At 51.7% G+C, this 139,861-nt stretch overlaps 5 protein-coding genes and 1 non-coding gene across 7 annotated transcripts; 3 read left to right on the top strand and 3 right to left on the bottom strand.

Moving 5' to 3' along the window:
• Positions 1-33,332: 33,332 nt before the first annotated feature.
• On the top strand, positions 33,333-58,448 carry LZTS1 (leucine zipper tumor suppressor 1). The gene is made up of 4 exons (XM_064731166.1): positions 33,333-33,463; positions 53,421-53,830; positions 54,700-55,524; positions 57,211-58,448. Exons 2-4 carry the CDS (start codon positions 53,480-53,482, stop codon positions 57,862-57,864), a joined length of 1,830 nt encoding a protein of 609 aa, XP_064587236.1. The 5' UTR covers positions 33,333-33,463; positions 53,421-53,479; the 3' UTR covers positions 57,865-58,448.
• Positions 58,449-68,220: 9,772 nt separating this feature from the next.
• ATP6V1B2 (ATPase H+ transporting V1 subunit B2) lies at positions 68,221-88,540 on the bottom strand. The gene is made up of 14 exons (XM_064731215.1): positions 88,385-88,540; positions 86,229-86,284; positions 85,170-85,268; positions 82,955-83,048; positions 82,782-82,859; positions 80,007-80,146; positions 79,801-79,902; positions 78,706-78,803; positions 77,184-77,307; positions 76,020-76,170; positions 72,673-72,755; positions 72,486-72,590; positions 70,818-70,947; positions 68,221-69,671 (listed from the first exon to the last, which is right to left on the bottom strand). The coding sequence occupies exons 1-14, from the start codon at positions 88,491-88,493 to the stop codon at positions 69,535-69,537; spliced, it is 1,506 nt and encodes a 501-aa protein (XP_064587285.1). The 5' UTR covers positions 88,494-88,540; the 3' UTR covers positions 68,221-69,534.
• A 4,522-nt stretch (positions 88,541-93,062) lies between these two features.
• Positions 93,063-103,019, top strand: MAK16 (MAK16 homolog). The gene is made up of 10 exons (XM_064731129.1): positions 93,063-93,240; positions 93,858-93,907; positions 94,086-94,195; positions 95,782-95,846; positions 96,754-96,905; positions 98,506-98,560; positions 99,906-99,980; positions 101,977-102,093; positions 102,209-102,265; positions 102,486-103,019. The coding sequence occupies exons 1-10, from the start codon at positions 93,226-93,228 to the stop codon at positions 102,669-102,671; spliced, it is 882 nt and encodes a 293-aa protein (XP_064587199.1). The 5' UTR covers positions 93,063-93,225; the 3' UTR covers positions 102,672-103,019.
• Positions 103,020-103,470: 451 nt separating this feature from the next.
• Positions 103,471-112,037, bottom strand: TTI2 (TELO2 interacting protein 2). 2 transcript variants are annotated; one of them, XR_010442631.1, is made up of 8 exons: positions 110,906-112,037; positions 110,520-110,706; positions 109,735-109,827; positions 109,295-109,479; positions 107,471-107,614; positions 105,253-105,415; positions 103,695-103,849; positions 103,471-103,654 (listed from the first exon to the last, which is right to left on the bottom strand). XR_010442631.1 is itself a non-coding variant. In XM_064731104.1 (7 exons), exons 1-7 carry the CDS (start codon positions 111,478-111,480, stop codon positions 103,769-103,771), a joined length of 1,428 nt encoding a protein of 475 aa, XP_064587174.1. In that variant the 5' UTR covers positions 111,481-112,037; the 3' UTR covers positions 103,471-103,768. The 2 variants fall into 2 exon arrangements, 1 of the variants encoding a protein (XP_064587174.1); XM_064731104.1 differs by having other exon boundaries at positions 103,471-103,849.
• A 200-nt stretch (positions 112,038-112,237) lies between these two features.
• Positions 112,238-112,331, top strand: LOC135457041 (small nucleolar RNA U13). Its single transcript, XR_010442648.1, has one exon. It is a non-coding gene; the product is annotated as a small nucleolar RNA U13 (small nucleolar RNA).
• A 3,313-nt stretch (positions 112,332-115,644) lies between these two features.
• Positions 115,645-123,377, bottom strand: DUSP26 (dual specificity phosphatase 26). Its single transcript, XM_064731136.1, has 4 exons — positions 123,160-123,377; positions 119,082-119,354; positions 117,136-117,344; positions 115,645-116,163 (listed from the first exon to the last, which is right to left on the bottom strand). Exons 2-4 carry the CDS (start codon positions 119,258-119,260, stop codon positions 115,964-115,966), a joined length of 588 nt encoding a protein of 195 aa, XP_064587206.1. The 5' UTR covers positions 119,261-119,354; positions 123,160-123,377; the 3' UTR covers positions 115,645-115,963.
• Positions 123,378-139,861: the final 16,484 nt, after the last annotated feature.

Raw genomic sequence — 139,861 nt, 5'->3', positions numbered from 1 at the left:
TATCCCCTCCACCTGGGATGTGTCCAACACATCCCAAATCCTCCCCTCCACATCCCAAATCATCCCCTCCACATGAGATGTGTCTGACACATCCCAAATAATCCCCTCCACATCCCAAACCTTTCCCTCCACCTGGGATTTGTTCAACGCATCCCAAATCCTGATCTCCACATCCCAAATCCTCCCCTCTACCTGAGATTTGTTCAACACATCCCAAATCCTCCCCTCCACATCCCAAATCCTCCCTCCACTGGAGTTGGAAAAGGGAAAAGCAGCTCTCAGAAAGTTGCTGATTTCAGGGCTGCCTCATCCCCCAGTGATTTATAGGGAATATTTGCCCTCCCTGGGCACCTGGAGGACATTGGGGTCAGGATGGGGGCGCAGGGCTGGGGGACAGGGGCTGTCACACCCCCGTGAGCGGTGACAAATCAAAGCCCAGCCCTGGGGACAGCCCAGCAGCGCTTTATGGCGCCGTGGGGCTCTCCCGCAATTAATCCTCCCCTCATTAACCTCCTCTTTGTCATTTATCCTCCCTGCTCGTGCCGTTTGGGGTTTTATTGCTCATAAAGGGCACCGGGGTCTCTGCGGAGGGGAGGGGGGAGCAGAGGAGGATCCCGGGGGTCTCCCTCGGTTTTCAGCAGCTTTTCCTGCCGGGATTTGTTTCCGTCTGCGCTGCCTCCCCTGGGATGACACCATCCCTCAATCTGCTCTGACACGTTCCTTTCCCGAGGGCAATTTGCGCCGAGAATGATTCCCCGATTGCTCACTTTGCCTCCTCCTCTCTTCTTCTGCCGCCTTGGGGTTTAGTTGGGTTTATTCTGTTTTTTTGACTTTTTTAAAATTATTTTTTGGGGGTTTTTCGTTTTTTTTGGTTTTTTTTAAAATTTTTTTTCCTTTTTGTATTTCTTTTTTTTTCTGAAGGATCATAAAATCCTGGTGGGTGATAGTTGCATGCTGGGGGTGTTCTGCTGCTCCTTTCCTCCCAGCACGGGTGGTTTTGGGGTTCCCCTGCACCAGGAGGGGCTGCTGCCACCTCAGGGGGGGACATTTGGGACCTCCCCACCCCAAGGAGAGGTCCCACAGCCCAGGCAGGGCTGGGATGGAGATTTGGGATCGGTTTGGAGCCCTTTAACTCCAAAACCAGAATCATCCCAAGGTGATTGAGGTGGGAACAGACCATGAATCCCATCCATGGGCACCCCCCATGATCCCAGTGTGCCCCAAACCCTCCAGCCTCGGACACTTCCAGGGGTTAAAAACATCCAAATCCTTGAATTCCTAGGAATTCCTAGCGGGAGCAGGGAGCTACCAGCACGTTCCCAAATCCAATGGGATTCCTGGAAGTTCCTCCCACCATATTCCCAATCCAATGGGATTCCTGGAAGTTCCTCCCACCATATTCCCAATCCAATGGGATTCCTGGAAGTTCCTCCCACCATATTCCCAATCCAATGGGATTCCTGGAAGTTCCTCCCACCATATTCCCAATCTAATGGGATTCCTGGAAGTGCTGTCCCAGTCCCAGCACATTCCCAATCCAATGGGATTCCTGGAAAACCCACAGAGCTCCCCAAGCTTTCAGCCCCTGCTCCCTTGTTTCTCCACCTTTTCCCTCCACTTTTTCCCTCTCCAGCACCACCCCAGAATGTTTCTATTTATTGTAAATCTATCATTTATTGTAAATTTATCTGTATTGGATTATCCACTGCAAGAGAAAACAAATTCCCCGAATTTCCCAAACACACTCCATTCAATAACGAGCAGGGGCAATTCCCAAGCTCAGAATCAGGAATTATCTTAAAGGCTCTGATTTCCCTGGGCCTTTTTCTTTTAATTTTAACCTTTTCCAGGCCACCTGGATCCCAGCAGATCTCAAAAATCCCCCCTGGCCCAGCCGGTGTGGGGCTCCTTGTGGGATCCACACCGGGGGAACCTGTGGATGGTGTTCAGGTGGCTGGGAAGGTGTTTATGGAGATATTTATGAGGGTGTTTATGAGGATATTTACGAGGATATTTATGGCAGGTCCTGCTGTTCCTGGGCGAAATATTGATTTGTAAACAAAGGAATGTCCCTGAGACCGTTAAATCAGCCTGAGCCACGGTGAGGGCTGGAATTACCAAAAAAAATCGGCTTTTTTAACATTTCTGTGTCTGTTTTATTGGTAAAGTGGGGGAAAGGGGCAGAGAACATCCACGGGGTTGCTCTGTGCTCACCCCAGGCCTGCCCATGGTTCCTGATTATTTTGTTCCTTCATCCAGGAGTGTCCCCAGTTGGGCTGGGAATGGTGGCACCGGGACAGCCCCTGGAGCATCCCTGATTTCCTGGGATCCCACCATGGGCAGAGATGTTATTCCAGATTTATGGCACGAACCTGGAGTGATTCCCGAGCTGGGAATGGCAGCAGCATCCCAGGATCTCAGAGCTGCCAAAAATGGGGTTGGCAGCTCCTGATCCCGGCACTGCAGCCGTGGGAAGCAGCTGCGGTTGGGGTTTTTATTGGAAGAAATACAACTTTTCTCCTTTTATCGGTGCCTCGCTCTTGGTTTTATATCCTTTGCCTTTGCCTGAAAGGAGAAAAACGAGGCTCTAAACTTTGCACGCCCTCGCTATCGCCCCCCTTATCTAAAGGCAGCGCTGCAGATTGTGCCGTAAACCTGAGATAAGGGCAGGGAGCGGGATGGGGGCTGGGAGATGCATCCCTCCCTTCCTCCTGCCTTCCTTCCCTATTTCCTTCTTTCCCTCCCTCCCTGACTCCCACCTTCCCTCCCGCCTTCCCTCCCTCTCTCCTGCCTTCCCTCCCTCGTTCTCTCCCTCCTTCAGGTCCTTTCCCTGATAATTCCCTCCCCAGGTGTGTCAGAGTCACCTCTCCTTTCCCCTCCCCGCACTGTCAGTCCTGGAATTCCATTCCTGGGCATTGCCACTGTTGAAGATCGCAATGCAAGATGTTTTCCATTACCATCTGTATGGCAGATTACCCTTGTCAAGTGGGCAGTTTGCCTTATCTCTCTCTTTGAGTGACCACAATCACACCTCCCTCGGGAGGGGACATTGCTGATAACAGCTATTGAATGTCCCTGCATGGCTGATAAGAACTACAGCATCCCATTGGGAGATGTGAGCCCAGAGGGAGGAGCTAAACATTCCTACCTGGATATAATCTGGAGATTCTGGAACACCAGCCAAGCATTCCTGCCTGGATATAATCTGGAGATTCTGGAACACCAGCCAAGCATTCCTACCCAGATATAATCCAGAGGTTTTGAGACACCAGAGGCTTTCTCCACTGGATTCCCCAGAGGAACAGCAGCTGCCTCTTCTTCCACTGGATCTTCAGAGGAAGAATCCATCCTTCTCTACAGGATCCCAACAGAACCACCCCTGACACTGCAGGAGGGCTGAGCCACAATTCCAATGGCACTGCTGCCAACACCCTGACCCACAGAGTGTCAGGTTGGGTTCTGACTCTGGCAGTGTTGTTCTAGTGCACTGCATTGTTTATTTTATCCTTTTATATTTTTTTCCTTTCCCTATTAAAGAACTGTTATTTCCTGCTCCCATATTTTTTCCTGAGAGCCCCTTAATTTAAAATTTATAGCAATTGGGAGGGGTGGGGAGGGTTTACATTTTCCATTTCAGGGGAGGCTCCTGCCTTCCTTAGCAGAGTCCTGGCTTTCCAAACCAAGACAGCCACCTAGTGGGGTGCCCTCTGCCCGGCCTCCCTGTCCCTGCCACCACAGTGCCACCACCATGGCATGACTCCCAAGGGATTTACTGGAGCAGGGACAAATCTGGGAACGCTGCTGCTCCCTCTCCGCCTGGAGCGAGCCCTCAGAGGGTTTTTTTGTTCTTTCCATCGCCCCTCACAAGTTGTTTTCTGTTCAAAAATCCCCTTTATTTTCCCCGAGCAGCAAAGGTCAGGCTTGGCCCCGGGCGCTGGGGCCGAGCAGAGCGCGCAGACACCTTCGGATTCCGGGGAACAAAAGGAAGCACTGAGTGAAATTGGGGATGGTGAGACAGGAACTGCCCTGTCAAAGGGTCCCTGTGATCAGGGAACAAAGGGCTCGTGCAGCGGGGAGGGATCCTGGAGATGAGGCTGGGGAAAATGGGAATAATGCATCCAAGGGCACAGAAATGGGAATAGTCTGTCCAAGGGCTTAAAAAATGGGAATAACCCATACCAGGGAACAGAAAAAGGGAATAACCCATCCAAGGCTACAAGAAAATGGGAATAATCTGTCCAAGGGCATAAAAAATGGGAATAACCCACGGAGAGGCTCAAAAATTGGGAATAATCCATCCAAGGGCACAGAAATGGAAATAGTCTGTCCAAGGGCTTAAAAAACGGGAATAACCCATACCAGGGAACAGAAAAAGGGAATAACCCATCCAAGGCTACAAGAAAATGGGAATAATCTGTCCAAGGGCATAAAAAATGGGAATAACCCACGGAGGGGCTCAAAAATTGGGAATAATCCATCCAAGGGCACAGAAAATGGGAATAAGCTGTCCAAGGGCACAAAAAAATGGGAATGACCCATCGAGGGGCTCAAAAAGTGGGAATAACCTGTGCAAGGGTTCAAAAAATAGGAATAAACTGTTCAAGGGCTCAAAAAATGGGAATAACCCATCCAAGGGCATGAAAAAAGGGAAGAACCTGTCCAAGGGCACAAAAAATGGGAATAACTCTTCCAAGGGCTCAAGAAAAGGGAATAACCAATCCAGGGGAACAAAAATAAAGGGAATCACCTATCCAAGGGCATAAAAAATGAGAATAACCCATCCAGGGGAACAAAAAAAAGGAATAACTCGTCCAGGGCCACAACAAAATGAGAATAACCATCCAAAGGCTCAAAATAAAGGGAATAATCCATCCAAGAGCACAAAAATGGGAATAACCCATCCCAGGGCCCAAGTGACAAGGCCACCCCTTGCCCTGCCACCACTCCAACCCAAAACCCCACGAGCTGCAAGGCTGAGACAAAACCACCCCAAATCCTGGATCCAGATGTCTCTGGGAAGTTTTCCCTCCCCCAGCCCAGATTTTGGGGTGGATAAACACTTTTTCCTCAGAGATCAGCACAAACAAAGCCCGGCCCAGCTCGAGGAAGGCGCAATAAATGTTTCAGCAGCACAAGAGAAATCTCTGATCCAGCTCCCTCTAAATCATTCATGGCCCTCCCTGCCTGCTCCAGGAAGACCCAATTATCCCCATTTTCTGCTAAACATTGAGATTCCTGGAGTTTTTTTTTTTTGTTGGGAAAGAAGGGAGGTGCTTGCAGCGTCTCCAAGTGAGGGTTTGGAGAGGGCAGAGCTGAAGCTTTGGAGGTCCCAGCCCTGCTTGGATCATCCAGGAGAAAATTCCAGCAGGAAAATCCCAGCAGATCTTCCCCAGAGCCAGCTGGAACGCGGCACCACCAGCGCTGGGAATAGAGATTTTCCAAAACGTTCACTTCCAAATGTTCATTTCCAAATGTTCATTTAATTCAGAATTAATGGGATGATTTCCCCCCACCACGATAATTGAAAAAGGGAAAATAAAAATTTGTTATTAAACACAGCTTTGTGTCTGAGCCCCGACAACGAGGTGGGAAGCATCCACCCGGCACATGGCTGCTAATTCCCAATAAATATGTTTCTTTCAATAAGCAGCTGGTTTTAATTGAACAAACAAAGAGCTGGCTGCTCAAATCAGAATTAATTGAGGATTTCGAGGCCTAGATGGGAAGAAGCAGCTGGGGCTCAGTCCCCACCCCTGACTGTGAAATGTCCCAATCCTGGAGTGGGGGAAGGTGGAGATGGGAATGATCCATGGCACCTAAATCCCAAATTTCTGGCTGCTTTATTTATAAATAATTAATATAAATATCAATATTAAATCATTAAATTAATATTTAAAAAATAATAATTACTTTTCTGTATTGTATTATATGTTATGTTATGTTATGTTATGTTATGTTATGTTATGTTATGTTATGTTATATTGTATTGTATTATATTATATTATATTATATTATATTATATTATATTATATTATATTATATTAATTATATTATAGTAATTACATTATATTAATTTCTCAGGTGATGCCCTCAGGTGACGCCCTCAAGTTGCAAAGTCCCCGAGATGTCCCCTCCACCCCAGCCCAAATTCCTCACCCAAAATTCAAATAAAAACCCCAAATTCCCATCACAACTTCACCCTAAAATCCTGGGAAAAAGGACCCAAAAAGGGGGCAAAAATGACAGCAAAAATGACGTCATTCCAGGGAAAAATTCTTTTTTTTTTACAGACGGATTTGTCCTCTCCATACCAGAGAAATCCTGTGAAAAAGGTGGGAAAAATAACGGAGTTTCAGGAAAAAAATTCATTTTTTACAGCTGGATTTCTCCTGTCTGTGCCACACAAATCCTGGGAAAAAGGTGGGGAAAGTGATGACATTCCAGGGAAAAAAAATTATTTTTTTCAGCTGGATTTCTCCTGTCCAAGCCAGACAAAGCACCAGCTCCTCTCCCAGGTATTTCTTGGAAGCTGGAAATGCTCCCAGCTGCCAGATTGGGCTCTTTGGCCCCAAAAAATTCCCTCATCCACAATTTGGAAAGGCGAAAACTGGGAGAGGCCCCTGGATTTTAATTTTAATTCTAATTCTAATTTTAATTTTAATTTCCTCTCATTTTGCAGCTTAATGAACAGGTTGCATGAGAACATATTTTAATTTATTTTCCCGGGGAAAATTGAGTTTTCCCAACCTTCTTTTTTTGGCAGGAATGCTCGTCAGGATAATTCCAACAAATTGGGGAGAAATTGAAAACATCTGCAGTGAAAAAAACCCAACTTTGGGACAAAAGGACAGCAAGTCCAAAATGTGAATTTTCAGCAGTGGGAGGTGCCCCAAAATTGGGGTTTTTTCTCCTCAAAATAAACACTGGATGAAGGTGGCTCCTAATGGGTTCATTTTAAATGGATTTAAGTGGATGGAAATCAGCTTTTCTTTCCATTTGGGTGCATTGACAGTCAAGGAGCCAGGGAATTATTTAGAATAGGAAAGGGGAAAAAAAAACCCTTAAAAGGGTAAAAATGCATTTCTGTTAGAAATAACACACTGAGCAAAAACTGAATTTAATTCCTGTTTAATGTGGGACAGCATCCTTGGGGAAAATAATTCCAACACGCTCCAAATTAGGTGAATTTTTTTTCATAAAACTTGAGTTTTCCTCTTTTTTTTTTTCCCATAAAACTTGAGTTTTCCTCTTTTTTTTTTTCCCATAAAACTTGAGTTTTCCTCCTTTTTTCCTCCATGAAACTTGAGTTGTAGCAATGGGATTTCCACCATTTCTCCATGAGAATCAGGATATTAGAGAAAAAAGTTTCAATTCTACCTCAAAATATGAAATGCCTTCATAAAAATGCAGTTTTGGTGGGATTCCCATGGGATTTCCTGCAGTTCTGTTCTGGTTCCTGAAGATCCTGTTGGCACAGCTTTGGGGTCATGGCATTTTGGGGTTGGGCACAGCATCCCAAATCCCAAATCCTGCATCCCAAATCCCAAATCCTGCACCCCAAATCACTCATCCTGAATCCCTTATCCCTCATCCCAAATCCTAAATCCCGCATTCCAAATCTCACATCCCCAAATCCTGCGTCCCAAATTCCACATCCCTTTTCCTGCATTCTGCCTCCTGCACCCCAAATCCCATATACCAAGTCCCAAATCCCTCACAACAAATCCCTGATTCCAAATCCCAAATCCCCCATCCCTCACCGCAAATCCCAAATCCTTCACCCCAAACCCCAAATCCTGCATCTCACATCCCAAATCCCAAATCCCTCACCCCAAATCCCTGATTCCAAATCCCAAATCCCCCATCTCTCACCCCAAATCCCAAATCCTTCACCTCAAACCCCAAATCCTGCATCTCACATCCCAAATCACTCATCCTACACCCCAAATCCCAAATCCCACATCCCGCTCCTGCCGCTCCCGCTCCCACAGCCGCGCTCATTAGCGGCTCCTCATTTCCATGAATCCCAGGAATGGGACTCAAACCAGCCCCGGCTCACAGCGATCAAAACAAATCCGCGCGACATGAAAGCGGCGGGTTGAGGCAGAGGTGAGCAGCTCCAGGAGCGATTTCCACACTTTCATCCCTTTCTCTCCCCGTCCTCTCCATCATTTCTCGCTGAGCGGGGAAGCTCAGGCGGGGATTTGATGGCTCGGAGATCTGAGGGCTCAGCTGTCAGGGGATGCTCCGCGTTTAGCATCGGTAATCAACCCCAGCGCCGCCGCGTTTCCCATCGCTGAGTCCCCGAAATCCCTCCCAAGGCAAGCACAAAATCCCTCCCAAAGCAAACCCTAAATGCCTCCCAAAGAAAACCCAAAATTTTTCCCAAAGCAAACGCAAAATCTATCCCAATGCAATCCCAAAACTGGTCCCAAAGTAAATACAGAATCCCTCCCAAAGCAAACCCAAAATCCCTCCCAAAGCAATCCCAAAGGTATCCCAAAATCCATCCCAAAATCCATCCCAAACCCAACCCCAAAATTCCTCCCAAATCCATCCTAAAGTAACCCCAAAATTCATCCCAAAACAATCCCTAAATGGGCCCCAAAGCAAACCCAAAACCCCTCCCAAAGAAAACTCAAAATCCCTCCCAAAGCAACCCCAAAACTGGTCCCAAAGCAATCCCTAAATTGGTCCCAAGGCAATTCCAAAATCCCTCCCAGGGCAATCCCAAAATCCCAAAGCAAGCCCAAAACGGGTCCCAAATGAAACCCAAAATCCCTCCCAAAGCAATCCCAAAATTCCTCCAAAAGTAATCCCAAAATGGGTCCCAACTCAAACCCAAAATCCCTCCCAAAACAATCCCAAAATCCAACCCAAAGTAAACCCAAAATTCCTCCCAAAACCACGGTAAAAGGAAAAAGGGTTGGGTTGGAATTTGGGATTTGCCAGATCCCGGGAAAAACCAAAGTGAGATGCTGACTCAGCAGGGATTGGCTTCTTTTAGGTGGGAATTCCATGCTGGGAAAAGCCAAATATTCCCTGTAATTTTTATTTCCCTGGTGGTCAAACCTTTCTCCAGTGGTCTAAATCCCAGGAAGAGATTTTTAAACATTTCTAACGATTAAAAAAATTCCATTTTCCTCTCTGCTGCTTGGATTGTTTCCTGAGCTACACCCACGGAAGTTTTTCCCTCCAGGAGCTCTGTTGGGACAGAAAAGCAGCTTAAGGGAAAGAAGGAACAGCAGGAATATTTCATTACAGAATTCCAGATGGGTTTGGGTGGGAAGGGACCTTAAAATCCCCTCATTCCATCCCTGCCATGGGCAGCCACACCTTCTGCATCCCAGGGATACTTCCAGGGATGGGGCAGCCACAGCTCCCCTGGGAATTCCATCCCAGCCAGGAATTCCACCCCAATATCCCAGTGAAATCTCCCATATTCCAGCTCAAACCCATTAAAGCTGGAATTTTAAACTCAAATCCTTCCCCCATCCCAGGGACACTTCCAGGGATGGGGCAGCCACAGCTCCCTTGGGAATTCCATCCCAGCCAGGAATTTCATCCCAGCCAGGAATTCCACTCCAAAATCCCTGCAAAATTTCCTGTTTTCCAGCTCAAACCCATTAAAGCTGGAATTTTAAACTCAAATCCTTCCCCCATCCTAGGGACACTTCCAGGGATGGGGCAGCCACAGCTCCCTTGGGAATTCCATCCCAGCCAGGAATTCCACCCCAATATCCCAGTGAAATCTCCCATATTCCAGCTCAAACCCATTAAAGCTGGAATTTTAAACTCAAATCCTTCCCCCATCCCAGGGACACTTCCAGGGATGGGGCAGCCACAGCTCCCTTGGGAATTCCATCCCAGCCAGGAATTTCATCCCAGCCAGGAATTCCACTCCCAAATCCCTGCAAAATTTCCTGTTTTCCAGCTCAAACCCATTAAAGCTGGAATTTTAAACTCAAATCCTTCCCCCATCCCAGGGACACTTCCAGGGATGGGGCAGCCACAGCTCCCTTGGGAATTCCATCCCAGCCAGGAATTTCATCCCAGCCAGGAATTCCACTCCCAAATCCCTGCAAAATTTCCTGTTTTCCAGCTCAAACCCATTAAAGCTGGAATTTTAAACTCAAATCCTTCCCCCATCCCAGGGACACTTCCAGGGATGGGGCAGCCACAGCTCCCTTGGGAATTCCATCCCAGCCAGGAATTTCATCCCAGCCAGGAATTCCACTCCAAAATCCCTGCAAAATTTCCTGTTTTCCAGCTCAAACCCATTAAAGCTGGAATTTTAAGCTCAAATCCTTCCCTGCCTGCGCCTCGGAGATCCCAAAACGCCTCTTGGAGTTTTACGGAGCTGGAATCCCGTTTATGGCTGGAATTGCCACAGAGGTTTTAACGAGGACACCTGACAGACGGGGGCCTTTCCTTAATTTCCTTAATTGTGCTTAATTAGCCGTGGCTCCATTGTGCCCTGTGCAGCGAGAACTCGTTAGGGCGGCACTAAAACAGGCGGGGAGCGAAGGAAGGGACACGTGGAGAGGCTCTGGGAGCCGAGATTGGCACCTGGGCGCTCATTCCCACTCGGAAAACGCCGGGAATGATGGATGGAGGCACTTAGGAGCACCCTGACAGCAATCAAGGGGGTGATCCATCCTGGCGCTGGCGGAATTCCAGCGGCTCGGCCTCGCTCCGCGCCGCGGGAAAGGCTCGGAGGGATCTGGGAAATGAGGTGGGAATTGGGAGCCTGGATTCTGCTCCTGGTAGAGCCATTCCGTGGGATGGAAGTTCTGGATTCTGCTCCCGTTAGAGCCGTTTTATGGGATGGAAGTTCTGGGAAGCAGCGTGGATTCTGTTCCTGTTGGAGCCATTCCAGGGGATGGAAATTCTGGATTCTGCTCCTGTTAAAGCCATTCCATGGGATGGAAGTTCTGGATTCTGCTCCTGTTAAAGCCATTCCATGGGATGAAAGTTCTGGATTCTGCTTCCATTGGAGCCCTTCCATGGGATGGAAGTTCTGGATTCCGCTCCTGTTAAAGCCATTCCATGGGATGGAAGTTCTGGATTCTGCTTCCATTGGAGCCCTTCCATGGGATGGAAGTTCTGGATTCTGCTCCCGTTAGAGCCGTTTTATGGGATGGAAGTTCTGGGAAGCAGCGTGGATTCTGTTCCTGTTGGAGCCATTCCAGGGGATGGAAATTCTGGATTCTGCTCCTGGTAAAGCCATTCCATGAGATGGAAGTTCTGGGAAGCAACATGGATTCTACTCCTGTTAAAGCCCTTCCATGGGATGGAAGTTCTGGATTCCGCTCCTGTTAAAGCCATTCCATGGGATGAAAGTTCTGGATTCTGCTTCCATTGGAGCCATTCCATGGGATGGAAGTTCTGGATTCTGCTTCCTTTGGAGCCCTTCCATGGGATGGAAGTTCTGGATTCTGCTCCCATTGGAGCCATTCCATGGGATGGAAGTTCTGGATTCTGCTCCTGTTAAAGCCATTCCGTGGGATGGAAGTTCTGGATTCTGCTTCCTTTGGAGCCCTTCCATGGGATGGAAGTTCGGGATTCCGCTCCTGTTAAAGCCATTCCATGGGATGAAAGTTCTGGATTCTGCTCCTGGTAAAGTGATTCCATGGGATGGACATTCTGGGAAGCAGATTCCGCTCCCATTGGAGCCCTTCCGTGGGATGGAAGCTCTGGGAAGCAGCAGCGCCTCGGCACAGCCAAACCCGAGCCAGGAGCTCCTCAGGGTGGGGAACAAATGTCGCCCTGACATCATTCCAGGGGCAAACACCGGATCCCAGCCTCTGGAAAAGCTTGGGAAAGGCTCAGAGGGAGGTCACAGGGACTGGCAGGGGATCCAGGGGGGTAAAATTGCAGCTCAGCACCTCCATTTGGGGCTGGATCTGCTGATTTCTGCCAGGATGAGAGGGAACGGCCTCAGCTGTGCCATCCATGGGATTTCTCCATGGAAAAGGTTTTTAAGCACCACCCAAGGAGTTTTGGGAGTCCCCATCCCCGGAGGTGTCCCAGGAACGCCTGCAGCATTCAGAGCTCAGGGCTGGGGACAAGGCTGGACATGGTTGTCTGGTTTATTTCGGCTGTTTGAGGGGCCTGGAAAGGCCCGGGGTGGCCTTGGGGCAGCCCGCGTATCGAAGGACGAGAAGAGGCTTCAGTTCTTCTTTCGATTTTTATGTTTATTAATTGTTTATCTAAAAGATGTTCTTTCAGCTGAACAGAGATCTGCTCAGCAGTCAGCCATGAGCACACTGTGCCATCCTCCGGACTGCCACGTATCTTTATACTCATTGTTACGTGTACAATATTTATCATTTTTCTCCAATACTATTTATTCTCATTGCTGGGTGCACTCTCAGTAATAACTAATCTAAGAGTGCCACCATGGCCAAAGAAGATGGAGGAGAAGAGGAAGAAGAAGGAGGACAGGACACACTCCAATTCCTCCATCTTACTCTTCTAAACCCCCCTGTACATAAATCTTAAACCCTGTGTCTCACCCTCTAATTAGCTAATTTTTTCGCCATTCACCCCGGTGAAGTCTTTTTATCTTCATACAGGTGTCGTCTCTCGTGTAGGATCAAAGTCCAGCCACCAGACACTTCTGGCAACATTCTAGGACTCCCGGGCCCCCCAAGGGTGGTCTCGGAGGCCCGGCATCTCAGGACTCAGATCCTGAGATCCCACACATGGTGACCTTGGGGAGTTTTCCAACCTCAACAATTCCACGATTCCCTTCCATGATCCCACAATCCCACTCTCCTGGAGCCGTGCAGGGCCAGGAGTGGAACCATTGGAGTGTCACAGCCCCAGCTCAGCCACGGCCACCCCGGCAGGGACATTTCCAGCGTCCCCTCCTTGGCTCTGGATCTCAGCTCAGCCGTTCCCTCCCCGCCTCCCATCTGCCACCAAACCCCACCTGCTCCTCTCCTCCGGCTCTCAGGTACAAAGCAGCACAAGCACTTTGTAATTTAGTTGAAAGAAAAGAGGTATTTTCTTTTTAATCCCCTAAACGCCACCTTTATTTTTCCTGCAAAGCGCCGAATCTCGCGGATTTTTTTATTTTTTTTTTTAGTAATTTTTTTTTTTTTAAACTTTAGAGGAGAAATTAATGCACGGAACGGAACAGCAGAGAGAACAAAGAGGAGAGGGTTTGTTTGTCCCCAGCAAAGGCTGCAGATGACAGGCACACGCCCGGCCACCGCAGGTACGGCTCCAGATTCGCACGGCTTTGTCTCCTGCCTTTGATGCCTCAAATTAAAACGCGCCGGAGGACGGTAATTAAAAAAAAATAAAAAATTTAAAAAAAAACTTTAAAAAAACCCCAAATCCTGAGAACCACTTGGCTTTTTGCATTTGGATCCTTCCTGCCTTAAGGTTTAACCCTGTGAGGGATCTCTCTGGGATCTCTCTGTGGCTGCTCCGTCCCTGGAATGTCCAAGGCCAGGTTGGAGCAGCCTGAGGTGTCCTTGGGGGTGGCTTTGAGGTCCCTCCCAACCCAAACCATTCCAGGATTCCATGATCAGGGAACAGGGCATGGACTGAGCCCATTTCCAGCAGAATTCCCACTCTCCAGTCACCCCACGGCCATGGGGGTGTGACCCCTCCCAGCATCACCTCTGCTCCTCTCCTCCTCCGGGACCAAGATAAGGATGCAGAGAGTCCCTGTTTGGGATTTCTCCAGGAATTGCACCAGGAGATCAAAGCACGCAGATTTTGGGGCTCTGGCGGTGCTGCAGGAGGGATGGGGGTGCAGGAGCAGGTCCAGTTCACAGGGAGAGGACCCCAAAGGGCTCCTTAAAGCCCCTCTGACTTGTGGGAACATTGGCATCCATTCCCAGCCCCTATTCCTGCTCAGAGCAAACTGCTCCAGCCCTGATCCCATTCCTGCCATCCCTGATCCCAATTCCAGCTCAGAACAGAGAACAGCCTTGATCCCAATTCCTGCTCAGGGCCAAGTGCTCCTGCCTTGATCCCAATTCCTGCTCACATCAAATGATTCCAGCCCTGATTCCAATTCCTGCTCAGAGAAAGTGATTCCAGCTTTGATCCCAATTCCTGCTCACAGCAAAGTGCTCCAGCCTGGATCCCAATTCCTGCCATCCCTGATCCTAATTTCTGATCAGAGCAAACTTCTCTAGCCTTGATCCCCATTCCTGCTCAGATCAAACTATTCCAGCCCTGATCCCAATTCCTGCCACCCCTGATCCTGATTCCTGCTCAGAACAAACTGTTCCAGCCTGGATCCCAATTCCTGCCACCCCTGATCCCAATTCCTGCCACCCCTGATCCCAATTCCTGCCACCCCTGATCCTGATTCCTGCTCAGAACAAACTGTTCCAGCCTGGATCCCAATTCCCACCACCCCTGATCCCAATTCCTGCCACCCCTGATCCCAGTTCCTGATCAGATCAAATTATTCCAGCCCTGATCTCAATTCCTGCCACCCCTGATCCCAATTCCTGCTCAGGGCCAAGTGCTCCAGCCTTGATCCCAATTCCTGCTCAGAGCAAATGATTCCAGCCCTGATCCCTGACCCCTGATCCCAATTCCTGCTCAGAACAAACTGCTCCACCCCAATCCCAATTCCTGCTCTGCCCCTGCTCACGGGCACTAATTGGGATCTCAGCTAACGAGGATCATCCCACCCAGGAACCCCCAAACTCAGAGCACTTCAGGAATCTCTCCCTGCTCTCCCCTGGCCGATCCCCTCTCAGATCCGGGGGGTCCGGCCGAGCTCGGGGACTTGGCAGCATCCCCCGGTGCCTCCTGGAACTCGGATCCAGCCTCTTCCCTAATTATCCCCCGCGGGAATGCGCTGGAGTAAACACAGCTCCGCTCGGTAATTTATGCCGGCTGCTGCCTTTGTGTTTCAGAACAAGCTGGGCCCTTTCTTGTCGGTTTTTTTTTGGGTTTTTTTTTTCGATTTAATTGCTTGATGAAAAGTCCCATCAGTGCTGTCAGCACGAATAATGTCCCCAAATACGGGATGCCCACCTGGCACCAAATGGCACAGCGGGAATCAGAGCTCACAAAGAGGCAGGGGGAGGGATGGAGGGAGGGGGGCATGAGGTGACCCCAAAGCCACTCCCAGGGCTGGAAGAGGGCTGGGCTGGTGGCAGCGATGCCATCCCTGCCCTTGGCAGCAATTCCGAGAGCTTCCCAGCTCCCTCGGTGTAGGATTGATGGGGGTAGCACGGTTGGGATGGATGGAGATGAGAGAGCTCTGCAGCCAGGTCATGGAATTTGGGGTTTATTGCAAAGGCCCGAGTGCAGGCCTTGTTTGGAGCTGCAGCCACAGCTCAGAGCAGGCCCCACAGAAGTAAAGACAGTGGTAAACATGATGAGAAAGCAAGGTTCCCGTTACAACAAAATAAATCTTCTTCTGGTCTTGGAACTTGGGGTTTATTGCAAAGGCCCAAGTGCAGGCCTTGTTTGGAGCTGCAGCCACAGCTCAGAGCAGGCCTGAGAGAAGAGAGGGGGAGAGAGGATGAGAGGGAAAGAGAGTAAAAGCATAAGAGAGTAAAAGGCAAGAGGTAGAGTAAGAGCACAAAGTTCCCGTTCCAATACAATAAATCATCTTGTGTGTTGAATATTCTGATTCTCACTAACCAATCCAGTACAAGACACAAATCCTACAGCATTTACATACAGCCCATAAGAATCATTACATTGCCATACTCTGTTACATTTTAAATCCTAAAAACTCCTCTTTGGGCCCTTTTGCCAAGCTGCAGGGTCTGCTCTGACCCTTGGAGCTGTCTGCAAGCAGAGGGTGTTGTTCCATCAAAAGGGGATCACCTTCAGCCAGCCACACCATTGTTTTCCAGTTGTTCAGTAACCGAGGGATCTCAAAGCTTGCTTTCATTTCAATCTCGCTTATAGTTTCCATATTCTCCAAATCTTTTGCCAGAAAATCATATTTGTAAAGCTTTCCTGTTTCATCTCCCCCAATACCTCGGGATCTGTTTCAGCCCAGCCATGGGACAGGGTGTCCTGCCAGGATGTCACAAATGTCACACAAATGTCAGAGCAGCCTCCCAGCCCCTCCCCAGCTCCCCAGAATCAAACCCCAGCTCTGGAACAGTTCCCAGCCCAAGCCTCCCTTCCCAGCCAGGCTCATGGCAAAAAAAAGGCAGAAAAAAAGATGTGAAGAAAAGCAAAATCTCTTCATCAAATCTCTTAATAAACCCCAAGAAGGATTCTGGGTGTGTTTCCCTTTTGTGCTGCACCAGCAGCAGATGAGGATTCATTAATTCCCTGGCTCTGTGCTGGGATTATTCCCGAGGCTTTTGGCTGCATTGCCACAGGTGATTTTTGGAGCAGGTGCACCCATAATTGATTTGTCATTATTAGGGAGATAATTTACCTAAATTCGGTATCAGGCCCCGATTCCAGCCTGGGATTAGTGCAGCCTGATCAGATTAGCAGGGACTCTGCCAGGCCTGGCTGCTCCCAGCCCAGGAGCCTTGGAGCAAACGGGTTTTGTGTAAAAAAATCTTAAAAAATATCTTTAAAATCATCCTGGAGTGTGGGACGATTCCCCAGCTCCTCCCTGGGTGAATCCTGGCAGGAGTCCTCCTTGAACTGAGCACCCAATGCTCCAAATCCCAAAGGAGCGACCCCAAATTGGGTTTTGGGGAGTTTTGCTGAATTCTCATCATTTTGGGGGTTTGCTGGATTCTCGTAATTTTGGGGTTTTGCTGGATTCTCATCATTTTGCAGCTCACTGACAGAACTGTGAGTGCCTGCAGCTCCTCCCATTCACCACAGCCCCCAGGCAGCTCCAGCTCCATCCCAGCCCCATTTCCACCCCTCAGCCTTTTCCAAATCCCTGGAAGGGCCGGGAGGGGCAGGAGGGGCTGCTCGGGAGAGGCAGCAGGGGGAGAGGGGGATGCTCAGAGGAACAACCTCCTCTTCCTTCTTCTCCTTCTCCTCCTCTCCCTCCTTCCTTCTCCCTCTCCCTATTCCTCTCCTTCTCCTCCTCCTTCCCTTTCTCCTCCTCCTTTTCCTCTTCTCCCTCCTCCTTCTCTCTCTCCCTATCCCTCTCCTTCTCCTTTTTCTCCTTCTCCATCCCCTTCTCCCTCTCCTCCTGCTTCCCGCCCTCCTTCCCCTCCTCCTCTTCCTTCTTCCTTCTCATCCCCCTTCTCCTCCTTCCTCTCCTCCTCCTTTTCCTTCTCCTTCCCCTCCTCCTCTTCCTCCTCCTTTTCCTTTTCTCCCTCCTCCTTCTCTCTCTCTTTATCCCTCTTCTCCTTCCCCTCCTCCTCTTCCTCCTTTCTCTCCCTTTTACTTCTCCTTCTCCTTCTCTTTCCCCTTCTTCCCCTCCTCCTCTTCCTTCTCATTTCTCCTTCTCCTCCCTCTCGCTCTACTTCTATTCTTCCTCCTCCTCTTCCTCTTCCTCCTTCTCCTCTTTCTCTTTCTCTTTCTCTTCCTCCTCCTCCTCCTCCTCCTCCTCCTCACCTGCGCCTCCCCCGCCACCCGCGGCGGTCCCGGTGCCGCCGGGCTCTGACAGAGACGTTGTTTAGCAGCTTGTCAGAGCTGTAAATTGGCCGAGCAGCGGAGCCGTTCGCATTCTCCACGGGGCTTGAACTGAGAATTAAACAGTGCCAGCAACCGCTGCTGCTGCCTGATGGAGCAAATCAATTCTCCCTCCTCCTCCTCCTCCTCCTCCTCCTCCTCCTCCTGCTCCTGCTCCTGCTCCTGCTCGCGGCCCGGATTCGGGAGGGCAGGATTTGCCAGGCAGTCCTTGAGGGCCGGCGCAAAAAGGCAGAGAGAGATCAGGGCAATTAACCTGAGAGGCCCCTGGGGAGCGCGAGAGGAGGAGATCGGGGGGGAGAGCTCAGGATCCGAGCGCTCCATCTGCCCGCGCTGCTTTAATTGATCCCGAGTCAATCACAGCAGCGGCGGCTCAAAGCAAACACGGGCAGGGCAGGGGATCCGGCCCGGCTGAGGGGGACACGGGGACACCTGGATCCCCACCCATCCCTGGATCCCCACCCTGGATCCCCACCCCTGGATCCCCACCCTAGATCCTCATCCTTGGATCCCCACCCTGGATCCCCATCCCTGAGATTCCCACCCTTGGATCCCCACCCTAGATCCTCATCCTTGGATCCCCATCCATTGATTCCACATCCCTGGATCCCACATCCCTGGATCCCCATCCTTGGATCCCCACCCCTGGATCCCCACCCCTGGATCCCCACCCCTGGATCCCCATCCTTGGATCCCTACCCCTGGATCCCCACCCTGGATCCCCATCCCTGATATTCCCACACCCTCAATATTCCCACATTATCCAGGGGTTCATCCCACATCCTCAATATTCCCACATTATCCAGTTCATCCCCAGTATTCCCGATATTCCCACATCCCCAATATTACTACATTATCCAAGATTCATCCCACATCCCTAATATTCCCACTTTTTCCCGGAGTTCATCCCACATCCCTGATATTCCCCTGATTCCCAGGGCTGGGAGCAGAGCCTGGATCAAATCCCAAGGTTTGGAGCACTGGGATATCTGCCCTCATTCCCGGGCTGGCAGGAGAGGTTGGATCCCATCCCAGGTGATTGGGAGCACTGGGATATCTCGCTTCATTCTGAGGCTGGAAGCAGATTCTGAGGGATTGGGAGCACTGGGATATCTCTCAATTCCTGGGACTTGGAGGAGAGGATGGATCAGATCCCGAGGGATTGAAGCACTGGGATATCTCGCCCCATTCCCGGGCTGGCAGGAGAGGCCGGATCCCATCCCAGGCCATTGTGCGGCGATGAAAGGAGCAATCAGCGGCTGAAAGGAGCAATCACCGCCCGCCGCCTCCTCTGCGCCAACCCCGAGGGGTCTCGGCCTCCCGGAGCAGCTCCGCGGGGTTTGCTCTGCCCAGATCCCGCTCCCATCCCTCTCCCTCTTTCCTTTATCCTCCAATTACTCATCTCCATCCCAGCAGAGATTCCCAGGGCGAGGAACCCGAGCGGGAATCGTTCCTTTTGTTGTCGCTACAACGCTCGGCACCGATCTCCTCTGTCCTTCGGGTGTTCCGGGGATTGATTTTGCATCAGCTGCCTCTGCCTCCGATAAAATCACACAGAACCTCGGAGATGCCGCCGGCCGGGGGCTTTTTACAGATCACAAAAGGGACGGGACTGCTGGGAACGTGTCTTGAGCTGGTTTATTTTCCAGCATCAGTCTCACTCCATGGTTATGACAATGGGAAGATGCCACCAGCTCACATCCCAGGCAGCAGATGAAGAATTTAATATTACAACTCACTTTATAAGTTTTTTGACCAATCACACAAAGCAAAAGCACATTGACAGTAGTTCTATACAATCACTATAAGCACAGGCACCTTTGGTTAAGCAATGCTTGCTTATTTCAAATACAACACCTGCTTGTAAGCCTTAAAACACAATGCACACAACTTTTATTAAGCTTAAAATTTCCTAATATCTCACTAGATAAACTTTTCTGTAGCTTAGGGAGTTATTCTAGACAAGCATTAATACACGGCCCATTGTTCTATTTGTCCTTGCTTTTCTACAGTTTAAATAATTTTTCTGCTGACCAATCTCATGGCTGCTGCTTAGCTCTAATCACAGTTCTGCTGCCTCTGAGGCCTTTTGCAGCTTTCCCAAAACCCTCTGATTTTGTGGATTCCCACAGGAGAGCTCTGGAGTGGCAGCTCCGACTCCAGGGCAGCACTTCAGGGTCGGGAGAAGTGACAGCGGCCCTAAAAGCCGAGCCCCAGGCAGATAAAAGTTGTAAAAAGACTCAGTGAGATGGGAATATTTCTCTCAAAGGGGTGCTTGGCTAAGCCAGGGAGCTGGGGAGGAAAGGGAAGGGCTGGAGAAGCACTCAGCCCCTCTGGCTCCAGGATTTTCTCCCTCTTGGAGTGGGGATGTTGATTCCCCAAATTTATGGGGTGGTTACGGAATGATGGCTTGAGGTTGGGTGTGAAAATCTGTGTGATTCCATTCCTGAGGCTCTGCGGGGATCCCCAGCCACAGATCTTGAGTAAAACACCCCTCAGAGGAGGGTTTGGGGCTGTGTGTGAGAATTCCTGTTATTCCAGCCCTCAGGAATGCCTGGGCGAGGCTCTGCAGGGATCCTCAGCCACAGGTCTCGACTAAAACACCCCCCAGAGAAACCCCACAGAGCCCGAACCCCACAAATCCCAAACCCCACGATCCCCACCCCAAGCTACAGCCTGAGCACATCCCAGACCCGAGCCTGGATTCTCTGCGCGGATCCAAGTCCAGCTTGCAAAACCTCCCAAATCCCCACTCTGGAGCAGGAAGAACCTCCCAAATCCCCATCCTGGAGCAGGAGGTTCCCAAATCCCCCATCATGCAGCAGAACTGTCCCAAATCCCCATCCTGGAGTAGCAGGAACTTCCCAAATCCCCATCGTGAAGTGGGACCCTCTCAAATCCCCATCGTGGAGCAGGACTGTCCCAAATCCCCACCCTGGAGCAGGACTGTCCCAAATCCCCATCCTGGAGTGGGAACCTCCCAAATGCCCATCCTGGAGCAGGAGGTTCCCAAATCCCCATCCTGGAGTGGGAACCTCCCAAATCCCCATCCTGGAGCAGGACCGTCCCAAATCCCCATCCTGGAGTGGGAACCTCCCAAATGCCCATCCTGGAGCAGGAGGTTCCCAAATCCTCCTCCCTGTTCCCCGGGCCGGAGGAAATGCGGGTGCGGGTTTGGGATCGGGCTGCCAGGGCCAGAATTCCAGCCCGGAGCGATTCCAGGGCCACAGGAGCTCCCGAATCCCTTCCCTGGATTTCTGCCCGCATCCTTCCCCGTGCGCGACTGACTCCTGCCACCTAGCGCTGCTGCCGGCCCCAAAACCTGCAATTCCCTCAAATCCCGCAATTCCCTCAATTCTCCCAATTCCCTCAATTCCCGCAATCCCAAATCCAATGGGGGGACCCCAAAACCACCTGGGTGACCCCCAAACCCAGCTGGGTAACCCCAAACCCCAAACCCAGTTGGGTGCCCCTCAGACTCCATCTGCTTGACCCCAAAACCACCTGGTTGACCCCAAATCCATCTGGGTGATCCCAGATCCATCTGGGCGGTCCCAAATCGAGCTGGGTGACCCCAAACCCATCTGAGTGATCCCAAACCCATCTGGGTGACCCCAAACCCACCTGGTTAACCCCAAACCTACCTGGGTGCCCCCAAGTCCATCTGGGCGCCTCCAAATCCACCTGGGTGACCCCAAACCCATCTGGTTGACCCCTAGTCCATCTAGGTGACCCCAAACTCACCTGTTTGGTCCCAAACCCACCTGGGTGACCCCAAATCCATCTGGGTGACCCCAAACCCATCTGGCTGACCCCAAACCTACCTCGGTGACCCCAAATCCATCTGATTCACCCCAACCCACGTGCGTGACCCCCAACGCACCTGGGTGACACCTAATTCCACGTCTTCGAGCCCAAACCCACCTGGTTGACCCCAAACCCACCTGGGTGACCCCAAACCCACCTGGTTGACCCCAAACCCACATAGCTGACTCCAAACCCCCCTGGTTGACCCCAAACCCATCTGGATGATCCCAAATCCATCTGGGTGATCCCAAATCCAGCTGGGTGACCCCCACTGCCACCCCCACCCTCGGGATGCTCCCCTCCCATCCCAACCCATCCCTTTCCAGGTGCTTTTCCAGGAAAATTGGGACCATCAGGTAAATTTGTTATTGGCTGCACCACATTTAGGGCACGGGTTTTTTTTTTTTTCAGACTTTGATGGCAACGGGAATAATAAAAATGCACTTTGTGCTGCAGGATTGATGGGTTTGTAAAGCAGCTTTGGTGCCCCCCTGGGAGCGCGGGGATTAGAGGGGCATTAAACACCTCCAGCGAAAATCCCACTCAGGTGAAAAGGGTGGAATTCAAGGGCGAGGAGTGAAAATTGGAGTTTAATTTATTATCAAAGGAGTAAAAACCTCATAAAAAATAAAGAAAAAAATAAAATCTTCTTGCCAGTCAGGAGGAATCCATAATCCCACTGCTTGTGGATTCTGGCCAGGAAGTCCTGGAGACAGCAGGCAGGAAGGAAAAGCAGGATGAAAATGTGAGGGAAGGGTGGAAAATTTGGGAGAAAACTCAAGAGCACCAAACCCTCCTCCCTCCCGGCAGAGCCGATCTTCTCCCGGAGTGGGGCAGAATTCCAGGGGGAAATTCCTGGAGTTCCAACACTGGGATGCAGCTCTGGGCTGTGCCAGGAGGGCCAGCGGTGACAAACGGCCCCGGGTGTCACCAGGTGTCACCAGGTGTCACCAGGTGTGCTCAGGTGTGCTCAGGTGTGCCCCAGTGGCCTCAGGTGTGTTTAGGTGTGCCCAGGTGTGTGCTCAGGTGTGTCCTGAAGTGTCTCCAGCTGTCCCCAAGTGTCCCCAGGTATCTCCAGCTGTCCCCAGGTGTCCCCAGATGTGTCCCCAAGTACCCTCAGATGTGTCCCCAGCTGTCCCCAGGTGTCCCCAGATGTGTCCCCAAGTATCCTCAGATGTGTCCCCAGCTGTCCCCAGGTGCCACCACAGCCACACTTCACTTCCCTCTGACTCTCTGTCTGGCCTTGGCATCACTCTGCTGTTACAAACCATCCCAATTTTGGGCAATTTGGGGTGAAAATTTCAGGGTGACACCAAACCTGCGAGACCAAACCTTTCCTTTCCTTCCCATAAGGAATCGCTTTCCATGGGAGTTAAACCACAAATCCCATAAATCCCATAAATTCCCACGGAGCCTCTGCTCGGGGCTGAAATCCCACCCCAATCCCGAGGAGTTATTTGGGATTTTGGAGCAGCCAGAGGCGAATCCCCAGCGCTCCTCACAAAGCCCTTCAGAATCTGCCGTTCCCACCTGAGCCCGGGTGTTCAATTCCGCTTTTCCACAGATTTCAGCAAAAGGAGAAATTTACGGGGTGGTTTTTCCCACCCATCCTGACTCCAGCTGCTGCCACAGCCTGGGATTCCTCCCTCATTCCCCCTGCAGCGTTTTGATGCCGTTTTCCCCTCTCCTCGGAGCAGTTTTCCCAGGACAAACCCGTGCCTGCTTTACAAACCCCTGGCTCGAGCCCTAATGAATCCTCGGAGGGCACTCATGGCACGGGGAGCCTCCGGAACAGCTTGAGTTATCCAAGGAGGAGCCAACAAACACCCCCGGGGATGGGCAGAGCTGGTAAACATCCTGTAAATCTCCTGGCAGGAACATTCCCAGCTCCTCCTGAACCCAGCTTGGCTTGGGAATCCCCTCCAGGATTCCTTCCCTTCTCCCTTCCCTTCTCCCTTCCCTTCCCTTCCCTTCCCTTCCCTTCCCTTCCCTTCCCTCTTTCCCTTCCCTTCCCTTCCCTTCCCTTCCCTTCCCTTCCCTTCCCTTCCCTTTCCCTTCCCTTCCCTTCCCTTCCCTTCCCTTCCCTTCCCTCCAGGATGAATCCTTGGCAGGATGAATCCCTCCAGAGTAAATCCCTGGATGAATTCCTAGCAGGATGAATCCAGCAATTCCCAGCTCTGAATTTCCATGGGCAGGGGAACAAGCCCGGGGAGCAGACAGTAACTATGGCAATGCCTCAATCACAGCCCGCTAATTACAGCCCGCTAATTACAGCCCTGTAATCACAGCCCGGCCTGCCCGGGCCCTACCTGGCAGAAACAGCATCAAAGCAGCCCCGATACAGCCCAGAATGGCTGGGAATTCTGCAGGAATGTGGCTGGGAATTCTCTGGGAATCTGGTTGGGAATTCTCTGGGAATACTCCAGGAATGTCGCTGGCAATTCTCTGGGAATGTGGCTGGGAATTCTCTGGGAATGTGGCTGGAAATTCTCCAGGCTCCCGTTCCCAGTTTGCCCAATGCCCATCCATGGTTGCCATGGTGAGCCCTGACCTGGGGAATTTCAGGGGTTTTACCTGCGGGGGTTCAGAATTTTCAGAATTCCCCCCACTCCCATGCCTAGGTGGGGTTTGGGATCTTCCCAGGAAGAGGAGAAGCCACAAAATCCCAAATTTGTGCCGTGGCCACCAAATCACTCCAGGTTCACTCCCAAAAGAGGACGAGGGGTGTCAGAGCCACAAAATCCCAAACTGGGGTCTCACCGGGCAGTGATAAAGCCACAAAATCCCAAATTTGTGCCATGGCCACCAAAGCCCTCCAGATTTGCTCCCCAAAAAAGGCAGAGGGGTCACAGAGGCACAAAATGCCCATGGAAGGAGCAGAGGGGTCCCAGGAAGGAGCAGGACACGGTTTGGGGGCTGGGAAGGGACAGCAGGGGACATTGCTGAGGTCACTGCTCCAAAACTGCCCTGGAAAGGGACTGGGGGTCCTGGAAAGGGATTGGGGGGTCCTGGAAAGGGATTGGGGGATTCTGGAATCAAAGCGATTCTGGAAAGGGATTGGGGGATTCTGGGATCAAAGGGATCCTGGAAAGGACTCAGGGAGATCCTGGAAAGGGATCAGGGAGATCCTGGAATTTGGGAGATGACGGGGCTGCAGTTTGGGAGAGGATGAGGCTGAAATTCAGAAGGGGATGGGGCAGGAATTCAGGAGAGGATGGGGCTGGGATTTGGGAGAGGATGGAGCTGGAATTCAGAGGGGATGAAGCTGGAACTCAGGAGAAGATGATGCTGGAATTCGGGAGAGGATGGGGCTGGAATTTGTGAGGATGGAGCTGGAATTCAGGACGGTTCCAAACGGCACCAGCAGCCTCTGGCGGGCGAGGCGGGCCCTGCAGCCGAGTCCGGGTTTATTTAATAAAGCTCCAGGTGAGCGCTGGGACTGGGCTGGGATGGGAAATTCTGGAGCATCCCTGCTTCCCCAGGGACGGGAATTTCAGCTCTCCTGCCTCCCCCGGCCCAGGCTGGGCTTAAATCAACCCGAAACCGGCTTAAAGGGCTCTGGAGAATCAGCAGAGAGGAAAATCTGATTTAGTGAGCCCGGCTCAAAGCCGTGTTTACGCAGCCCCGGGCTCAATAAATCCCGGAATTACTGCTCCTCTTTAGGAGTGATTTAAGTCACTTTAAGGGCTTCGAATTTGCAGCAGAGCAGCCAAAAGGGTTTTTCACAGCTGGGTGAGGGAAATGAACAAACCCCAAAGTGTCCCAGCCCCCCAAAATCGGGATGTTCCCTCTCCAGCCCCTAAATCACTCCTGTGGGACATTTTAACCCAATTCCAGCATCCTGTGTTGTAAATCCTCATTTCCAGTGGAAAAATGATTTCATCCAGCATGGAGAGGGCTGGGAATCATGGAATGGGCCTCAAAACTCATCCAGCTCCTGCTGTCCCAGGGTGGTGTGGGCACATCTCCCCCCTCCAGCTCCAGGATGAATTATTCAACCCCGGAGTGCAGCAGCTCTGCTGAATTATTGAGGAGGATTTGGATCTGGAGGCCAACGGAGCAGAAGCACTGAGCACCCAGGGGGAAATCCAGGCCCTTTTCCTGCTGTTTTTTTTTTTTCCCTGGAAAGCAGCAGGAGAAGGGCCTGAGGTGTCCTGGGGTGAATCCGGGCAGGCAGAGCCGGGCAGGCTCAGCAGAATGGAGATAAGGATTGCGTAAGTGGTGAGTAATGAGGGGAGGGAGGAGGAGGAAAAGGCTGAGAAGGAAAAGGAGAGAAAAGTTTTCTTCTGAAGAGGAGAGAAAAGTTCTGCTCCAGAGCCCCTGGAGTGGGATGACACTGGGGTGGGGATATCACACCCACTGATATTCCCATTTCTGACCCTAAACCCCTGGGTTGGGATGAAAAGTTTGGGATATTTCATCCACTGATATTCCCAGATGTGACACCGGGATTGGGATGACAGATTTTGGGTGATCTCACCCACTGATATTCCCATTTCTGACCCAGCTGTGACACCTGGATTGGGATGAAGAATTAGGGATATCCAACTACTGATATTCCCAGATGTGACACCAGAATTGGGACAAAAAGTTTGGGTTATCTCACCCACTGATATTCCCATTTCTGACCCAAATGTAACACCTGGATTGGGACGAAATTTTGGGATATCTCACCTACAGATATTCCCATTTCTCACCCTGAATGTGACACCTGGATTGGGATGAGAGTTTGGGATATCTCAGCCATGGATATTCCCTTTTGTCACCCCAGCTGTGACACCTGCATTGAGATTAAAAGTTTGGGATATCTCACCCACTGATATTCCCATTTCTGACCCCAAATGTGACACCTGACTCCAGCTCCCTCCTTTGGATCAGGATTTTGGGATCTCCCTTTGCCTTACCACCTTCCTCCCCTGAGATTCCACCCCTCAGCTCCCTCCCCAGACCAGGAGCAGGATCTGGAGCAGGATTCTGGAGCAGGATTTTGAAGGAGGATTTTGGAGCAGGATTTTCTGGAGCAGGATTTTTTTTGAGCAGGATTTAGAGCAGGATTTCAGAGCAGAAATTTTGGAGAAGGATTTTTTGGAGCAGGATTTGAAGCAGGGGTTTTTTGGAGCAGGATTTGGAGTAGGATTTTTTTGAGCATGATTTTGAAGCAGAATTTTGGAGCAGTTTTTCAAACAGGATTTAGAGCAGGATTTTTTGGAGCAAGATTTTTTTGGAGCAGGATTTGGAGCAGGATTTTGGAGCAGGATTTGCAGCTGAGGGTCTGCCCAGGAGCTCACTTTAATTCTAATTGCCCAGCTCTCACTTTAATTCTAATGACAAAGGCAGGGATGAATCCCAGAAGTGGAACAGGAAACATCAATCTGCCTCTGAGCAGGGGACGGGACTGGATTTTCTCTGGATTTTTTCTCACGACCTTTTGAGGGTTTTGTTTGGTTTTTTTTTTTTTGCTGGGATTGGAGTCAGAGCTGCTTCTCAGGGCTCCAGGAATGGGAGCTGGGAGCAAAGCCTGGCCTAAGCAGGCTGGAGCTCCCTGGGAACGCTGCAGGATTTCCCAAAGCAGCTGTGGCTGCCCCTGGACCCCTGGAAGTGGGAGGTGTCCCTGCCCATGGAATTGGATATTTCAGGTCCCTTCCAGCCCAAACCATTCTGGGATTGCTCTGGGTCAGGTTTTACCCCAAATTACAGAGAAGCTGGTGGGAGTCACCATTTCTGCTGGGAAGGACACACAGGGGAGGATTGGGATAGGTTGGGATCAGTTGGGATGGATTGGGATGAGTTGGGATGGATTGGGATGGGTTGGGATGGATTGGGATGGGTTGGGATGGATTGGGATGGGTTGGGATGGGTTGGGATGGATTGGGATGGGTTGGGATGAGTTGGGATGGGTTGGGATGGGTTGGGATGGATTGGGATGGTTTGGGATGAATTGGGATGAGTTGGGATGGATTGGGATGGTTTGGGATGAGTTGGGATGGGTTGGGACGGGTTCAGATGGATTGGGATGGATTGGGATGGGTTGGGATGGATTGGGATGGATTGGGATGAGTTGGGATGGATTGGGATGAGTTGGGATGGGTTGGGATGGGTTGGGATGGGTTGGGATGGGTTGGGATGGGTTGGGAATGGGTTGGGATGGGTTGGGATGGGTTGGGATGGATTGGGATGCGTTGGGATGGATTGGGATGGGTTGGGATGGGTTCGGATGGATTGGGATGCGTTGGGATGAGTTGGGATGGGTTCGGATGGATTGGGATGGATTCCCTCCTCCACCCCACCAGAACAAGAATTATCAGAATTATCCCTGGGCCTGGCTGGAAATCTCTTTGTGCAGCACAATGGGGACAAAATCCCGGGACAGCAGCTGGGGAAGAGCTCATGAATATTCCCAGCCCCAAAGCAGAGCCCAAAGCTGAGCCCTCAGCAATCCCACAGCCATATCCCAGTCATGACGTTCCAAATCCCTGCTCTGACACCTCCGGAAGGGCTCAGGCTTTGGGATCAGGCTGTGAGATCAAACTTTAGGATCAGCCTTTAGACTCAGGCTTGGGCTCATGTTTTGGGGTTATCCTTTGGTCTCAGCCTTTGGGCTCAGACTTTAGGATCAGCTTTTGGATCAGCCTTTGGGATCAGCCTTTGGATCAGGTTTTGGGATTACCCTTTGGGCTCAGACTTGGGGATGGGGTTTGGGATCAGGTTTTGGATCAGCCTTTGGGATCACCCTTTGGATCAGGCTTTGGGATCAGGTTTTGGGACCACCTTTTGAGATCACTCTTTGGGATCACCCTTTGGATCAGCCTTTGGGATCAGATTTTGGGATCAGCCTTTGGGATCATCCTTTGGGTCAGATTTTGGATCACCCTTTGGGATCACCATTTGAATCAGGTTTTGGGATCACACTTTGTGCAGCCCCACAGCCTCTTTCTCCCCCCTTGGAAGGGAAATTCCCGTTGCTGTGGTTTTGGGAAGCAAACCCCGTCCTCCAAACCAGGAGAGCTGGGACAGCCCTGTGGGATGTCCCTTCCCCATCCCCTGACCTCCCCACCCCACATTCCCTGCCTGGATCTGTTGAAAATCCAGGTGGAAAAACCAAGGTAGAATTTCTTCCCCTACTAGCCCCGGGTTCGGAGCCTTTGAAGGTTTTGTTTTGTTTCCTTTTCCAGCTTTTTCCTCACTCCTCCAATCCTCCCTCATGGCTCTGTGGGGGAAAAAGTCATTAAATACACACCTACTTCTTGCTTTTATCACTGATCTGATTATCTTGTAATTCCCTCCCCGAGCAGCAAACGAGTGTGAACCGAGTTCTATCCAATTTCAAGGGATTTGTAAATAATCTGGGAGTAGTAAAAAAATGGGGAAAAAAAAAAAAGGGAGGGGGGGAAAATCCTGTCTTTGTCATTTCTGCTTTTCCTTTGTACTAAAATTTAAGGGATTTTATTCCATGTAGCCATGCAAATCCACTTAGGGCTGCGTCCAGGGAGGAAGGAGGGGTGGGAGGGGAGAGGGAGGGACTCGCTGCCCACCTGAGCCACTCCCGGCACTGCCAAACCTGAGTCAGCCCCAGGAACTTTTCCACTTTTCCCTGCCCAAATTCCCTGCAGGGAAATAAATCACCCGTGGTTCACCCCCCAAAGGACAAAAAGTGGATTATTGTGATTTTTTTTTTTTTCTTTTTTGTGGTTGGGTTTTGCTGGAGGAATTTTTAAACTTAAAACGTGGAATGTTTGCGGGGGGGATTTTCACAACAGCTCAGGTCCCACCGCGGGGAAATCCAGGTGGATTCAGGGAGGCATTTCAGGACCTGGCCTTCACCCCACGCTCCTCAGGAGCCCAAAGCTCCACCGGGATCCGTTCCAGCTCCTCTCCGGGGCTCCCTTGCCCTGGGAAGGTTTCCAGGTGACTCCGCAGTGAAGCAACCGCGGCTCCGAGGCGGCTGCGGGGGAGGCGGCGGCACCGGGGCGAGTTCTGACAGGACTGGGATGGAATGGGATGGGATGGGATGGAATGGGATGGAATGGGATGGGATCCATGGGGTGGGATGGGATCCATTGGATGGGATGGGATTCATGGGTGGATCCATGGGGAGGATGGGATCCATGGGATAGGGATGGGGATCATGGGATCCATGGGATGGATGGGCAGCATGGAGGGATCCAATGGATGGAATCCACGCATAGGCGGGATGGACGAGGATGTTTGAGGGATTTCAGGATTCCTTTGGGAAGGAGCACCCATGGATGGGTTGAATTCTGCCATGGAGTCCATGGGTGGTGGTGGCAAGGATGGATGGGATCCTCCAAGGAGCAACCACGCCATAGGGAGGGATGCACAGAGTGATGGCTCCTCTCTGCAGGGATTTTCCAGGCCAATTCCTTTGGGAAGGAGCCCTCACCCCATGGCTGGGTTGAAATTCCTGCACAGCCAGGTCCATGGGGCTGGTGGTGCCAAGGATGGGATTGGGATCCATGGGATGGGATTGGGATGGGATAGGACAGGACAGGATGGGATTGGATGGGCAGCCAGACAGGGCAAGGTCCAGCCCAAGAACAGCTGGGCAGGATGAGTTCCAGCCTGGGAGGAGCCAGGCAGGTCAAGGTCCAGCCCAGGAGGAGCCGAGCATGCCCTCGGGGACAGCCCAGGGACAGCCCAGGGACACCGCGGGGCTCTTTCCCCCGCAATCCCCCCACGGTGTTGGAATTGCTGAGCTCCCAGCCCAGAGAATTCCTGGCAGCTCCAGCCTCTGGCCCAGCTGGAGCAGATCCCTCCTGTTTGTGGTTTGCTATAGAAACACGGAGCTCGCTGACAATGAATCATCACCATTTTCCTGGGCCTTTTCCCTCGTGGAATCCTGCTGAACCCTCTCTGTGCTCACGTGAACTTGCTTTCTCGTTCCTCTCCTTCTCCTTGTCCTCCTGTTTCTACTTCTATTTTTACCTCTCCCTCTTCTTCTCTTCCTTCTCCTTCTCCTCCCTCTCCTCTTTCTTCACCTCCTCCTTCTCCTCCTTCTCTTCCTCCTCCTCGTTCTCTTCCTTCCCCTCCTCCTCCTCTTCCATCTCCTCCTCCCCCTCTCTCTTCTCCCTCCCTTCTCCTCCTCCTCCTCCTTCTTTTTCCTTTTCCTCCTTCTCCTTCTCTCTCTTCCTCTCCTTCTCCCCTCTCCCTCTCTTCTTCCTCCTCGTTCTCTTCCTCCTCCTCCTCCCCCTCTCTCTTCTCCCTCCCTTCTCCTCCTCCTTCTCCTTCATTTTTCTCCTCTTCCTCCTCCTCCTCCTCCTCCTCCTCCTTCTTTCTCCTCCTCCTTCTCTCCCTCCTCCCTCACTCCGGAGCTCCCAGAGTATCGGATTCCATCCCTGCTCTCGGGGCTGTGGGAGCTGCTCAGCCCAGCAGAGACACCGAGGGAGCTGCCAGGAAACGGCGTCAGGAGAAGGCAGGGGGTGGATCTCGTCTGCCATAAATCACCTCAATCCCATAAATCCCCTAAATCCCATCAATGGCAGCCCCGCTCTCTGTTCCTGCTCCTGTCAAAGCCCGGGAGGGCAGGGCCGGGATTGGGGTCGCGCTTCCCGCCCAGTCCTGGGGTGCTGGGCCGGCCCCCACTGGGAAATGGAGCAAATCCTGGGGCTGAGATCCCCGGGCCGTGCCAGAGGATGGAGATCCAGCCACGGGACACCATCCCAACCCTGTGGGACACGATGAACCCATTCCCACGGGACACCATCCCAATCCCATGGGACACAATGATCCCAATCCCATGGGACACCATCCCAACCCTGTGGGATGCGATGGTCCCAATCCCATGGGACACAATGATCCCAATGGTCATGGGACACCATCCCCAACCCCACGAAACACAATCCCAATCCCATAGGGCACCATCCCAACCCCATGGGTCACGATGATCCCAAGGCCATGAGACACAACAATCCCAATCCCAATCCCATGGGACATGATGATCCCAATTCCAGCAGACACCATCCCAGCCCCATGGGGCACAATGATCCCAATACCATGGGACACCATCCCAACCCCATGGGACACCATCCCAACCCCATGGGACACAATGATCCCAGTGCCATGGGAAACCATCCCAATCCCATGAAACAAAATGCCAGGCCTATAGGGCACCATCCCAACCCCATGGGACACGATGATCCCAATCCCACAGGACACGATCCCAACCCCACGGGACACGATGATCCCAATCCCATGGGACACCATTCCAACCCTATGGGATGTGATGGTCCCAATGCCATGGGACACAATGATCCCAATGCCACGGAACACAATGATCCTAAGGTCATGGGACACCATCCCCAACCCCACAAAACATAATCCCAATCCCATAGGGCACCATCCCAACCCCATGGGTCACGATGATCCCAAGGCCATGAGACACAACAATCCCAATCCCAATCCCATGGGACATGATGATCCCAATCCCAGTGGACACCATCCCAGCCCCATGGGTCACGATGATCCCAATTCCAGTGGACACCATCCCAGCCCCATGGGGCACAATGATCCCAATCCCATGGGACACCATCCCAACCCTGTGGGACACAATGATCCCAGTGCCATGGGAAACCATCCCAACCCCATGAAACAAAATGCCAAGCCTATAGGGCACCATCCCAACCCCATGGGACACGATGATCCCAATCCCATGGGACACCATTCCAACCCTATGGGATGCGATGGTCCCAATCCCATGGGACATGATGATCCCAATCCCACAGGACACGATCCCACGGGATACAATGATCCCAATACCATGAGCACCCAGCAGCCCAATGTGAGACTGAACAGGGATCCTGGACTGAAATGGGGGATCCCGGGCTGGAATGGGGGATCCTGGGCTGGAATGGGGGATCCCGGGCTGGAACTGGGGATCCTGTTCTGAAATTGGGAATCCTGTGCTGGAATGGGGAATCCTATTCTGGAATGGGATCCTGTCCTGACTCGGGCGATCCCCCCCTCCCCGCATACCTGACCAGGCCACTGGACAAGCCCAGATGTGTCCAGGACAAGCCCAGATGTGGCTCCAGCTGCCCGGGGGATTCCTGAGCGCTGCGTCAGCGCCCCGGCCCAGCACGGGGCAGGCGGAAAACTCCGGGCAGGAAAACCCAGGCAGGAAAATGCGGGCAGGGAGCGGCTCCCCAGGTGAGGAGAGCAGGAGGCAAACCCCCCCAGGGGCCGGTGGGCAGGGACGGAAGGGACGTGGCAATGTCGCTGCACCTCCAGCCCTGCTCCAGGCTGCCAGCGAGCAACGGGAAGGACACAGAGCTGGAAAATCAGAAGCAGGACCAACCTCACCTGGTTGGGCTCCAGAAATCGGGGCCCACCTGAGCGGATTTAGCAGAGACGTTCGCGGGTCAAACCAGGGCAAACCTCACCTGCGGCCACGCACAACCTGGAACTGGGGATCCTGGGCTTGGTTACCTGCTTGGGCTACGGAAACTGGGGCCCACCTGAGTGGATTTAGCAGAGACCTTCGGGGTTTCCTTTAGGGCGTCCCTCACACTCCGGCGAGCCCAGGAGGGGTCAGGAGGGCTCAGGTCCCCCCTGGCCCAGCAGCTCCAGCCCCCTGAGCGGGTTGAGGGTGGTCAGAGGTGCCGGGATCGTGTCCCTGCTGGTGCCACCAGGCTGTGGCGTGAGCCGGGCACAGCCCAGGCCGGGATTTTGGAGCTCAAAGTCCTCGCTGCGAATGCAGCAGAACAGGAACTTCAGCCCGGACATTTCCCGGCCGGGCGGGCTCCTGGCTGCTCCCCCGCGCCCTCGGCTCCGTTCCCACAGCACCGAACCCAACCCCAGCTCCGGCGAGCCCGGATCCACCCGCGGGCCCTTCTCGCTCAGCATCCGAGCAGAAAACGCCGCTCCTGCCGCATCCCCAGCCCGGGGAGCGGAGGAGGGGCCGGGGGCGCGGAGGAGGGGCCGGGGGCCGGCGCACAAAGGCGGGGGCTGCGCTGGGGCGGGCCCGGTGCGCGGGCGCGGGGTCCGGGCTCCTCCTCCGCCGCCGCCTCGCCGGGGATGCTGCGGCCGGGCCGGCTCCGGGAGCCCCGCGGAGCCCCGCGCCGCGCCGAGGAGCCAGCGGCCACCCGAGGTGGGCACGGGGGACACCGGGGGGACACCGGGGGGCTCCGGGCAGGGAACGCGCGGGGGAAGCGCTGGTGGCACCGGGGGACGCTGATGGGACACCGAGGGACTGAGATGCGCGGTGGGGGTTCCCTGCAGTGCGATGGTTTTAGGGTGACCCCCTCGCCGGGCACGATGCCCCCGCACCGCCCCTCTCCCGGTCCAGCCCCGGGACAGGGCTCGGGCTCGGTCACAAAGAGCCGGGATGGCCCCGGGAGAGCGGCCGGACTCGCCCCCGCTGCCGGCTCCCATCCCTTCGGCCGCTCGCAGCCTCCCCCGCAGCTCAGCCCTGGCTCTTTTCGCTTCCCTCTGAAGTCTGGCAAACTTCTTTTCACACGGCAGCGAGAAAATTCTGCCTGTTCAGCAGCACCTCGGTGCGGGCTGCCTCGGGTTACAGAGCCCCGGAGCGCCCGGCAAGGAGGGGAAGGAGCGGATGGATGCCTTTGGTTTGTTGTCACCAGCTCGGAGCCACCCCGGCTGAGGGGCTGCCTGCTCCACGATTCCTCCTGCAGGAATTTTTCGCCGCTGGAGCTGCGCGGGGGCAGCGCCGGGTGCGTGGGAGGGGAGGAAGGAGCGCGGGGGCCCCTGCGGGAAACGCCGAGCGCACCTGGATGGTTGCGGCAGCTCCGGCCCTGCCAGGGCCTTTCCCGGGGCTGCCCCCGCTCCAGGCCGGGCTCTGCAGCCCGGGCAAGGCGGGGGAGGGAGGGCAGAGCCGCCCCGAGGCCGCGCAGCTCCTCCTGGAAAGCCGGGGAGGAATCGCGCCTGGAAAAGCGGCGCTGGAGCGCTGCCACGGCCGGGCTGTCACCGCTCACTCGGTGACACCGAGCGCTCGCTGGAGACACATCCAGGTGCTCCCTGGGGGGACCGAGAGCGGGGACACGTCCTGGCCGGCGGCGTTCCCGTCCTGGCCCGCGACATTCCCGTCCCTGCTGAGCCCCCCGAGCCGTGTTCGCTCAGTGACATCTCCCGAGGGACCTGGGGTCCCCCCTTGGTGTGGCAGGAGGGTCTCACCCCCATGAGAGGGTCCGGGGGTCGTGTGGGACCCCCCCAGTGCTGATTCCCCCCTCCATCCCCAGGGATGTGTCCCCATCCCTCGGTCCCGCTGCTGCAGGGGTGGCACAGCTGCATCTGGGGGAGCTGGGGTTGCTTTCCTGCTGTCCCCTCCTGCCACCACCCACCCCCTGTGGCACCAGCAGTGCCCGAGGGGTTTCTGTCTGTACCCTGTGCTCACAGTGGGGTCTGTGACCTTCTCCTCCCTCGGGCAGCCAGGAAGGACCAGTGTGGGCCCCATTTTTGGGAGCCGGGTCCCATTTTTGGGAGCAGGGCCCCGTTTTTGGGAGTAGCCCCGTGGGTTTCCACAGGAGCCCCCATGGCTGCCCAAACCCTCTCCAGAGCGCCTCTTCCACGAGCAGGGAAAAAAAAATTCCATCACCATCAACCATCAAGCAGCAAAACTGATTTACCTGACCTGGGAAGCTCTGCCAGGGATTCAGCCCAGCCTCCCAAGACAGTCCTGGTCAGTGTCACCCTCTGTCCCTTCTGTGTGTCCAGCTCACCCCTCTGCACCGAGCCAGGCTTTTCCAGTGTCACACTCTGCCCCCTGTGTGTGTCCCTGTGTCACCCTGTCCCTTGTGTATGTCCCTCTGTCCCCAGACAGGTTTTCCAGTGTCACCCTCTGTCCCTTCTGTGTGTCCAGCTCACCTTTGTGCACCCAGTCAGGCCCTTCCTGTGTCCCACTCTGCCCCCTGTGTGTGTCCAGCTCACCTCTGTGTCCCCAGCCACATTTTCCAGTGTCACTCTGTCCCCTGTGTATGTCCCTGTGTCCCCATCCAGGCTTTTCCAATGTCACACTGTCCCCTGTGTCCCCAGCCAGGTTTTCCAGTGCCACACCGTCCTCCGTCCAGCTCCCTCTGTGTCCCAGCCATTTTCCAGTGTCACTCTGTCCCTGATGTCCCTGTGCCCCATCAGCTTTCCAAGTCACATGTCCCTGTGTCCCCAGCCAGACTTTTCCAGTGCCACCCTCTGTCCCCTGTGTCCTCAGCCAGGCCCTTCCAGTGTCACACTCTGTCCCCTGAGTGTGTCCCTGTGTCCCCAGCCAGGCTTTTCCAGTGTCACTCTGTCCCTCCCCTGTGTCCAGCTCACCCCCGCTCCCCCATCCAGCTTTTCCCGGGGGCGCTGCCGAGCCGCTCCTCTCGGCCCATTAATTAATTACCAGCCCCATTAATGAGCGCCACAAAGAGCTGCGAGTGCGAAACCCTCTCCATCAGCGCTGGGGGCAATTAATGGCAGCTGCAAAAGCGCATTCGGCGGCACAGCCGCGGCTCGGGGGATGCTCGGGAGCCGGCGGGGTCGGGAACGGGAACGGGGCCGCTCCGTCCCTCCCACCCCGTTTGTCACCGCTGCCGAAGGGGGAGGAGAAGGCAGGAGAGGTTCAAACAGTAAAATGAGAGCTCTGGTGGAGCTCAGAGACCCTGCAGAGCCCCCTGGGCATGAGGGATGCCAGGGCTCTGCGGTGCCAAGCCCGGGTGTGCAGGGCAGGACGGGCAGCGGGGATGCTCTAAGGCCGTGCTCACTGGGGCCTCAGGTTGAGGGAAGAGACGAGGATCTGACTCCATGTTTCAGAAGGCTTGATTTTTTTATTTTGTGATGGATATTGCATTAAAACTATACTAAAAGAACAGAAGAAAGGATTTCATCAGAAGGCTGGCTAAGAATAGAAAAAGAATGAAATGATAACAAAGGCTTGTGGCTCGGGCTCTCTGTCCAAGCCAGCTGACTGTGATTGGCCATTAATTAGAAACAACCACATGAGACCAATCACAGATGCACCTGTTGCATTCCACAGCAGCAGATAACCATTGCTTACATGTTGTTCCTGAGGCCTCTCAGCTTCTCAGGAGGAAAAATCCTAAGGAAAGGATTTTCCATAAAAGATGTCTGCGACATTGCTCCGCTGTGGAGGGGACAGGGATCCGTCCCAGGGGTCTGTCCCTGTCCCAGGGGTCTGTCCCAGCTCCTGCTGCCCCCCTCGCTCTCTCCTCAGCCCCAAATCCCTTTTCCCTCCCTCGGCAAGGCTCAGGCTGCAGCGGGCAGGCCCCGTCATGCTCAGGTGAGGCATCCCCGGCACGCAGAGAGGGGCAGCACGGAGCAGCAGGGCCGGGAATCCGATCCTTGGGAGCATCACAGAAACCCCTGAGAACCCAAGCGCAGCTCCAGGGGCCCTTCCTGGGACAGAAGCCCAATTCCCCAATTCCAGCTCTTTTTCGCTCTTCCCGGGCTGGAGGAAAAATCCCCAATTCCAGCCCAATTCCAGCCCTTGTCCCCCATTCCTGGCCGTAGGAAAAAGCCCCAAACCAGCCCAATTCCAGCTCTTGTCCTCCCTTTCCTTCACTGTAGCAAAAATCCCCAAACCAGCCCAATTCCAGCCCCTTGTCCCCCATTTCTTGGCTGGAATAAAAATCCCCAAACCAGCCCAATTCCAGCCCCTTGTCCTTGGCTGGATGAAAAAATCCCCAAACCAACCCAATTCCAGCCCAATTCAGGCTCCTTATCCCCTATTCCTTGGCTGGAATAAAAAGCCCCAAACCAGCCCAATTCCAGCCCAATTCCAGCCCCTTGTCCCCCATTCCTTGGCTGTAGAAAAAAGCCTACAGTCACCCAGGGCTGGGAATTTGATCCTTTTGAGCATCCCAGAGATCCCTGAGCACCTGAGCTGAGCTCCAGGGGCCCTTCCCGGGACAGAAGCCCAATTCCCCAATTCCAGCCTTTTGTCCCCCATTCCTTGGCTGTAGAAAAGCTGGAGTCACCCAGGCGAATTGATCCTTTGAGATCCAAGATCCTAGACCTTGCACAGAGTCACCCAGGGCCGGGAATTTGATCCTTCTGAGCATCCCAGAGATCCCTGAGAGCCCTTTTGGGACACAGAGTCACCCAGGGCCGGGAATTTGATCCTTTTGAGCATCCCAGAGATCCCTGAGAGCCCTTTTGGGACACAGAGTCACCCGGGGCCGCCGGCAGAGCTCGGTGCTGCGTGGCCAAGTGTGAATCCGTAGTAGCACCGCAGCTATTCCTGGAGCTGCTGCTGCTGGAAAAAAGAAAACTGCTCCTAAAGCTGCTAAACCTGCTGCTAAAACTGCTCCTAAAGCTGCTCCTGGAGCAGCCCAGCCTGGCTGTGGCTCCTTGGCAGCTCCATCCTGCAGGAATCAGGGAACGCTCAACCCCGACAGGAAATTTGGAGAGGATTTTTCCTGTCCCCCCTCCTTGAGCATTGCCTGCCATGTTTATAAATCCCCTCTCTCTTGGGAGGCCCCAAACCCACCCCTTGCCTGATTTATTCGCTTTTCCTCGGCCCCAAACCCACGCCCTGCCTGATTTATTCGCTGTTCCTCGCTGGCCAGCTGCCCTTTGGGGGGGATTTTTTCCAGGAGCAGCAGCAGCAGCAGCCCCAGGCAGGGTTTTCCATTCGGGATTAGTTAAAAATAGCAGGGAATGCACAAAGATCCGGCACGTGGGGCTTTCCCTGCTGCCTGCCCTGGTTTTTGTGCTGCTCCCGTGGCTGGGAGAAACCCATGTGAGCACCAAGGGATTCCTGGGTTTTTGTGGGAAGCTCCAAATGGGGTCATTCCCTGGGTTTGGGGAGCCAAATCCTGCATGAGCTGCACTGGGGTTCCTGCAGCAGCAAATGTGAAATCCCTGCAGAATTCCCAGCCAGCTCTTCCTCCTCTTTCCCCTCTTTCTTTCCCCCTCTTTCTTTCCCCCTCTTTCTTTCCCCCTCTTTCCTCCTCTTCCTCACAGCCAGGGCTGAAATATTCCCATTTATCCCCTCAGCAAAACAGCAGCTCCTGCCTGAAGGGAATTTTTATCATTTTTATCATTCCCCTGAAAGGAATTTTTATCATTTTATCATTTTTCATCATTTTGGGGAGGATCCTCCCAGGCCTGAGAGAGGGAGAGGATGGAGCTGGGAGATGCTGGGGAGGGAAAAACCTCCCAAAAATCCCTGCTGCCACATTCTCTGAGTTCTCCCAATTCCAGCTCTTGTTCCCCATTTTTTGGCTGTAGGAAAAATCCCCAAACCAGCCCAATTCCAGCTTTTGTCCCCCATTTTTTGGCTGTAGGAAAAATCCCCAATTCCAGCCAATTCCAGCTCTTGTTCCCCATTTTTTGGCTGTAGGAAAAATCCCCAAACCAGCCCAATTCCAGCCCAATTCCAGCCCAATTCCAGCCCAATTCCAGCCCAATTCCAGCTTTTGTCCCCCATTTTTTGGCTGTAGGAAAAATCCCAAATTCCAGCCCAATTCCAGCCCTTGTCCCCCATTCCTTGGCTGTAGGAAAAAGCCCCAAACCAACCCAATTCCAGCCCAATTCCGGCTCTTTCCCCCATTCTTGGCTGTAGGAAAAATCCCCAATTCCAGCCCAATTCAGGCTCCTTATCCCTCCTTCCTTGGCTGTAGGAAAAAAGTCCCAAACCCACCCAATTCCGGCCCTTTGTCCCCCATTCCTTGCCTGTAGGAAAAATCCCCAGACCAACCCAATTCCAGCCCAATTCCAGCTCTTTCCCCCATTCTTGGCCATAGAAAAAATCCCCAAACCAACCCAATTCCAGCCCCTTTTCCCCCATTCTTGGCTGTAGAAAAAAAAAATCCCCAAATTAACCCAATTCCGGCCCTTTCCCCTCTTCTTTGGCTGCAGGAAAAATCCCCAAACCAACCCAATTCCCCCTGGGTGCAGGACTGTGCATTTGGCCCCTTGCCCAAGCCAAAATCAGAGATTCCAGCTCAGCATCCAGGAACATTTTGGATCTTTAACTTCCTCCTTTTTCCCCTCCTGATTTTCAGCACAATTCGGCGACATCTCCCTGAGCCACTTAGGGAAGAGCTCCTTTAAAGGTTAATTAAATATTCCCTGCAACTTTGATGCACATTTCCCTGTTGGGAGAGCTGCTCCGTTTGGCAGCCAGGCATTAAAGGGGTGGAATTCACCACGGGCCAAGTCTGGAAAAGGAAAATAGGAAGCGAGAACTGAATTTGCCTCTTTTTTGGGGTTTTTTGGGGGGTTTTTTGGGGGGTTTTTGGGGGTTTTTTGGGGGTTTTTTGGGGTTTTTTGGGGTTTTTTGGGGGGTTTTTTGGTTTTGTTTTTTTTCCCCCCTTCTGCTGCTGCACTGGAGCTTTGGGATGGGATGTGACACTCTGGGAAGCAGGAGAGGAGCTGGGGATGAGGAGACAGCAGCAGCAGATGCTCCTCGCAGCGAGGATTGAGCTTGGCTCCTCACCAACGAGCAGGAGCTGAGCTCCGAGCGCCAGGCAGGCACAAAAATCCCCAAATTTAGACAAAACTGGGTGGAACCGGTGCCACAGACAGGGAAGGGCAGCGCAGGAGGAACCACAGCAAAGCCCAGCCTGGGCCTGGCGCTGGGTTGGGTTGGAGGAGGATCTTTAGGCTCTGCCTGGGAGAGGTTTTCCCTCTGGCTCTCATTTTCCTCTGGCTGGGGCAGAGATTTGGGGTTTGCTGCTGCTGCCAGGGCCAGTGACTCCCCCTCTCCTGTTTCTCAGGCAGTTCCAGCCCTTGGTGGAGGAAAAAGCCCCAAACCAGCCCAATTCCAGCCCAATTCCAGCCCCTTGTTCCCCATTCCTTGGCTGTAGGAAAAAAACCCAAACCAACCCAATTCCAGCTCTTGTCCCCCATTCCCAGGCTGTAAGAAAAATCCCCAAACCAACCCAATTCTAGCCCAGTTCCAACTCTTGTCCCCCAATATTTGGCTGGAGGAAAAATCCCCAAACCAGCCCAATTCCAGCCCAGTTCCAACTCTTGTTCCAGCCCTTCCTTGGCTGGAATAAAAATCCCCAATTCCAGCCCAATTCCAGCTCTTGTCCCCCATTCCTTGGCTGTAAGAAAAAGCCCCAAACCAACCCAATTCCAGCCCAATTCCGGCTCTTTCCCCCATTCTTGGCTGTAGGAAAAATCCCCAATTCCAGCCCAATTCCAGCCCCTTGTCCCTCCTTCCTTGGCTGTAGGAAAAAAGTCCCAAACCCACCCAATTCCAGCCCTTTGTCCCCCATTCCTTGCCTGTAGGAAAAATCCCCAAAGCAGCCCAATTCCAGCCCCTTGTCCTCCCTTCCTTGGCTGGAGGAAAAAGCCCCAAACCAACCCAATTCCAGCCCAATTCCGGCTCTTTCCCCCATTCTTGGCTGTAGGAAAAATCCCCAATTGCAGCCCCTTGTGTCTCCTTCCTTGGCTGGAGGAAAAAGCCCCAAACCAACCCAATTCCAGCCTTTCCTGGCTGTCCCCAGGGCACAGGGAAGAGGGGACAGCAGAGGGTGCCCCTCATGGTGCCCACCTGAGCCCAGCAACCCCAAATTTGCTTTGTGGTCCCCAGACAGGCCAGGAAGTGCCTGAAGTGGCCCTAAAAGGGGGAGAAGGAGCAGAGAGGGCACCCAGGGAGGGCTGGGCTGGCTGCTGTGCCCACCAGGAGCAGGGTGGCAATGCCAGGGGTGGCAATGCCAGCGAGGCAATGCCAGCCCTGCCGCTCCTGGCTGCTTTTCAGAGAGGGGGAGAGAGAGACAATAAAAGGTGCAGGGATTGCAAACAAAAATAATAAAAAAAAAATCCCCAAACCAGCCCAATTCCAGCCCCTTGTCCTCTCTTCCTTGGCTGGAGGAAAAAGCCCCAAACCAACCCAATTCCAGCCCAATTCCGGCTCTTTCTCCCATTCTTGGCTGTAGGAAAAATCTCCAATTCCAGCCCAATTCCAGCCCCTTGTCCCTCCTTCCTTGGCTGTAGGAAAAAAGTCCCAAACCCACCCAATTCCAGCCCTTTGTCCCCCATTCCTTGCCTGTAGGAAAAATCCCCAAACCAGCCCAATTCCAGCCCCTTGTCCTCCCTTCCTTGGCTGTAGGAAAAAGCCCCAAACCAACCCAATTCCAGCCTTTCCTGGCTGTCCCCAGGGCACAGGGAAGAGGGGACAGCAGAGGGTGCCCCTCATGGTGCCCACCTGAGCCCAGCAACCCCAAATTTGCTTTGTGGTCCCCAGACAGGCCGGGAAGTGCCTGAAGTGGCCCTAAAAGGGGGAGAAGGAGCAGAGAGGGCACCCAGGGAGGGCTGGGCTGGCTGCTGTGCCCACCAGGAGCAGGGTGGCAATGCCAGGGGTGGCAATGCCAGCATTGCAATGCCAGCCCTGCCGCTCCTGGCTGCTTTTCAGAGAGGGGGAGAGAGAGAGAGACAATAAAAGGCGCGGGGATTGCAAACACAGCCCGGTCTCCATGGCAGCCCGAGCACCGCTGCTAAATTTTGCCTGTACATGGAGAGGATGCTGCTGCTCCCCTCCTGTGCCCGGGGGAGTCGTGCGGCACAAAGAGCCTCGGCCCAGGTGTTCCCCGCAGGTTTTTTGGGGTTTGGGCAAGGAGGCCTCGGTGCCAGCACCTGGAGGGGAATGGGTTTGGTGCCCCTCGTCGTATTTATCCATAATTCAGGGGTGAAGCCACGTGAGCTGGGAGGATGGAGAAGTATTTCGGGCTCATGGTGAGTTACAGCAAGTCCCAGCTATTTTTAGCAGGACAGACAAAGCCCTCCCAGCAGGCAGAGAATGGGGGAGGCTGCGGGACCCCCAGCCCGGGCAGGAATTCAGGGATCCATCCCCGAACCCTCCTGGAGCAGACCAGCCCCTGGAACTGGGAATCTCAGCTCCCTGGGCCGGGAATTTCAGGCCCCTGGACCAGGAATTTCAGCTCCCATGTGCCCGGAATTTCAGCTCCTTGACCTCGGGAGTTTGAGCTCCTGGAGCCGGGAATTTCAGCTCCCATGTGCCTGGAATTTCAGCTCCTTGACCTCGGGAATTTCAGCTCCTGGAGTTGGGAATTTCAGCTCCCTGGGGCCGGGAATTTCAGCTCCTTGGACCAGGAATTTGAGCTCCCTTGTGCCAGGAATTTCAGCTCCTGGAGTTGGGAATTTCAGCTCCTTGACCTCGGGAATTTCAGCTCCCTGGAGCCAGGAATTTCAGCACCTTGGAGTGGGAATTTCAGGCCCCCGGAGCTGGGAATTTCAGCTCCCTGGAGCCCGGGAATTTCAGGCCCTGGAGTTGGGAATTTTAGCTCCTTGGAGTGGGAATTTCAGGCCCGTGGAGCCGGGAATTTCACCTCTCTGGAGCCGGGAATTTCAGCTCCCTGGATCAGGAATTTCAGCTCCTTGAAACTGGGAATTTCAGGTCCCTGGAGCCGGGAGTTTCAGCTCCCTGTACCAGGAATTTCAGCTCCCCCCGCGGCAGATTGTGCGGGAAGGGAAGTGTGAGCAGGGGCCTGGCGGCTCCAGGCTCAGCTGTCACCACCCCGGCACCACCTGCCAGCCGCAGACGGCTCCCAAAATATCCCAAATTATCCCCAAAATATCCCAAATTATCCCGGCCAGTGCAGGGATGGCACCTCCAGCGAGGTGTCCCCCACAGCATCCCCGGGAGGCCAAATTGTCCCCGAATTGTCCCCAAATTTGGCGCCTGGCACGGGATGGGGGTGCCACCCCCAGGTGCCACTGTCACCCTTCAGGTGTCCCCAAACCAAAGCGGGGAGCGGGCGTTGCTGCCTTGCCAATTAGCAGGGCTCTAATTGCCGTCTCAGGCGCTCATTAGCGCGCAAAGCCAGATGCTGGGAGGAATTAGAGGAGCTGAAAGGATCTTTCTCTCCGCCCCAGGAATATTTAACGGTGTCTCACACGCGTTGCCTTTGTAGCCGAGCATGACTGATGTGGCTCGTGTGGGTGCTCGGTGAATCACCGAGCTCCCAGAGCCCGGCGGGGACAGAACCGGGGGGCTCCGGGTGGCACCGGGGGGCTCTGGCACGTGGTGGAGCCGGGAGTGGATTTAACCCAAAAATAAGGGAGGGAGAATTTGGGTTTTGCTTTCCACAGGCAGGACTGGGGGTTGTTCACACAAATGTTGGTGTTGGGAGGATGGAAAGGGCAAAACCAGCAGAGTTTGGGGAGCCAAAAGCAGAATTTGGAGGGCAAAAGGAGCAGGGTTTAGGGAGCAATAAGGGCAGGGTTTGGAGAGAAGAAATAGCAAGGTTTGGAGGGCAAAACCAGCAGGGTTTGAAGACCCAAAAGCAGAATTTGGAGGGCAAAAGGAGCAGGGTTTAGGGAGCAATAAGGGCAGGGTTTGGAGAGGAAAAAGAGCAGGGTTTGGAGGGCAAAAAGAGCATGACTGATGTGGCTCGTGTGGGTGCTCGGTCATTCACGGAAATGACCGAGCGGGACAGAACCGGGGGGCTCCGGGTGGCACCGGGGGGCTCTGGCACGTGGTGGAGCCAGGGCTGACAGCTGAGGGGGGTTTGGAGTGGATTTAACCCAAAAATGAGGGAGGAAAAATTCGGGTTTTGCTCTCACCAGGCAGGAATGGGAGCTGCTCACATAAGTGTTGGGAGGATGGAAAGGGCAAAAGGTTTGGAGGGCAAAAGCAGCAGGGTTTGGGGAGCAAAAAGCAGAATTTGGAGGGCAAAAGGAGCAGGGTTTAGGGAGCAAAAAGGGCAGGGTTTGGAGAGTAAAAATGGCAGAGTTTGGAGAGAAAAAAGAACAAGGTTTGGAGGGCAAAACCAGCAGGGCTTGAAGAGCCAAAAGCAGAATTTGGAGGGCAAAAGGAGCAGGGTTTGGAGAGTCTGGCCCCAGGTGGGTGCAGGGAGAGCTGGAGGCTGAGACCAGGTGGGTGGAGCAGGGATCTCCAAGCTGCTGGGGTGTTCCCAGGCTGGCCTGAGTCCAGCAGGGAGTGTCCATCCATCCATCCATTGCCATCCATCCATTGCCATCCATCCATCCATTGCCATCCATCCATCCATCCATCCATCCATCCATCCATCCATCCATCCATCCATCCATCCATCCATCCATCCATCCATCCATCCATCCATCCATCCTCCATCCATCCATCCATCCATCCATCCATCCATCCATCCATCCATCCATCCATCCATCCATCCATCCATCCATCCATCCATCCATCCATCCATCCATCCATCCATCCATCCATCCATCCATCCATCCATCCATCCATCCATCCATTGCCATCCATCCACCCCTCCATCCATCCATCTGATCCCTGCGGGTCCCTCCCAGCTTCAGGGCTGGCCTGGTAGCAGCAGATTCCCAAAGTGACTTTTGGGCACCGGCAGGGCTGGCATGAGGGATGGGATGAAGATGTTCAGTCCCTCATCATCTCCATCTGGTGCCATCCCAATTAATTCTGGGATCACAGCATGTCCTGACCTGGGAGGGACCTACAGGGATCAGAGTCCCAGCCTTGCACAGACCCACAAAAATCCCATCCCTGGAGCTCTGGCAGCCTTTTGGGGCAGAGCCTTTTCCAGCCCCGTTCCCTCAGCCCGGCTTTCCCAGGGGCTGTGACCCTGCAGGATCTCAGGGGGTTCCATCCCATGGAATTCTGGCATTGCCTGGAGCCCCTCAGGGTTTTTGTCACCCCTGCGTCCCTCAGGGCCTGCGGGGCAGAGGGGAGAGGGACAAATCCCCCCTCTAGGCCGGGGATTTGCTGGGCACAAGGCTTAAATCCAACAATGTTTGGAACCCTTTTGGCCTTGTACGTAGCTTAGGATTTTGCGCTCCACTAACGTTTAGGAGGGATGTTGAGATGCTTGAGTGTGTCCAAAGGAGAGCAACGAGGCTGGTGAGGGGCTGGGAGCACAAGCCCTATGAAGAACATCTGAGGGAGCTGGGGTTGTTCAGCCTGGAGAAAAGGAGACTCAGGGGTGACCTTATCACCCTCTTCAACTCCCTGAAGGGTGGCTGTTGTGAATTAGGGGTCGGTCTCTTTCTCCGGGCAACAACAGACAGAACAAGAGGGCACAGTCTCAAGCCGCACCAAGGGAGATACAGGCTGGAATTAAGGAGGAAGATTTTCACAGAAGGAATGGTCAAATACTGGAATCATCTACCCAGGGAGGTGGTGGAGTCACCATCCCTCGATGTGTTTAAAAAAGACTGGATGTGGCACTTGGTGCCATGATCTAGTTGAGGTGTTAGAACATGGGTTGGACTCGATGATCTTAAAGGTCTCTTCCAACCTAGAAATTCTGTGATTCTGTGATTAAGATTGGGAGGGCATATGAGAGAGCTGTGATGAGGTTGATTAAGAGAGGCTAGTTAGTCATGGGAGATGGTTTGGGTTAAGCTTGGGAGAGGATTTGAACCTCGGAGTTAAAGGACTGAAGCAGAGAGCAAACAGGAGCAGCGGGAAGTCAGGGGACGCTGCTGACACCGATTTTCTGCGCGTTGAGCAATCCCGGGCAGGGTGGGGTGGCACCCCCGGAGCTGGGCCTGGCTGTGAATCACCGGGAACCGCAGGAACCCCCCCTGCTCTGCCCCAAACGCGGCTCGGGGCCGCCCACAGGGCTGGTCCCACCCGGGCTGGTCCCACCCGGGACGGTCCCACCCGGGCTGGTCCCACCCGGGACGGTCCCACCCGGGCTGGTCCCACCCTGCTCCTCCGGCGCGGCCGCTTTGGGCACATCCCGGGCGGGACCCGCGCCCCGGCCCCTCCCGGGGTGTCCGCGGCTCCTGCAGAGCCCTTCCCAAAGCTGCTGCTCAATTCAGCCGTGATTTTTGGCTTTCTAAGTGACCTTGATCCGAGCCACCCTCCCGCAGGAACTGCTGTGATGTAGATTGCCATTTTTATTTTGGCCTTTCCCACCCCCCTCCCCTTTTTTTTTTTCCCCTTTTTCCCCCCTTTCCCCACCCTTTTCTCTCCCTTTTTTCCTTACCCCTTTTTTTTTTTCTTTTTCCTCTTTTTTCCCCCCGTTTTTCCTCCTTTTCCGCTCCCTTTTCCTCCTTTTTTCCCCCTTTTTTTCCTTCTCCCCTTTCATTTTTTCCCTTTTCCCCCGCTTTCCCCCCATTGTTTTTTCTCCTTTTTTTCCTCCCCCTCTTTGATTTTCATTTTTCCCCTTTTTTCCCCTTTTTTTCCTTCCCCCCTTTTTTTCTACATTTCCCCCCCTTTGTTTTTACTTTTTCCCCGTTTCCCCCCGTTTTTCCTACTTTTTTCCCTTTTTTTCCTTCCCCCATTTTCCTTTTTTTTTTCTTACCCCCTTTTTTTCCCCTTCCCCCCCCACCTTTTTTCCTCTCTTTTTTTTCCTTCCCCCTCTTTTTTTCCTATTTTCCCCCTTTTTCCTACTTTTTTCCCTTTTTTTTCCTTCCCCCATTTTCCCTTTTTTTTTTCTTCCCCCTTTTTTTCCCCTTCCCCCCCACCTTTTTTCCTCTCTTTTTTTTCTTTCCCCCTCTTTTTTTCCTATTTCCCCCCGTTTTTCCTACTTTTTTCCCTTTTTTTTCCTTCCCCCCATTTTCCCTTTTTTTTTTTTCTTCCCCCCTTTTTTTTTCCCTTCCCCCCCCCCCACCTTTTTTCCTCTCTTTTTTTTCCTTCCCCCTCTTTTTCTCCTCTTTCCCCCCCTTTTTTTTCTTTTGCTATTGAGCAATCACACCCCCACCCGCAGTGCCCAGCTGCCAGGGGGGGACAGCGGCAGTGCCACCCTTGGCACGGAGCCCACCCAGCCCCTGGCACCGGCTCCCCTTAACGAATCCTGCCGGTGCCCATTGCCAGAGCTCCGAGCGCGTGTGATGGACTCCGGGGCCACTCGAGTGCCTGGAACGTGTCACCGAGCCCGGGTTTATTCTTCTCCACGAGTGTCCCCCCCCCTTCCCCTCCTCGCTAATGGCAAATCGGGGCGGAACGCGCGGGGAGCGCTTTGTGCCGGCCCGCGGTCACAAGCAGCGCGGTGCATGTCGCTGAATGAGCGGGGACAATGGGTGGCAGTGAATGAAATCCGTGTTGTGGGGCCCCCAGGCACAAAGGAGCGACGAGAGGCCGGCGCCTGCCCGGGCAGGGGATGAATTGAGCCCCGGCAGGGCCGGGAGGGGCTCGGGCACGGGGCTCGGCAAGCGCGGGGTGCCGGTGTTGGTTTGGGGGGCAAAAAGAGCAGGGGTTGGAGGGTAAAACCAGCGGGGTTTGGAGGGTAAAACTAGCAGGGTTTGGAGGGCAAAAAGAGCAGGGTTGGGAGAGTAAAAGCAACAGGGTTTGGAGAGTAAAAAGAGTAAGGTTTGGAGAATAAAGAGAGGAGGGTTAGGGGAGCAAAAAGAGCAGGGTTTGGAGGGGGAAAAGGACAGGGTTTGGAGGGTAAAACCAGCGGGGTTTGGAGAGTAAACCCAGCAGGGACTGGGGAGCAAAAGGAGCAGGGTTTGGGGATCAAAAAAGCAGAATTTGGAGGGCAAAATGAGCAGGGTATGGAGAGTAAAAAGAGCTGGGTTTGGAGAGTAAAACTAGCAGGGTTAGGGGAGAAAAAGAGCAGGGTTTGGAGGGCAAAAAGAACTGGGTTTGGAGGGTAAAACCAGCAGGGTTTGGACGGTAAAAAGAGCAGAGTTTGGATGGCAAAAGGAGCAGGGTGTGGAGAGTAAACCCAGCAGGGTTTGGGGAGTAAAAAGAGCAGGGTTTGGGGAGCAAAAGGAGAAGGGTTTGGATGGCAAAAAGAGCTGGGTTGGGGAGCAAAAAGGGCAGGGTTTGGAGAGAAAAAAAGAGCTGGGTTTGGAGAGTAAAACCAGCAGGGTTTGGGGAGCAAAGGGAGAAGGGTTTGGAGGGCAAACCCAGCAGGGTTTGGAGACCCAAAAGTAGAATTTGGAAGGCAAAAGGAGCAGAGTTTAGAGAGTAAAACCAGCAGGGTTGGGAGGGTAAAACCAGTGGACTTTGGGGAGCAAAAGGAACAGGTTTGGGAGGGTAAAAAGAGCAGGGTTTGGAGAGTAAAAAGAGCAGGGTTTGGAGAGTAAAAGCAGCAGGGTTTGAGGAGCAAAAGGAGCGGGGTTTGGATGGCAAAAAGGACAGGGTTGGGAGGGCAGAAAGAGCAAGGTTGGGAGGGTAAAAAGATCAAGGTTTGGAGAGAAAAACCAGGAGGGTTTGGAGAGTAAAATGAGCAGGGTTAGGGGAGCAAAATGAGCAGGGTTAGGGGAGCAAAATGAGCAGGGTTTGAAGGGCTTAAGGAGCAGGATTTGGAGAGTAAAAACAGCAGGGTTGGGAGGGGAAAAAGAGCAGGGTTGGGAGGGGAAAAAGAGTAAGGCTTGGAGAGAAAAAAGGGCAGGGTTTGGGGAGCAAAAGGAGAATCTGGAGGGCAAAAAAGCAGGGTTTGGAGGGCAAGAAGAGCAGGGTTTGGAGAGAAAAACCAGCAGGGTTTGTAAAGTAAAACCAGGAGGGTTTGGGAGCAAGACCAGCAGGGTTTAGAGAGTAAAATGAGCTGGGTTTGGAGGGCTAAAAGAGCAGGATTTGGAGAGCAAAACCAGGAGGGTTTGGAGAGTAAAACCAGCACGGTTTGGAGGGTAAAAAGAGCAGAGTTAGGGGAGCAAAAGGAGCAGGGTTTGGAGAGTAAAACCAGAAATTTGGAGAGTTAAAAAGAGCAGGGTTTGGAGGGTAAGTCCAGCAGGATTTGGGGAGCAAAAGGAGCAGGGTTTGCAGGGCTAAAAGAGCGGGGTTTGGGGAGGAAAAGCAGAATTTGGAGGGCAAAAGGAGCAGGGTTAAGGGAGCAAAAAGGGCAGGGTTTGGAGAGTAAACCCAGCAGGGTTTGGAGGGTAAAAAGAGCAGGGTTAGGAGAGCAAAAGGAGGAGGGTTGGGAGAGTAAAACCAGCAGGGTTTGGAGAGAAAAAAAAGCAGGGTTTGGAAGGCTAAAAGACAAGAGTTTGGAGAGTAAAACCAGCAGGGTTTGGAGAGCAGGCCCAGCTCAGGGGGTTCAGCAGCCTTTGGGGGTCCTGGAGGCTCAGTCTGGGTTTGGTGCAGCTCCCAGGCCCAGCTCAGAGCAAATCTGCCCTCCAAGCTCTGCTCTGAACCATTCCCTTCACTAAATCCCACCTCAGGTGCTCAGGTAGCACTTTCCACCACGGAAATTTCGAGTTTTTTACCCCAGGGCCACATTCCCGGTGTCCCCAAGGCCCAGATGGCCGGGTGGGACAGGGGTGAAATAAACACAGCGCTCAGAACAGGGGCACAGCACCTGGCAGTGCTGGAGAGGAAGAGGAGGGCTCAGGCTGAGCCCCAGCTGCTCCGTGCCATCCCAGCATCTCCCAACAAACACCCAAATGTGTGGGAGCATCTGCACGGCGAGGATGAATAATAATCCAGGAGGGAAAAGGCGGGGGCGAGGCGAGAAGGAAGCGCTGGCATTCCAGAGATGGAGCGGGGTGCGGGGGGAAGAACAGGATCGGCAGGGAGCGGAGCAGCAAAACCGCGGCTCCTGCCGGGGAAACCTGCTCGGGAAGGAGCAGGGAAAGGGGGGAAAGCTTCAAAGGCTGCGGGAGATAAGATTGAGGGAGATAAGGCTGGATTGCGGGGGGAGAGCGGCGCTCCCACGTGCGGGGTAGGCATGACTGCGCTGGTTGCCATTCATTCTTTATCCGCGTTCTCTCCGCACAAGCCCGAGTGGGTGAATCCACGTGTTTTCCCCCAATCCCGGGGTTCAGCCCGCGCTGTTTGTGGGGATCAGTCCCTCCCAGGACCCCCACGCTCCCAGGAGTGATCTGGAATTCCATGATTCTGGAATTCCCTGAGCCAGGGGGAGCTGGAAGGGTCACGGAGCTGCTCGGGGAGGGGACACGGGGCTGGAGCCAAAAGATCCTGGAAAGGTTCGTTTGCTGCGGGCACAGAGCGACAGGGACACGCTGGAGCCTTCTGTGGCTCTCCGTGCTCGCTAATTGAGCTAATTGAGCTAATTGATCGGGGTAATGACCTAATCGGTGACATCACCGAGGACATCTTGACCCCCACCCGCAGGTCCTGTCACCCCTCTCCCTTTTACAGCTTGGACTCGATCTCCAAGATCTTTTTAATTTTAAGATTTTAATTTGAATTTGAATTTTAAAAATTAATTTGAATTTTTAAAATTAGATTTAATTTTCATTCTGTGGTTTTGTGACCTCTGGCCGTGTCGCACCCCCAGCCCCCAGTGCTGTCCAGCTGTGCTCCCCCTTTTCCAGCTGTGCTCCCCCTTTTCCAGCTGTGCTCCCTTTTCCAGCTGTGCTCCTCCTCTTCAGCTGTGCACCCGCAGCTGCCCACAGGGCACCCCCACTTTCACTCTCAGCATTTATTTTTTATTTACACTTATTTTAAAAATTATTTGTTTATTTCTTTTCAAATTATATTTTTATGGTTTATTTATCTATTATTTATTTATTTATGTTTACTTTTAATTATTATTTATTTTATTGTGTTTTTATTACTTTAAAATTTGTTTATTTTAATTTACATTTATTGTCATTATTTATTTAATTAATTCTATTATACATTTATTATTTATTTATTATTTATTAATCTCTGTTTTCTTATTCATTTATTTACATACATTTTGTTGCGTTTTTATTATTTATTTAATATTTTAATTATGTTTTAATTATTTTAAAATTCATTTAGTTTTTATTTACATGTATTGCTATTATTTATTTATTTTAATTTAATATTTAATTAAATATGGGATGGGCTGTGGGTGCATGTAAACCCCCCTGTGTGGAAAATAAATGTACAAGGAGGGGCTGTGGGTGCGTGTAAACCCCTCTGGGGGGATAATAAATGTATAGGGATGGGATGTAGGTGAGTGTAAACCCTCTAGGGGGAAAATGAATGTATAGGAATGGGCTGTGCGTGCGTGTAAACCTCCCCAGGAGGAAAATGAATGTATAGGATGGGCTATGGATGAGTATAAACCCCTGCAGGAGAAAAATAAATGTACAAGGAGGGGCTGTGGGTGCATGTAACCCCCCTGGGTGGAAAATGAATGTATAGGGACTATGGGGACGGGCTGTGGGTGTGTGTAAACCCATCTGGGTGGAAAATAAATGTATAGGGATGGGAGGTAGGTGAGTGTAAATCCCCCTGGGGAGAAAAGAAATGTATAGGACGGCTGTGGGTGAGTGTAAACCCCCTCAAGTGGAAAATAAATGTATAGGGATGGGCTGTGAGTGTGTGTAACCCCCCTATGTGAAAAATAAATGTATGGGGATGGGCTGTGAGTGTGTGTAACCCCCCCTATGTGAAAAATAAATGTATAGGGACGGGCTGTGGGTGCGTGTAAACCCCTCTGGATGGAAAATAAATGTCACAGCCCGGGACTGAGCTGGGCGCTGCCCGGGGACAGCACAGGTGGCACCTGTGTCATTGTCACAGCGCCTTCCGCACCCCACAGGCACCGGCAGGCGCTGTGTGGGGACAATTATAGGGAGAATTGTGGGGACAATTATGGGGACAAATGGGAGGACAATTGTGGGGACAATTGTGGCGTCCCCCACAGCGATCCCTCCCCTGCTTGTCCTGTATCCGCTCGGGCCTTTCTCGCCTCTCTTAATCTCCCAGAAATGGATTTGGGGATTAGGCCGGCAGTCTGTCTGTCCTCCCTCTGCCCTTCAGCCATCCCGGGCCTCGGGCACGGGGAGAGGAAAAGAAATAAAGGGAGGGAGGAGAGTGGTGGGGCAGGGAGCGGCCAGGAGCCAGGAATGGGAAAAGGGGAGTAGGAATAGGAATAGGAATAGGAAGGGGAATAGGAATAGGAATAGGAATAGGAATAGGAATAGGAATAGGAATAGGAATAGGAATAGGAATAAAGGGGTGGGGAAAGAGAGAAGGGAGGAAAGAGGAATAGGAAAAGAGGGGTGGGAAAACAGGAAGGGGAAAAGAGAGGAGTAGGAAAAGAAGATTGGGAAAACAGAGGAGAGGGGAAAGAGGAGTAGGAAAAGAGAGTGGGAAACAGGAATGGGAAAAGAGGAGTGGGAAAAGAGGGGTAGGAAAACAGGAATAGAGGGGTGGGAAAAGAGAGGAGTGGGAAAAGAGAAATAGGAAAATAGAGGATTGGGGAAAGAGGAATGGGAAAACGGGAAGGGGAAAAGAGAGAGGTAGGAAAAGAAGAATGGGAAAAGAGAGCAGTGTGAAAAGAGAGGAGTGGGAAAAGAGGAATGGGAAAGCAGAGGCCTGACTCTGGGATTGAGGATGGGGCAGTGAGGGGGCCCTGGCACAGCCTTCCTGCACCCCATCCACCCCGAACCCTCTCCCACCCCCAGATTCCCGCTTGGAACCCCAGAACTCGGCCTGGGGAGCTCTGTAGAGGGTCGGAGCACACAGTGGGAGCTCTGAGCTGCTCAAACACAGCACGGAGCAGAAACCTTCTCTCCCTCCTCCTCCAGTGCAGTCATCACCCTGATAATTTTATTTACGTGCTTTCCCCTCTTCTTACCACTAATTACCAAGCTGGATCCGCGTCCCCATTAGAGCTGAGTGTCGCGGAGGCCACCAGGAGCTGGGGGTTTATTTTATTTACATTTTTCCCCTCACAACAAAGCGGAGGAGCCCTGCGTGCCTCTGATGGCAGCGCTCAGCACTCCCCTCGAGTGCCGCACAGCCATTAACGCTAATTAAGCCTAACGCTAATTAAGGCTCTCGGAGCCCCTTTTCAGGCGGGTTAAGAGGAGCGCTGGGAAGTGGAGAGGGATGCGGGAGAGGCTGTGGAGCCGGGATCTGGCCAGGAACGGGCAGGAGATGCGGGAGTCTGTTGGGATAGCAGATAATTGTTGTTTACATTTTGTTCTTGAGGCCTCTCAGGAGGAAAAATCTTAAAGAAAAGATTTTTCATAAAAGATGTCTGCGACAATGGGTTAAAATCAAAGGCACAGGTGTTTTTGACTCTGTGCCAAGGTCTCTGAGCCCCCTGCCAGGGTCTCGAGTCTTCCAGGGCAGCCAGAAGAATGTCCTGGGTTCCAACACCTTTTAAACCCCTTTTACAATATAATAACCAAACCAACAGCACATGCTTAACAATCTATCAACTATTTTACCCTTTCTAACTGATTTTCAACACTCACCCCCCAAAGTGGGGAGCTCTGCCACCCCTGGGTGGCCTCTCCTGGCTCACACCGTGTCCCCGTGTCCCCAGGCTCGGCGCTCCCGGCCGCACCGCGGGCTCTGCTATGATCTGGCGGCGCTGGGAGCAGCATGGGCAGCGTCAGCAGCCTCATCTCCGGCCACAGCTTCCACAGCAAGCACTGCCGCGCCTCCCAGTACAAGCTCCGCAAGTCCTCGCACCTGAAGAAGCTCAACCGCTACTCGGACGGGCTGCTCCGCTTCGGCTTCTCGCAGGACTCCGGCCACAAGTCCGGCTCCAAGAGCAGCAAGAATGAGGATTTCTTTTACATCAAGGTCAGCCAGAAGGCGCATGGCGCCCAGCGGCCGGACTACACCGCGCTGGGCGGCGGCGAGCTGGCCGTGCCCGCCGGGAGCGGCTCGCTGGACTTCGGGACGCCCACGCCGCAGAAGCTGATGCCCTTCCCCAGCCAGCTGGAAGTGGTGAGTGGGGAAAAGCGGCCCTGGAAGCAGGGGGGATGTCCCATTGTTGTTGTCATTATAGTGCAAGAGTTGTATTGTCATTACATTGCAAGGGTTCCATATCGCATAGTTATCTTCCAAATCTTTTATACTCATATTTAACAAGCTGCAATTGATATATTTTACCAATAGTTTAGCATTCAAGTCCTTTTCCCCAAATCCACGGGGTTATATAGTCGAATCCTGTTTCCCCGAATCCATGGGTTCATATAGTCAAGTGCTTTTTCCTGAATCACGTTCGGGTCGCCGTTTTTTGTCACTCTATTACAAGAGTTCGATTGTCAGTACATTGCAAGGGTTCCATGTCACCAGAATTTCGTATTTCCTTGATGTTTCTTGTAGGCATCTCCTCTAGGCACCGACTCTTCCTTGTCCTCACAGCAGCCAACTGACTCCAGTTCCCCTCAACCAACCAATCCACTCCTTTATAACACTCTTCTTATTGGCTACAGCTGCAGCCTGTTAAAATCAGGCCTGCTCCTAATCCTTAATAATTGGCTCATCTGCAACTCTTTAGGGGATAAGATTACATTCTATACCACCTTATTTACTTATATTTTATCCCCCTACACACTGTCAGGTGCCACCACGGGGTTGTGTTGGTTGTGGTCGCTGAGGAAGCTCAGGGAGAGCAGGGGCAGCTCTGCCGTCTCACCTTTTGGGAGTTTGGATCAGCAACACAGCCTGAAGGATTCGGATCCTTTAATTTCCAAACCCAGCAGTTGTAGCCAGCAGCTTCCCCTGAGTCTCTCTGAGCCTTGGGGGGACTGTGGGGTGGGAGGACACACGCGGGGCTCCCTCGGTGCTGACGGGCTCTGCTCTCCCTGCAGGGCGGGGAGAAGCCGCTGCCTCGTCCCACGGCCTTCAAGCCGGTGCTGCCGCGCTCCGGGGCCATCCTGCACTCGTCCCCCGAGAGCGGGGGGCCCCTGGCCCAGCAGCTGCACCCCCCGGAGAAGGCCAAGGAGCAGGAGCTGCGGCCGCTGCCCTGCTCGGGGGGCCTGTCCGACTCCGGCCGCAACTCCATGTCCAGCCTGCCCACGCACAGCACCAGCAGCAGCTACCAGCTGGAGCCCCTGGTCACCCCCATGGGCCCCATCAGCCGCTTCGGGGGCTCTGCCCACAACATCCTGCAGTGTGCCATCATCCAGGACAGCAACATGATGAGCCTCAAGGCCATGTCCTTCTCTGACGGCGGCAACAAGATCCTGAACCCCGGCAAGGCGTCCCAGCACCGCGCCGCCGCTGAGAAGAGCGCCTGCGTGCGCTCACCCATCGCCACGGATGAATCCACCATCCAGGAGCTGGAGCAGAAGCTGCTGGAGAGGGAGGGCGAGCTGCAGGAGCTGCAGTCGAGCTTCGAGGAGAAGGAAATCAGCTCCTGCCAGGCCTACGAGGAGAAGCAGCGGCGCTGCAAGGAGGAGCTGGAGGGGCTGAAGCAGAAATGCAACAGCAAACTCAAGCAAACCTCGCAGAAGACGCAGCGGACGCAGCAGGTGCTGCACCTGCAGGTGTTCCAGCTGCAGCAGGAGAAGCAGCAGCTGCGGGAGGAGCTGGAGAAACTCATGAAGGAGCAGAACCTGCTGGAGACCAAGCTGAGGTCCTACGAGAAGGAGAAGACCAGCTTTGCCCCGGCGCTGGAGGAGACGCAGTGGGAGGTGAGAGGCAAAGGGGGGATCAAGGAGAGCTCCAATCCCCCCATCCCATCCCATCCCATCCCATCCCATCCCATCCCATCCCATCCCATCCCATCCCATCCCATCCCATCCCATCCCATCCCATCCCATCCCATCCCATCCCATCCCATCCCATCCCATCCCATCCCATCCCATCCCATCCCATCCCATGCTGCAGGAAATGGATGTGAATCCCAGCAGAGCCCCCTGGCAGTGGGATTGAGGCTCTCACTGCCCCCCTGGACCCTTCCCCTCACCCAAGGGAACGAGCACAGCACAATCCCCTCAGGCATTGAATTAACTCAGCATTCCCGGCCTCCAGCTCCAGGTTTTCCTGCCCCACAGGAGCTGTAAAACTGCCTTGCCACAAGGAAATAGGAACTCCTTGGGCTTGCCATTTGTTAGGGAGCAGTAAAACCTTCCACTCGCTGCTTAAGCTTAATTTACTCACTGCTTGGTATTGCCGAGCAAACACCGTGAATCTGCTGGAAATTCTAACGTTTAGGAAGAGGTAATTATAAATTATTACATAATATTTAATATATACAATAAATAGTAGTAATATTTAATATACAATACATAACATTATTATTTAATATATAATATTAATATTTACAATTAATACCACATTAAATAATAGACAATATTAAATAATAGACACATATTATACACAATATTTAATAATATATACATATTATAAATAATAGACACTTTAAATAATATACAATATTATTTAATGTAGCATTGATTATAAATAATAATTGTAATTAAATTAGAATTCTAAAAAATAATGGTAAGAAAGTTAAATTCGGGGTCTCCACGTTCTGCACCCCAGCTGTGCCTGGGTCACACATGTCACCCTGTTCTTCTAAGTTCTTCTGATGTTTACATTCTTGTAACAAACCTTCTCACGCACTTTTCTGTAAATAATTATTTGTTTACATTCTTTTCCAGAGGAAGATAAATTTAATAGACTGTTAGTTTGTCCAGTGTCATTGGAGAGGCGGCACTGTCATCCTCCAATCCACTGTCACTTTTGAAACTCTATAAATGTTAGAGTCAGAAATTAAACTGCCCTTTTTTTTACCTTGGAGGTTCCAGCATGTGTGTGGTTTTAAAGCGTGTCCTAGAGCGACACACACGATCCAGCCCTAACTCAGGTGTTCACCGAAGGATTTGGATCCTTTAATTTCCAAACCCAGCAGTTTTAGCCAACAGGTTCCCCTGAGCATGCCTCCGAGCCCTGGTCCAGCCCTAACTCATGGTCCAGCCCTAACTCAGGTGTTCACCGAAGGATTTGGATCCTTTAATTTCCAAACCCAGCAGTTTTAGCCAACAGGTTCCCCCCGAACCCTGCTCCAGCCCTAACTCAGGTGTTCACCGAAGGATTTGGATCCTTTAATTTCCAAATACAGAAATTTTATCCAGCAGCTTTCCCCTGAGCATGCCTCCGAGCCCTGGTCCAGCCCTAACTCATGGTCCAGCCCTAACTCAGGTGTTCACCGAAGGATTTGGATCCTTTACTTTCCAAACCCAGCAGCTTCCCCCTGACCCTGCTCCAGCCCTAACTCAGGTGTTCACCGAAGGATTTGGATCCTTTAATTTCCAAACCCAGCAGCTTCCCCCTGACCCTGCTCCAGCCCTAACTCAGACGTTCACCCCCTCCAGGTGTGCCAGAAATCCGGGGAGATCTCACTGCTGAAGCAGCAGCTGAAGGAGTCGCAGACCGAGCTCACCACCAAGACCACGGAGATCCTGAGCCTGAAGGCGCAGCTGAAGGAGGTGAGGCTGAAGATGGAGGGGCTGGAGATGAAGAGCCAGGAGCTGGAGGTGTCGCTGCGCACCAAGGCCATGGAGCTGGAGGTGTGCGAGAACGAGCTGCAGCGCAAGAAGAACGAGTCGGAGCTGCTGCGCGAGAAGGTGAACCTGCTGGAGCAGGAGATCCTGGAGCTGCGCTCCGAGCTGGCCGCGCTGCGGGAGCAGCTCCAGGGGCTCCCCAGGCCGGGCGGGGACGATGCCCAGGCCCTGCAGGGGCAGCTGGAGCGGCTGCGGGCCGAGCTGAAGGCGGAACGCGACAGCAACGAGCAGATGAGCTGCAGCTTCCAGCACGAGCGGCAGACGTGGAAGGAGGAGAAGGAGAAGGTGATCCACTACCAGAAGCAGCTGCAGCAGAGCTACCTGCACATGTACAAGAGGAACCAGAGCCTGGAGAAGATGCTGCAGCAGCTGGCGGCGGGCGAGGACGGCAAGGAGCCCATCGAGCTGGAGATCCCCGGCGGCACCGACGTCCCCTACGAGGACATCATCGCCACCGAGATCTGAGCCGCCGGGGGAGCTGTCCCCTCCCCGCCGTGCAGTGTCCCCCTGTCCTTGCGCCGCCCGTCGTGTTCCAGAGGTGACCAAGCCACTCGTGCCAATGGTGACGTGCCCGCAGCTCCCCCAGCCTGGCACTGCCCCCTCTGCCCCCGGGCAGGGATCAGGACTCCAGGGAATTCTCTGCCATCCGTGCCCAGCGCCCAGGGGATGCTCTGCTCCAGGCTGGGGGGACACAGCCTGGCCCTGCTCCGGGGATGGCACAGCTCCGGAGATGGCACAGCACAGTCCTGCCCGCTGATGGTGGCAGAAATCAGCCCAAATTTGTGCCCAATTCCAGGGATGGCACAGCTCCGGGGATGGCACAGCACTGTCCTGCCCACTGCCCGTGGCAGGAACCAGCCCAAATTTGTGCCCAGCTCCAAGGATGTCACAGCACCATCCTGCCCGCTGATGGTGGCAGGAATCAGCCCCAGTGTGTGCCCAACTCCAAGGATGGCACAGTACCATCCTGCCCATGGTGGGCAGGAACCAGCCCCAGTTTGTGCCCAGGAATCAGCCCCAGTGTGTGCCCAACTCCAAGGATGGCACAGTATCATCCTGCCCATGGTGCCCAGGAATCAGCCCCAGTGTGTGCCCATCTCCAAGGATGGCACAGCACAGTCCTGCCCGCTGATGGTGGCAGGAATCAGCCCCAGTGTGTGCCCATCTCCAAGGATGGCACAGCACAGTCCTGCCCGCTGATGGTGGCAGGAATCAGCCCCAGTGTGTGCCCAGCTCTGGGAATGGCACAGTTCAAGGGATGGCATCTCCAGGGATGGCACAGCACAGTTCTGCCCACTGCCCATGGCAGGAATCAGCCCCAATTTGTGCCCAGATCCAAGGGTGGCACAACACAGTCCTGCCCATTGATGGTGGCAGGAATCAGCCCCAGCTCCCTGGAGGAAGCTCCCATTCCTCTTCACCCTCCTTCAGCACCATGGGAGCACAGAGCCACCTCCTGCCACTGCCACATCCACCCCTGCCAGCCCGTGAGGGCCTCGGGAAGGTCCCCAGCTGCTCACACACCCCAGTATGGCCCAACTCACTGAAATCACCCTGGCATCATGCTGAAATCACCCCAAGATCACCCTGAAATCACCCTGAAATCACCCTGAGATCACCCTGAGATCACCCTGAACTCGCCATTCAGTCCGAGCGCAGCCCCCTTCCCTGCACCCACAGCCCCCACAGCCCTCCCTCTGGCATTCCCAGCTCCCACAGACAAGGACCCCGTCCCTTCTCCCGGCTGCCAGGCAGCAGCTGGATCTGAGGATTCACAGGAATGTCCCAGCCACATTCTGAGCAGGGGTTGGGGTTTGTGCTCACCCCACAGCCCCTGCACTCTCTGGGGCTGTCCCTCCCGGCTGCCTTATCTCCTCCCGTGCCCTGATCCCGCAGGACCCGGCCCAGGGGAGCTGGATAAACACCCCAAACCAACCACTGCCACCTTAATTTCTACCCCAGCCTTTAAAAGCTCCTCCTGCCACCAGTGAGTGGCTCCACAGACACCGAGGTGACCCCGCTGGTGACCCTGGTGTCCCCCTGGCTGGGGAGGGAACCAGCAGGACCCAGGGAACCCCTCTGTGCCAGTGCAATGATATTTTTGCTGCAATTATTTATCCACTGCCCCATTCCAGGGCTCTTGGGAGGAGGTTCTTGCACGATCCCAACGCCGCCAATTCGGCCACGGGCTCCGAGCTGTGCGAAACTCCGCGCCCCTGGCGCCACTGCAGCCTGGAAAGGTGACACACAGGAACCAGTCTGTGCCTTCTGCACCCGGCCCTGAGCACCCCAAACCACTGCCCCAGCATTCCTGGCTGGGCCTGGCACTGCCCAGATGGTCCTGGCACTGCCCAGTCAGGTCTGGCACTGCCTAGTTGCTCCTGGCACTGTCCAGCTGAGCCTAGTGCTACCCAGCTGGGTCTGGCACTGCCCAGCTGGCTCTGGCACTGCCCAGCCTTTCTTGGGACTGCCTGGCCAGTCCTGGTACTGCCCATCCATTCCTGGCACTGCCCAGCCAGGTCTGGTAGTGCCCATCTATTCCTAGCCACTCCTGGCACTGCCATTCCATCACTTCCCAGCCACTCCTGGCACTGCCCAGCTGAGCCTACTACTGCCCAGCCAATCCTGGCACTGCCCAGCCTTTCTTGGCACTGCCCAGCCACTCCTAGCACTGACCAGCTGGTCCTGGCACTGCCCAGCTGCATCTGGTACTGACCAGCTGGGTCTGGCATTGCCTAGTTGGGCCTGGCACTGACCAGCTGGTCCTGGCACTGTCCAGCTAAGCCTAGTACTGCCCAGCCATACCTGGTACTACCCAGACAGTCCTGGCACTGCCCAGCCGGGCCTGGCACTGCCCAGCCTTTCTTGGCACTGCCTGGCCAGTCCTAGCTCTGCCCAGCCAGGTCTGGTAGTGTCCATCCAGTTCTGGCACTGTCCAGTTGGTCCTGGCACTGTCCAGCTGAGCCTAGTACTACCCAGCCATACCCGGCACTGCCCAGCCGGTCCTGGCATTGCCCAGCCAGTCCTGGCATTGCCTAGTTGGGCCTGGCACTGTCCAGCTGGGCCTGGCACTGCCCAGCCACTCCTGGCACTGCCCAGCCTTTCTTGGCACTTCCCAGCCACTCCTGGCACTGACCAGCTGGTCCTGGCACTGCTCAGCCAGTTCTGGCACTGCCCAGCTGGTCCTGGCACTGTCCAGCTGAGCCTAGTGCTACCCAGCCGTACCTGGCACTGCCCAGCCACTCCTGGCACTGCCCAGCTGGATCTGGCACTGCCCAGCTTGGTCTGGCACTGCCCAGCCAGTCCTGGCATTGCCTAGTTGGGCCTGGCACTGCCCAGCTGAGCCTTGTGCTACCCAGCCGTACCTGGCACTGCCCAGCCAGTCCTGGCACTGACCAGATAGTTCTGGCAGTGTCCAGCTGAGCCTGGTACTGCCCAGCCTTTCTTGGCACTGCCCAGCCGTACCTGGCACTGCCCAGCCAGTCCTGGTACTGCCCAGACAGTTCTGGCAGTGCCCAGCCAGGTCTGGCACTGCCCAGCCAGTCCTGGCACTGTCCAGCTGGGTCTGGAATTGTCCAGCTGAGCCTGGTACTTCACAGCCATACCTGGCACTGCCTAGCCAGTCCTGGCACTGCCCATCCACTCCTGGTACTGCCCAGCCACTCCTAGCACTGACCAGCTGGTCCTGGCACTGCCCAGCCGGGTCTGGCACTGCCCAGCCCACCCTGGCACCGTCACAAGCGATGCTCACCCCGGCCCGATGGAAAAGCCAACCTCAGGCTCCTGCTGGGGCCAGCCCTGCCCATTCCCTGCCCTGCCCATCCCTGCCCATCCCTTGCCCTGTCCCATTCCCTGCCCTTGCCCATCCCTGCCCATCCCTTGCCCATGCCCAGCCCTGCCCTTGCCCAGCCCCTGCCCACCCCCTGCCCTGTCCCATTCCCTGCCCATTCCCTGCCCTGCCCATCCCCTGCCCTGTCCCATTCCCTGCCCTTGCCCATCCCTGCCCATCCCTTGCCCTGTCCCATTCCCTGCCCTTGCCCATCCCCTGCCCATTCCCTGCCCTTGCCCAGCCCCTGCCCATTCCCTGCCCTGCCCATCCCTGCCCATCCCTTGCCCTGTCCCATTCCCTGCCCTTGCCCAGCCCCTGCCCATCCCCTGCCCATGCCCAGCCCTGCCCAGCCGAAGGATGTTTGCAAAGCTGAAGGATCGGGGGCACAGCGAGGCCGGCAGGGATTTTGTGCCTCCCCCAGATCAGCACAGCCCCGCCGGGAGGGAGCAGAGCCCGTCCTGGCAATTCCCGCTCCTGTCCCTGTCCCTGTCCCCGTCCCCAGGCGTGTCCCGGCCCCGTGTCCCCCCAGCTCTGTGATGTGATCTCCAGAGGCCTCGCCGTGCTGCCTTTGCACAACCGCGCTGTGTGTGCCCGTCGCATTCCAGGTGTGTCGCTCCAGGCCCCGGCCTGGACAAGAGAATTATTTTTCTGCAGGTTTTTTTTTTTTGTTGTTGTTTTGTTGATATTTTTTTGGATGTTCTTTCTGGTGACTGATGTAAACTACTGGTTAATTTTATGTTTTTTATTTATAAATAAATTTTTTAAAACTTCTCCAGCCTCTCTCTGCAGGTGATTGTGGTGTTCGGAGGGGTCTTAGGATGAGGGAAGAGACGAGGATCTGACTCCATGTTTCAGAAGGCTTGATTTATTATTTTATGATATATATTCTATTTAAACTATACTAAAAGAATAGAAGAAAGGATTTCATCAGAAGGCTTGAAAGGAATAGAAAGGAATGATAATAAAATCTTGTGTCTGACCAGAGTCTGAGACAGCCAAACTGTGATTGGCCATTAATTAGAAACAACCACATGAGACCAATCCCAGATGCACCTGTTGCATTCCACAGCAGCAGATAACCATTGCTTACATTTTGTTCCTGAGGCTTCTCAGCTTCTGAGGAGGAAAAATCCTAAGGAAAGGATTTTCCATAAAAGATGTCTGTGACAGGTGCTCGTTGGTGTTCTGGGCATTCTCCATGCCCGAGCCACCAGAAGAGGACACAGGGAAGGGATAGGTTGGATATCAGGAATAAATTTTTCACCAAAAGAATAATAAAGCACTGGAATGCTCTTCCCAGGGAGGTGGAGGAATCACCATCTCTGGATGGGTTCAAAAAAAGCCTGGACATGGCACTGGGTGCTATGGTCTGGGTGAGGTGCTGGGGCACAGGTTGGACTGGATGATCTCAGAGGTCTCTTCCAACCTCATCATTCTGGGATTCTGAGATTCTGGGATTCTGGGGTTCCTTGTGACCTCCAAACCCCTGGGGCTGGGAAAGCCCTCCAAGATCATTGGATCCAACTTGTGACCCGTCCCCACCTTGCCAACCCAGAGCCCTGAGTGCCACATCCAGTTGTTCCTTGGGCACCTCCAGGGATGGGGATTTTACAGGGGCCTGGATCTTACAGGGGCCCTGGCTGGCACCCAAATATCCCTGTTGAGAGGTGTTGGGGCACAGGTTGGACTCGATGATCTCAGAGGTCTCTTCCAACCTCATCATTCTGGGATTCTGTGAATTTATCACAGCCCACCAGAGCCCCCTCTGGGGACATCCCTGCACCTGGCCCTGGAGTTATCTCTGCTCTGCAGCTGGGATAACCCGAGCATGGAGAAAAGCAGGGATTGGGCTCAGGATAATCCTCCCAGTCTGAGCCCCCAGCCCCTGCAGGGGGGCCTGGATTTCACCCCCCGCCCATCCCTGAGCAGGCAGGTCCCGACCCTGAGGGGATCCAGGGAAAACAATTCCCGAGGGAGAGGTGGAGCCTGGCTGCCGGAACAAACCCGAGGCCGGATTTTGACTGTTTCAGCTGTTTTGCTCCAAACCAAATCAAAACAGCATGGAGGGGAGGGCCAGGGGGGAGGTTGGGGAGCAGAAAATTGGGAAAACTCTCCAATTTCAGGAATTTCCAGTTTTTAATTTCAGGAAACTCTGCTCATCCTGGCTGCACCCACGGGGCAGGGGGTGGATCTGGGCACCCCAAAAAGGCACCTGCTGCTGCTTTCCAAGCAAAATTTCCAAGGAAATTTGGCTGTGCTCCCGCTGTCCCAGGAGTGAGGGAAGTAGATTTTCAGAGTTTATTTATTTTTAGTTTATTTTGGAACTTCTTGGGAGGGAAAGGACAGGAATTCGCCGTGAGGGCTCTGTGCCCTGAGGGTCCCTCCTGTCACGGCCGCCCCAACCTGGCTGGGGGTGCAGCCCAGCCCTTCCCAGCCCTTTTTTGCCAGGAATGCAGCCAAGAGAGAGCAGCAAGGAGAGCCCTGAGCCTCATGGGGATGTCGCTGTCCCTCGGAGGTCACAGCGAGGGCAGGGCCGGGAGGGACAGCAGCATCCCTGAGGGCACAAACATCCCCCCAGGAAGCCAAAACCTCATCCCTGGAGACCCAAAATCCCAGCCCTGAGAACCTTGGGCTGCTTCTCCTGAAAGGCAGGTGATGATCCTGCCCCTGTTCCAGCAAACCCCTCCTGGAGCTGGGGCTGAGCTCGGCACAAACCTGGCACAAACCTGGCAGGGGAGAGCACCAGGATGTGAGCTCCTCCTGTCCTGGGAGAGCTCCAGGATGTGAAATGCTCCTGGGAGAACCTCAGGATGTGAGCTGGTCCTAGGAGAGCTCCAGGATGTGAACTGGTCCTGGGAGAGCTCCAGGATGTGAGCTGGTCCTAGGAGAGCCCCAGGACAGCTGGGACCTTGCTCCTGTCCTGGGAGAGCCTCAGGATGTGAAATGCTCCTGGGAGAACCTCAAGATGTGAACTTCTCCTAGGAGAGCCTCAGGATCTGAGCTCCTCCTGTCCTGAGAGAGCTCCAGGATGTGAATTTCTCCCGGGAGAGCCCCAGGACAGCTGGGACCTGCAGGACACAGAGCAGGGAGGAGCAGCAAGGCCGGATAATCCCAGGGGAAAATCATTCTGAGCACTCTCAGGGTCAGGTTCAGCACGAGCAGGGCCTGAGGCAGCCAGGCCGGATTTTGGGGGGCAAAAGGGAGAACGAGCCCTTCTCGGGGGTCCCTGCTCTGCTCCAGCCCCGCTGCAGCTGCCGCGGGAGCAGCGCGGTCGTTGGGCTAATGAGCGTATGCAAATGAGGGTATGCAAATGAGCCCCGGCACGGAGAAAAGCCGATTTGCATCTGCTTAAAACGCGCCGGTGGCACCGCACGCGTGTCTGGCTGTGTGCGGGGCAGAGACAGCCCCAAACTGAACCCAAACCTAAAATCAAACCCGAACCCAAACTCGAACCCAACCCCAGCCCCAAGCCTGAACTCGAACCCAAACCCTGACCTAAACTCAAACCTAAACCCAATCCTGACCCCAAACCCAACCCCAAACACAATTCCAACCCCAAACCTGAACCCTGAACCCAAACCCGAACCCAACTCTGAACTCAAACTCAAGCCTGAACTCGAACCCAAACCTAAACCTAAACTCAAATCCAAACCTAAACTCAAATCCAAACCCAGCCCCAAGCCCGAACCCAGCCCCAAACCTAAACTTGAAACTAAACCCAAATGTAAACCCAAACACAAACCCGAATCCAGCCCCAAACCCGAACCCAAACCAAACCTAAACCCAAAACTAAACTCGAATCCAAACCTAAACCCGAACCCAGCCCCAAACCTAAACCTGAACCTAACCCCAAACCTAAACACAAATCCAACCCCAAACCTAAACATGAACCCAACCCCAAACCTAAAGCCGAACCCAAACCTGAATCCGAACTCGAACCCAAACCTAAAGTCAAACCCAAACCCAATCCCAAGCCCAAACCTAAACACGAATCCAACCGCAAACCCGAACCCAAACCTAAACCCAAACCTGAACCCAAACCTGAGCCCTGAAGCCAATCCCAACCCTAAACCCGAACCCAGACCCGAATCCAGCCCCAAACCCGAACCCAACCCCGAACCTAAACCCAAACCTGAGCCCTGAAGCCAACCCTAACCCTAAACCCGAACCCAGACCCGAACCCACCCCACCGCAGCCCCTCCGCGGCGCTGCCCGGCCCGGGGGCCCGGCCGGAGCCCCCCGCTCTCTCAGGGCCGGCTTTGGGGAGCAAACGCCGCTTTTGATGTGCAAATGAGCCCCGGCCGCTCCGCGCACCCGCCCGGTGCCGGCCCTGCCTCGCATCTGCCACGGGCCCCGAGCCCCCGGGGCACGGGGACCGCCCGGGCTGTCCCCTCCCCTCCCGGGCCAGGCACGGACAGCTGGCGTGTGCCCGCGCACGGACCGGCTGCCATCCCCCGGGCGCTGCTCGTTACTCATTATGGGATCAAAAATCTGAATTCAAAAAGCGGCCGGGGTTGGAAACGCCCGGCAGCGGCAGCTGGGAGAGCAGCACGGCCCTTTGAGCCGGTACCTGCTGTCCCCAGCCGTGCCAGGAGCTGTCACAGCGCTGCCAGGGACAGACGGACAGACGGACAGCCCCAGAGCCTTTTGTTCATCCCACAGCGCTGAGCAGCTCGGGGGAAACGCTGGGCTGGGGTGAGAGGAAACCTGCGGGGGTTTGCAATTCCTGGGTTTGGGTTGTTCATTCCTGGGTTTGTTCATTCCCAGGTTTTCCATTCCCAGGTTCAATTTGTTCATTCCCGGGTTTGTTCATTCCTGGGTTTGGGTTGTTCATTCCTGGGTTTGTTCATTCCCAGGTTTGGTTTGGTCATTGCTGGGTTTGCCACTCCTGGGTTTGGGTTGTTGATTCCTGGGTTTGTTCATTCCCACGTTTTCCATTCCCAGGTTTGATTTGTTCATTCCTGGGTTTGGTTTGGTCATTCCTGGGTTTGCCATTCCCAGGTTTGGTTTGGCTATTTCCTGGGTTTAGGTTGTTCATTCCTGGGTTTGTTCATTCCCACGTTTTCCATTCCCAGGTTCAATTGTTCATTCCCGGGTTTGTTCATTCCTGGGTTTGGGTTGTTCATTCCTGGGTTTGCCATTCCCAAGTTTGGTTTGGTCATTGCTGGGTTTGCCACTCCTGGGTTTGGGTTGTTCATTCCTGGGTTTGTTCATTCCCACGTTTTCCATTCCCAGGTTCAATTTGTTCATTCCTGGGTTTGTTCATTCCTGTGTTTGGTTTGGTCATTCCTGGGTTTGCCATTCCCAGGTTTGGTTTGGTCATTCCTGGGTTTGCCACTCCTGGGTTTGGGTTGTTGATTCCCGGGTTTGTTCATTCCAACATTTTCCATTCCCAGGTTCAATTTGTTCATTCCCGGGTTTGTTCATTCCTGGGTTTGGGTTGTTCATTCCCGGGTTTGGTTTGGTCATTCCTGGGTTTGCCATTCCCAAGTTTGGTTTGGTTTGGTCATTGCTGGGTTTGCCACTCCTGGGTTTGGGTTGTTCATTCCTGGGTTTGTTCATTCCCACGTTTTCCATTCCCAGGTTTGATTTGGTCATTCCTGGGTTTGCCATTCCCAGGTTTGGTTTGGCTATTTCCTGGGTTTAGGTTGTTCATTCCTGGGTTTGTTCATTCCCACGTTTTCCATTCCCAGGTTCAATTTGTTCATTCCTGGGTTTGTTCATTCCTGGATTTGTTCATTCCTGGGTTTGGTTTGGTCATTGCTGGGTTTGCCATTCCCAGGTTTGGTTTGGCTATTTCCTGGGTTTAGGTTGTTCATTCCTGGGTTTGGTTTGGTCATTCTTGATTTTGCCCGTTCCTGGGTTTGTTCATTCCAGGTTTGATTTGTTCATTCCTGGGTTTGCAATTCCCAGGTTTGGTTTAGCCATTCCTGGTTTTGTTCATTCCTGGGTTTGGGTTGTTTTTTCTTGGCTTTGTCACTCCTGGGCTTCCCATTCCCAGGCTTGGTTTGGGCATTCCTGGTTTTATTTCTGGGCTTGCCCATTCCCAGATTCGCCATCCTTGGCTTTACTTTGGCCATTCCTGGTTTCACCCATTCTCGGGTTTGTTCATTTCTACATTTGCCATCCCTGGGTTTGGTTTGCTCATTCATGGTTTTGTTCATTTCCAGGTTTGACTTGGTCATTCCTGGTTTGCTCATTCCTACTTTTGTTCATTCTTGGGTTTGCCCAGGCCATTCCTGGTTTTGATTTGCCCATTCCTGGTGTGGTCATTCCTATGTTTGCCCATGCCTGGGTTTGGTTTGCCCATTCCAGGTTTGCCCATTCCTGGGTTTGGTTTGTTCATTCCTAGGTCTGGTTTGGTGATTCCTGGGTTTGATTTGCCCATTCCTGGGTTTGGTTTGCCCATTCCTGGGTTTGATTTGCCCATTCCTGGGTTTGGTTTGGTGATTCTTGGGTTTGATTTACCCATTCCAGGTTTGCTCATTCCTGGGTTTGATTTGCCCATTCCAGGTTTGCCCATTCCAGGGTTTGATTTGCCCATTCCAGGTTTGCTCATTCCTGGGTCTGATTTGCCCATTCCAGGCTTTGCTTTGCCCATTCCTGGCTTTGCAGGGCCCTGTGCAGGCTCAGTCTGTCCCCCCCTGGGCCGGGGTCTCTCCTAACCCTGCCCAGGGTGATGAAGGGGTGGGCTCCCTGACTGACCCCCACACCCAAACCCCCAGCCCAAATGGGGCCTGAGCTCATTTTCCAGGAGTTTGAGGTTCCCAAGCCTCCCCCAGCAGAGGGAGGGAGGGAGGTGAGCACAGAGGGATCACATTCCCTGCACATTCCTGCAAAGCCTTTCCCCGTGACTGGGGCTGAAGGTCAAACCCTCCTCCTCCTCCTCCTCAGGGACAGTGTGGGGGTGGCTCCAGTGACCCTGAATCCACACTGGAGCTGCTCCATTCCCATTCCCAGCAACACCCCAAGTGAATTTTCACCACCAAAGCTCCCGTTTGTTTAACACCTTCCATATTTAATTTATTTAGAGATTTCTCTACATTAAAGTGTTTTCATGCCAAGGCTTCTGCCCTCCCATCCTGACCTCAGGAAAAAGAGACTGGACACAGCTTTGGGTGGAATGCACTGGAATCAGGTCGCTGCTGCAGCCACAGAGAACACGGGACAAACCAGAGAACTGCACAGGGGACGTCAGGGAAAGCTGGAATTTGCACATTCCAGTCATGTTAGCACCTTCCCAGACACTGCAGGGAGGTGCAACATGCTCTGCTGAGCCAGCCCAGGGCTCAGACTACAGGAAAGCCTGGAAAAAGCAAGGAATTGATGGAATTGTGCCAGCAGCAGCAGCAGCAGGCCCAGAGCCTCGGCTGAACCCGTTGGAAAAGGAACAACACGGAATTGCCCAGCCAGGACTGCAGAGTTTGGGAATGCTGAGGCAAATCTGTGCCTGGAGTGCAAACCACAACAGCTCCAGCCATGGCACACCTGGAGCAGGTTGGAAATATCCCTTCTCACATTAAAAGCTGCCTTTTCTATCAACTCCTGTTGCCTTGTGTGTGCAGGCCATGGTTTAAAAGCTGAGCTCACACCAGCAGACCTAGGCCAGGTTTTAGGTTGGTTTTCAGCTCTCAGGATTCCCCTCAGCAGCAGCACAAAGCCTTGAGCCACCAACAGCTGTGGTGACAATTCTGAGCCCAAACTGAGCTGCTGGTTCTGTTTGGCATCTCCAGAATCCAACCAAAAGAGGGCGAAGGAGGAAATTTACTCTGCAAACTTCAATTTAAAACCTGCAGTTCAATAATTAAGCTTTACCCTGCTAGTTTCAGGTAGCACCTCAGTGGCTTTTGTCCTCTGAAAGGACAAGGACTTTGCCACCTTTGCTGGAAGTGTCACCTCCACATCCTTTCAGAATGTGCAGCCCTGGTTACAAACCTGCATTTTTCACCAAGGAATGTTGTCACATTTGTTGCCACCAAGGAATGCAAGTCACATTTCTTCTTTTATGTTTTCTAACCCACAGTTTCAAAGTGAAGATTTGCAATTTCTGGTCACGCTCAGAGCCTTGAGAACCCCACAAAAAGCTCATTTCAAAGCCCAAACCTCATGGTGGCTATTGCACATTTTCACAGCATCCTCCTGGAGATGCAGCCTGTTGGGAGAAGGGATAATTTTCCAAACTGCTCTCAGTTGGGAACACCGCCACAAGTGTCACCTGCTGCTGGGTGGAGCTGGGAGGGCGACAGGGAAACACCAACACATGGAAAAGGAAACCAAACCACAGAGCAGGGGCACGAGGAGCCGGGCTAGTGCTTGGCATCCCGAGGGTAGAACTCAGCCAGGGTGCTCTGGGGGATCCTCTTGAGCATCTCCTTGGGGAAGATCCTGAGCAGCTGCCAGCCGATGTCCAGCGTCTCGAACACCGTGCGGTTCTCGTAGGGCCCTGCGGGGACATGTTGGGAATTTAGCTGCTAGAAAATGGAAAAGTACAAAACCATGGCTAATTCCAAGTCCTGCACCTGTGTTGATAGCATGTCCTTGGGCCTAGCTGTAGTGTGATAACAAACAGTGAAAGAGACATTAAAAAAGAGAGATGTAATCCCTAAGGAATGAAGATGAGTTAATGCTATAGTTTAACCAACAGATTGCTTGGCTTACAAAATATTCATAAGCTTATTATTTGCTGTACAAGTGTTTGATACTTTCTTTAATAAACTGGACCAGAAAGACCTGAGGGACCGGACCAGACCTGAAAGGCATGTGATGAACCAAGTGGTGTCCTGGTCCCCTTCCTTTGACAGGGACACGAGGGGCAGGAGTGCAGAAGGAGGCATATGTGGCTCGAAGTTTAGAGTCTGACTAGCTGAGGGCGAAAGGCCGACGCCCCTCTGCAATTCCTGGCCAGCGCCCTTCGGCGTCTGAGGGCCTCGGGCTGTGCTGGCTGCGGACTGGCTCACACCGCTGGTATAGGGGAGGAACGGAGCTGACCATTTCCCGGGGGTTAAACATCGGAGCTGACCATTTCCCGGGGGTTAAACATCGGTTTATTGAAGGTGTTGCGGGATCCAAACGCGGGGAAACCAACCGGGAAAAAGTTCTTTCATAGGGGGTGAAACAGGATTATAAAGAAGGGGGGTGGGTACAGGCGGAACCAATCGGGAAAGGTGAGGGGATGAACTTTACAGAACTGACACTCCATGGAGGCCAATAATCAAAAGGTAAAGGAGGTGTCCTGGGACCCCAGCCAGCCACCATCTCCAGAGAGGAGAAGGTTCTCGAAACCTGGGAGGAGAAAGGGGGTGATTGACTGGGCCCAGGGAGGAAACAACTTTCACTTATAAGGGAAACCAGGGGAGGAGCAATTACATATGGGCAACTATGAATAGCGGTTACCATAGCAACTTAGCTGACGGGCTAGCAGTGGCGGGAAAAACTGGGGGAACGAAACCATTTTACACATAATAGGGGAGAACAATACATAAATTGGGGGAATAACACAAGAAACTTAACAACACACTACAACACAGGAGTGGCACAAGGAACACCCTGGCGTGGTCCCTGCCCTGCTGGGAGCTGCTGCCAGCCTTACCCTGAGCGATGAAGTTCTTCTCAAACTTCTGCAGGAACTCCAGGTACAGGAGATCATCAGAGGTCAGCGCTTCCTCGCCCACCACGGCCTTCATGGCCTGCACGTCCTTGCCGATGGCGTAGCAGGCGTACTGGGGGGAAAGGGGGCTCAGGGAGCCTGGCAGGGCCCTCAAACATCATCATCATCATCATCACCTCATGCCACCCCTGCCACGCCAGGGACACCTCCCTCTGCCCCAGATTACCCTAACCTGGCACTGCAGGGATCCAGGAGCAGCCAGGGATTCCCAATTCCCAATATCCCATCCATTCCCTGTGTCCTGTCCCTCCATCCCTCATCCCAGCTCTCCTGGTGCTCCTCTGGGAATTCCAGCCCAGGAATTCCTTCCCAATATCCCATCCATTCCTGTCCTCTGGCATTCCCTGTGCTCCACTCCCTCCGTCACTCATCCCCAGCTCTCCTTGTGCTCCTCTGGGAATTCCAGCCCAGCAATTCCCAATATCCCATCCATCCCTGCCCTCTGGGAGTGGGTTCCATTCCCTGTGTCCTGTCCTTCCATCCCTTACCCCAGACCCTTCCCAGCTCCCCTGGTGCTCCTCTGGGAATTCCAGCCAGGAATTCTTTCCCAATATCCCATCCATTCCTGTCCTCTGGCAGTGGGTTCCATTCCCTGTGTCCTGCCCCTCCATCTCTCACATCCCCAGTCCCTCCCCAGCTCTCCTGGTTCTCCTCTGGGAATTCCAGCCAGGAATTCCCAATATCCCATCCATTCCTGTCCTCTGGAAATGGATTCCACTCCCCATGTCCTGTCCCTCCATCCCTCATCCCAGCTCTCCTGGTGCTCCTCTGTGTCCCCACCCAGCCAGGAACTCCCAATTCCCAATATCCCATCCATTCCTGTCCTCTGGCATTCCCTGTGCTCCACTCCCTCCATCACTCATCCCCAGCTCTCCTGGTGCTGCTCTGGGAATTCCAGCCCAGGAATTCTTTCCCAATATCCCATCCATTCCTGTCCTCTGGCAGTGGGTTGGAAGCCATTCCCTGTGTCCTGTCCCTCCATCCTTTGTCCCCAATCCTTCCCCAGCTCTCCTGGTGCTCCTCTGGGAATTCCAGCCCAGGAATTCCTTCCCAACATCCCATCCATTCCTACCTTCTTTAGTGGAAGCCATTCCCCCTGTGTTCTGTCCCTCAAACCTTCATCTCCAGTCCCTCATCCCAGCTCTCCTTGTGCTCCTCTGGGAATTCCAGCCCAGCAATTCCTTCCCAATATCCCATCCATCCCTACCCTCTGGCAGTGAGTGGGAAGCCATTTCCAGTGTCCTGTCCCTCCATCCCTCATCCCAGCTCTCCTTGTGCTCCTCTGGGAATTCCAGCCCAGCAATTCCCAATATCCCATCCATCCCTGCCCTCTGGCAGTGGGTTCCATTCCCTGTGTCCTGTCCCCAATCCCCTCCCCAGCTCTCCTGGATCCCCTTCAGTCCCTGGAATTTGCTCTGAGCTCTCTCCATGTGAACGCCCCCAGCCTGGCTGTCCCCTCCTCTGGAATCATCCACAATTCCCCTTCAAACCCAAACCCTCTCACTCAACACTCAGCCAAGGCTTAGTGAAAGCAGCCTCAGGAATGTTCTGGATGCCTCAGCTGGGCAGCCCAGGGGGTTTGGTACCCACCAGCTGGTTGGACACATCAGCGTGGTCCTTCCTGGTCATCCCCTCGCCGATGGCCGACTTCATCAGCCGGGACAGGGAGGGCAGGACGTTGATGGGAGGGTAAATCTGGGGGAGAACACCCAGAATTAACAGGAATCCTTCAAATTCAGAATAACCCAAAGCACCTTGAGAGCAGCAGGGCACACACCTGCCTGTTGTGCAGCTGTCTGTCCACGTAGATCTGTCCCTCAGTGATGTAGCCAGTCAAGTCAGGGATGGGATGAGTAATATCTGTGAAAAAAAAAAAAAAAAAAAGAAGTTTTGAAAATTTTCAGCCTTTTTATATCCATTTTAGCACTGAGCTGCAGCTTTTGGTTGCCAGGTGACTTCAGCAATTATTCCCTCCACAAATCCCAAGTGTTCATGGATCAGCACCAAAGGGCAGAACATTTTTAGCAGAAAGCACCAAAACCTGGAACAGGAAGGAAACCTAAAGGCCCCAGGATTGCTGTGCTGCTGGGTGACCCCAAAGCAGCTCTTGGAGATTTATTTCACACCCAGGATAGCTCAGCTACCTCAGAAGGCATAAAATCAGCAGGATGGCTTCTGTGGTGGTGTTAGAAACAAAAAGATTTTAATAAAAGGCAAAATAATAAAACTCTGCATTTACAGAGAAAAACTGAGCCAGGTGCCAGAGGTTCTTCCTCCTGGCAAAGCACCTCACAAAAACAATTTGTTTCCATGTTCTCTTCTTTTTCTGTAAATTGCCCAGGTGGGACTTTTTGGCTTTGTCCAATTGGGAATCTTAAATTTGAGGTGAAGTCCCCTAGGTCCTATAAGATGCCTTTTTCACCTAAACTTTTAAACTTCTTTCCTTTTTGAGGGGACAAAGGACAGTTCTGTCACTCTGTCAACAAGAGGCACATTCCCACAGGGACTCAGCAATTAGCTCTCCTTAAATTTGAGGTGAAGTCCTGAGACTTCAGAACAAACCCAGGTCCTATGAGAGGCCTTTTTCACTTAAACCTCTAAACTTCTTTCCTTTCTAAGTGGACAAAGGAGAATTCTGTCACTCTGTCAACAAGAGGCACATTCCTACAGTGAATTCCTACAACCAATTAGCTATCCTTAATTCTGAGCTGAAATCCCCCAAGCCTATGAGATGCCTTTTTAAACTCATCGAGGAAAGAAACTTCTGAGCTTCTTTCCTTTTTGAGGGGACATGGGACAGTTTTGACACTCCATCAACAAGACCCACATTCCCACAGTGAATCCAGGCACAATCCTACAGTGACTGAGCAATTTGCTCTCCTTAAGTTTGAGGTGAAATCCTGAGACTTCAGAACAAACCCAGATCCTATGAGAGGCCTTTTTCACTTAAACCTCTAAACTTCTTTCCTTTTTAGGGGACCAAGGACAGTTTTGACACTCCATCAACAAGAAGCACATTCCCACAGTGACTCAAGGCACATTCCCACAGGGACTCACCAATTTGCTCTCCTTAAATTTGAGGTGAAGTCCTGAGACTTCAGAACAAACCCAGATCCTATGAGAGGCCTTTTTCACTTAAACCTCTCAACTTCTTTCCTTTTGAGGGGTCAAAGGACAGTTTTGTCACTCAGTCAACAGGAGCCATATTCCTACAGTGACTGAGCAATTTGCTCTCCCTAAATTTCAGGTGAAATCCCCCAAGCCTATGAGAGGCCTTTTCCACCTAAACCTCTCAACTTCTTTCCTTTTTAAGGGCAAAAAAGACAGTTTTGACACTGCATCAACAAGAGGCACATTCCCACAGTGACTCAAGGCACAATCCTACAGTGAGTTCCTACACCAATGTGCTCTCCTTAAGTTTGAAGTGAAATCCTGTGACTTCAGAACAAACCCAGGTCCTGTCAGAGGCTTTTATCACCTAAACCTCTAAACTTCTTTCCTTTTGAGGGGTCAAAGGACAGTTTTGTCACTTAGTCAACAGGAGCCACATTCCTACAACCAATTAGCTATCCTTAATTCTGAGCTGAAATCCCCCAAGCCTATGAGATGCCTTTTTGACCTAATTGAGGAAAGAAACTTCTGGGCTTCTTTCTTTTTTAAGAGGACAAAGGACAGTTTTGTCATTCTGTCAACAAGAGACACATCCCCACAGTGAATTCCTACACCAATTTGCTACCTTTAAGTTTGAGGTGAAATCCTGTGACTTCAGAACAAACCCAGGTCCTATGAGAGGCCTTTTTCATGGAGGAAAGAAATTTCTGGACTTCTTTCCTTTGTGAGGGCAGAAAGAACAGTCACTCCATCAACAGGAGCCACATTCCTACAGTGAATTCCTACACCAATTTGCTCTCCCTAAATTTGAGGTGAAATCCCCCAAGCCTATGAGAGGCCTTTTCCACCTAAACCTCTCAACTTCTTTCCTTTTTAAGGGCACAAAGGACAATTTTGTCACTCAGTCAACAAGACCCACATTCCCACAGGGACTCGAGGCACAATCCTACAGTGAGTTCCTACACCAATTTGCTCTCCTTAAGTTTGAGGTGAAATCCTGAGACTTCAGAACAAACCCAGGTCCTATGAGAGGCCTTTTTCACTTAAACCTCTAAACTTCTTTCCTTTTTAAGGGGACAAAGGACAGTTTTGTCACTCCATCAACAGGAGGCACATTCCCACAGGGACTCCAGGTACTATCCTACAGTGAATTCCTACACCAATTTGCTCTCCCTAAATTTGAGGTGAAATCCCCCAAGCCTATGAGAGGCCTTTTTCACCTAAACCTCTAAACTTCTTTCCTTTTTAAGGGCACAAAGGACAATTTTGTCACTCTGTCAACACGAGGCACATTGCTACATTGAATTCCTACACCAATTTGCTATCTTTAAGAGTGAGATGAAATCCTGAGACCTCAGAACAAACCCAGGTCCTATGAGAGGCCTTTTTCACCTAAACCTCTAAACTTCTTTCCTTTTTAGGGGACAAAGGACAGTTTTGTCACTCTGTCAACAGGAGGCACATTGCTACATTGAATTCCTACACCAATTTGCTATCTTTAAGTGTGAGATGAAATCCTGAGACCTCAGAACAAACCCAGATTCTATGAGATGCCTTTTTCACCTAAACCTCTAAACTTCTTTCCTTTCTAAGGGCACAAAGGACAATTTTGTCACTCCATCAACAGGTGGCACATTCCTACAGTGACTCAAGGCACATTCCTAGAGGGACTCACCAATTTGCTCTTCCTAAATTTGAGGTGAAATCCCCCAAGCCTATGAGAGGCTTTTTTCACCTAAACTTCTAAACTTCTCTCCTTTTTGAGGGACAAAGGACAGTTCTGTGACTCTGTCAACAAGAGGTACAATCCTACAGTGACTCACCAATTTGCTCTCCTTAAGTTTGAGGTGAAATCCTGAGACTTCAGAACAAACCCAGGTCCTATGAGAGGCCTTTTTCACCTAAACCTCTAAACTTCTTTCCTTTCTAAGGGCACAAAGGACAATTTTGTCACTCCATCAACAGGTGGCACATTGCCCCAGTGACTCCAGGCCCATTTTCCCAAGGCCTCACCGTCGTTGGGCATGGTGAGGATGGGGATCTGGGTGATGGAGCCGTTCCTGCCCTCCACACGCCCGGCGCGCTCGTAGATGGTGGCCAGGTCGGTGTACATGTAGCCAGGGAAACCTCGGCGCCCAGGCACCTCCTCCCGAGCTGCTGACACCTGCAGGAGCCACAAAAATGTGAAAAAAAATGAGGATTTAATTATTAGCTTTTGGGAAATATTCAAATGAATATTATATGTGTTGGGTTAGAAAGTTATGCTGTATTAATTCTCTTAAAAATATAGTTTTAGGTGAAGAGAGGAATGGTGGGTTTGTCTTTGCAAACAAGTTGTTTGGGAGATAAAACCAGCACTGGGAAATAAAAGAAACAATGGGAAGGATTCCACTGATTGATGAATGGAAAAAGAGATTTGCTTTTATAAATGAACTTTAGGTTTGCTGATAAATGAAATTAGACATTGAAAGATGAAAGAAACAATGGAGAAGAAAAAGTCTGTAAATTCTGAAAGAATTAAAAATTAAAAGGGAGAAAGAAATCTTCAAGAAATCTTCAGTATCAGGTGTATTGAGGAGTCTGAACCTCTCAAGTGCCTCAGCTAATGGGGAAAAACCCCTAAATTCATTAAGAATTAAAAATGAAAAGGGAGGGTTATGCATTAGAGGGGAATCTTTGGGATCAGGTGTTCTGGGGAGTCTGAACCTCTCAAGTACCTCAGAAATGGGGAAAGAGAGAAGGGAAATGTGGCTGGAAATTGGGATGAAAAGGGAGGCTGCATCCCAGGTTGCTCCAACCCCCATTAATTAACACCTTAAGGGTGGCTTTGTGACAGGACAAGGCAAATCCAGAATTAGGGTATCAAACTCCAGATTCATGGAATTATGGGGTGCTTTGGGTTGGAAAAAAACTTAAATGTCATCCAGTGCCACTCCTGCCATGGCAGGAACACCTCCCACTGTCCCAGGCTGCTCCAAGCCCTGTGTCCAACCTGGCCTTGGACACTTCCAGGGTTGGAATCACCACCAGTGAAATAAATCCCAGCCAAGCAAGGATCAGCTAAAATCCTCACCGGCTGCTCCCAACCATCCCAATGAACAGTTTGGATCCTCACTTCCCAGCACCCCTTTCTGCCATCACCCCCATTAATTAACACCTTAATGAGCACGCACACACCTCTCGGAGAGCTTCAGCATAGGAGCTCATGTCTGTCAGGATGACCAGCACGTGTTTCTCACACTGGTAGGCCAGGAACTCGGCCGTGGTCAGCGCCAGCCGGGGCGTGATGATGCGCTCGATGCTGCAACACAAAGCTGCTGTCACCTGCAGGGACACCTGAGCCACACCTGGGGCTGCCAGGCACCACTGCAGCTCCAGTGCTGCCCCTGCAGCTCCAGCATTGCACCTGCAGCAGCTCCAGTGCTGCCCCTGCATGTACAAGTGTTGGGGGGTAGCACGGTTGGGATGGATGGAGATGAGAGATCTCTGAGGCCAGGTCAGGAATTTGGGGTTATTGCAAAGGGCCCTGCTGGGAGCTGCCAGGCACAGCTCAGAGGAGGCCCGAGAGATAGAGAGGTGAAGAGGATGAGAAAGAAATTTCCCATTACAATAGAATAAACCTTCTTCTGGTCATCAAATTTGGGGTTATTGCAAAGGGCCTGGGTGCAGGGGCCTTGTTTGGAGCTGCAGCCACAGCTCAGAGCAGACCAGAAAGAGAGAAAGAGAGGTAAAGAGAGTGGTAAAGAGGATGAGAGAGAAAATTTCCCATTACAATAGAATAAATCTTCTTCTGGTCATCAAATTTGGGGTTATTGCAAAGGGCCTGGGTGCAAGGGCCTTGTTTAGAGCTGCCAGGCAAGCTCAGAGCAGCCCCAACGAGGGAGAGAGATAGAGTGTGGTAAAGAGAGAATGAGACAGTAAAAGAGAGGATCAGAGGGTGAGGTTCCTGTTACAGTACAATAAATCTTCTTCTGGTCATGGAATTTGGGGTTATTGCAAAGGGCCTGGGTGCAGGGGCCTGCTGGGAGCTGCCAGGCACAGCTGAGAGCAGGCCTGAGAGAAGGGTTGAGAGGATGAGAGGGTGAGAGAGTAGAAGGGGTAAGAGCTAAGAGAGCGAAGTTCCCATTCCAATACAATAAATCTTCTGTGTTGAATATTCTCATTCTCACTCACCAATCCAGTACAAGACACAAATCCTACAGCATTTCCATACAGCCTATAAGAATCATTACATTACCATATTGTGTTACATTTTAAACCCTAAAAACTCCTCTTTGGGCCACTTCTGCCAAGCTGTAGGGTCTGCTCTGACCCTTGGAGCTGTCTGCAAGCAGAGGGTGTTGTTCCATCAAAAGGGGATCACCTTCAGCCAGCCACACCATTGTTTCCCAGTTGTTCAGTAACTGAGGGATCTCAAAGCTTGCTTTCATTTCAATCTCACTTATAGTTTCCATATTCTCCAAATCTTTTGCCAGGCAATCATATTGATGAGGCTTTTATATTTCATCTTCTTCAACACCTGCAGCAGCTCCAGCACCATTGCACCTGGAGCTCCATCAGAATTTCACTTCCAGTGCTGCTGCCACAAACCCCCACCCCACAAGTGGCACCTGCACAACCCCCCCAGAAGGCTCCAAGCCCCCCAGAAGGCTCTGTGCCCCCCAGGTGTCTGTGTGCCCCCTCAGGGGGTGCCACTCACGTGGGGTCGTTGGCCAGGTTCAGGAACAGGCACACGTTGTCCATGGAGCCGTTCTCCTCAAAGTCCGACTTGAAGAACCGGGCGGTTTCCATGTTCACCTAAAGCACAGCTCTGGGTTGGACCTGGCACATTCCCCAGCCAATTAAGGGTTGATGAGCTCATTAATAACCCACAGCAAAGATCTCCAGCCATCAGGTTCCTCTACACTGCCAGAGTGAGCAATTCCAGGCTGCAGATCAAGTCTGAGGTGTTTTATCCTGACCAGCCAGGCTTTGTTGGGATCATGGGATGGTTTGGGTGGGAAGGGACCCCAAAAACCCCTCTGTGGGAATCCACAAAATCAGAGGGTTCTGGGAAAGCTGCAAAGGCCTCAGAGGGAGCAGAACTGTGATTAGAGCTAAGCAGCAGCCATGAGATTGGTCAGCAGAAAAATTATTAAACTGCAGAAAAGCAAGGACAAATAGAACAATGGGCTGTGTATTAATGCTTGGCTAGAATAACTCTCTAAGGTACAGAAAAGTTTATCTAGAGAGATATTAGGAAGGTTAAAGATTAATAATGGAGCTCTGTGTGCTGAGGCTCACAAGCAGGGATTGTATTTGAAATAAGCAAACATTGTTTAACCAAAGGTACCTGTGCTGATAGTGGTTGGATAGAACTACTGTCAATGTGCTTTTGCTTTGTGTGATTGGTCAAAAAACTTATAAAGTGAGTTGTAACATTAAATTCTGGGTCTGCTGGCTGGGATGTGAGCTGGTGGCATCTTCCCATTGTCATAACCATGGAATGGGAGTGATGCAGGAAAATCAAACAGCTCAAGGCTCGTTCCACAGCAGCCCTGTCCCTTTTGTGATCAGCCACCCTGCAGTGCCATGGGCAGGGACACCTCCCAGCACCCCAGGGTGCTCCAAGCCTCACCCAGCCCTGGGGCAGCCACAGCTCCTCTGGGCAGCCTGGCCAGAGGCAGATCCAGCCCCTTTGGGGATTTTCACCCATTCTTTAATTCCGCACACACAAAAGCTGCTCAGGCCTCAGCCAGGCTCAGAATGTCTCTGGTTCCTGCAGCCCCAGCTTCCCCCAGCTCTGTGGGCTCACCCCCATGGCAGCAAAGACGATGGCAAAGTTCTCCTCGCTGTAATCCATCACATCTTTGGATTTCTTCACCAAGCCGGCCTGGCGACAGATCTGAGCCGCGATCTAGGCAAGAAACACCCCAAGGTTTGCACCTGATGCTGTCCCACAGCCCTGAATTTCATTTATTTTGGCTCCCAGCGGGTTTAGAGCAGCTCTGAGGGTCTCACCTCGTTGTGGGGCAGCCCAGCAGCTGAGAAAATGGGGATTTTCTGGCCCCTGGCAATGCTGTTCATGCCATCGATGGCAGAAATGCCAGTCTGGATCATTTCCTCCGGGTAGATCCGGCACTGGGGGTTGATGGGCTGCCCTGTGGGATGGTGGAGAGAACACAGAGTTACTCCCTGGACACTCAAAAAGCATCTTTCAAATCTTCTGCTCCCTCATCTCCCTGCACTTGGGTAATTTAATTAGAATTTGGTCCTACATTTACTCAAAAATGAGATTAAACCCCAATATGACACCAACAGATCTTCACCTGCACCTGCTCACACCTTTCAAGACACTCATGTCAGTGGTAAAAATTATTTAAAACTCTGCCAGGTTATCAGAATTTTACCTTTAGGTGTTGTAGAATTAAGTCTACAAATAACAAAGAGTATCTTTAAAGTACTGCAGAAAATTTCTTGGATAATTTAATTAGAATTTGGTGCCATACTCAAAAATGGGTACAAACCCCACTGTGACACCAACAGATCTTCATCTGCACCGGTCACACCTGACCTTTCAAAATTCTGCTCTTAAATGTTCATTTCAGTGGTAAAAATTATTTAAAACTCTGCCAGGTTATCAGCATTTCACCTCAAATAACAAAGAGAATCTTTTAAACATTGCAGGAAATTTTCTGCTCCCTCATCTCCCTGCACTTGGGTAATTTAATTAGAATTTGGTGCCATACACATACTCAAAAATGAGATTAAACCCCAATATGACACCAACAGATCTTCACCTGCACCTGGTCACACCTTTCAAGACACTCATGTCAGTGGTAAAAATTATTTAAAACTCTGCCAGGTTATCAGAATTTCACCTTTAGGTGCTGTAAATTAAGTTTACAAATAACAAAGAACATCTTTCAAATATTGCAGGAAATTTTCTGCTCCCTCATCTCCCTGCACTTGCATAATTTAATTAGAATTTGGTCATACATATACTCAAAAATGAGATTAAACCCCACTGTGACACCAACAGATCTCAGCTGCACCGGTCACACCTGATCTTTCAAAATTTTGCTGTTAAATGTTCATGTCAGTGGTAAAAATTATTTAAAATTCTGTCAGGTTATCAGAATTTTACCTTTAGGTGTTGTAGAATTAAGTCTACAAATAACAAAGAGTATCTTTAAAGTACTGCAGAAAATTTCTTGGATAATTTAATTAGAATTTGGTGCCACACACAAACTCAAAAATGAGATTAAACCCCACTGTGACACCAACAGATCTCAGCTGCACCGGTCACACCTGACCTTTCAAAATTTTGCTGTTAAATGTTCATGTCAGTGGTAAAAATGATTTAAAACTCTGCCAGGTTATCAGAATTTCACCTTTAGGTGTTGTAAATTAAGTTTAGAAATAACAAAGAACATCTTTCAAATACTGCAGAAAATTTTCTGCTCCCTCATCTCCCTGCACTTAGGTAATTTAATTAGAATTTGGTCATACATATACTCAAAAATGAGATTAAACCCCACTGTGACACCAACAAATCTCAGCTGCACCAGTCACACCTGATCTTTCAAAATTTTGCTGTTAAATGTTCATGTCAGTGGTAAAAATTATTTAAAATTCTGTCAGGTTATCAGAATTTTACCTTTAGGTTGTAGATAACAATAGTAATCTTTCAAAAATTGCAGGAAATTTTCTGCTCCCTCATCTCCCTGCACTTGGGTAATTTAATTAGAATTTGGTGCCACACACAAACCCAAAAATGAGATTAAACCCCACTGTGACACCAACAGATCTCAGCTGCACCGGTCACACCTGACCTTTCAAAATTCTGCTCTTAAATGTTCATGTCAGTGGTAAAAATTATTTAAAACTCTGCCAGGTTATCAGCATTTCACCTCAAATAACAAAGAGAATCTTTTAAACATTGCAGGAAATTTTCTGCTCCTTCATCTCCTTGCACTTGGGTAATTTAATTAGAATTTGGTCCTACATATACTCAAAAATGAGATTAAACCCCAATATGACACCAACAGATCTTCACCTGCACCTGGTCACACCTTTCAAGACACTGCTGTTAAATGCTCATTTCAGTGGTAAAAATTATTTAAAACTCTGCCAGGTTATCAGAATTTCACCTTTAGGTGCTGTAAATATTAAAAAAGAACTTAAAATGCAGAAATTTTGTCCTATCTCGCCTTGATAATTTAATTAGATTATGAAAATAACAAAGATCTGCACACATCCTTTCAAATTTTAATGCAGTGGAAAATTTTCTCTGCTCCCTCAATCTCACCATGCACTTGGGTAATTTAATTAGAATTTGGTGCCATTCACATACTCAAAAATGAGAATAAGCTCCTCCCAAGTTAGATCTTGTGTTGTAATATATAACAATAGTTATATATTAGTTATATATTATAAATAGTCATATATTATACAATAGTTATAGTATTATATTAAATAGTTTATTATACATAGTTATATATTAGTTATATATTATAAATAGTCATATATTATACAATAGTTATATATTAGTTATATATTATAAATAGTTATATATTATACAATAGTTATATATTAGTTATATATTATAAATAGTAATATATTATACAATAGTTATATATTAGTTATATATTATAAATAGTTATATATTATACAACAGTTATATATTAGTTATATATTATAAATAGTTAATTCTTGTGTTCAAAGATATAAATTCAGCTGGAACACACCAGGTTTGATTTTATTCCCCCTCAGAAAAAATAATTAAGAACAAACCCATAATGTCCAGGAAATCCTCAGCCAAGACAATGGGACCTCTGTCTATGGGTTTTCCTGACCCATTGAACACTCTGCCTATAGGAAAGAGCAAGAAAAATGAGAATTTTTGTGAAAAGCAGCTGATTTTGGATAAATCTGTTCAGTGCTGACATGCACAGGTAAATGCTCACCAAGCATGTCCTCTGACACCGGGGTTCTCAGGATGTCCCCAGTGAACTCACAGGAGGTTTTCTTGGCATCAATCCCTGAAGTGCCTTCAAATACCTGCAAATGCAGCAGAAAAAATAAAAATAAAAATAAAAATAAACCACAGGACAGGAGTTTTGTGCTTCACCAAGTAAATCCTGAGTGCTGCTTCACCTCAGGGCACAAAGCAGGAGCTGCTCTGAAAGAGTTGGTGGAAAACACCACAAAAAAATCTTGGTTTAAAACAAAAAATCCTGAATTTTATCAGCAACAACCACCAAACCTGGTGCAATTCCTTGGAGGTCAAGTGGCAAGTTCTTCAGATTCAATAATGTGAAAAAGAAACAGATTTTTAGGAGAAATATTTAAAATATCAGCATGGGGATGAACTGGAATGCAACAGTGCAAATTCCAGGGGATTCCTTTAATCCAGCAGCAAAGGAATCCAGAAGGGGTGGAAATAAATGGAAATAAATCCAATGGGGGTGGAAATAAATGGAAATAAATCCAGTGGGGTGGAAATAAATGGAAATAAATCCAGTGGGGGTGGAAATAAATGGAAATAAATCCAGTGGGGTGGAAATAAATGGAAATAAATCCAGTGGGGGTGGAAATAAATCAAAGGGGGATAGAAATAAATAAAGGGGAAGTGGAAACAAAAATGTCATTGTGCATGAAATTTCCTCAAATTATCAATGCCACCTGCACTGGAACAAGGAGGTGATTTTTGGTTTCCATTGAAAAAGAACAAATCTCCAGCCAGGTTTGATTTGGGGCTTATCTTGATTAATTAATGATGGGAAAGAGCTTCCTAAAAAATGCTAAATTCTATCAGCAACAGCCACCAAACCTGGTGCAATTCCTTGGATCTCAAGTGTTTCTCCCTGCCAAACTCTTCAGAATCAATTATGTAAAGATTTTTAGGAGAAATATTTAAAATATCAGCACGGGGCTGATCTGGAATCCAACACTGCAAATTCCAGGGGATTCCTTTAATCCTGGAGCAAAGGAATTCAGTGGGGATGGAAATAAATGGAAATAAATCCAGGGGAGATGGAAACAAAAATGTCACTGTGCATGGTCAGAAATTTCCTCAAATTATCAATGCCACCTGCACTGGAACAAGGAGGTGATTTTTGGTTTCCATTGAAAAAGAACAAATCTCCAGGCAGGTTTGGGGCTTATCTTTTAAAGGGATTCCTTTAATCCAGCAGCAAAGGAATTCAGGGGGTTGGAATAAATACAGGGGGGATGGAAATAAATCCAGAGGGGTAGAAATAAATGCAGTGGGGTGGAATTAAATCCAGGAAGGTAGAAAGAAATCCAGTGGGGATGGAAAATAAATCCAGTGAAGATGGAAACAAAAATGTCACTGTGCATGGTCAGAAATCTCAAATTATCCACCTGCACTGGAACAAGGAGGTGATTTTTGGTTTCCATTGAAAAAGAACAAATCTCCAGGCAGGTTTGGTTTGGTTTGGGGCTCATCCTGATGAATTAATGATGGGAAAGAGCTTCCTAAAAAATCCTAAATTCTATCAGCAACAAGCACCAAACCTGGTGCAATTCCTTGGATCTCAAGTGTTTCTCCCTGCCAAGTTCTTCAGATTCAATCATGTGAAAAAGAAACAGATTTTTAGGAGAAATATTTAAAATATCAGCATGGGGCTGATCTGGAATCCAACACTGCAAATTCCAGGGGGTTCCTTTAATCCAGCAGCAAAGGAATTCAGTGAGGATGGAAATAAATCCAGTGGGGTAGAAATAAATGCAGTGGGGTGGAAATAAATCCAGGGGAGTGGAAATAAATCCAGTGGGGATGGAAACAAAACTGTCACTGTGCATTTCCTCAAATTATCCTGATATTTAAAATATCAGCACGGGGCTGATCTGGAATCCAACACTGCAAATTCCAGGGGATTCCTTTAAACCAGCAGCAAAGGAATTCAGGGGGTTGGAATAAATACAGGGGGGATGGAAATAAATCCAGAGGGGTGGAAATAAATGGAAATAAATCCAGGGGAGATGGAAACAAAACTGTCACTGTGCATGGTCAGAAATCTCAAATTTTCCACCTGCACTGGAACAAGGAGGCGATTTTTTGTTTCCATTGAAAAAGAACAAATCTCCAGCCAGGTTTGGTTTGGTTTGGGGCTCATGCTGATGAATTAATGATGGGAAAGAGCTTCCTGCTCCTACCTGAACCACAGCTTTGGAGCCGCTGACTTCCAGCACCTGCCCGCTCCTCCTGGTGCCGTCGGGCAGGGTCAGGTGCACGATCTCGGCGTACCTGGGGAACTGAGGGGGCACAGAGAGCAGGAAGGGGTGAAACTCCAGCCAGAAAACAAAAATCAGCACCCTCCCAACCTGGTTTCTTCAAAATTACTCTGTTTTTATGAATAATTTTATCATCTGAATCAAACTCCTGCTCAGGATGGGAAATTTCTAAAGTTAAAGGGATTTTTATGGGAATATTTGGATGGTTGGAGATGCCAGGATCAGGTCTAAAATCTCCAAATTGTGGCCTCTGCACAAAAGGAAAAACCTGCACAGCTCTGCCTGAAAAGAAGCCAGGAGTGTGCACAGCTTCCTTTTCCAGATGTGGAAACAGCAGGGTTGGGAGCAAAGCAAACAGCTTTAATTCAGCTTGGGAATTCACCAGCATTCCTGGTTTGGGAAAACCAAACTCTGCTTCCTTTCCTTCCCCAAGAAAGAAAAACTCAAACTCTGCTTCCTTTCTTTCCCCAAGAAAGGAAAGAAAAACCCAAATTCTGCTTCCTTTCCTTCCCCAAGAAAGAAAAACTCAAACTCTGCTTCAAAAACTCAAACTCTGCTTCCTTTCTTCCTCCAAGAAAGAAAACCTCAAACTCTGCTTCCTTTCTTTCCCCAAGAAAGGAAAGAAAAACTCAAACTCTGCTTCCTTTCTTTCCCCAGGAAAGGAAAGAAAAACTCAAACTCTGCTTCCTTTCTTTCCCCATAAAGGAAAGAAAAACCCAAACTCTGCTTCCTTCCTTCCCCAAGAAAGAAAAACCCAAACTCTGCTTCCTTTTTTTCCCCAGGAAAGGAAAGAAAAACTCAAACTCTGCTTCCTTTCTCCCTTTCCTCCTGCCTCAGATGAATTTCCCACTCCCCTTGATCCCAGTGGTCAGAAATGCACCAAAGTGGCTCTGGGGAGCTTCCCAGCAGGTGGATTTTACCTTTCCCAGCTTTTCCTGGCAATTCTCCCTCCAAAATCTCCATCAACAGCTGAGAATTTACCTTAACCTGGTCCAGGATAACCAGGGGCCCGTTCACACCCGACACGGTTTTGTACGCTGCAAAAACAACAGGGCAGGGTCAGGAACGGGAACTTGCTCAGGAACAGCCCAGACTTTGGGATCTGGATGATCCCAAATCCCAGTGGGATCATCCAGAGCCCAGCCAGGACCCCAAATCCCAGTGGGGCCACCCAGAGCCCAGCCAGGATCCCAAATCCCAGTGGGATCATCCAGAGCCCAGCCAGGATCCCAAACCCCAGGACCCCAAATCCCAGTGGGATCATCCAGAGCCCAGCCAGAACCCCAAATTCGAGGATCCCAAACCCCAGTGGGGCCACCCAGGACCCCAAATCCCAGCATCCCAAATCCCAGTGGGATCATCCAGAGCCCAGCCAGGATCCCAAATTCCAGGATCCCAAATCCCAGTGGGATCATCCAGAGCCCAGCCAGGATCCCAAATCCCAGTGGGATCATCCAGAGCCCAGCCAGGATCCCAAATCCCAGGACCCCAAATCCCAGTGAGGCCACCCAGAGCCCAGGCAGGATCCCCAATTCCAGGATCCCAAATCCCAGTGGGATCATCCAGAGCCCAGCCAGGACCCCAAATCCCAGGATCCCAAATCCCAGCAGACAGGAATGGGGAATAGGATTGGGAACAGGGAATGGGAACAGGACATAGGGAATGGAATTGGGAACAGGACATGGAGAAACAGGGAATGGGATTTGGAACAGGGAATGGGGACAGGACTGGAAACCAGGATATAGGGAATGGGATTGGGAACTGGGAACAAGACTGGGACCAGCACTGGGATCAGGAACAGGGAACCAGGATATAGGGAATGGGAACTGGGAAAGGGATTGGGATACAGGACACAGGGAATGGGGTTGGTAACAGGGAGTGGTATTGGGATATAGGGAATGGGATTAGAAACAGGGAATGGGGCTGAGATATAGGGAATGGGAACTGGGATAATCAAGAATGGGATTGGGAACTGGGATATAGGGAATGGGATAGGGAACAGGGAGTGGGGCTGGGATATAAGGAATGGGGCTGGGAACTGGGATATAGGGAATGGCATTGGGAAAATCAGGAATGGAACTGGGAATGGGAACTCAGATATAGGGAATGGGGTTAGTAACAGGGAACTGTATTGGGATATTAGGAATGGGACTGGGAACTGGGATATAGGGAACAGGATTAGTAACAGGAATGGGATATTGGGATATAGAGAACGGGGCTGGGATAGCCAAGAACGCGATTGGGAACCAGGATTGAGACACAGGAAACGGGGCCGGGAATGGGGCCAGGATTGGGGAATAAGAACAGGGAATAGGGCAATAGGAATCGGGAATGGGACCAAGATACAGGGAATGGGATTGGCAACAGAGAATGGGATATAAGGGAACGGGATAATCAGGAAGGAAGCAGGAATAGGGAATGGAAAAGCTGACCCTGGGTGAGGCATTTGATGTGGAAAGGCTGACCCTGAGTGTATTGTACCCCGTGACTGTCCCATGAGCTCTCCTTCCTCAATCGGCCTCTCAAGCAGACCCAGGGCAAACCAAAAGCAGCCCGGAACACTTCCCATTTTCCCAGTTCAGGGAAAATCCAAATCTCCACGGAAAATCCTGCAGTGCCCCTGGCCCCAGCCCTGCCAGCAGCCTCTGCTCCAGGCAAAGCCCTGAACTGCAGCGATGGGTTTGGCTCCCAAACGTGGCGGAGATTGCCAAGGATCCGTGACCCAGGAGCTGCTGGGCAGCCCCTGCAGCTCCCGGCGCTATTCAGGGCACAGGCAAAGCCATTTTATGTAATTGCAGCCACAAAAACTCATTCGCGTACTCTGATTTCTCCCCACTGCGCTGCCATAGAGCGATTTCACCAAAGCTCCGCATTTCCCCTTTTTCACCCGATTTCTCAATTTAGCGTTAAATACAGACTCCATCCCACCGCCAGCACTTCCAGTTCCCGGAACAAACCCCGGCTTTCGGGAGGGACACGGGCCGGGTTAATTACAGTGTTAATTACGGTGTTAATTAACCCGGGCTGTACTGAGGAGGTGGGCGAGCCGGCGCTGCGGCCTGCCCGGGCCCGGCGCTGCGGCCCCCGAGACGGGCGGATCCCCCCTCCCGCAGCCCCCCGGGTCTCCCCGCACTCACTGAGGCGCGGCTGGGACAGGAAATCGCGGGTCAGAGCCGCCGCCTGCTCGCGGGGCCCGCCGGGCCCGGCGCCGTTCACGGCCCCGCGCAGCGCCCGCACCGCCGCCATGTTGAACCGGCTGTTAAGGGGGGTGGCCGCGCATGCGCTGTTATAGCGGGCGCAGGGACACGCCCAGTGACGCACGGGACACGCCCACCGGCGGCGAGGGGCGGGGCCGGAGCTGTCCCAGGTCCTGAAAGGGGAAAAGGAAAAGGAAAGACAAAAAGGGAAGACAGAAAGGGAAAGGGAAAAAGGGAAAAGGAAGAGAAAGAGCAAGAGGAAGAGGAGGAGAGGAAGAGGGAAAAGAGAAAAGTAAAAGGAAAAGTACAAGGAAATAGGAAAGGGAAGGTGAAGAGAAAAAGGAAGAGGAATAGGAAAAGGGAAAGGGAAAAGGAAAATGAAAAGGACAAGGAAATTGGAAAGGGAAGAGAAAGAGGAAAAGGAAGAGGGAAAAGTAAAAGTAAGAGGAAGAGGGAAAAGGGAAAGGGAAAAGGAAAAAGACAAGGAAAATGAAAAGAAAATGGGAAGAGGAAGAAAGAGGAAGAGGGAAGAGGAAGGAAAAAGGTTAATAGATAAGAATAAAAAAATTGCAAAGTCAAAAGGGGAAAGGTATGAGTAAAAAAGGCAAGAGAAAAGAGGAAGAGGAAAATAAGGAAAAGGAATGAAGAAAAATTTAAAGACCATTTAAATAATAAGAGATAGAAAAATAGCAAAAAAAAAGAATAAAAAGCCCAAGGAAGGAAAAGGGAAGTAAAGTAAGGAAGATGGAGCAGTGAGACAGAACAGGTTGGGGTTTTAAATCAATTCCTCCCTCCTGCTGGCTCAGAACTGGAAATATTTGGGGAAAACATCTGCAAAGAGACCTGGGTGATCCTGCCTGGGGCAGCAAGGAGGCAGAGAGACAGAAAGCTCCCGAGGGGGCTGCAAGCAGAACAGATAACGCCACAGAAAGGGTTAGAGGCAGAAAAACAGGAGGGGAAAGGAAAAAAGGGGAAGGTGAAGGAGAATCGGGAGCCTTCTGTTGAGTTTGCAGGATCCCGAAGGAGGAACTGAGAATCTGACTCCATGTTCTTAGAAGGCTAATTTATTATTATATGGTATTTGTGGGGGCCTGAATATATGTTGTGTTGTAAGACCTGTGTGGGTCTGAGTTGCTCCAAACGAGCTGCAGCTGCAGGGTCCTTAGTTGGGCAGCAGCTGTAGCTCATGAAGGTAACTGAAATAAATAGGGGCTTGTGACTGTGGGTCCAAATCCAGAGCTGATGAACTAAAATAAAGAGATTGAGTTTCCATGTGTGTCTTGTGAAATCTCTGTGTCTGCTCAAGGTCAACTCACATAAATTGCTCTTACATTCAGAGGTTGTGTGTGGCTCTGAGCAACCTGGCCTTGAGGAAGGAATTCCTGCCCATGGCAGATGAGCTTTATGGTCCCTTCCAACCCAAACCATTCTGGGATTCTCAATTGAAATCTGTCATGACCCTTACCCAAGCGTGGCACAAAAGGCATTCTCATTATTGCTTCTGTTCCTTTGTAAATGAATCCCAGGATCAGTGTGGGTTTAGGATTAGAGCCTATTTATGGGGTTTTTTTTGGGATTTGCTAGTAAAGCAAACTCTCCCAAGACAGTAACAGTGAGGATTCAGCATTGAGGCAGTTTTACTTTCTGTAAAACTCTAAGTGAGACTGATTGCATGAGCATGAACTTTGCCCAATAAGTGTTTGTATTTGGGCCCATGTCAACAGAAATATGTCATGAAAAATAACAGCTGGATAAATTAGGCTCCAATAAAGTTAATTTTTATTCTCAAGTCAGTGTTTGTACCATGGGATCCACAGGACATACATGCTAACGTCTGACCTCAAACCTTCTTTGTAGTGACTGACAGCCTGGGGACAAGGAGAGATGGCACTTTGTGGGCAAACCATGACTTGGATTTTGTCCAGTTCAATGGATAAAACACTGGTTTAAGTTACTGAGCTTTCAGAGAGCAGGCGACTTTGGAATGAACACTGAATACATGACTGAAGACATGATCAGCATGGACAGGAATGAAGCCCACCAGCTCCAACGCTCACCTACAGCCACCAGTGCCTTGACAGAAGAGGTGGAGCATGAACTGTACCGGATGTGCTCTCTCAGCTGGGCGTCCTCAGGGCTGGTCCCGGGATCCGCTGGCAGAATGATTTTAAATGCAGAAAATGGAGAAAATGGAGGAAGCCTTAAGGATGATTTAACAGCGGAAGACTGCGACTTTTTCTTTGCGCCGCCGGAACCCACAGGGAGACCTTCTATTCTCCGCCTGTCCCAGAAAGAAAACTTGCCGCCAAAAAGTGGGGGAAAAGCGATGAAGGTAACCTTTCAAACTCCTCAAAGAGATCCTCACGCTAGAAAAATCCTGAGTCCTGCAATGACAGACAAACTTCAGACTTCTTTTGCACTGGACGACTGCCGTGAAGATGTGGCAGATGATGTTTTATTTGCACCCTCTGATAATGAGGAAATTGTTGAGTGGAGTGTGGTAGAAGATGGACCAAAAGTTCAAGAAGAGAAGCTGGGAGGTCAAGCAGAAACTAAACTTCCAGGGAAAAGAAAAAGAGAAGTGGAGAAGCAAATGAGCCCATCTAAAAGATCTCCAGCTAAGGTTGCTTCATCTCAAGATAATTTGGTCTCTACTGACAGCGGAAAAAAGTCAATGTCTGCAGAAGAAATTAAACCTAGTTGCCCTGGAATTGAAGGAACAGCAGCTGTTGCTGAACTTGAAGAGCTCTTCAGACTATCAGCAGAAGAGTTTGGAACGGTCCTAGACAACTATCTGGAACAGTTTGGGTCTTCATCATTCAAAGAATCAGCCTGGATGAGACAGTTGCTGTATTTGAAGCTTGACCCTCTGTTGAGAGACAGTCCAAGCAAACCACGGTACTATGATGGCACTATTGAATTAAGTAAGAGTATCATCACAGCTCCATCTCAACCTGGGCCTGTTGCTGATTTAAGTACAGTGCCTGAGGAAGCTGGAAAGCCTCTAGTGAGTCTTGAGAGTGACGAAAAACCAAAAGGACTAGATCTTCTGGGGACATTTACAACTTCTGCTGATCCCCTAATTTCAGACCCCCACATTTCCCCCCTTTTCTTTTAACAATTATACAATGACAATATACATACAGTCCCAGCTCTCAGCTGTCTTTAGATGTTCCAAGGCTCTTTTCCTTAAAGGTCATATTCTTACAGCTTTCTGCTGCTACAGCTCCTTAATTCAAAGGCCATATTATATTCTACAGTCCCAGCTCTCAGGCTGCCACAGCTCTCAGCTGTCCTATCTTCTATAGTCCCAGCTCTCTGGCTGATATTCCAAAGTCCCAGCTCTCAGGCTGCCACAGCTCTCGGCTGTCTGGGGGATTCCATACCTTCTTTCAAAGTTTGGTTGTGGGTTCTTCATCACACAGGGTCACCAGTTGTTGTAATCCTCACTGCAGTGTTGTTCTTGCCTCTCTGCTGGGGCTCTTCTCCATTCTCTGCAGCACAGTCCTTCCTGTCTTCTCAGGGGCTCCTCCTGGGCTCTCAACCCACCCCTATTTATCTGAGTTACCCTCATGAGCTACAGCTGCTGCCCAACTAAGGACCCACAGCTGCAGCTCATTTGGAGCAACTCAGACCCACACAGGTCTTACAATACAACATATATTCAGGCCCCCACAGGTATTATCTTATCTTACATTATATTATATTACATTATAATATATTAATTATGCTATACTAAAGAATAGAGAAAGGATACAGACAGAAGGCTAAAAGATAATAATGAAAACTATTGACTTTCTCCAGAGCCCTGACACAGCCTGACCATGGTTGATCATTAACGAAAAACGATTCACCTGTTGGAGAAACAATCTCCAACCACATTCCAAAGCAGCAAAACACAGGAGAAGCAATCAGATAATTATTGTTTTCATTTTTCTCTGAGGCTTCTCAGCTTTCCAAAGAGGATTTTTCCACAAAAAATGACAGTGGCAGCTCCACGCTCCCTCAGCAGATGGTGCTGCTGCCCTGCTGTGAAAAGTGCAGATTAAATTGCTCTGTGCAGATATTTACTATCTGTATTGATTATTAGTGCTGTGTTAACATTTTACTAGGATGATAAATGTAGTTTTGTGGTTTAAATGGAACTTTTGTAGTTAAAATAGGAACTATGTACATGGGATATTTTTTAAATGGAGGAATGTGGTACTTGCACCAGATAGCAGCCACAGGACACCTGAATCTTTCAGAGAAAATGAATTTATTGCTCCATTATCAGAAGAAATTAACTTCTTCCATTAACTCAGCTTTGCTTGCAGGCCAGCTGCCAAGCCCGTCCATATCGGAGGAAAGGTGAATATATTTAGGATTTATTCCCCCTCCCTGCAGTAAATCTCCGTGTCCTGCATGAAGGATGGCGTCTTCCTCTGAGGGAATGGCAGGGAATCTGCGTTTTCTCCCACAGCCCCAGAGAGTAGATTTAAACTACCCGAACACATCGCTGAGGGCGCCTCAGCGCCTCTTTGAGCGACGCTTTCGGGGCTCTCGGCCCTGAGGGGACGCGGTCGCCATGACAGCGCTCCCGCCCTCCTTCCCGCCCTCTTCCCCTCCCTCAGGGCCGCCGCTCTCGCGAGACTTCGCGCGCTCCGCCCTTTCCTGTAATGGCGGCGCCCTAGACCGCGCGGCCGGTACCGTCAGCACCGTCAGTGCCCGCTGTCACCGCCACCGCGGTCACCTCCGTCACCGCCGTCACCGCCGTCTGTGCCATCTCTGTCACCGCCACCATGCATTCCGACGATGTGAGTCTTACCGTTCTTTCGGCCCTGTGTCCAACGTCTGCTCCGCGGCCGGGCCCGCCTCACGTGGCCGGGGGTCCCCTGTGTGTCCCCAGCGCGGCTCTGAGGGGACCGGGGCACCGGGGGTCCCCTGTGTGTCCGCAACGCGGCTGTGGCTCTGAGGGGACCGTGGGTCCCCTGTGTATGCCCAGTGCGGCTCTGAGGGGACTGGGAATCCCTGTGTGTCCCCAGCGCGGCTGTGGCTCTGAGGGGACCGTGGGTCCCCTGTGTGTCCCCACCACGGCTGTGGCTCTGAGGGGACCGGGAGTCCCCTGTGTGTCCCCAGCGCGGCTGTGGCTCCGGGGCACCGGGGATCCCCTGTGTGTCTCCTGTGTCCTCAGCGTGGCTGTGGCTCTGAGGGCACCGGGGGTCCCCTGTGTGTCCCCATGCGACTCTGAGGGGACCGGGGCACCAGGGGTGTGAATGGGGACTTGGCAGCAGCACTCGTGCTGTGTCCTTGCGCTCTCCGTGCCAGGGACATCGAGCAAACCCCAATGTTTGTGGGGTGTCCCCCAAGAGCTGCCACAGCCAGTGGGGACATGCAGGTGAGATGTGTCACCTGCTGTTTGTGTCCCCTGCAGGTTGTCTGGAGTATGCTGGGGAACAGGCAGTTCTGCTCCTACAAGATGACGTGAGTCTGGGGGACACGGTGGGCTGGGGGCTTTGGGGGATCCAGCGGGGACATCCTCTAAAGTGTCGCCTCTGTGCCACAACATGTAACAGTCACAGAGCATGGGGTGAGCTGTGGGAGCTGTGGGATCTTCCTGTCCACCCCTCATGAATTCCCTGTCCCGTTTGTTTTTTTGCAGCACCAAAACACAGAATTTCTGCAGGAACGAGTACAACCTGACAGGGCTGTGCAACCGCTCCTCCTGCCCGCTGGCCAACAGCCAGTACGCCACGGTCCGGGAGGAGAAAGGTGGGAGCAGGGAAAGGGAGCAGGGATTCCTGCAGGGAAAAGGGATCAGGGAAAGGGAGCAGGGATTCCTGCTTGGAAAGGGAGCAGGGAAAGGGAGCAGGGATTCCTGCTTGGAAAAGGGAGCAGGGATTCCTGCAGGGAAAAGGAGCAGTGATTCCTGCTTGGAAAAGGGATCAGGGATTCCTGCAGGGAAAAGGGATCAGGGAAAGGGAGCAGGGATTCCTGCTTGGAAAAGGGATCAGGGATTCCTGCAGGGAAAGGGGATCAGGGAAAGGGAGCAGTGATTCCTGCTTGGAAAAGGGATCAGGCCTTAGAAAGGGCCCCCAGGGGGGTTTGGAGTCCCCAGTCCTTGAGGTGCTGTGACCGTGCTCACAGGGGTCTGAGGATGAGGGAAGAGATGAGGATCTGACTCCATGTTTCAGAAGGCTTGATTTATTATTTTATGATATATATTACATTAAAACTATACTAAAAGAATAGCAGGAAAGGTTTCATCTCAGAAGGCTAGCTAAGCTAAGAATAGAAAGAGAAAGAATGATAACAAAGGTTTGTGGCTCGGATTCTCTGTCCAAGCCAGCTGACTGTGATTGGCCATTAATTAGAAACAACCCCATGAGACCAATCACAGATGCACCTGTTGCATTCCACAGCAGCAGATAACCATTGTTTGCATTTTGTCCCTGAGGCCTCTCAGCTTCTCAGGAGGAAAACATTCTAAGGAAAGGATTTTCATAAAAAGATGTCTGTAACCAGGTGCTGTGGGAATGCCAGGATGTGGCACTGGGGATCAAAGGTTTGGTTTGATCTTGGAAGGTTTTTCCAGCCTGGATGGGTCTGGGGTGCAGTGGGCAGAGAGGGGTGGGTGGTGCTGCCTGAGGGCAGCTCTGGGGAGGGGCTCAGGGGGTTTGTTCCCTGTGAAAAACGCCAATCACTTGTTTTTAAAATTTTCAAAGTTTGATAGTAATAAAATTGTTGTAAAAATAGTAATATAATTGGAGTAATAATAATTTGGACAATTTGAATTAGGACAATATGAGACAATAGAGACAAAGAGTTATGGATGTCCGGGTACCTCTTTCTGGGCAAAATAACCCCATAAAAGAGTACCCACGTTAACAGAGGATTAACCCTTAAAAACAACAGCCTGTTGCATATTCATACACCTCATCCATGATGCATAAATTCCATTCAAACACAGGATTCTGTCTGCTCAGAATCCTTCCCCTTAATCCTGATGGCCTTTCCAGGGCTGAGCAAGGCAGGAACAAGTTAATTTCTTCTGATAATGGAGCACTAAGTTCTCTTTCTCTGAAAGATTTAGGTGTCCTGTGGCTGCTATCTCAGTGCAAGTCCTTTCTTTAAAAAAGTATCTTATATAGCATAGTTTCTATTTTAACATTATGTTATAACCTAAAGCCATATTTAACACAGTACTTAAGCAAATTAATACAACACATAAAATATTCATTTGAATATTTGTCACAACACATAAAATATTCTAACACAACACATAACATATCCATTTGAATATTTGTGAAAAGCCAATTATAAAATACACATTTTTCCACCTTCCCTGTTGTTCCCAGGTCGCTGTTACCTCTACATGAAGACCATCGAGCGGGCGGCGTTTCCGCGGCGCCTCTGGGAGCGGGTGAGCTCAGGGACACGGCAGGGACAGCAGCCCTGCTTCCAGGGCAGGGACAGGGTGGACAGCAGCAGGAATTTCCCCATGGAAAGGCTGCTCAGGCCTCGGAGCTGCCCAGAGAGGTTTGGAATCCCCGTCCTGGAGGTGGCACTGAGTGCTCGGGGATGGGGACAAGATGGGGACCACCTTGGAGGGCTTTTCCTTAATGATTCCGTGACTCTGGGGGCCATGGAGCCCCTCCCAAATTGTCGGATCTCAGGATCTCAGTCCTGAGGTGCCGAGCCACCGAGACCACCCTTGGGGGGCTCGGGAGTCCTGGAATGTTCCAGAAGTGTCTGGTGGCTGGACTTTGATCCTACACGGGAGACGACAAGGATGAGGGCTTCACCGGGGTGAATGGTGAAGGGATGAGTTAATTAGAGAGTGAGACACAAGGTTTAGGATTTCTGTACAGGGGGGTTTAGAGGAGTAAGATGGAGGAATTGGGGCGTGTCCTGTCCTTCTTCTTCTTCTTCTTCTTCTCCTCCATCTTCTGTGGTGATGGTGGCACTTTTGGATTGGTTATTACTGAAAGTGCACCGGGTAATAAGAATAAATGGTATTGGGGAAAAATGATAAATATTGTACTCGTAACAATGGGTATAAAGATACGTGGCTGCCCCGGAGGGCAGACAGTGTGCTCATGGCTGGCTGCTGAGCAGAGCTCTGTCGGGCCGAGAGAAAATCTTTTAGATAAACAATTAATAAACATAAAAACCGAAAGAAGAACTGAAGCCTCTTCTCGTCCTTCGATACGCGGGCTGCCCCAAGGCCACTCCGGGCCTTTCCAGGCCCTTCAAACAGCCGAAAACCCGACACCAAATGTCCCTTTTTTGTCCTGCTCTGTCACCCAGCCCTTCCCCTGTCCCTGCAGGTGCTGCTGAGCAAGAACTACGAGAAGGCTCTGGAGGAGATCGACGAGAACCTCATCTACTGGCCCCGCTTCATCCGGCACAAGTGCAAGCAGAGATTCACCAAGATCACGCAGTACCTGATCCGCATCCGCAAGCTGACCCTCAAGAGACAGTAAGGGACACAGGGGTGACCATGGCAGTGACCTCTGGTGGCTTCTGGAGCCTCTCCTGAGCTGCTGGTGCTGCTGGGGACATGGAGCTGGTCCTGTTTTCATGAGGGGTTTAGATGGAGCTGACATGGATGAGCCACAGGGATGCAGTGTAGAAATGCACTGAGGGAATGTCCTGAGCTGGAGGGACCCACAAGGCCTCCAACAACCCCACCTGTGCATCCCTGGCTGCAGGAATGCAGTGTAGAAATGCACTGAGGGATGTCCTGAGCTCGAGGGACCCTCAGGGATCACTGATCCCAACTCCTGGCCTTGCACAGACTCCACCTGTGCATCCCTGGCTGCAGAAATGCAGTGCATAAATGCACTGAGGGATGTCCTGAGCTCGAGGGACCCACAAGGCCTCCAACAACCCCACCTATGCATCCTTGGCTGCAGAAATGCAGTGTAGAAATGCACTGAGGGAATGTCCTGAGCTGGAGGGAACCACAGGATCACTGATCCCAACTCCTGACCTTGCACAGACTCCACCTGTGCATCCTTGGCTGCAGGAATGCAGTGTAGAAATGCACTGAGGGATGTCCTGAGCTCGAGGGACCCACAAGGCCTCCAACAACCCCACCTGTGCATCCTTGGCTGCAGGAATGCAGTGTAGAAATGCACTGAGGGATGTCCTGAGCTGGGAGGGAACCACAGGGATCACTGATCCCAACTCCTGACCCTGCACTGACCCCACCTGTGCATCCCTGGCTGCAGGAATGCAGTGTAGAAATGCACTGAGGGATGTCCTGAGCTCGAGGGACCCACAAGGCCTCCAACAACCCCACCTGTGCATCCCTGGCTGCAGGAATGCAGTGCATAAATGCACTTGCAGTGTAGAAATGCACTGAGGGAATGTCCTGAGCTGGAGGGACCCACAAGGCCTCCAACAACCCCACCTGTGCATCCTTGGCTGCAGGAATGCAGTGTAGAAATGCACTGAGGGATGTCCTGAGCTCGAGGGACCCACAGGGATCATGATCCCAACTCCTGACCTTGCACAGACTCCACCTGTGCATCCCTTGGCTGCAGGAATGCAGTGCATAATGCCTTGCGTGTAAAATGCACTGAGGGAATGTACTGAGCTGGAGGGACCCACAAGGCCCCAAACAACCCCACCTGTGCATCCCTGGCTGCAGGAATGCAGTGCATAAATGCACTTGCAGTGTAGAAATGCACTGAGGGATTGTCCTGAGCTGGGAGGGAACCACAGGGGTCATTGATCCCAACTCCTGACCCTGCACTGACCCCACCTGTGCATCCCTGGGAGCAGTGTCCAGCTCTGGCAGCCTCAGGGCAGTGCCCAGCACCCTCTGGGGGAAGAATCTTCCCCTAAAATCCACCCTGACCCTGCCCTGCCACAGCTCCAGCCATTCCCTGTCACACAGAGCTGAGATCAGAGCTGTCCCTCGGGAGGAGCTGCTCCTCCTGTGGCCCCTCCAGACCCTTCCCCATCCTTTAGATCTTCCTTCTCCTGAGGCACCCACACCTCAGGAGGTTTGGAATGTGCAGCTGCTGCCTGGAGCTGCCTGCCAGGGCTGTGACATTCCCTGTTCCCTGCAGGAGGAAGCTCGTCCCGCTGCGCAGGAAGATCGAGCGGCGCGAGAACAGGCGGGAGGTAACGAGTGCCCCGTGTCACTGCCCCTGTGCCACCTCCTGTGCCACCTTGTGTCACTGCCCCTGTGCCACCTCCTGTGCCCTGTGCCACCTTGTGCCACTGCCCCTGTGCCACCTCCTGTGCCACCTCCTGTGCCCCGTGCCACCTCCTGTGCCCTGTGCCACCTTGTGCCACTGCCCCTGTGCCACCTCCTGTGCCCTGCGCCACCTCCTGTGCCCTGTGTCACCTTGTGCCACTGCCCCTGTGCCACCTCCTGTGCCCTGTGCCACCTTGTGTCACTGCCTCTTTGTCACCTCCTGTGCCCTGTGCCACCTTGTGCCACTGCCCCCGTGTCACCTCCTGTGCCCTGTGCCACCTCCTGTGCCCTGTGCCACCTTGTGCCACTGCCCCCGTGTCACCTCCTGTGCCCTGTGCCACCTCCTGTGCCCTGTGCCACCTCCTGTGCCACTTGTGTCCGCCCCTGGTCACCTCCTTCCTGTGCCACCTTGTGCCACTGCCCCCGTGTCACCTCCTGTGCCCTGTGCCACCTCCTGTGCCCTGTGCCACCCTGTTGTGCCACTGCCCCCGTGTCACCTCCTGTGCCCGTGCCACCTCCTGTGCCCTGTGCCACCTTCCTGTGCCACCTTGTGCACTGCCCCTGTGTCACCTCCTGTGCCTCCGTTGTGCACCTCCTTGCCCTGTGCCACCTCTGTGCCCTGTGCCACCTTGTGCCACTGCCCCCTGTGCCACCTCCTGTGCCCTGTGTCACCTCCTGTGCCCTGTGCCACCTTGTGCCACTGCCCCTGTGCCACCTCCTGTGCCCTGTGCCACCTTGTGCCACTGCCCTGTGTCACCTCCCGTGCCACCTGTGTCACCTGCCTGTGCCCTGTGCCACCTTGTGTCACTGCCTGTCCACCTCCTGTGCCCTGTGCCCCTGTGCACTTGCCCCTGTCCACCTCCTGTGCCCTGTGCCACCTTGTGTCACTGCCCCCTGTGTCACCCCTTGCCCCTGTGCCACCTGCCTGTCCCGTGTCACCTCCTTGTGCCCTGTGCCACCTTGTGTCACTCCCCTGTCACCTCTGTGCCCTGTGCCACCTCTGCCTGTGTCACCTTGCCTGTGCCCCTGTGCACCTTGTGCCACTGCCCCTGTGTCACCTCCTGTGCCCTGTGCCACCTTGTGCCACTGCCCCTGTGTCACCTCCTGTGCCCTGTGCCACCTCCTGTGCCCTGTGTCACCTTGTGCCACTGCCCCTGTGTCACCTCCTGTGCCCTGTGCCACCTTGTGCCACTGTCCCCGTGTCACCTCGTGTCCCTGCTGCTGTCCCCTCTGCCCCTGGGGCTCAGCCAGCTGCTCTGTGCTCCCTAGGAGAAAGCCCTGATCGCTGCCCAGCTGGACAACGCCATCGAGAAGGAGCTGCTGGAAAGGCTCAAGCAGGACACGGTGAGGGCTCACAGTGGGAGCTGCCCTGGGGAATGGGGCTGCCTGCTCCCCAAAACACAGGGAGCCCCAAACACAGGGAGCCCCAAACACAGGGAACCCCAAACATAGGGAGCCCCAAACACAGGGAACCCCAAACACAGGAGCCCCAAAATACCAGGGAGCCCAAACACAGGGAACTCCCCAAACACAGGGAGCCCCAAACACAGGGAGCCCCAGAATACAGGGAATCCCAAACACAGGGAATCCCAAACACAGGGAGCCCCAAACACGGGAATCCCAAAACACAGGGAATCCCAAACACGGGAATCCCAAAAACAGGGAATCCCACAAAACAGTGTAGAATCCAAAATACAGGGAGCCCCAAACACAGGGAGCCCCAAACACAGGGAGCCCTAAACACAGGGAATCCCAAACACAGGGAACCCCAAAATACAGGGAGCCCCAAACACAGGGAACCCCAAACACAGGGAGCCCTAAACACAGGGAACCCCAAACACAGGGAACCCAAACACAGGGAGCCCCAAAATACAGGGAGCCCAAAACACAGGGAACCTCCAATCAGGGAGCCCCAAAACACAGGGAACCCCAAAATACAGGGAACCCCAAAATACAGGGAGCCCCAAACACAGGGAATCCCTAAACACAGGGAACCCCAAACACAGGGAACCCCAAAACACAGGGAACCCCAAACACAGGGAACCCCAAAATACAGGGAGCCCCAAACACAGGGAGCCCCAAACACAGGGAATCCCAAACACAGGGAGCCCCAAAACACAGGGAATCCCAAACACAGGGAGCCCCAAAACACAGGGAGCCCCAAAACACAGGGAACCCCAAACACAGGGAACCCCAAACACAGGGAACCCCAAAACACAGGGAATCCCAAACACAGGGAATCCCAAACACAGGGAGCCCCAAAACACAGGGAGCCCCAAAACACAGGGAACCCCAAAACACAGGGAATCCCAAACACAGGGAATCCCAAAACACAGGGAACCCCAAACACAGGGAGCCCCAAACACAGGGAACCCCAAACACAGGGAACCCCAAACACAGGGAACCCCAAACACAGGGAGCCCCAAAATACAGGGAACCCCAAACACAGGGAGCCCCAAAACACAGGGAGCCCCAAAACACAGGGAACCCCAAAACACAGGGAACCCCAAAACACAGGGAGCCCCAAACACAGGGAATCCCAAACACAGGAAGCCCCAAACACAGGGAACCCCAAACACAGGGAACCCCAAACACAGGGAACCCCAAACACAGGGAATCCCAAACACAGGGAGCCCCAAACACAGGGAACCCCAAACACAGGGAATCCCAAACACAGGGAACCCCAAACACAGGGAGCCCCAAAATACAGGGAACCCCAAACACAGGGAACCCCAAAATACAGGGAGCCCCAAAACACAAGGGCTGCCCTCCAGTTCTGTGCACAGGGAGCCCCAAAACATGAGGGCTGTCCTCCTGCTTGAGCCCAAAACATGAGGGCTCCACAAAAAACAGGGAGCCCCAAAACATGAAGACTGCCATCTTGTGCCCAGGGCTCCCCAAAACATGAGGGCTCCCCAAAACACAAGGGCTGCCCTCCTGTCCTGTTTCTGTGCACAGAGAGCCCCAAAACACAAGGGCTCCCCAAAACACAGGGAGCCCCAAAACATGAAGACTGCCCTCTTGTGCACGTGGAGCCCCAAAACACGAGGGCTCCCCAAAACATGAGGGCTCCCCAAAACATGAGGGCTCCCTAAAACATGGGGAACCCATTTCAAAACACAAGAACTCCCTGCCTGTGCACGTGGAGCCCCAAAACACGAGGGCTCCCCAAAATGCAGGGGTTCCCCTCCTGCTCTGTGCAGGAGCGTGGGCTCAGAGCTGGAAGGGGCTGATCCACTCCTCAGTCTGATGCTGCCCCATCAGGCTGTCAGTGCCCCCCCAGCCCAAAATCCATCTTCCTCCTGCTGTGGCTCATGGCAAATCCCAATTTTCCTTTCAGTATGGAGACATCTACAACTTCCCCATCCACGCCTTTGACAAGGCCCTGCAGCAGCAAGACGCGGAGAGCGAGAGCGAGTCGGATGCTGAGAGGGAAGAAGATGAGGATGATGATGAGGTAAAGCCTCCTGGTGCTGAGCTGGTTTGAGAACAACTCAGAACAGCTCAGAAAAACCTTTGGGTGGCTCTTCCATGGCACTGCCGTGCTCAGTCCCTGCCTGTGTTCCTTGCAGGACGTGGATAAGAGGGAGTTTGTGGAGGCAGAGGACAGCGAGCTCAGCGACTTTGAGGTGGGTGAAGCACCCAGTGCCAACTGAGGCTGAGCTGCAGGGGCACCTCCACCCCTGGGTGCCTCTGGGGAGGGGTGAGAGGCAGCAAAATCAGCTCTGGAAGAGAATTGTGCAGTGGGAGCCCAGCCCAGATCCAAGTGGGATCATAACAAGGTGATTTTGGGGAAAAGAGGAGGTTTAGTTACACAACCTGCCCTGACATCACTCAATTCTTCCTCAGGACATGGACAAGCTGGAGACAAGCAGTGAAGAGGAGCAGGAAGAGGAGGAAGAAGAGGAGAAAGCCTCCCACTCCAAATCTAAAGGGAAAACGCCCCTGAAGGGCCCAGCCAGGAGAAAACGTCCCCACATCGAGATCGAGTACGAGGAGGAGACAGAGCCCAGCGCCAAGACAAAAGCAGCCTGAGCCCTCCTGGTGCCATTTTGTACTGACTGAACTCCAGAGGTGCCACCAGAGGGTGACTCCAGCATCTGTCACCCACCTCCACCCCTCACAGGACCCTGCTTTGATACTCCATGCGTTTTCTGGGGTTTGTGTCCCGAGCCCAGGCACTTGCAGTGAGTTTGTACAACGCTCAAAGGAACATCTCCCACCTCCCCTGCAACCCCAAAAAGCTGAGCCCAGGAAGGGCCCTGGCCTGGGGGGCTCTGCTGCTCCCTGAAAGCTCAGCTGTGCCTGGGGGAGGTGTGGGGCTCACAGGTGGGAGAAGAACGACAGAACTTTAAATAAAAACAAGAATTTTATTGTACAAAAGGGGCTGAGCAGTGTCAGGCACCTCAGGTGCTCTCCTGTACCTGCAGCGAGCAGAGCAGCACTGCAGTGCCCTGGCACAGTGCCCGAGCCAACACTTGGATACCAAACCCAGGGCCCATTCCTGTGCTCACCCCCTCAGACAGGTGGGCACAGCCCCAGGTGCCCCTGTCCCCCCTGGGGAAGGTGGGCACAGCCCCAGGTGCCCCTGTCCCCCCTGGGGAAGGTGGGCACAGCCCCAGGTGCAGCTCCCACCCCTGGGGAAGGTGGGCACAGCCCCAGGTGCCCCTGTCCCCCCTTGGGAAGGTGGGCACAGCCCCAGGTGCAGCTCCCACCCCTGGGGAAGGTGGGCAGTGCCCCAGGTGCCCCTGTCCCCCCTGGGGAAGGTGGGCACAGCCCCAGGTGCCCCTGTCCCCTCTGGTGTAGGGCTGAGGTGGGACAAGAACGACAGAACTTTAAATAAACACAATATTTTTTATTGTACAAAAGGGGCTGAGCGGTGTCAGGTGCTCTCAGGCACCTCAGGAGCTCTCCTGAGAGGAGCAGAGCAGTGCTGCCAGTGCCCTGGCACAGTGCCCGAGCCAACCCTTGGATACCAAGCCCAGGGCCCATTCCTGTGCTGCCACCCCCTCAGGAAGGTGGGCAGTGCCCCAGGTGCAGCTCTCACCCCTCAGGAAGGTGGGCACGGGACAAGAACGACAGAACTTTAAATAAACACAACAATTTTATTGTACAAAAGGGGCTGAGCAGTGTCAGGAGCTCTCCTGCACCTTCCTGAAGCACTCCTGCAGCCTCTTCTCCTCACAGCTGCTGTGCAGCCCTGCCAGCAGCACCTGCAGGGAGCAGAGCAGCATGGCAGTGCCCTGTGACACTGATGGTGCCACCCACCCTGCCCAGGTGACACTGAGCCCACCAACAGCAGAGCAGCATGGCAGTGCCCTGTGACACTGATGGTGCCACCCACCCTGCCCAGGTGACACTGAGCCCACCAACAGCCACCGAGTCACTCAGCACTGGGGAGGGGGCATCCAAAATCCTGCTGGGCTCAGGGGGGAGAGGGGCCTGGCAGCCACCAGGGAACCCTGAGAGCCACCAAGGAGCCCTGACTCACCTTGACCTGGCCCTGAGAGCCACCAAGGGACCCTGGGAGCCACTAAGGAGCCCTGGGAGCCAGCAGAGAGTCCTGACTCACCTTCACCCAGCCCTGGCAGCCAGCAGAGCTCTGGCAGCCACCAGGGAGCCCTGAGAGCCACCAAGGAGCTCTGAGAGCCACCAGGGAGCCCTGAGAGCCACCAAGGAGCTCTAAATCACCTTGCCCTGGCCCTGGCAGCCACCAAGGAGCCCTGGAAGCCACCAAGGAGCTCTGACAGCCCCCAGGGAGCCCTGATTCATTTTGACCTGGCCCTGGTAGCCCCCAAGGAGCCTTGGCAGTCACCAAGGGGCCCTGGCTCACCTTGACCTTACCCTGGCACCCCCAGGGATCCCTGACCCACCTTGACCTGGCCCTGGCACCCCCAGGGATCCCTGACCCACCTTGACCTTACCCTGGCACCCCCAGGGATCCCTGACCCACCTTGACCTGGCCCTGGCACCCCCAGAGAACCCTCACCCACCTTGACCTGGCCCTGGCAGCCCCCAGGGATCCCTGACCCACCTTGACCTGGCCCTGGCACCCCCAGGGATCCCTGACCCACCTTGACCTGGCCCTGGCACCCCCAGAGAACCCTGACCCACCTAGCCATGGCCCTGGCACCCCCAGGGATCCCTGGCTCACCTTCACCTTACCCTGGCACCCCCAGGCATCCCTGACCCACACCTTGACCTGACCCTGGCACCCCCAGAGAACCCTGACCCACCTTGCCATGGCCCTGGCACCCCCAGGGATCCCTGACCCACCTTGCCATGGCCCTGGCACCCCCAGGGATCCCTGGCTCACCTTGACCTGGCCCTGGCACCCCCAGAGAACCCTGACCCACCTTGACCTGGCCCTGGCACCCCCAGGGATCCCTGACTCATCTTCACCTTACCCTGGCACCCCCAGGGATCCCTGACCCACCTTGACCTGGCCCTGGCAGCTCCAGAGAACCCTGACCCACCTTGACCTGTCCCCAGCAGCCCCCAGGGATCCCTGGCTCACCTTGACCTGGCCCTGACAGCTCCACGGAGCCCTGGCACCTCCAGAGAACCCTCACCCACCTTGCCATGGCCCTGGCACCCCCTGGCACCCCTGACCCACCTTGACCTGGCCCTGGCAGCAGCGGTCCAGCAGGATCAGGCACTGCGTGCCCTCCTGCAGCAGGGCAGCCCTGACGGGCTCGGGGGTCGGGCCCCGCTCGCTGTGAACGTCCCAGAGCAGCCTCAGCAGGGCCTTGAGCAGCACGGGGAGCCTGCAGGGCATCCTGCAAGGGAAACAGCTCATGCCAACCCTGCCCAGGCAGGGACAGCACAGGATGGCTGCCAGGACAGCCCCAGACTGGCAGGAACCTGGGGATGCTGGCACTGCCCAACCACAGCACAGGGTTTATTCACTCCATGCTGGTTCAATTTATGCACAAGTTTGGACAAAATGAGGGCCCAGTTTAAGTTTGGAGCCAGGTTTTTCAATAATGCCAGTGGGACAAATTTCCCTTAGGATTTCAGGGCTTTTTCTCAAGAAAAAGTAAGTTTGGGTCTTAAAGTGGGAATATAGGAATGTTTGGGTCTTATAGTAAGTTTGGGTCTTAAAGTGGGAATATAGGAATGAAACATTAATGTCAGGACAGGGATGAAATTATTTCAGGGCTTTTTCTCAAGAAAAAGTAACTTTGGGTCTTAAAGTGGGAAGATTCAGGATAAGAATGAAACACTAATGTAATGACAGGAATGAAATTATTTCAGGGCTTTTCCTCAAGAAAAAGTAACTTTGGATTTTAAAGTGGGAAGATTCAGGATAGGAATGAGCCATTCATGTCAGGACAGGGATGAAATGATTTCAGGGCTTTTTCTCAAGAAAAAGTAACTTTGGGTCTTAAGGTGGGAATATTCAGGATAGGAATGAGCCATTCATGTAAGGACAGGGATGAAATGATTTCAGGGCTTTTTCTCAAGAAAAAGTAACCTCAGGTTTTAAAGTGGGAATATAGGAATGAACCATTCATGCCAGGGAAGGAATGAAATTATTTCAGGGCTTTTCCACAAGAAAAAGTAACTTTGGGTCTTAAAGTGGGAAGATTCAGGATAAGAATGAAACACTAATGTCAGGACAGGGATGAAATGATTTCAGGGCTTTTTCTCAAGAAAAAAGAACTTTGGGTCTTAAGGTGGGAAGATTCAGGATAGGCATGAAACATTCATGTAATGACAGGAATGAAATTATTTCAGGGCTTTTTCTCAAGAAAAAGTAACTTTGGGTTTTAAAGTGGGAAGATTCAGGATAAGAATGAAACATTAATGTCAGGACAGGGATGAAATGATTTCAGGGCTTTTCCTCAAGAAAAAGTAACTTTGGGTCTTAAGGTGGGAAGATTCAGGATAGGAATGAGCCATTCATGCCAGGACAGGAATGAAATTATTTCAGGGCTTTTCCTCATTTAAGTGGGAAGATTCAGGATAAGAATGAAACATTAATGTCAGGACAGGGATGAAATGATTTCAGGGCTTTTTCTCAAGAAAAAGTAACCTCAGGTTTTAAAGTGGGAATATAGGAATGAACCATTCATGCCAGGGAAGGAATGAAATTATTTCAGGGCTTTTCCTCATTTAAGTGGGAAGATTCAGGATAGGAATGAAACATTCATGTAAGGACAGGAATGAAATTATTTCAGGGCTTTTCCTCAAGAAAAAGTAACTTTGGGTCTTAAAGTGGGAAGATTCAGGATAAGAATGAAACACTAATGTCAGGACAGGAATGAAATGATTTCAGGGCTTTTCCTCAAGAAAAAAGAACTTTGGGTCTTAAGGTGGGAAGATTCAGGATAAGAATGAAACATTAATGTCAGGACAGGGATGAAATGATTTCAGGGCTTTTTCTCAAGAAAAAAGAACTTTGGGTCTTAAGGTGGGAAGATTCAGGATAGGCATGAAACATTCATGTAATGACAGGAATGAAATTATTTCAGGGCTTTTCCTCAAGAAAAAGTAACTTTGGGTCTTAAAGTGGGAATATTCAGGATAAGAATGAAACATTAATGTCAGGACAGGGATGAAATTATTTCAGGGCTTTTCCTCATTTAAGTGGGAAGATTCAGGATAAGAATGAAACATTAATGTCAGGACAGGGATGAAATGATTTCAGGACTTTTCCTCAAGACTTTGGGTTTCAAGGTGGGAAGATTCAGGATAGCAATGAGCCATTCATGCCAGGAGAGAAATGAAATTATTTCAGGGCTTTTCCTCAAGAAAAAGTAACTTTGGGTTTCAAAGTGGGAATGTTCAGGACAGCAATGAGCCATTCATGCCAGAGAGCTGCTCTGTACCTGGGCCAGGCGTGCTCCATGGTGCACTGCAGGGTCTGCAGCATTGCCAGCCTGGCCTCTTCCCCAGGGCCATCAGACACCTCCAGGTAGCCCAGGATGACTCGTTCCAGCCTCTTCAGGTGCCTCACGATGAGGATGCCGAGTCTGGGAGCACAAACACACCCTGAGGGGGGGGATAGATCCCCATAATCCCAAAAACAGCCTGAAGAGAAAGTATACCCTGGGTCCCAAAAAACAGGGATTTTATACTATATATATTTATATATATACTATTATATACTATTTTATATATAATATACTTTATATAGTATATATAAAATAGTATATAATAGTATATATAAATATATATTTTATATAATATTTATATAAAATATTATATAAATATATTATATATAAATACATTATATAAAATATAATATATTTAATATATTTTTATATATTATAAATATATTTTTATTATATAATAATTATATAATAACATATTAAAATACATTATTAATATATTTTATAATATATAAAATATATATTTATATAATATATAAATATATTATATAAATATATAGTATTATATAAATATATTATATATAATATTTATATAAAATATTATATACTATTTTATACTATATATATTTATAATAGGAGAAAGCATAGCCTTGGATCCCAAAAATACACCCTGAGGAAGGAGGATAAATCCCTCGGATCCCAAAAACATGGAGAGAGATGAGATCCCTTGGATCCCAAAACCACACCCTGAGGTGTGTTTAGGATCCACCAGGGGTGTTTAGGATCCCCTGGATCCTAAAAATACTCTGAGGAGGGATGATATAGATCCCTTGGACCCCAAAAACACACCCTGAGGAGAGAGGACAGATTCCCTGGATCCCAAAATCATGGAGGGAGGATGAATCCCCTGGATCCCAAACACACACCAAGGGGGGAGGACAGATCCCTTGGACCCCAAAAACAGCCTGAGGAGGGAGCCAACCCTTGGATACCAAGCCCAGGTCCCATCCCTGTGCTCTCATCCCCTCAGGAAGGTGGGCACGGCCCAAAGTGCAGCTCTCATCCCTCAGGAAGGTGAGCACGGCCCAAAGTACAGCTCCCACCCCTCAGGAAAGTGTGCAGGGCCCAAAGTGCAACTCCCACCCCTCAGGAAGGTGTGCAGGGCCCAAAGTGCAGCTCCCACCCCTCAGGAAGGTGAGCACGGCCCAAAGTGCAGCTCCCACCCCTCAGGAGGGTGAGCACGGCCCAAAGTGCAGCTCCCACCCCTCAGGAAGGTGAGCATAGCCCAAAGTACAGCTCTCATCCCCTCAGGAAGGTGGGCACGGCCCCAGGTGCAGCTCCCACCCCTCAGGAAGGTGGGCATGGCCCAAAGTGCAGCTCCCACCCCTCAGGAAGGTGAGCACGGCCCAAAGTACAGCTCCCACCCCTCAGGAAGGTGGGCACGGCCCAAAGTACAGCTCCCACCCCTCAGGAAGGTGGGCACGGCCCCAGGTGCAGCTCCCACCCCTCAGGAAGGTGGGTATGGCCCAAAGTACAGCTCCCACCCCTCAGGAAGGTGGGCACGGCCCAAAGTGCAGCTCCCACCCCTCAGGAAGGTGAGCACGGCCCAAAGTGCAGCTCCCACCCCTCAGGAAGGTGGGCAGGGCCCAAAGTGCAGCTCCCACCCCTCAGGAAGGTGGGCACGGCCCAAAGTGCAGCTCCCACCCCTCAGGAAGGTGGGCACGGCCCAAAGTGCAGCTCCCACCCCTCAGGAAGGTGGGCACGGCCCAAAGTGCAGCTCCCACCCCTCAGGCAGGTGTGCAGGTGTCCCCTGTGTCTCACCTGGTGACAAAGGCAGGCAGTGTCCCTGCGTACACCCTGCGCAGCGCCAGCCGGTGCTCGGCCTCCATGTGTGCCAGCAGCAGCTGCAGCACCTGGTCCCAGGGGGAGCTGGCCCTGGCCTGGCCCTGGCGCCGCTGGCACCGCTCCAGCACGGGCAGCAGGTCCAGCAGGCACAGCAGCACCGCCTGGTTTGGGGACAATGGGGACTCTGAGCTCCTGTTCGCTCCAAAACACAACAAATCCCAACCCCGTGGCTGAGCTGAGGGCTTCAAAGCTGCTCCCTGCCCGCCTGGAATGGGGCAGGAGGGAACAGCTCCTCCCTCTGTGGTGTTTTCATGGAATCTATTTCCTGGTTGAGATCCTCCTGCCTGAACCTGAGGGGCTCCCTGCACCCCAGGGCACCCCAAAAGTGCCACCAACCCAGGGCAGCCCTGTCCTACCTGGATGAGAGGAGCCTCCCGTGAGTACAGGTGGTTGTAGAGGGCATGGAAAACCACCTGGGCCCTGTTGAACTGGCACAGATCCGCTCCTGGCTGCAACAACAGAGAGCAGGATGTCACTCCTGGGCAGCACAGGGAGCTAAACCCAGTGAGGAACTGCTGGAAATGCAGGTTAAACTTCCCAAAGCCTGGGGGAGTGTGAGGAACTGCAGGTTACACCCTGCCATGGCCTTCCCAGAGTCTGGGGAGTGTGAGAACTGCTGGAAATGCAGGTTAAACCCTGCCATGGCTTTCCCAAAGCCTGGAGAGTGTGAGGAACTGCAGGTTAAACTTCCCAAAGCCTGAGGAGTGTGAGGAACTGCAGGTTAAACCCTGCCATGGCCTTCCCAGAGTCTGAGGAACTGCTGAAAATGGAGGTTAAACCCTGCCATGGCCTTGCCAAAGCCTGGGGAGTGTGAGGAACTGCAGGTTAAACCCTGCCATGGCTTTCCAGAATCTGGGGAACTGCAGAAAATGCAGGTTAAACCCTGCCATTCACCAGGAAGAGAAGTTGGGAATCTGACCCACAGCTGGAGCTGTGTCAGGCTGGATTTTGGGGACAGGTTCTTTCCCCACAGGGTGCTGGGCACTGCCCAGGGAACGGGCACAGCCCCGAGGTTGCCAGAGCTCCAGGAAACTCTCATGGATGAGATTGCTGGGGATCTGTGCAGGGCCAGGGCTGGGACTCGATCCCTGTGGGTCCCTCCCAGCTCAGGACATCCCGTGATTGCCCCTCCCTCGCTCACCACGTTGAGGACGATGTGGTGCAGGCAGCGCACGCCCAGCACTTTGTTCTCCTCCTGGAAGTCGTCGGAGAGGAGCAGCGCGGGCGGCAGGACCCGCTCCAGGTGCGGGCACAGCCAGGGCCGGCTGACACGGAGCAGGGACCAGGAGAACACGTCCTTGGAGGCTGGGTTACACTTCCAGGTGTCTCTGGAGAGACAGGACAGCTCAGGGAACTCACAGGGCTCATTTTCCTTCCACTTGAGGCTCTCAGCTGGCAGCAAACCCTGACAATCATCCCCCAACACCTTCCATTTGGAAAACTCCTGGTTTCATACTTATCATCTCGAGTGCCAAATTTCCCAGTACTTCCCATAGAGACCCTCCAACCACTCTGCTCCTCACTCACTTGGTTAACTCCTGCTTCAGGAGCCCCATCACCTCTCCGAATCTTCCATCCTCATCCCCCTCCTTTCCCTGCAGGAATTCCTCCACGGACCCGCAGCCCGCAGTCCGGAGCAGCCGCTCCAGCACCTCCTGAGCCACCGCCCGACTCCTCGCCGTGGTCCAGGGCCTCTCCTCTTTGTGCGTGACAGCAAAGATGAACGCGTGTCCCAGCACCCGTTTCGGGATGGGCTTCACCGGTGACTCCTGGCTCCGGGCATCTTCCAGCTTCTGCAGGAGCAGCAGGAACGCGGCGCCAACGCGCTCCGCCCGCTCCGCCACGGCCGCTAACGCCGTGTCCCGGCCGGGCGGCTCGGCCCCGTCCTGCTCCCGGCGTGGCGGAGCCGCCAGCCCGCCCAGCGCTGCCGCCAGCCGGGCCAGAGCCGCGGGATCCGCCGCCTCCAGCAGCGCGCCCAGCTCCCGCAGCGCCCCGGGCCGCTCGCACAGCGCCTGCCCGGCCTGCAGCAGCGCCTGCTCGGCTGAGGGAGCGCCGGGGCCCCGCTCCGGGCTCGGGCTGCGGGTGGTGCTGCTCCCGGCCATTGCCTCACACGGGAACCGCGGGACCGGCCCGCCCCTGAACCCTGTTAGGGACACATCGATGGGGGCAGCGGCGCTCGGAGGGGAGCGGGGACTCCCTCAGAGACCCCCGGGACACCCCAGACACCTCCCGGATCTCCGGGACCCCTCAGAGACCTCCGAGCACCCGGGGGACTCCCTCAGAGATCCCCAGGATCTCTCAGAGACCCCTGAGCACCCCCAGAACCCCCTCAGAGACCCCCGAGCACCCCCAAGATCTCTCAGAGACCCCCGCGCAACCCGGGATCTCCTCACAGACTCCCCCGAGCACCCCAGGATCTCTCAGAGACCCCTGGGATCCCTCAGAGACCCCCGAGCACCCCGGGATCTCCTCTTAGACCCCCGGAATCTCCTCACAGATCCCTGAGCACCCCAGGATCCCTCACAGACACCCGAGCACCCCCGGACCCGTCACGGCGGCGCCGCCGCCACCCGCACCACGCACGCGAACTGTCGCAAAACCCCTCGCTTGCCGTAAAGCCGATGGCGGGGCGGGCGTGGTTTGTGCGCATAAATTAGCATAGCTAATTTCAGACGGCGGAGCGCGGCAGGGCGGCCGTGCGGCGGTACGGAGCGGAAAAAACGGGAACAAAAGGGACAGAAAGAACAGCTCAAAGGGAATAAACGAAAAATCGGGGAGAGCTGAGTAAGGCAGTGATGTCGCCGTGACCGAGAGAGCAGTGGCGCAGCAGTAGGTTCGGGCGCGGCGGCCATTTTGGTGATCCTTCCGGTTCATGGAAATGATGAATGGGAGTGGCACGCGGCTGCGTGACGTGTGCGCCCTGCGTTACGACATTGCACAATCCCATCTGACCGCCGGGGGGTCCTGACGTCATCCTGACGTCATTTTTTACAGTTATGGTGTCAAGAACAGAAAAATTGAAGAGCTATAAAGCTGTTGTGGATGATGTCATCTGTGTACTGTGTGAGGTGGCTGGTAATCGGTTTTGTGATGTCACTGCTGTCACTGACGTCATTCCCTTACATCAAAACCAGCGAAATTCAATAGCTAGGAGGATGTTATGGGTTGTATGATGTCACTGCTGACATCATTCCCACATATTAAAGCAAGTGAAATTCAATAGTTAGGAGATATTATTGGGTGTATGGTATCACTGCTGACATCATCCCCTTGGTGTGTAAGTGCCTGGTGATTGGCTCTGTGACATCACTGCTACGTCATTCCCTTATGTCAAAACCACAAAATTCAATAGCTAGGAGGATGTTATGGGGTGTATGACGTCACTGCTGATGTCATCCCCGCGGCGTGTAAGTGCCTGGTGATTGGCTCTGTGATGTCACTGCTGCATCATCTCCTCCCTGTGTCAATAATCAGTGGAAATTAGCAAATTAGGGGGATGTGCTCAGCCCCTGGGCTCTCTGTGATGTCACTGCTGATGTCACATTCTCTGGGACAAAAATCACTGGGAATGGGCAAATTGGTGGGTCCGCCCTGATGTGGGCACAGCCTGGGGGGTGGCCGGTCCTGGAGGGTTCAGTGATGTCACTACTGATGTCATCATCTCTCAGATGTGTGAAAGCGGGGAAATTGGGAAGATTCGGGGTGGTGGTGGTGGGGGGGGGGGGTCCTGCCCTGATTTGGGCACAGTTTGGGGGCAGTTTGGTGTATTTTGGGCAGCTTGTCACCCCGTTACAGTGTCCCCTCCTTGGGGGCTCAGCACCCCTCTGGGGTCCCCTGACAGCACCCACAGCTCAGATGGGTTAAAAATCATCCATTTAATCATTTTTTTGGACACAAAACTGTACAATCCTGTCGGAATTCAGGACATCCCTCTGTCTGTCCTGGATTGCCACAACCCCTGCCAGGGGGCTCAGAGACGCTGGCACAGAGCCCAAGACCCCTGCGGGCAGGAATGCGGGAATGCCACCGGGAATTGGGGAATGCCGATTCCCGCCCGGTATTCCCGCAATTCCTGTGGGCAGAAATTCGGGAATGCCGATTCCTGCTGGGAATTCCCGCAATTCCTGCGGGCAGAAATTTCGGAATGCCAATTCCAGCCAGGAGTTCCCGGCACCTGCGGGCAGAAATTTGGGAATTCTGATTCCCACCGGGAATTCCTGCAATTCCTGCGGGCAGAAATTCGGGAATGCCGATTCCTGCTGGGAATTCCCGCAATTCCTGCGGGCAGAAATTCCGGAATTCTGATACCCACCGGGAATTCTTCCAATTCCTGCGGGCAGAAATTCAGGAATGCCGATTCCCACCGGGAATTGCAGCCACCTGCGGGCAGGAACGTGGGAATGCTGATTCCCACTAAGAATTCCCAGCAAATACGGGCAGGAATTCGGGAATTCTGATTCCCGCCGGCAATTCCCGCAATTCCTGCGGGCAGAAATTCGGGAATGCGGATTCCCGCCGGGAACTGGCCGCTCCCCGCACTCGCTGTCTGTGCAAGCCGGGAGCGCTCCCCGCTCCTCCCGCAGCCGAGAATCCTCCGGGCAGACGGCGCCGCTCCGCCGTGGGAGGTGAGACCGCGGCCGAGGGCGGGTGTGAAACGGCGCGGATCGGGAAATCCCGGGAAATTCCAGCCCGGAGCTCAGCCCCGTCCCCAGAGCACCCGCGGGGACGGGGATTCCCTCCCGAAACGGGGCCACGCATCCCGGGACAGCGTCCCCGGCCTGTCCCGTGTCCCCAGGGTTATCCCGGGGCGTCCCAGGCTGTCCCTGAGCACAGGGAACGTGTCCCGAGAGTTATCCTGGTTCACCCCAGCTCCATTTCCAGCCTTTCCGTGTTCCCAGGGTTATCCCGGTTCATCCAGGCTCCATCCCCAGCCTGTCCCGTGTCCCCTCTGTCCCGAGGGTTATCCCGGTACATCCAAGCCTGGCCCTGAGCACAGGGAATGTATTCCCAGGATTATCCCGGTTCATCCCAGCTCCATCCCCAGCCTGTCCAGTGTCCCCAGAGTTATCCCGTATCGCTCATCCCACCTGTCCAGGTCCCCAGTTATCCCAGTTCTCCCAGCCTCCCGCCTGTCCAGTGTTCCAATTATCCCAGTTCCTCATCCCAGTGTCATTCCCAGGTTCCCATCCCCCCAGCTCTCCCCCGCTGTCTCTGTCCCTGAGCACAGGGAATGTGTCCCGAGGGTTATCCCGATTCACCCCAGCTCCATCCCCAGCCTGTCCCGTGGGTTATCCCGGTTCACCTCAGCCTGCGGGCGTCGCCTTTCAGAACCACCAGAGGGGGAGAAAGAGGGGCCGGATTTCACACCGGGATCGCCCCGGGAGGAGCTGAACAGGAGCCAAGCAGGGCCGGGATGGGCCCGGGGTGACACTGGGAGTGCCAGCCCAGCTGGGGGACACTGGCACTGCCAGCCTGGCTCTGCCTCCCACCAGGAGCCCCCTTTGTCCCCACTGCTGGGAAAAAGAGGGGACAACCCCAGGACAGGCCCTGAGCAGGATCTCAGGTTTGGGCAGGATCTCAGGTTTGGGCATGATCTCAGGTTTGGGCATTGAGCTGCATCTCAAGTTTGGGCAGGATCTCAGGTTTGGGCACTGAGTGGGATCTTTGGGTTTAGGTGGGATCTCAGGTCTGGGCAGGATCTCAGATTTGGGTGAGATCTCAGGTTTGGCCACTGATCAGGATCTCAGACTTGGGCAGGATCTTAGATTTGAGCAGGATCTCGGGTTTGGGCACTGAGTGGGATCTCAGATTTGGGCAGGATCTCAGATTTGGGTGCTGAGCAGGATCTCAGGTTTGGGTGGGATCTCAGGTTTTGGGCAGGGTTTGGGCACTGAGCAGGATCTGAGATTCTGGAAGGATCTGAAGTTTAGGCACTGAGCAGGATCTCAGGTTTGGACAGGACCTCAGGTTTGGGCACTGAGTGGGATCTCGGGTTTAGGTGGGATCTCAGATTTGGGTGGGATCTCAGGTTTGGGCACTGAGTGGGATCTCGGGTTTAGGTGGGATCTCAGGTTTGGGCAGGGGCTCAGGTTTAGGCACTGAGCGGGATCTGAACTTGAGCAGGATCCCAGGTTTGATCCCTGGACTGAGTTTGGGGGCACTCGGGTCCATCTCAACCCCGAGCACTCAGGTGACGCTCTGTCCCCCAGTCCCATGCCTGATGCCACCCCGAGCTGTCCCCAGCCCCACCAGGCGTGTCCAGGCCGTTCCTTAGCTCTGCCTTTATTGTCACAGGGTGGCACGAGGCACGGAGAACACCCAAACACCCGCACACCACGCCTGACATCACCACAAACACAGACACGGAGCTGTCCTGGCAGCTGGGGACACAAACGCCAGGGGGGACAACAAAGCCTTGGAGGCTCCCTGGAGGCCACGGGGATGGAACAGCCGGTGAGGTGGGGCTGGGAAGGAAACCATGGCCAGGAGTGCAGGTGGAGGGTCTGGGCTGGACCATGGGGGACCCCCCGAGCTTGGGGGGGTTTGTGGGGGAGCCACGGGCAGAGCTCACACAGTGGCAGCCCCTCAGGAGCTCCTCTGGAGGCGCAGGGCGTTGTCCAGGGCCACCAGCTGGCGCAGGAAGCCGCGGTTGGGGATGATGCCGCGGTGGTCCTTGACCGTCTTTATGGCTTCCACCAGGGGCATGTGGTGGCGGATCATGAGGTAGGCGAGGACCAGGGTGGCCGACCTGCTGACCCCGACGGCACAGTGCACGAGGATCCTCCCTGCGGGGACACGGTGGCTGAGTCACGGCACGGCCAGGAACATCCCTCATTTTCAGCCCCAAAATCTCACATTTTCAGCCCATGAATCCCACATTTTCAGCCCATGAGGGGACATCATTGAGGTGATCCCATGAGGGGACACCATTGGGGTGATCCCATGAGGGGACACCATCAAAGTCATCCCATCCAAGGGACACCATCAAGGTCATCCCATGGGGAGACACCATTGAGATGATCCCATCCAGGGGACACCGTTGGGGTGATCCCATGAGGAGACACCATTGGAATTATCCCATGAGGGATCACCATTGGGATTATCCCATGAGGAGACACAATTGAGATGATCCCATCCAGGGGACACCATTGAGGTCATCCCATGAGAAGACAGTATCAGGGTGATCCCACGAGGAGACATCATTGGGATGATCCCATGCAGGGCACACCATTGAGGTGATCCCATGAGGAAACACCATCAGCGTTATCCCATCCAGGGGACACCATCAAGGTCATCTCATGAGGGGACACCATTGAGGTGATCCCATCTAGGGGACACCATCTAGGTGATCCCATGAGGAGACACCACTGGGATTACTCCATGAGGAGACACCATCAAGGTGATCCCATCCAGGGGACACCATTGGGGTGATCCCACAAGGAAACACCATTGGGATTATCCCATGAGGGATCACCATTGGGATTATCCCATGAGGAAACACCATTAAAGTGATCCCATGAGGAGACATCATTGGGATTATCCCATGAGGGGACACCATTTGGGCTATCCCATGAGGAGACACCATTGAGGTGATCCCATCCAGGGGACACCATCAAGATCATCCCATGAGGACACACCATTAGGATGACCCCACGAGGAGACACCATCCCAGCCTCAAAACCCCTTTGTTTCCCATCACCCTTAACAACAACCACCACCAGACCACCACCCCCTCTCCTCCCTTTCCCTTCAGGAACCTTCGTTGAGGGCCTGGTGGATGAAGTCGGCGGCGGGGTAGAAGTAGGGGCTCATGTCGAAGGAGGGCGAGTCGTGGGCCTCGATGCCCAGGTAGCGGATGCCCGTGCCCTCGTAGTAGTCGGCGCCGCCGCGCCAGCGGCAGTGGGAGGCGTTCAGCACGTGGGTGATGCGCAGCTGCAGCAGCTCCCGGCGGTTGGACGCGATGTCTCTGCAGGGACAGCACGCACGGGACACCTCAGAGCAGTAAAAGTGTCCCAGCGTGGTGGAAAGGCTGTTCTGGATAAATGTTTCTGGCTAAGAGAGGTGGATGTAAAAACCTGGCACATTTTTGAGATCATTGGGTTTTGTAGCACTCTCATGGCCCTGGCTCTGTGGACACCCTCCCTGCCACCTCCTTCCTCCTTTGTCCCATCTAGATCTCTGCAGGCACAGCAGGCAGGGGACACCTCAGAGCAGTAAAAGTGTCCCAGCATGGTGGAAAGGCTGTTCTGGATAAATGTTTTTGGGTGAGGGAGCTGGTTGTAAAAACCTGGTGGATTTTTGAGATTCTTGGGTTTACAGTGATCTCACGGCCCTGGCTTCATGGACACCCTGCCTTGCACAGCGCTCTTAGCTCCTTCCTCCTTTGTCCCAGCTAAATCTCTGCAAGAACAGCAGGCAGGGGACAGCTCAGAGCAGTAAAAGTGTCCCAGCATGGTGGAAAGGCTGTTCTGGATAAATGTTTTTGGGTGAGGGAGCTGGATGTAAAAACCTGGCGGATTTTTGAGATTATTGGGTTTTGTAGCGCTCTCACAGCCATGGCTCTGTTGATACCCTCCCTGCACAGCTCTGCCAGCTCCTTCCTCCTTTGTCCCAGCTCAATCTCTGCAGGGACAGCAGGGAGGGGACAGCTCAGAGCAGTAAAAGTGTCCCAGCATGGTGGAAAGGCTGTTCTGGATAAATGTTTTTGGGTGAGGGAGCTGGATGTAAAAACCTGGCGGATTTTTGAGATTATTGGGTTTTAAGGTGCTCTCATGGCCCTGGCTCCATGGACAACCCATCTGTGACCTCCCTGCACAGCTCTGCCACCTCTTCCTCCTTTGTCCCAGCTCAATCTCTGCAAGGACAGCAGGCAGGGGACAGCTCAGAGCAGTAAAAGTGTCCCAGCATGGTGGAAAGGCTGTTCTGGATAAATGTTTTTGGGTGAGAGAGCTGGTTGTAAAAACCTGGTGGATTTTTGAGATTCTTGGGTTTACAGTGATCTCACGGCCCTGGCTTCATGGACACCCTGCCTTGCACAGCGCTCTTAACTCCTTCCTCCTTTGTCCCAGCTCAATCTCTGCAAGGACAGCAGGGAGAGACAGCTCAGAGCAGTAAAAGTGTCCCAGCATGGTGGAAAGGCTGTTCTGGATAAATGTTTTTGGGTGAGGGAGCTGGTTGTAAAAACCCCCTGGTGGATTTTTGAGATTCTTGGGTTTACAGTGATCTCACGGCCCTGGCTTCATGGACACCCTGCTTTGCACAGTGCTCTTAGCTCCTTCCTCCTTTGTCCCAACTAAATCTCTGCAAGAACAGCAGGCAGGGGACACCTCAGAGCAGTAACAGTGTCACAGCATGGTGGAAAGGCTGTTCTGGATAAATGTTTTTGGGTGAGGGAGCTGGATGTAAAAACCTGGCGGATTTTTGAGATCATTGGGTTTTGTAGCGCTCTCACAGCCATGGCTCTGTTGATACCCTCCCTGCACAGACCCGTCAGCTCCTTCCTCCTTTGTCCCAGCTAAATCTCTGCAAGGACAGCAGGCAGAGACAGCTCAGAGCAGTAAAAGTGTCCCAGCATGGTGGAAAGGCTGTTCTGGATAAATGTTTTTGGATGAGGGAGCTGGATGTAAAAACCTGGTCCTTTGACTCCTCCTCACCATTCCTCCCCGCCAACACCCCCCCAGGCCGTGCCGCTGGCCACACTCACTGGTCGCCCAGGTAGAGGCCAGGCCACACCTCGTCGGCGTGGTTGCAGGCGGTTTTGCCGGTGTAGAGCAGCCGCTCCAGCTCGAAGACGCTGAGGATGGGGTGGGCGCCGCGCTCGTCCCGCGGGGCGCGGCTCGGGGAGCGGCTGCTGCTCCTGTAGAGCCTGGACAGGAAAGCCATGGGCGCTGCCCAGCCCCACCTGGCATGCCGGAGGGCACGGCGAGGCCGGACGGGGGCCTGGGGGTCACTGCTGCTGCTGCTGCCACCCACGGTCCTGTCGGGGAGCAGAGGGGGAATTAATAATTCATATTAATAATAAAAAACATTATTAATAATTAATTAACAAGAATAAATATTATTAATAATTAATAATCATTAATAATAGTCGATATTATATATTATTATATTGTTTGTATATGACATTATTATATATAAATATATCATTATCTATTTATATTTTATATATTTTATATATATTTTATATATATTTTATATATATTTTATATATATTTTATATATATTTTATATATATTATATATATTTTATATATTTTATATATATTTTATATATATTTTATATATAATATATTTTATATTATTATATAAAATTATGTATATTCTTATATATTTATATTATGTATTATTATATTATTTTTATAACATACTATTAATTAATAAAATTAATAAATAGTAATTATTTATAATAATTAATTATTAATAGCTATTATTAATTATTAATAATTATCTACTGCTGTAGAGTGCAACAGGTGGATCTCTGGTTGGTCTCATGTGGTTGTTTTTAATTAATGGCCAATCACATTCAGCTGCCTTGGACTCTGTGGTCAGTCACAAGATTTTATTATCGTTCCATTCTTCCTTCTTTCCTTTCAAGCCTTCTGATGAAATCCTTTCTTCTATTCTTTAGTGTAGTGGGTTCCATTCCCTCTGTCCTGTCCCTCCATCCCTCATCCCCATTCCTTCCCTGTCGCCCTGATTTTTGAACATTTTCTAAGCCTTCTGCTGTTTCCATTCTTGTAGCAAACTTTCTCACACACTTTCTGTAAACAACTCATTATTTTGCATTCTTTTCTGGAGGAGGGGAAATTGGATTGATTGTCCAGTGTCATTGGAGAGGTGGCACTTTCATCCTCCAATCCACTGTCACTTTTGGAAAAACTATAAATGCTGGAGTCAGAAAATAAACTTCCTTTTCTTCACCTTGAGAGCAGCGGTGTGTGTTTGTGTTGTTTCGTGTCCTACAGTGACACCGCGCTTTGGGCTGAGGCTGCCTTGGCAGGCGCTGCCCTGCCCAGGCGCCCGTCCCGTGGCTCTGCTGCCAGGGGACGCTGCCAGCTCGGGGCTGGCACTGCCAACCCGCGCTGGGAGGCGAGGAAAGGCGGCCAGGGCTGGGCACGGCACCAGGAAAAGCCCCGAGCAGGTGGAGGATTCCTCACGGCACCGACCAGCCTGGCCGGGACACAAAACCCCGCGGGGCGGCGTTAACCTGGGACCGTGTTCACTGCCTGAGGTTGAGGGAAGAGGTGAGGATCTGACTCCATGCTTCAGAAGGCTTGATTAATTATTTTATGATATATATTATATTAAAACTATACTACAAGAATAGAAGAAAGGATTTCATCAGAAGGCTAGCTAAGAATAGAAAAAGAAAGAATGATTGTCGCAGACATCTTTTTATGAAAAATCCTTTCCTTAGGATTTTCCCTCCTGAGAAGCTGGGAGGCCTCAGGAACAAAATGTAAACAATGGTTATCTGCTGCTGTGGAATGCAACAGGTGCATCTGTGATTGGTCTCATGTGGTTGTTTCTAATTAATGGCCAATCACAGTCAGCTGGCTCGGACAGAGAGCCTGAGCCACAAACCTTTGTTATCATTTGTGACCGTGCTCACAGGGGTCTGAGGATGAGGGAAGAGACGAGGATCTGACTCCATGTTTCAGAAGGCTTGATTTAATATTTTATGATATATATTACATTAAAACTATACTAAAAGAATAGAAGAAAAGGTTCTCATCAGAAGGCTGGCTAAGAATAGAAAGGAATGAAAACAAAGGTTTGTGGCTCGGACAGAGAGCTCAAGCCAGCTGACTGTGATTGGCCATTAATTAGAAACAACCACATGAGACCAATCACAGATGCACCTGTTGCATTCCACAGCAGCAGATAACCATTGTTTACATTTTGTTCCTGAGGCCTCTCAGCTTCTCAGGAGGAAAAATCCTAAGGAAAGGATTTTCCATACAAGATGTCTGTGACAATTAACCCTCCACGGGCACGGCCCCGCAGCTGCTCAGGAGCACGCGGGGCTGCTCCGGGCTGGGAAGGGTTAACTGCAGGCATGAGCAAGCTGCTTTCAGCCAGCAGCTCCTGCAGGGCACGGATCCGCATCATTGGATGCTGTCACACATCTGCAAGGACCCTGCCCGCTGCCAGGGGCGGTCAGAGCGGCGTTTTTGTGTTCCCCGCGCTGCTGCCCCTCCCTCAGGAGGAGAAATGAGAAATTCTCCTTTTTCACACCGATGCTGATGCCCTGGAGCTGCCCTGGGGCCGACCTGAGCCTCGCAGCCCTGCCCGGCTGGGCAGACCTCGGTCCCTCCTCTGTGACATTCCCGGTCCCTCCTCCGTCCCTTCTCTATGACATTCCCAGTCCCTCGTCTGTGACATTCCCGATCCCTCCTCGTTCTCTTCTCTGTGACATTCCCGGTCCCTTTCTGTGACATTCCCGGGACCTCCTTTGTGACATTCCCGGGACCTCCTCTATGACATTCCCGGTCCCTCCTGTGTGACATTCCCGGTCCCTTCCCTGTGACCTTCCCGGTCCCTCCTTGGTCTTTGTGACATTTCCAGTCTCTCCTCTGTGACATTCCCGATCCCTCCTCTGTGACATTCCCGGGGCTCCAGCCAGCCGAGGAGGAGGAGGAGGAGGAGGATGAAGGAGCCCCCAGAGCCTCCAGCCATGTCTTGGCAACTCAGAGAGAAACGCGCCAAGGGCAGGGGGGAGCTCGGAGGGAGCCCAGGGATGTCCCCACGTCCCTTCCCTGTGCCCGGGGTGTGCCAGCCCTGCCCAGGTGTCACCCCAGGGCCGGCTCCTCCTGCTCTGACCCAGGCTGGCAATCCGGGCTGGGACAGCTCCGGGAACCTTGGGTGACCTTGGTGGCAGCGCGTCCCCAGCCCCGGAATCAGCGGCTGGATCACGGGGAGGGCTGGGGCGGCGGAATTCCAGCTGCAGCAACGGCCACAGCTGGCTGGAAAAACAGCTGGCTGGAAAAACAGCCATGGGAAAGCAGCCATGGAAAAACAGCCGTGCCCAGCCAGGCCGGGCTGCCAACCGCCCCCCGAGCCCCCGCAGCCCCCCAGGGTCGGGAGAGGCTCCGGGCACCGCACGGGCAGGGCGGGCCCCGGGCTGGGAGCGGAACCGGGGATCGCCCGCTCTGCCAGGGCCCTGTGCCCGGCGGGCAGGGGGCACCGAGCCCTGGGATGGGGGGATGGAGCCCTGGGATGGGGGGGATGAGGGGGATGGACTCATAGGGGGGATTGGGGGGTGGGGGTGGATGGTCCTATGGGGTGCAGGAAGGATCCTGTGGGGTGCAGGGGGGTTCAGGATTCAGGAATGAATGAGATCATTCCCGTGGGGTGCAGGAATGATCTCATGGGGTGCAGGAATCATTCTGTGGGGTGCAGGGAGAGGCGCAGGATTCAGGAATCATCCCATGGGATGTAGGAACCATTCTGTGGGGTTCAGGATGCAGCAATGATCCCGAGGGGCGCAGGAATGATCCAGTGGGGTGCAGGAATGGTCCCATGGGATTTAAGAATCACTCTGTGCAGGGAAGGGTTCACGATTCAGGAACAATCCCGAGGGGTGCAGGGGGGTTCAGGATTCAGGAACAATCCCGAGGGGCGCAGGGGGGTTCAGGATTCAGGAACAATCCCGAGGGGCTCAGGGGGGGTTCAGGATTCAGGAACGCTCCCTCAGGACGCAGCCCCCCTCCCGCAGGGAGCCGTGCGGGGGCTCCGCTCCGCGCTTTCCCCCCGGGGAGCGTTCGGGCCCCCCGCGCGTACCTGGGCGAGCGCCGGGAGCCGCGGCAGGAGCGGGAGCAGCGGGATCAGCTCCGGTCGGCCATGTCTGGCTGCCGAGGGAGGGAGGGAGGGAGGCGGATGGAGGAGCTGCTATTTTAAGGCATGACATGGCCGGAGGCAGCGCGGCTCGGGCCGGGCCGGCCGCGGAGGGGACGCGCGGACCCCGCGCAGCAGCGACAGCGACAGCGGCGATGTCCCCAAAGCCTCCGCGGAGCCTCCCCCGCACCCCGCCGGAGCCACGGCTGGAGGGAATGGTGATGGGTTTGGTGGTTTTTTGGGGTTTTTTTTGTATTTTTTGGGGTATTTTTTTGTAATTTTTTGAGGTATTTTTCCTTCCAAGGTGATTTTTTGGGGTATTTTAAATTATTTTTATGTATTTTTCCTTCCCAGGCAATATTTTTGTATTTGTTTTTGTATTTTTCCTTCCCAGACAATGCTTATTTGTATTTTTTAATTATTTTTTTTGTATTTTTCTTTCCTAGGCAATGGAGTTTTTGGTGGTTTTTTAAAATATTTTTTTATTTTTCCTTCGAAGGCTTTTATTATTATAATTTTTATTTTTATTTTTATTTTTATTTGGTATTTTTTGAGGTATTTTTCCTTCCAAGGTGATTTTTTGGGGTATTTTAAATTATTTTTATGTATTTTTCCTTCCCAGGCAATATTTTTGTAATTTTTTTTGTATTTTTCCTTCCCAGGCAATGTTTATTTGTATTTTTTAATTATTTTTTTGTATTTTTCTTTCCCAGGCAATGGATTTTTTGGTGTTTTTTTAATATTTTTTTTCCTTCGAAGGCATTTATTTTTTTATTTTATTTTTATTTTTATTTTAATTTTTATTTTTATTTTTATTTTTATTTTTATTTTTATTTTTATTTTTTATTTTTATTTGGTATTTTTTGTATTTTTCCTTCCAAGGTGATTTTTTTGGGTTATTTTAAAATTATTTTTATGTATTATTCCTTCCAAGGCAATTTTTTTTGTATTTGTTTTTGTATTTTTTTTTCCTTCCCAGGCAATGCTTATTTGCATTTTTTAATTTTTTTTTGTATTTTTCCCTCCAAGGCGATTATTTTTTGTATTTTTTTATTATTTTTTGTATTTTTCCCTCCAAGGCGATTATTTTGTTGTATTTATTATTTTTTTTTTGTATTTTTCCTTCCCAGGCGATTTTTTGTGTATTTTTTAAATTATTTTTTTCTATTTTTCCATGCCAGGCAATGTTTTTTTATATTTTTAAATTTTTTTTAAATTTTTCCTTCCCAGGCAATATTTTTTGTATTTTTGGGATATTTTTTCTGCTATTTTTTGTATTTTCCTTCCCAGGCAATTTTTTTTGTATTTTTTTCCCATCTGACCTCATCCCTCCCCTCCCTTTTTGCACATCCAGGCCTCAGTGATTTTTTTTCTCCTTGTGTAAAGAAAATAAACCTTGGATTTATGTGGGCATAGCAAAGCAGGGAATGGCTTGGCTTGGGCAGGACCTTAAACATCACCTCCTTCCATGGTCCTGTGCTTCCATTCCAAATTAAAACAATTTACAAAATCCTGCCAAGGGCAGGGAATATTTATTTTTCCAGAAGGGGGAAAATAAAAAATAATTTTTAAAAAATTTAAAAATTAAAAAAGAAAGAAAAACTAAAATAAACAAAAAGAAGAAAAAAAAGAAAAATGTAAAAAATACAGAAAATTTTAAAGAAATAAAGAAAAAATTAAAAAAAAAAAGAGGGAGTGATTGAAGCAGAGTTTTTTTGTTGCTTTGACAGCTTCTAAATGCCACCATTGATTTCACAAGAGCTGCAATGTTTCAGTTAAACATTTTCCAGGCTGGATTTGCTCCCTTTCCCTCGGAATTGCTGCTTTCCCCACAAAAAGTTTGACTCAGATCGGGAAGTGAGAGGGTGGTGGGAAAAACAAACCCAGGAGAGATGGAAATGAGCTGGTGCAGGCTGGATTCCCTCACTCGGGATGGAATCCATGGGATCCATGGGGTGGGATGGGATGGGATCCATGGGGTGGGATAGGATCAATGGGATCAATTGAATCAATAGGATCCATGGGATCAATGGGATCCATGGGATGGGATGGATCAGTGGGATGGGATCCATGGGATGGCTGGGATAGGATCCATGGGATGGGATCCATGGATAGGATGGTGGATCCAATGGGATGGGATGGGATCAATGGATCAATGGGATCCATGGGATGGGATGGATCAGTGGGATGGGATCCATGGGATGGGATCCATGGGATGGGCTAGGATAGGATCCATGGAATGGGATCAGTGGGATAGGATGGGGTGGGATCAATGGGATGGGATGGGATCAATGGAATCAATGGGATCCATGGGATGGGATGGGATCAGTAGGATGGGATCCATGGGATGGATCAATGGATCAATGGGATCCATGGATGGGATAGGATGGATGGAATCAGTGGATGGGATCCATGGGATGGGATGGAGATCAGTGGGATGGGACAATGGGATCATGGAATGGTCAGTGGGATGGGATGGGATGGGGGGATCCATAGGATGGGATCAGTAGGATGGGATGGGATGGAATCAGTGGGATGGGATCCATGGGATGGGATGGATGGATGGATCGGATGGGATGGGATGGGATGGGATGGATGGGATGGGACGGGACGGGATGGGATGGGACGGGATGGGATCGATGGGATCCATGAGATGGGATGGGATCAGTGGGATGGGATCAATGAGATGGGATGGGGTGGGATCCATAGGATGGGATCAGTGGGGTGGGATGGGATGGGTTGGGATCAATGAGATCAGTGGGATGGGATGGGATCAGTGATGGGATCAATGAGATGTGATGGGATGGGATGAGTTGAATGGGATCAATGGGGTGGGATGGGATCAGTGAATGCAGATCAGTGGGATGGGATGGGATCAGTGAGATGGGATGAGATGCTATCCATGGGATGGGATCTATGGGATCTATGGGATCTATGGGATGGGATGGGATGAGATGCTATCCATGGGATGGGATCTATGGGATGGAATCCATGGGATGGGATGGAAGCCCAGCTGGAAAAGTTCACGGCTGCAGCCACTGGAGGCTGCTCTGGCCATACATAAATCACCTTCCTCATCCTTCACCAAAACCACCCAAACAACCTCTGCCAGCCCCTTCCTCCCCCAAACTGTGGATAAATCCAGAAATCCCCTCTTGGAGAGGGATCCCTGAGCTTCCAGCCCCATTTCCCTGGGATTCATGGCCCTGACCTTCACCCTGTCCCGTCTGGGTGCCTCCCTCTCCCTCCAGGGACATTCCCATTGTTATTCCTGCCAGGTTCCTGCAGGATTCACTCTCAAATCTCCTCTTCAAGCAGATAATTAAAACGTAATGGTGTTTATATTGCAGAGAAAAATAATAATAATAGTAATAATAATCACAATAAACACGACTTTGTTGCTCAGGAGAGTTTGTCAAACGGCTCCTGGAGAAGCTGGGCACACTTTAATGAGTTTAAAGATGAGGATTTACAGGATTTACAAACTTATTCAATTGTTCACAGGTGACTGCTGAGGTGAGGCTGCTTTCAGGGGCAGCTAGGGCCATGGCTGCAGCAGGACAAAATAAAAATAAAATAAAATAATAATAAAAAAAGAGCATTAAAATCCCATCACTTTTACAGCAGAATGGAATTGCAGCTCTGCAGAGTCCAGGAGCGATTCTGGATTAATGGCTTGGCTTCTCCAGGCCGCTCTCACTGCTCATTTCATGCAAGATAAATTACAGGAGCTGTAACTGCCCTGGGAGCTGAGAGAGCGTGGGGTAACTCGGGGGTAACTCAGGGGTAACTCAGGGGTAACTCAGGGGTAACTCAGGGGTAACTCAGGGGTTACTCAGGGATAACTCAGGGATAACTTGGGGGTAACTTGGGGGTAACTCGTGGGTAACTTAAGGGTAACTCGGGAGTAACTCAGGGATAACACAGGGGTAACTCAGTGGTAACTCATGGGTAACTCAGGGATAACTTGGGGAGAGCTCATGGGTAACTCAAGGGTCATTCAGGGGTTACTCTGGAGAAACTCAGAGATAACTCTTGGATAACTCAAGTAACTTGGGGATAACTCAGGGGTAACTCGGGGATAACTCGGGGATAGCTCATATAACTGAGGGGTTACTCAGGGGTAACTGAGGGATAGCTCATGGGTAACTCAGGGATAACTCGAGGATAACTCTGGGGTTACTCAGGGGTAAATCAGGGACAACTCAGGGATACCTCAGTGGTTACTCATGGGTAACTCTGGGGTAACTCGGGAGTAACTCAGGGATAACACAGGGGTAACTCAGGGATAACTCATGGGTAACTCAGTGGTAACTCATGGGTAACTCAGGGCTAACTCGAGGATAACTCTGGGGTTACTCAGGGGTAAATCAGGGACAACGCAGGGGTACCTCAGTGGTTACTCATGGGTAACTCTGGGGTTACTCAGGGGTCACTCAGGGTCACAGCTGGGGCTGGGTCCCATCCCTGGCCCAGGGCCCTGCTCTGGGGGCTGCTCCCAGCCCCAGCTGGAATTAAAATTCCTGTAAAAGCAAAAAGCACCGAAGGCAAACCCCAGTGAGCCCCAGAGCAGAACTGAACCTTGCGCTGCACAAATGTCCCATAAAGCCGGGTCTGCCTTGGGTCTGCCTCCTTTGTGGGACAAAAAAACCTTTGTGTGGCTGTGGAGTCCTGGAAGGGGAGGTGGCTGCAGGTCTGAGCTTAACCCTGCTGCAAACAGAGGCGGCCCAGCCTAACAAAGCTGAGAAATCCAATGCTGGGAGCCCAAATCCTGATTTCCTGCTGGTAAAATCGGCTGCACTCACCCCCACAGAGCTCAGGGCTCAGCCACAGCCCTGCTCCCCTTGGAAGCAATTGGAAATGGGAAAAACGCCAATCACCTGTTTTTAAAACTTTAAACGTTTAATAGTAATAAAATGGTTATACAAAAATAGTAATACAGTTAGAGTAATAATAATTTGGACAAATTAAATTAGGACAATATGAGACAACAAATACAAAGAGTTACAGACAGTTCAGGTACCTCTTTCTGGGCAAAATAAGCCCAAAAAGGACCCACGTTCACAGAGGATTAACCCTTAAAAGCAACAGCCTGTTGCATATTCATAAACCTCATCCATGATGCATAAATTCCATTCAAACACAGGATTCTGTCTGGGCAGTGTCAGCTTCTTCCTCTGAATCCTGACTGAGCCTTCGAGGTGGGAAGAAGTTTGTTTCTTCTGATAATGGAGCAATAAATTATCTTTCTTCGAAAGATTCAGGTGTCCTGTGGCTGCTAGGGGAGTCCTTTCTTTAAAAAAAATATCCTACATAGCATTGTTTCTATTTTAACAATTTTTATAACCTAAACCTATATTTAACACAGTACTTAAGAGAATTAACACAGCATCACTTTCCAACACAACACATATAATATTCATTTTAATATTTGCAAAAAGCCAATCATAAAATACATGCATTTTTCACAGGAAATATCCAGGATTTGGCCTCTGTTCCCCTCCTGCCCCTCCTCTACTGGGTTTTGTCACCCACTTGGGCACTTCATCACCATTCTCCTTCCTTTTGGAAAGCGCTGACGTGTAATTATTGCCGTGATTAACGCTCTTGTGCAGCTAATTGTAATTACACCTTCCCATCCCCAGCCTCAATTACTCATCCTCGCCTCAGCCCAATGTTTTGCTCTCCCCGAGTTTCTGGAAGTTGTCTGGCCTGGATAAACACTCCCAGCAAACCATGCCAGCATTCCAAACTCCTCCGTTTTCCCCAGGGGATTAATTTTGGCTGATAATAATGAATAAAAGCCGGATCATGGGCTGGTGTAAATCAGAGCAGCCACCACGCTGTTACTGTGATATTTTATGAAAAATCTCTTCGCCAGGATTTCTTCTCCTGGAAAGCTTCAGCTTCTCCCTGTTTTGCTGCTATGGAATGTGATTTGGAGAATTGTTTACCCAGAATATGAATTGTTTTAATTTAATGACCAATCCCAGTCCAGCTGCGTCGGACTCTGTGTCTTGGTTTGGAAAGCCAGGAGTCTGCTAAGGAAGGCAGGAGCCTCCCATGAAATGGAAAATGTGAACCCCTTCCCTCTGAATTGCTATAAATTTTAAATTAAAGGGCTCTCAGCCAACAAAAATTATGGGAGCAGGAATAACAGTTCTTTATTAGGGAAGAAAATAAAAAAATAAAATAAACAATGCAGTGAACTAAACCAACATTGCCAGAGTCAGAACCCAGCCTGACACCCTGTGGGTCAGGGTGTTGGCAGCAGTGCCATTGGAATTGTGGCTCAGCCCTCCTGCAGTGCCAGGGCTGGTTCTGCTGGAGCAGGATCCTGGACAAGGGTGGAGTCTCCTCTGGAGATCCAGGGGCAGAGGCAGCTGCTGCTCCTCTGGGGAATCCAGCGAGAAAGCCGTGCTGGTGTTCCAGAACCCAGATTATATCCAGGCAGGAATGCTTGGTGTGTTCCAGATCCCAGATTATCAGGCAGGAGCCGTGCTGGTGTTCCAGAATCCCCAGATTATATCCAGGCAGGAATGCTTGGCTGGTGTTCCAGAATCCCCAGATTATATCCAGGCAGGAATGCTTGGCTGGTGTTCCAGGATCCCCAGATTATATCCAGGCAGGAATGCTCGGCTCCTCCCACTGCCAGGAATAGGACACACAGAGCAAGGACAGCCTGGTGCCACCCTGCCAGAGTCAGGGACACAAAACAAGGCCAGCCTGGTGCCACCCTGCCAGCTCCTAGTCCTGATTTGAGCTGTGACTACAGTAAAATGCCCCCCACCCCGCCCCTGCCTGCAGTGAGAGCTGACAGGAAGCTTTTTCCTTTTTGGAAAAATATCAATTTTCAATGTCTTTCAAAGGCTCTGTAGCTCAGCTGCTGTTCCTGGCAACAAACTCTGCTGTGTGGTTTCCCTCAGCTGGAACTCACCTGAAAAACGCCACCAATGATCCCCCTGCCCTTTTTCCAGCCTTGGTGCCCACCCTGCACCCTCTGAGACCAGAGCATGAACCCCTCCTCCCCCAGAGATGGAAAGTGAGGCAAAATAAATGAAATTCAAATCAAAATGATTCCATTGTCGTCTGGGTGCCTTCCAAATGAACCCATCAAAGTCTGGAGGATTATTGGAGTTGATGGCTGTGGATCCAGAACCAGATAAATGGAGAGATTGGGAAGCTGCTGTTCCACCCAGCTGGGGCTGCAGGAAGCTCCCAGCCCTGGCTAATTGCTCCGTTTGGCAGCTTTAATTAAGTGCAGCCTCCTGAACGAGCTGCTCCAGACAGAGCTCCCAAAGCTCCTGGGATGTGCCCTGAACTCCCTGGAGCAGCTCCTGGCCCAGGATTGGGAACAGGGGAATGATGGATTTCATGGAAAACCTGCAGATTTGGGTCCTCCTGAAATAAGGGATGGGAAAAGGGAAACAATGGATTTAATGGAAAATCCTCAGATTTGGGTTCTCCTGAAACCAGGGATGGTCACAGACTGGTCTGGGAGCTCATCATGGCACAGAGAACAGGCAAGTGATGGATTTAATGGAAAATCCTCAGATTTGGGTTGATGGAATATCCACGGGATTGGGTTCTCCAGCTTCCAGGGATGGGAACAGGGGAACAATGGATTTAATGGAAAATCCTCAGATTTGGGTTCTCCTGACCCCAGGGATGGTCACAGACAGCTCTGAGTTCATCATGGCACAGAGACCAGGGAAACGATGGATTTCATGGAAAATCCACAGATTTGGGTTCATGGAATATCCATGGGATTGGGTTCTCCTGAAATAAGATGGAAGGGAACATGGATTTAACGAAATCGAGATGGTTCATGAATATCAGGTTTGGGTTCTCTGAATAAGGGATGGAACAGGGAAAAATGATTAGAAATCCGCAGATTTGGGTTCTCCTGCCCCAGGGATGGCCATGGACTGGTCTGGGAACTCATCACAGCACACAGAACAGGGAAATGTTTGATTTAATGGAGAATCTTCAGATTTGGGTTCATGGAAAGTCCACAGGATTTGGTTCTCCTGCCTCGGGGATGGGAACAGAGAAATGATGGATTTAATGGGAAATCCACAGATTTAGGTTCTCCTGGCCCCAGGGATGGCCATGGACAGCTCTGGGAGCTCATCATGGCATACAGAACACGGAAATGATGGATTTAATGTAAAATCCTCAAATTTTGGTTCTCCTGCCCCCAGGGATGCCCACAGCTCTGGGACAGGACAGCTCCAGGCTCTACAGCTGTGGGAAATCCCATTCCAGCTGTTGAGAGGGTTTATTCCCACAGGGAATGAGGAGCAGAAATTCCTGTGGCCACACTTCAGCCCCCAGAACCTTCCAGCCCGGGCAGCTCAGGCCAAGCTTCCCCTCAATCCTAAAAAGAACGGATTAACCTTTTCCAGTTAATTTCTCCAAACCCCAAACTAATTATCTTTTCATTCTTCTCCCATCCTTTCCCTGCCAAGGGACGGAAATCAGGACAGGACTCCGGGGCTTTCTAAACCCTGCAATATTTATCACCGGGAGCCTTGCTCCTGACAGGAGCACTGGAGCTTTTGTGCTGAGATAAAACCAGGCAGGGACACGGGGACAGCGCTGGGAGCATCATCCCGAGGCCGGCCCTGAAGGGAAAAAGCCATTCCATCCAGGAAAAACCCAAAAACTCTCTGAAATGTCAGAGTTTTGTTGTTGTTTCTGGGCTTTTTTATGAACAAGGACCCAAAAGAGGGAGAGAGCAGCAGGAGGGAGGAGGGAGAAAAGGAGACGGAACAAGGAAAAGCTTGAATAAACAAAAATAAGGGAAAGATTTGGGGAGGGAAAAAGAGGGATTGGGATTCAGGCCAGCTCCGTCTGCAGCCTTCCAAAGCATACGATACATCCAAGGAGAAGGCAGGCAACACATCTGAGCAGAAATTACAGGTGGCTGAATTAATTAGCTCCAAATCCCAACACCCCCAAACAGCAGGCGCTGGGATTACAGACCCTGAGCTGGTTTGCTGCCGGATCCCAAAGCCCAGAGATTATTTGGATTCAAATTGGAAGTGTTGCAGATGGGTTTGTTTAGGGAAGGGGAGAGCTGTCTGTTCCTGTTCTGCCTTCAGCTAAAGCAAAAGGGCTGCTTTCCATTTTCCATTTTCCTTTCCTTTCCTTTCCTTTCCTTTCCTTTCCTTTCCTTTCCTTTCCTTTCCTTTCCTTTCCTTTCCTTTCCTTTCCTTTCCTTTCCTTTCCTTTCCTTTCCTTTCCTTTCCTTTCCTTTCCTTTCCTTTCCTTTCCTTTCCTTTCCTTTCCTTTCCTTTCCTTTCCTTCCTTTCCTTTCCTTTCCCTTTCCTTTCCTTCCTTTCCTTTCCCTTTCCCCTTTCCTTTCCTTTCCTTTCCTTCCTTTCCCTTCCTTTCCTTCTTCCTTTCCTTTCCTTTCCTTCCTTCCTTTCCTTTCCTTTCCTTCCTTCCTTCCTTCCTTTCCTTTCCTTCCTTTCCTTTCCTCCTTTCCCTTTCCCTTCCCTTCCTTCTTCCTTTCCTTTCCTTCCTTCCTTTCCTTCCTTTCCCTTCCTTCCTTTCCCTTTCCCTTTCCTTTCCCTTTCCTTCCTTCCTTCTTCCTTCCTTTCTTTCCCTTCCCTTCTTCCTTCCCTTCCCTTCCCTTCCCTTCCCTTTCCCTTTCCCTTTCCCTTTCACTTTCCCTTCCCCTTTCATTTCCCTTTCATTTCCCTTTTCCTTAAATTTCCTTTTTTCTTTCCTTCCCTTTCCCTTCCCTGATTCCCTTCCCTTTCCTCCTTCCATTCCTTCCCATTTTCCTTAAATTTCCTTTCTTCCTTCCCTTTCCCGCTGGATCCTGCGTTCCATCCATGATGCTGATCCCATGATGGATTAATTCTCCAACCCCCAGGGGAATTCACTTCTGCATTTGAGCATCTTCAAAGAAAACTCCGCCAGTTTTTTCCTGGCAAGGGCAAGTCCTGCAGAAAAGAATCCTCGTGGAGAAAAAATTCCTGGCAGAGAGAGCTGGGAACTCCTGTTATTCCTGGTGGTGAGAGCCAGGAATTCCCGTTATTCCCAGCTGAGCATCCTTGGGTGTTCCCGGGTGGTTCTGGGGGAAGCCCATCTCTGCTGTGGCCACATTCTTTTGCTTGTTAAGGAGATATTCTTTACCTTAAGAATTAAGAATTCTTAATTCTGCCACCAGGAGTTTTGCAACTCTGTGTGGCAATCTGTCTTTGGGCTGTCCGTGGTCTGAGGCTTGTGGATTTTTGTTACATGCATAATTTATTTTACAATTTTCATTTTTTTACATTTTCCACACGAGCATGAATTACTTTACATCACAATGTTACAGACATTTCCAAAAAAAGCCATTTCCAAAAAGTGCCATTTCCAAAAAGCAACATTTCCAAAAAGGGGCCATTTCAAAGCATTCCAGGCTGCGGGCGCTGCAAATTGGAACAGGCACAGCTCCTGTGCAGCGGAGTGCAGGCAATTACCCGCTGAGAGAAAAGGTGATTTCCGTCCCTCTCGCCTCTGATGCTTTCAGGATCCATCAGGTCCTTATTTGTGGGGACCTTGGGGGTTTGGGGAAGGAGGAAATTGCTTTGCTTTGGCTTCGTTTTCACGCTGGTTAAATGAAAGTCTTTGAGAGCAGTGGGGGCTGAGTTTCTTCCTCTCCTGCAAAGTTTCCTCCTCCTTCAGGCCTGAACTGCCGCAGCTTTGTGCTGATGGTTGTGCACAGAACGGGGGATTTATTATTATATTATATTATATTAATATATATTTATTATATTATATTATATTATATTATATTATATTATATTATATTATATTATATTATATTAATTATATATTTAGAGATATATTTATTTATTCATATGTATTATTTAACTTATATAAATTATTCATATAACATATTATTTATATATCATATTATATAAGTATTTTATATATTATATAATATAAAATATATAATATATAGTAAATATATATTGTATTCTATATTTGACCTATATATTATATAATGCAATTTATTTTTAATTATAAATGTATTTTAAAATAAATTTATATATACAAATTTGTTTATACATTATATATAAATAAAATTGTAGATATAAATTTATAAATTTATAAATATAAACCTGTATATATATATACAATTTATATATATAATATATTATATACTATATTGTATAATTCACTTATACATTATGTTATATTAATTATATAATATTATTAATATAATATATAGTATGTAATATGTAATATATATTATATATTTTACTTATATATTATATAATTTATATATTATATTATATTATATTATATTATATTATATTATATTATATTATATTATATTATGTTATGTTATGTTATGTTATGTTATGTTATGTTATGTTATGTTATATTATATTTTTATATATAAATACCTACACACCCCTCAGACCTTGCTTAGCAAATTCTCCGTGCAGGAAAACACCATGAAATAATTTGGAATAACATTTCCCCCTCTGGTTCTGTCAGGATCAGCTTTTTCTCAGCCGCCCTTTCTCCTGTAATATTTGCAGAATATTCCAATAAATTTCTCCTCCCTTTGCTCCCCCTTCCTCGCTCCATCTGGGGCTGGAGCAGCTCTCCACCAGCAGCATCTGTGTTTAATCAACTTTAATACTTCCACGGGCTATATATAAGTAAGGGAAATGTTTTGGACAGAGGATAATTATCCCTTTAATTACCCAGGAGAAGCTGGATCCGCTGCTGGGGCTCAGGGAGAGCAGGGGGCGCTTCCAGGACGTGGATTTGCCCTAAATCCCATCCCATGGGATTTGCCACCATCCCAGGCTGCTCCAGCCTGGCCTGGGACACTGCCAGGGATGGAGCAGCCACGGATTCCCTGGGAATTCCACCCCACCAATTTCACAATGAGGAATTCCTTCCCAAAATCCCATCTTATCACTTCCCTCTGCCACTCTAAAGCAGCTTTCATTCCATCTGGAGAAAATGGATTCCCTGGGAATTCCACCCAACCAAACTCACAGGGAGAAATTCCTTCCCAAAATCCCACCTTATCCCTGCCCTCTGCCACTTAAAAACAATTTAATTCCATCTGGAGAAAACGGATTCCCTGGGAATTCCATCCCACCATCCTCATATAGAGGAATTCCTTCCCAAAATCCCATCTTATCCATGCCCTCTGCTGCTTTAAATCAGCTTTAATTCCACCCGGAGAAAATGGGGGTTTTTGAGAGCAAATAAAAGTCACCAAAAATGAAAAATATGGTTCCTACCAGACTGGACCTGCCTGTGGGTGGTCAGTGCAGAAAAATCTCTGGTTTTTTTGCTGGGATTTGGTTTTGCAGCCAGGCCTGGCTGTGGGTTGGATGTGAAAATGCCTGGTTTGAATTCCAACAGGTGCTGCCTTCACACCCGTAATGATCAATGGGAGCCCTGCAGATGGGCTGGCGGAGCAGCTGCGCTCCTGCAAAGTTCAATTTCGCATTCCTGAATTAAAGCAGGTCATCATTGGAGATTTGCTGTGCTCCTCTGAAGCCTCTGATCCCAGAACTCCATTGTTAAAGGCATTTATCACACACACACACCAACACAGCAGCGAAATTCACCAAATCCTTCCTTCCTTCCTTCCTTCCTTCCTTCCTTCCTTCCTTCCTTCCTTCCTTCCTTCCTTCCTTCCTTCCTTCCTTCCCTTCCTTCCCCTTCCTTCCTTCCTTCCTTCCTTCTCTTCCTTCCTTCTTCCTTCCTTCCTTCCTTCCTTCTTCCTTCCTTCCTTCCTTCCTTCCTTCCTTCCTTCCTTCCTTCCTTCCTTCCTCCTTCCTTCCTTCCCTTCCTTCCTTCCTCCACTTCCTTCCTTCCGCCATTCCTTCCTTCCTTCCTTCCTTGCCACTTCCTTCCTCCTTCCTTCCTCCTTCCTTCCTTCCTTCCATTCCTTCCTTCCGCCACTTCCTTCCTTCCGCCATTCCTTCCTTCCTTCTCTTCCGCTTCTTCCTTCCTTCCTTCCTTCCTTCCTTCCGCACTTCCTTCCCACTTCCTTCCTTCCTTCCTTCCTTCCTTCCCTCCCTTCCTTCCTTCCTTCCGCCACTTCCTTCCTTCCGCCACTTCCTTCCTTCCCACTTCCTTCCTCCCTTCCTTCCGCCACTTCCTTCCTTCCTTCCTTCCTTCCTTCCTCTTCCTTCCTTCCTTCGCCACTTCCTTCCTTCCTTCCTTCCTTCCTTCCCCTCTTCCTTCCCCCTTCCTTCCTTCCTTCCTTCCTTCCCTCCTCCTTCCTTCCCTCCTCCTCTCCTTCCTTCCTTCCTTCCTTCCTTCCTTCCTTCCTTCCTTCCTTCCTTCCTCTTCCTTCCTTCCTCCTTCCTTCCTTGCCACTTCCTTCCGCACTTCCTTCCGCTTCCTTCCTTCCTCGCCACTTCCTTCCCCTTCCTTCCGCCACTTCCTTCCTTCCGCACTTCCTTCCTTCCTTCCGCCACTTCCTTCCTTCCTTCCTTTTCCTCCCTCCCTTTTCCTCCCTCCCTCTCTTTCTCTCCCCTCAGGACATCCCTCTGTCTGTCCTGGATTGCTCAAACCCCTGCCAGGAATTCCTGTTATTCCCAGTTGCATTCCTGGTGGTAAGAGCCAGAAATTCCCCTTATTCTACACACACCCCTCAGTCCTTGCTTAGCAAATTCGTCGTGCAGGAAAACTCCAGGAAATAATTTGGAATAACATTTCCCCCTCTGCTTCTGTCAGGATCAGCTTGATTCAGAAAATATGACCGTGACAGATTGCTTTGTAACTGGATTGGAGGGCAGGTGTTGCCTCCACACCCCCTGAGCACCCCCAAGCTTTTCCATTCCCACCTTCCCCCCGGTAAGGGACACACGTGCACACCTTCTTTTTGTCACCATCATATTCTCTGGAAAAATCCCTTTGCCAGGATTTCTCTCCTGGGAAGCTGAGAAGCCTCAGAGAAAAATGAAAACAATAATTATCTGATTTGCTTCTCCTGTGTTTTGCTGCTTTGGAATGTGGTTTGGACATTGTTTACCAACAGGTGATTGTTTCATTGGTTTCTGTGAATTGTTTTTACTTAATGACCAATCACTGTCCAGCTGTGTTGGGGCTCTGGAGAGAGTCATGAGTTTTTCATTATTATCTTTTAGCCTTCTGTCTGTATCCTTTCTCTATTCTTTAGTATAGTTTAGTATAGCATTCTTTAATATAATATAGATCATAAAATAATAAATCGGCCTTCTGAGAACATGGAGTCAGATTCTCATTTCCTCCTCCATCTGGGGAACCCCAAAAATCCCACACTTTGTACCTGTCCCAGACACCCCAGGCTGTCTGATGGTCACAATACAGGGGGGAAAGGGAACTATGGGGAGAACAGAGGACATCAAAACCAAAATAACACAACTGTACATCACTAAAGCTTTTATTGATATTCACACAATAGTTATCTTTTAATTGCAAGAGCAAATAATCTCATTATCCATCCCCAACACTCCCTCTCTGTCCTCTCTGGCTGCGTGATCATCACGGAGCCTTCGGACAGGACCTTCAGCTCTGCTTCAGGGCACGCAGAAAATAAAATAACCGCCCCCAAAAACAATTTCCCCGTGATTAAAGATCCGCTGCTGCTAAAAATATTGAGAGCAGGAATCAGGGCGAATAATAGACTTGGCAGTGTGCAGCAGAGCTGACAGAAACTGCTGGCACCGTGCAGAAAACAAACAGCACAAGGCAAAATAGCATCAGACGCTCTGAAGCGCTGCAGTTTGGGGGTTTTTTTCCCCTATCCCCTTTTGCCTTTGCTCACGCTGTTTGGCCAAGGTTGTTTGTGCATCCCTGTGGAATTTCAGGTAATTCCTTGGGTCAGGATATTCCCTGAAATGTCCCTGGGATGGCTCCTGTGCTTGTGTGTGCTTTTGAGTGGGAGCAGAGCTGTCAGGGCTGTCCTGAAGCTTTTGTTCTGCTTCATTTCCTGCCTCTTTTCCTGAAAATGTCTGGAAGCAGTTTGTCCCTCCTTCCCTGCCCTGGGAGGGAGATCTCAAGGTGTGTGCTGTCCCCAGTCTGGGAGGGAGGAAGGACAGAGGAGCAGTGATGGAATAGTGTGGAATAGTGTCAGAGCCATGGAAGGAAGGAGGGAAGGAAGGAAGGAAGGAAGTGGCGGAAGGAAGGAAGGAAGGAAGGGAAGGAAGGAAGGAAGGAAGGAAGGAAGGAAGGAAGGAAGGAAGGAAGGAAGGAAGGAAGGAAGGAAGGAAGGAAAGGAAGGAAGAAGGAAGGAAGGAAGGAAGGAAGGAAGGAAGGAAGGAAGTGGCGGAAGGAAGTGGCGGAAGGAAGTGGCGGAAGGAAGTGGCGGAAGGAAGGAAGTGGCGGAAGGAAGGAAGTGGCGGAAGGAAGGAAGTGGCGGAAGGAAGGAAGGAAGTGGCGGAAGGAAGGAAGGAAGTGGCGGAAGGAAGGAAGGAAGGAAGGAAGGAAGGAAGGAAGGAAGGAAGGAAGGAAGGAAGGAAGGAAGGAAGGAAGGAAGGAAGGAAGGAAGGAAGGAAGGAAGGAAGGAAGGAAGGAAGTGGCGGAAGGAAGTGGCGGAAGGAAGTGGCGGAAGGAAGGAAGGAAGGAAGGAAGGAAGGAAGGAAGGAAGGAAGGAAGGAAGGAAGGAAGGAAGGAAGGAAGGAAGTGGCGGAAGGAAGTGGCGGAAGGAAGTGGCGGAAGGAAGGAAGGAAGTGGCGAAGGAAGGAAGGAAGGGCGGAAGGAAGGAAGTGGCGGAAGGAAGGAAGGAAGGAAGGAAGGAAGGAAGGAAGGAAGGAAGGAAGGAAGGAAGGAAGGAAGGAAGGAAGAAGGAAGGAAGGAAGGAAGGAAGGAAGGAAGGAAGGAAGGAAGGAGGAAGGAAAGGAAGGAAGGAAGGAAGGAAGTGGCGGAAGGAAGTGGCGGAAGGAAGGAAGTGGCGGAAGGAAGGAAGTGGCGGAAGGAAGTGGCGGAAGGAAGGAAGGAAGGAAGTGGCGGAAGGAAGGAAGGAAGGAAGTGGCGGAAGGAAGGAAGTGGCGGAAGGAAGGAAGGAAGGAAGGAAGGAAGGAAGGAAGGAAGGAAGGAAGGAAGGAAGGAAGGAAGGAAGGAAGGAAGGAAGGAAGGAAGGAAGGAAGGAAGGAAGAGGAAGGAAGGAAGGAAGGAAGGAAGGAAGGAAGGAAGGAAGGAAGGAAGGAAGGAAGGAAGGAAGGAAGGAAGGAAGGAAGGAAGGAAGGAAGGAAGGGGCGGAAGGAAGGAAGTGGCGGAAGGAAGTGGCGGAAGGAAGTGGCGGAAGGAAGTGGCGGAAGGAAGGAAGGAAGGAAGGAAGGAAGGAAGGAAGGAAGGAAGGAAGGAAGGAAGGAAGGAAGGAAGGAAGGAAGGAGGAAGGAAGGAAGGAAGGAAGGAAGGAAGGAAGGAAGGAAGGAAGGAAGGAAGGAAGGAAGGAAGGAAGGAAGGAAGGAAGGAAGGAAGGAAGGAAGGAAGGAAGGAAGGAAGGAAGGAAGGAAGGAAGGAAGGAAGGAAGGAAGGAAGGAAGGAGCAGAGATGGAATCAAGTCAGAGCCACTCTGGGGAGAAGGAAGGACAGAGAAGCTGTGATGGAATTTTGTCAGAGTCAGTCTGGGAGGAAGGAAGGAAGGATGCAGGAATAGAGATGGAATCCAGAGCCACTCTGG

This window comes from Zonotrichia leucophrys, chromosome 22, assembly GCF_028769735.1.
Source record: "Zonotrichia leucophrys gambelii isolate GWCS_2022_RI chromosome 22, RI_Zleu_2.0, whole genome shotgun sequence".
In the NCBI taxonomy this organism is placed as follows: domain Eukaryota; kingdom Metazoa; phylum Chordata; class Aves; order Passeriformes; family Passerellidae; genus Zonotrichia; species Zonotrichia leucophrys.
This window is presented reverse-complemented; position numbering and strand designations above follow the sequence as displayed.

Excerpts from the sequence above, each read along its gene's own strand:
- LZTS1 (XM_064731166.1), top strand. The coding sequence starts at position 53,480 with ATGGGCAGCGTCAGCAGCCTCATCTCCGGCCACAGCTTCCACAGCAAG. Across the intron at positions 53,831-54,699 it reads TCCCCAGCCAGCTGGAAGTG|GGCGGGGAGAAGCCGCTGCC; the intron begins GTGAGTGGGGAA and ends CTCTCCCTGCAG. Across the intron at positions 55,525-57,210 it reads TGGAGGAGACGCAGTGGGAG|GTGTGCCAGAAATCCGGGGA; the intron begins GTGAGAGGCAAA and ends CACCCCCTCCAG.
- ATP6V1B2 (XM_064731215.1), bottom strand. The coding sequence starts at position 88,493 with ATGGCGGCGGTGCGGGCGCTGCGCGGGGCCGTGAACGGCGCCGGGCCC. Across the intron at positions 78,804-79,800 it reads TCGTCTTTGCTGCCATGGGG|GTGAACATGGAAACCGCCCG; the intron begins GTGAGCCCACAG and ends GCTGTGCTTTAG. Across the intron at positions 72,756-76,019 it reads CCTCACCATGCCCAACGACG|ATATTACTCATCCCATCCCT; the intron begins GTGAGGCCTTGG and ends TTTTTTTCACAG.
- MAK16 (XM_064731129.1), top strand. Across the intron at positions 95,847-96,753 it reads CGCGGCGCCTCTGGGAGCGG|GTGCTGCTGAGCAAGAACTA; the intron begins GTGAGCTCAGGG and ends CTGTCCCTGCAG. Across the intron at positions 102,094-102,208 it reads AAGATGAGGATGATGATGAG|GACGTGGATAAGAGGGAGTT; the intron begins GTAAAGCCTCCT and ends TGTTCCTTGCAG.
- TTI2 (XM_064731104.1), bottom strand. The coding sequence starts at position 111,480 with ATGGCCGGGAGCAGCACCACCCGCAGCCCGAGCCCGGAGCGGGGCCCC. Across the intron at positions 107,615-109,294 it reads CTGCCTGCCTTTGTCACCAG|ACTCGGCATCCTCATCGTGA; the intron begins GTGAGACACAGG and ends TTGTGCTCCCAG. Across the intron at positions 103,850-105,252 it reads GCTGCCAGGGCCAGGTCAAG|GTGCTGCTGGCAGGGCTGCA; the intron begins GTGGGTCAGGGG and ends TGCTCCCTGCAG.
- DUSP26 (XM_064731136.1), bottom strand. The coding sequence starts at position 119,260 with ATGGCTTTCCTGTCCAGGCTCTACAGGAGCAGCAGCCGCTCCCCGAGC. Across the intron at positions 117,345-119,081 it reads GGCCTCTACCTGGGCGACCA|AGACATCGCGTCCAACCGCC; the intron begins GTGAGTGTGGCC and ends CTGTCCCTGCAG. Across the intron at positions 116,164-117,135 it reads CCACCAGGCCCTCAACGAAG|GGAGGATCCTCGTGCACTGT; the intron begins GTTCCTGAAGGG and ends GTGTCCCCGCAG.